A 144,179-nucleotide genomic window follows, 5' to 3' on the forward strand; every position below is an offset into this window, starting at 1 on the left:
GGAACATTTCCAGCAACCATCACTCCTGTGTTCTAATGCTACATTGTGTTAGCTAATGGTGTTGAAAGGCTAATTGATGATTAGAAAACCCTTGTGCAATTTTGTTAGCACATGAAAAAAAATGTGAGTTTTCACGGAAAACATGAAATTGCCTGGGTGACCCCAAACTTTTGAACAGTAGTGTATGTTTTATACAGCTAAAAACCTGGTGTCAAATTGACTCCAAATAACTCTGATGTTTACAACATGTGTACAAGACATTGACTATATCATCATATTTATTGTATGTTTACCCAGTTGTCCCCCTTATATTAGGAAGTCATTAAATATGAAGCAAAAAAATTGTCATTCATTTATTTAGACATGTTAAACATTAAATGGGGTCAAATTGACCCCAAAGATAATAGGAGGGTTAAAAAAGCTCAGGCTGTGATGAGGATATTAGAGGATATTTGTGCTCTTGTCCACAAAAAGCCACTTGTTAAAATGATCTTTGCATTTGTTTCAGTTATTGTGAAAGCAAATTTGACTCATAAAGGAAACAAACTTTATTTATTTAAAACTGAAATTAAACATAGTGTAAAATTACAATCCTACTGTGTGTTTAAATAGATGCTGTGACAGTTTGTGTGGTGAAATAAAATGTCTCATCAAAGAGATGCAGGTTATCATGCTTTTAAAAAAACTTTCTTTATCTAGAATCTGATTTATCAACAACTTTTCATCAAACTTATATATGTTTAATATGTTTTATTGATAACAAAATTAGGAATAATTACATTTTTCCTTTTACACATTAATAAGCCTATCTTGTGCAAGGCTGCACTGTGTAATCAACCAGATGAGTCACCACTTATTATAACTGCACATGATGAATGGCACTCAGACAGTTTGTGTTACATCATATTATTAGAAACACATGATAAAAAATAAACACCAGCATATTCTGACACACCGATCCCAGATCTGTACAGTAGAACTGATGGAATTAGTGCCTGTGTTAATAGCCGTTTCCTACACTGTTCACTACATAATAAAACAACACTTTGACAAAATGTAGGCACAAGCAGCAAATGTTAATTCACACAGAGCAACACATTCACACTTCCAGTGTAGACCTGACAAAAAAAGCTTTCTTTTATAGATACCATATTTTCCAGCTAATTTCCTAAACAAAAAAAAAAAGATTAAAAAAATGCTGCTGCTTAGCTAGAAATGAAAAGAGGAAATGAAGAATAGACGAGTTGCTGCTATAAAATGTATAAAATGTTATAAAATGCTGTCAGAAAAATAAAGATGTTTACTTAAACAAAAAACGGTTCTTTGCAGTGTTGGTACAGAAGAACAATGTCCATTTTTGCAAAGAAGCTTATAGTAAAAGTCTTGTTTTCTAAAGAGCACCAAAAGGTGCCTCAAAGAATCTTAACTAAAAAGAAATTTAAAAAAAAGAAAGTTCTTTGTGGATCTACCTAGTTCTACAGCCTGCTATCATAGAAAGCTATGTTTGTAGCTCAGTGTGCCACTGGAATAATGCACAATAAATGACATGTGACCCTGATCTTCTCTTGTGTTATTTATGCTTTAAAACAGGGGTGTCAAACATAAGGCCTGTGGGCCAAAACCAGCCCACCAGACGGTCCAATCTGGACTGAGGGACAACTTTGCAAAAGTGTAAAAATTACAACATTAATTGCATTTTTTCAATAAATGTAATCGCTGTTTTAACTTTAAATTTAAATGTCCACTGTACTGCCACAACTTTTATGTATTTATGCATAAATTTTATACCTTTACAAGTCAGAGGGATAATTAAACATTCTTCCTGTACAGGTGGTCAGGATTACTACATTGATGTGGAAATGAATGTAAATTTAAAGTAATTTCTAGACCTTGACAAGTGTTTTTTGATCATATGGTAAAAATAAAACAATCATAGGGGGATATTTCATAAAAAAAGACTGCATTCAACATTACAAAAGTAAGTTTGTGCAAAAAAATTAAATGTAAAAATGCATCTTAAAAGAGCATTTCCTGTTTCAGGGACAGAAGTTTTGCTCAAATATTGACCAAACTGTCAAAAACGAGGCTATACCCCACATTGTGATTTCATTGGCATCCCAGGTTCTTCCTCATCTGCACCACAGAAAACCTACCCAGTAAATTAGCCTGATTCTTAAACCCTTTGGACATTTACAACCCCCATCTTCCTTCCAGATGTGGACAATATACTGCAGCACTTAACCTTTGTGACTGAATGTTTTGTGCCTTTGTAGATGAACTGTGATCTGTAAGTTGTAATGTGTAAATAATAAACTGAGGCATAATATTGTTGAAATTATTTTTCTGAAGAAATTTCAGGCTGTTCATTAAATGTGAACATTTTCAGAATGTACTTTTTTGCACAAAAAAGGGAAAATTTTAAGTTGTGGTTATTTATAGGTTATTGTGCTCTGATTTTACTGGTCCGGCCCACTTGAGATCAAATTGGGTTGTATGTGACCCCTGAACTACAATGAGTTTGACACCCCTACCTTAAAATGACACGCAAAAGGCTTAAAAAGCATAGAAATGACACATGAATAGCTCAAAAAGTATGCAAATTAACTATGAAAAGCTTATGAAGCATAGAAACGAAACACAAAATGGTATAAAAAAATACAGAAATGACACTTGAGCAGCTTACAAAGTGAAGAAATGACATGCAAAATGTTCCAGAATTGGCTGCTATTTATACTCTATTCCATGATATCACGTAGGGTTCTATTCTGACAACAGGACTTGATAATCAGAGAATGAGTTTTGGACTGTTGGTCAGAGAGAACAACAGATGATGATCATGCCAACTTGTTAGCCAAATTCTATAAACACTAATTTTTACCTGTTAGCTGCTACCAAACCAAATAAGTCCCATAGAAATGAAGAACACTTAAAGCTTTAAAGAACCACATAAAGTGCATAAAGAACCATCTTCTAAATAAAGAAAGATACCATTTCTTTATTTAGGAAACTAAAAAAAAATGACATTAAAATTTTCTGTATGCTAATCAATGATAAGATGTCCTTTAAACACATGCCATCAAAGTACTTGGTACTGACATGTTTGTTCGAAGCTCTACAAACACTCAAAGCAGAGTAACTGTCCAATTAACTGGATGTGGACATTCTTTGACTGGTTCTGTGCAGCTGCTGTCTGTGAGGCTGAAATAGCTTCATTCCATAGCAGCGATGAACCACTTCCCCCCACTCGTCAGCATGTAAACAGAGATGCATTTCACCTTCTAATGTTTTCCTATCCTTTTCTTTCCTTCAGCACGTTATCCGTCCTTCTATATGTGTCTCATGTTCCCTGTGCCGCTCCTATATTTAGCTGGCCTGTGACCCTGCTGCTGCACACTGAACCCGGTTCCACACATTGTCAAAACAAGGGGCTAATCCTGGCCAACAGGTGTGAGCTCTGCACACAGAAACACTCTCTACAAGCTGTCCTTCTGTATCCACACAATGCAAACACAGCGTCGAAGCTCTATGTGACACCGTTCTCAGGGGAAGATAACGCTCGTGTTTTCCACAACCAGCCTGAGAATGCTGGAGGTGAGGAGTCCAAGCTGCACACATGCTGAGTGATGAAGTGATGTGTTCATACGGCTTCTGTCAAACGTTTGTTTTCAGACCTTCCTCATCCTCCCTCGGATACGGGAATCCACATGGTGAGGCGGTTAGAATAAAATGGCATGGCTGAATAATGCACTTAATCTGTACAAAAGCAGTGTAGATTTCTTTACTATCTGTGCACCAGACTCCCTCACCAGCACCAGGTTCCATCCACATATCAGCACTTTGTTTCCAGTACATTGCTCTGGATGATGTTCTCTCTACTGTGAGGGACTGTGAGGGTTCTTGAGAAGCGTTTCTGAGCCCTCCACTTTAGGCTGGCTGTGATCAGCGAGGGACGGCAGCTCTGCTCCAGTTTGTTTGGCTGTAGCAGGATGGGCAGCCGTGAAAACAGCAGTCTCTATCCGAGTGGCTCGATATATGCTCACCTGAAAATAAAGAAAGTTAGCTTATAGGTAGCTGTGCTCACAGACAGATGAAGTTATCATCAATATATTTCCTGGTTTGTGTTAATTCTGCATTGTAGACTACGTTCAAAAGTTTGGGGGTCACCCACACAATTTCATGTTTTCCATGAAAACGCACACTTTCATTCATGTGCTAACATAATTGCACAAGGGTTTTTTAATCTTCAATTAGCCTTTCAACACCATTAGCTAACACAATGTAGCATTAGAACACAGGACTGATGGTTGCTGGAAATGTTCCTCTGTATCCATGTAGATATTCCATTAAAAATCAGCTGTTTGCAGCTAGAACAGTCACTTACCACATTAACAATGTCTAGACTGTACTTCCAATTAATTTAATATTATTTTCATTGAAAAAAATTGCATTTCTTTCAAAAATAAAACCATTTCTAAGTGACCCAAAACTTTTGAACGATAGTTCATAAGATATGTGAACCTTTTTACTGAAAGGTTAAAGGAGGCAGATGTCACCTCCAACCAAGTTTAACCCATAAAACTAATCCTGGTCCATCTCTGTAGATACCCTCTGTGGAGCATTGGTGTCTTGCATCACTTTTAGTTTTATCACCTACAACTTTACACTTTTAGTTCACGCCTACTGTAGTGTAATATTTTTGGGTGCAATATACTTAAAGTAAAAGACGATATAATTATGACAAATGCTATTAGAAATGCTATTAAACATAATGGTGTAAACTCAAGGCAATTATTTTTTCTTTTTTTTTTTTACCTTTACTTAACCAGGAAGTCCCATTGAGATTAGAGATTTCATTTGCAAGGGAGACCTGGCCAAGGTAGCAGCTGTACTAAATTTATTTTTTAAATTTTTATATTAAACAAATACATGATGCACGAATAAACTATAAAACAATATAGCAGATTGACGGCTATCCAAGGACAGTGACTTCTCAAGAAAAACACATTCCTCCTTCACTGTGTTCTTTATGATATTTTTAAACTCATTAATGGCTATAAACGTTTCTAGTTTAAGAATAGTTTGAAGATTATTCCATGACCGACCATGGTGCATGATGGGAGAATGCTGTTTTGCCAAAGTCTGTTAGACTCACAACTGTTAAAAATGTAGAAGAAGCTGAACAATACACAATGGTATATTATACATGAAATCACAAAATAATAGGGGTAAAATGTGTAGGGAGGCTAAAGCAGAGTCTGAACATGTGCGCATGTTCTCCGTAAAACATGACCTAATGATAACCTGATGTCCTCTGTAGGGTGTGACCTAGTGGTGAAATATGATAACCTGACATTATGATTTGACCACAGATTTAGAAAAGCATCATGGTGTCAAAACCGTCTCTCCAATAATATGCGCTATAGGCGTGGAAAAGATGACCAACTCTCACAGCATAAATGACGATGCACAGCTCAGTATCTTCAGTAATTCTTGTGGTGTTTTCACTACTAAGAACTACTCCTGGATTTTCTGTGGACAATAAATCCTGCTGCCCTCAAATGCTGACTTTTCCTGGTGATTTTTTGAAGATATTTTAAGAAGCTTTTTGGATACGTGAACATGGTCAAGTCTTAGACTCTGGCTCATGATTTTGGGCTTAGTTTCCATGTCACTGCCTGTTCTCATTCACAGGGCATCAACACGGCTGTTCTGTCAAAGCATGAAAAATGCACAAGATATCATTTGGTGTCTGTGAAACCTCAGTGTTCGATCCCAAAGGCAAACAGAGCATTGTGTAGAAGTCTGTTAGTGTATGTTGTTTTGTGATGGAGTCGCAGCTCTTCTCTACTTTTAAATTACTACCTGAACACAGGTGTTATGGAGGAATCCAGTAGGTGATGTTAAATGCTGCAGCCTTCTCTCCCTTTTTTTAAAAGATATTTTTTGGGCTTCTTTAGTCTTTATTACAGTAGACAGTGGAGATAAACAGAAAATGTAGGGAGAAGAGTGGGAGAAAGACATGCAGTAAATGGCCGTGGGTCAGACTCAAACCATGGCTGCTACGTCAAGACTGTAGCCCGTATATGGGTCGCCTGCTCCACCAGTTAAATTACAGGGGTGCCTGAGCCTTCTCTTTTTAAGAGTTATTTGTGTCTGATCTCTGTGCTCCTTCACATTTTTGCTTTGCTTTGACTATCCAAAAGTTTGAAAAAACATCATCAGCATTGTGGCAAAATGGAGGGAAACCAGCGTCAACAAACACAGTGAACAAGAAACTTTTGCATGGTACATAAGAGGGGTGAACTATGAAGCAACATTAGTGGGTTAGTAGTTGTGATCACCATGGTAACCGATGCTGCACTGCTAAGCTGCTCTGGAGTAGGTTCTGCTCAGAGTTTGGGATTAAATCAGCTGTACGAAGTGACCTTCTTCAGCATTTCTTTTCCTGATGATATTCTCACTGAGCGATGCAGATTCTCAGCTGAGGGAAGATGTTATATCTGCTGACCTCTGGCTGAACGAAGCTGTACAGTTACAGTAGAACAAACTATATGCCTCATGTTGCCATACAAACCTGCATGTATTCAACTGATGAAAACGCATAATTATGTTTTTCTGTTTGATCCTAATTTGTCCATTTTGCACTGCTTGTACTGCAGATAATAGAAAACAGATTAAATAACAGGTTAGCATGTTGGTTTATTGGTATTCCTCACAGAGGATATTTAATTCATCACATTACTTTACTTAGATACAGCAAAAACTAAAGTGATTTCCATGTCTTCATCATTATTCATTAATTTGTAACTTTGTCTTCTTCGGATTTTATTTTTACTCCGTCAAGGAACACGGCAGAGTTATGTGACAATTGGTGTACGTTTGTCTGTCTGTTAGCAACGTTATTCAAAAATGGACTAATGGATTTGGATAAAATTTTCAGGGAAGGTCAGAAATGAGACAAAGACAAAATGATTAGATTTTGGCAGTGATGCGGTTTATAGTCTGGATCCATGGACCATACCATATGAACCATCCAGATCACTCAGGTCCTCCATTGCAGGTCTGCTCTATTGCAGGTCTGCTGTCCTCAGAGTCAGAAACAAAAATGGAGATGCAGCTTTCAGTTTTTATGCTCCACATATCTAGAACAAACTTCTAGAAAACTGCAGGTCTGCTGAAACTCTCAGCTCCTTTAAATCAAGGTTGAAGACTTATTTATTTACTGTTGCTTTTGATTAATGACTGCCTTAATACCGGCACTGCACTCTTACTCTTAACAATGTACTGTAACTTTTAAAGTGATTTTATTTCATCTCTCTTTTTTATCTTTGTTTCAATTTCTTGGTTTTAATTATCATAAAATTTCATGTTGATTTTATTGCTTAAATTGTGTTTTATTTCTATGATTTTAATACATGCTTTTAATGTCTACCTTTTAAATCATTTTTGTAATTAATTTCTTTGCCATTATAAAGCACTTTGAATTGCCTTGTGAACCTTGGATTCAGGAAGAAGTCCTGGTCATGGAACAGTGGACCAGCTCTTTACCCTTGCAGAGCTGCTGAGGGAGTCATGGGAGTTCGACCTGCCAGGCTACATGTGCTTTGTGGATCTGGAGAAGGCCTATTACCATGTCCCCGAGGAGCTCTGAGAGGGGTACTGCGGGAGTATGGGGTACCGGGCTTGTTGATATGAGCCATTTGGTCCCTGTACAACCAAAGTGAGAATCAGACATGTTTCCAGTGGGTGTTGGACTCTGCCAGGCTGCCCCTTGTCTCTGATCCTGTTTGTGGTGTTCATGGACAGGATCTCAAGGTGCAGCTGGGGTGAGGAGGGTGTCCGGTTTGGGAGCCTTAGGGCATCTCTGCTTTTTGCAGAGGATATGGTTCCATTGGCTTCATCAGACCGTGACCTTCAGAACACACTGAAGCGGTTTGCAGTCGAGTGTGAAGTGGTGGGGATGCGGATCAGCACCTCCAAGTCCAAGGCCATGGTTCTCTGCCAGAAACAGGTAGATTGCTCCCTCCGGGTTGGGGGTGGGGTTGCTTCCCCAAGTGACGGAGTTTAAGTATCTCAGGATCTTGTTCAAGAGTGATGGGAAAATGGAGCGAGAGATGGACAGGTGGAGTGGTGTGATGTCAGCAGTAATGCGGGCGTTGTACCGAACCGTCGTGGTGAAGAGGGAGCTGAGCCACAAGGCGAAGCTCTCGATTTACCAGTCCATCTACGTTCCAACCCTCACCTATGATCATGAGCTCTGGGTAGTGACCGAAAGAACAAGATTGCGGATATAAGCAGCCGAAATGAGATTCCTCCATAGGGTGACTGGGCTCAGCCTTAGAGATAGAGGGAGATGTTCAGACATCCGGAGGGAGCTTGGGGTAGAGCCGCTGCTCCTTCACGAAAAAAGGAGCCAGTTGAGGTGGTTTGGACATCTAATTCGGATGCCTCCGGGGAGGCTTCCTTTGGAGATTTTCCGAACATGTCCACCTGGGAGGAGACCCAGGGGCAGACGTAGAACCTGCTGCAGGGATGACGTATCTCGTCTGGCCTGGGAATGCCTCAGGATCCACCAGGAAGAGCTGGAAAGCATTGCTGGGAGGAGGGACGTCCAGAACAACCTGTTTTGCCTGCTGCCTCCGAAACCCGGCTCCAGATAAGCCCAAGAAAATGGATGGATGGATGCATTGTGCTATATAAATAAACTTTCCTTTCCTTGCCTTGCCTTGCCTAGATTGCAGGGATGTGACCATTTCCTGGAGGGACCTGGTATAACCTTCAAATGTACCAACGGAAAAGATTTGTTTGTTCATTTGTTGCCAGCACCAAGTACCGTTGCTAATCTCTGATTGAATTCAGTTGCTCTTTAAATTCTTAAATCTCTCTCACAAAATGATTTTGCAAAAAACAATCAAGTCTCTCAGTCTCAGTCTTTGTCACACACACCTGTGTCTGCAGGTATCGAGGTGATTTGAGCTCCAGCTCCTCTTTGGCAACAGCCGGAGTATAGCAACAAAACACCTGCTGGAAACCTGCTCTGAACCTGCAGAGTGGGAGACAAATATTTCACAGTGGTATGGATTAAACAAGAACACAGGATTACAGACACAAATACAGATTACGTATGAGCAGATCGCCTACACAAATGGCAAACAGATTAACATCCACGCTGACACACAGCTAGCCATTTTGACAGGAAGACATTAGACCTGCTGTTGAGGCAGTAGTAGATGATGGGGTTGTACATGGTAGAACTCATAGCCAGCCACATGACAGCAAGGTACACCTGTTGGATGTAGAGCTGCTCGAATAGCTCGGGGAAGAACTGGTGCAGCAGGAAGTAAATGTGATAGGGCAGCCAGCAGACAGCGAACGTACACACCACCACGATCATCATCTTCACCACCTGCCACAGAAAAACACCGGGAGATGGGCTTTAAAAACTAATCTTTTCATTTTTTTTGTTTGTATATGGGGATTAAAAAGCCATTAAATTAAATGATAATGTTTGGTGGTGGCGCTCGGCTGGGAGCTTACAGGGAAGACCAAAGTTGTGTCTGTGTTTGCATCACCTTCCGTTTAGCGGTAAGCTGCTCTTTGTAGTGTTCAGACGAATCTCCGGGAATCTCACTCGCCCAGAGGGTGACACCTACCGTCGTGTAAGCCCATCCCATGATGCAAAGGGGCAAGAAATAGATCAGCAGTGCCACACACACATAGTAGCTACAAAAAAGGGAGACAGAAATCAAGATATTATCACTGTTTGGAAACTGTTGGTTCACTGTACAGCTAAATACATCCTGTCCACACTGGATTAAATAATGGACAAACCACTGAGCTGATTACTATGGCAGCCCTGAGGGACAAAACACATCATACTGGAGAAACACATAAACATTTCAAACAACATGACAACATTACGGAAAATATCATGAGATGTTAGAAGACACAATAAAACTGAAAGCCCACAAAGTATAAACACAGTATGTCAGAAAACACAACAAACAAACAAAAACAACAAGAACAAGATTTTGTCCACCCATCAGTTCATGACATAAAGCTCAACACAAATGGTTTATGCAGCAAGACGATGACCCAAGCACACCAGCAAGTCCACCTCTGAGTGGCTGAAAAGAACAAAATGAAGGTTCTGGAGTGGCTGAGTCAAACTGAGATGCTGTGGCAAGACCTTAGAAGGGCGGTTCATGATAGAGAACCTTAATTAAAACTATTCTGCAGAGAGGGGTGGGCCAAAATTCCTTCATGGTGATGTAAAAAACTGATCACAAGCTGTAACAAACATTTAACTACAGTTGTTGATGCCGAGGGACCAACCAGTTATTAGGTTTAGGGGGCAATTACTTTTTCACAGGGGTGATTGACACTGATCAGCCACAACATTTTGACCACTGACAGGTGAAGTGAATCACATCAATCATCATGTTATAATGCAATGTTCTGCTGGGAAACCTTAAGTCTTGCCATTCATGTAGATGTTTAACATTGTAGCGAACACGGCTTGGCTTCTTTGGAATGCCAAGGCAGAGGCCAAACCAGAAAACAAATCCTTTTTATTTAGGGTGGACCCAAAGCCGCGACGCGATGATGTCGGGACAAATTCCATGATAATCATTGTATCATCGTCGAGTGTAAAATGTGAAGTTGGTATTATTCATAACCATACACATGAAATGTAACACATATCCTCACAATAACATACATTTTTAATATCTAAAGCACATTTGATATATAGTTTGTATGTATAAGGTAACAATTATTTGTTAAAATGTATAATCTCGATTTTGCTTATGTTCTATTGACGAATCATGGTGAGAGACAGACAGATCGTGTTTGCGCATATAATATCATGTTTTAATTCGGTTTAACAAAGAGAAAGTAATCAGATTACCAAAAGTCGTGGGAAATTTCTTTCCACGCCCAGAGCTATCTTCCACGATATAAAACTCAACACTGCCTCTCCTTGTGCTCTTCTCTTCTCTTCCGTGCTCTTAACTTCTTCCCCTCGTCCTGAACGCTTCTTTCACGCAGCCGCTCTGACACCTCATCTCCGTTCTTTCACTAGACACGTGTCGTTTTCTTTAACCTTTTACTCTCTGAAATTTTACTTTGTCTCGGCGTTCTTTTCTTTAGCTCATTTTTGTCGCCTTTTTTTATTTTTGCGACATATTTAGACGCTGCTCACCCTCATTACAAGCCTGAGCTTATACGTTTTAATCTGCTTTTCAATAAGAAATAATTGAAATAATTTTTTCCTTTCCCTAAATTTCACCACGTCTCCACTCTCAAGTTTCACTATTTTTGTTTATTACTTGGCTAATGCCAACTGAAAACAGAACGAGAGCCACAATTAAACAAGTTATTTTTCATCAACCCTGGAAGACACGCAGACAGCGCACTGAACACGCCACAACATGTACCATCCGCCTAAACATTGCAGGTCAAGCACCCGACACACTGCCAAAACTGTTCAGGAGTGACCCGGGAACATGAGAGAAGTAAGTTGTTCGAATGGGTTTCACACTCCTCAGATCCAAATCTTATTGAGCATCTGTGGGATTTACCAGGATAAGTCTGATCTAGGTAGTTCCCACCCTACAAACCACAACATCCACAGAATTCACTGCCACCATCCCGGTGACAAAGGACATCACCAGAGGTCCTGTGTTCATGCCTCACTGGGTCAGAGGAGTTTTAGCAGCGTAAAGGAGACCAACAAAATATTAGGCAGGTGGTTATAATGTTATGCCTGATCGGTGTATGTTTTCAGTAATTCGTTAATAAATCATTACTTAAAAACTGCATTTTCAATAAATATGAATATTAGTTTGATGATCTGAAACATTTAAGTGTGAGAAATAAGCAAAAATAGAAGACGTCAGGAAGGACGCAAATGCTTTTTCACAGCACTGTATGTGCTTGACAACTGACTAGCTCTGCAATAAATTAAGAAAAGAAATACATTTCATCATCCAAGCTGTTCCTTAATGTTATGTAGGTGGTGAGTGTTGTTGTGAAGCTGCTGGGGCCCTGTCTGAAATGTAGCGTGGAGAGACTAGCGTGTACTGTGGTTCAAACAGCTTCCTAAAACCTGCATTCCTGTAAAACCTGTGTTGTATACCTGTAAAAAAAATCTCAATCAGCTCTGATCTGGGTCTTTGAGATCAGAATGCTATTATTCCATTTTGATCAGGTTACTCTCCTGTTTATAGCTGTATGTGTTTTATCTTTAGATTGTTCTATTGATCCCGCAAAGTTTAAATTCTCTTTTTGCATATCTCAGTTTGTTAGGTAGGGTTAGGCAGGGTTAAGGGCCTTGCTCAAGGGCAGTGGCAGCTTAGTTTAACGGTCTTTGAACACTTGTAGCAACGTTTGTGTCTTTCTGCTTTGATTTTTTGGTGTACAGTGGTCCCGGATTTTCGTCTATCGCAGGAAGGTCTGGAACGTAACCCCTGTGATAGACAAAAATCCACCAAGTCGCGACCATAGTGCAACCTTTAAATATTGGTCGACTCACCCGTTTCCAGGGCTATAGGTCAGGCCGGTTACAATTATTTTGCATTTTTATGCTCATGTCTTTTGCTGTCTTCCATGCTAAACATCCCCAGCATGACAGGACAGTTTTCTTTCTCCCACTGCACCACAATTAAAGCAGCTGTACCAAAAACAATAAGAATGCAGAACCAACATCTGGGACACCGAGCAGGACAATAAGCAAACACAAAACAATAAAACATCTGACCAAATAACCAACTAAATAAGATTAACGGCACAACATAAATAAACACCAAAATAAATGCAAATGAACACAGTTATACACAAATCCGATGCTACAATATTTATTTTGGTATTACTCCGCCAAGGAATGCGGCGGAGTTATGTGAGGATCAGCTTACGATTCTCTGTGAATCTGTCCTGTGCAACATTACTCAAAAACGGAACAATGGATCTGGACGAAATTTTCAGTGAAGGTCAGAAATGACACAAGGACCAAGCGGTTAGATTTTGGCAGTGATGCGGCTCATTGTCTGGATCCACGGATTTGTTAAGGATTTCCCATTGCAAGCATAGACTGTATGATTACAAGACATATCGGGCGGCACAGCGTCACTGTAACCATGACAACAAGTGAACGCTGCATCAGTTCCCTGCTGATGATCACATGATTGTGATCCTACTACAAATCTACCATTGCCGACTTATCGGAATTGATACAAGGAAAAGTTGATTGATTGATTAAATTGTGGAGGTGTTTCTGAGACCCATCAATTCCTGCCGCCCGCTACATATTTAGGTCACATGATTCATGCACACATAACACACGCCTGTGTTCAGCGCAAGGCCAAAGAATGAACAGTCTTAGCAGGGTATTGCGCTCTGAGTGCTTTTCTTGTTGATATATATTTTAAGGCTTTATAAACCCTCCCCACACACCACACATCACCGCAGAGCAACACTATGCTCAGCAATCAGACGTCTGTCTGTGTGAAACGGACAAGGCCAGATACTGAATGCCGCTATACCACGTGCGCTACACACAGGGGAGACAGGGGAGACAGAGGAGACTGATGCTACGGTCGCTGAGCCAATCAGAGCCCAGCGCTCTACGCTATGCATTTTATTTCGATTAAATATTTTTTTAATATGTTTTAATTTTTTTTAACATATTTTTTTATATTGTTTTTAAAATTTTAAGATAGAAAATGCTTATTTAAAAATACAGACTCCAATTATTTAGACTATGAAGGTTAGACTCCAATTTCATTATGTGTGTGCATGCACAAGAAAATTCATTAATGCAGCTTTATTGAAATATCAAAGTTGAATATATTGGAGGAAATAAATGCATTTGCTGTCTTTCCAAAAAGCAGAGTACAGAGCTGGAGTCAGTCTTTCTGTTTAGCTTAGCATACAGACAGCTAGCCTACTGCCCAAAGTTTAAGAATACACATACACTTTGGATTAAACAAGAAAAAAAATGAATGAAACACTTTGCATTTGTCTTGTTGAGTTATGAAGACTTCAAATGAAATTATGTTCGACCAAGAAACCGCACTGAGTTAGAGAAAGCACGCATGTTAAGATAAAAAATGCTGGACTCAAGGTGATGAAACATTCATTTAGCTTTCAAGCCATTTTTACTGAAAATAGTTTTTTAAATTGCACACAATATTAAGTTGATGCAATTATTATGACAACCAAAATCATAAAAATTCACAGAATAAACATAAATAATAATGTGTAAGCTGTAAACATGCTTGTAGGCACACACTCTAAAAATTAGAGATCGATTGATTATTGGTCGGGCCGATTATCGGCGCAGATATTTGGAAATTTGACATATATTGACATCGGCCTTTTTTAAAATCCAACGGGCCGATATGAAGAAATCAATTTAAACCTGAGTTATTTCGGCTCAGATGCAGCCGCGCCTCTCTCTCTCCTGCCTTCTGTCTCCAGCACTATCCAACCCGCGCTCTCTGATTGGTTAAGTGACAGAGGGAGAGCCTCTGAAGCAGTAGCTGTCCTCACACACACACAGCAGAGAGGAAAGTTTTCTCGTGTGAGAAGCTCCAGAGAGAAAACACGTGTCGAAGGTAACTCAGAAAACTCTTCCGAAACTGTAATAAACATCCCAGTGCTCTACATCTCACAACTACTACTAACATTACAGTGAGCAGCAGAATAACGTAAGAGCGGAGTAAACATTAGCGGCAGCTCTGCTAACTGGTATGACCTCCCGGCATGTCTGTGAATTACTTAACCCTCTGCGTAATCGAACGAAGCAGGAAGATGAAGCGTCAATGAGTCTCCATTTAAACTTGTGTCGAAAGTGCGGATTTTGAACTTTCGACCAGTTTTTGAATCATGTTGATCGACCAAGTAAACCCAGAGTTTTGATCAATAATAAAGTTGAACTTTTGAGCGAACTTTAGATGAGCGCATTTCGTGCATCATTGTATGATGCACGGCTAAACGGGAGACTCTGTGAAGCCTTCTGTAGCCGACACAAAAACAATCACAGAAACATCAGGGTGAGTAAGGTGTAAAAAACAAACAGCTCTGAGACTCAGAGCTCAACACTGGGAGCGGCTGCACAGACACACTCCCAGTGAGAACGTCTCTGTTACTAGTAAGAGAGTGGAATATTTTAGAATTACACAGAGGAGAGATGGCCAACGTGCGGATTTGGAACTTTCTATCATTTTGTTTAGTCAGGGGATAGTTATAACTCTTTGGGAGAGCAGCTCTCAGCTCCACCCAGAGAGCAGCAGGTCCTTCACTGGCTTTGGCCAGAGATCACTCTCTCTGCCAGACACAGAGAAGACACAAGATGCACAGAAAATGAAGACCTTGCTTCAGATGTATAATAATAATAATAATAATAATAATAATAATAATAATAATAATAATAATAATAATAATAATAATAATAATAATAATAATAATAATAATAATAATAATAATAATAATAATAATAATAATAATAATAATAATATTCCAGCAATGGAGAACACCAGGACTCCAGATTCTCCCCATGGCCCTAAAGCCTGTTCTATTGTTTTTGCCATTGTAGAGACTGTGGTGGACAGAAATTTTTTTTTGGAGTGGCACAAATTAATTTATGTAAAATTTTATTGTGACTCCTGATGATTTTGTAAATAGTTGTGCAAAAGTGCCTAAAAATTTCCTGCCTTTTAGTGCAAATAGTGGTATATAACTGTCTTGACTGCTAAATTTGTACATTATTTTATGACAAACAATTTATATTTGCATTCTAAGTTCTGAAAAGGATTCATTACACATGTTTATGGTGTCCACAGTAAAAAAAAAATCTAACTTTTTCCTACTCGGACTTTGTATTTTTTCTGCAATTTTAGGTCAAGTGTGTTCATACATTATATCAAAAATGCATAAATAACTGTAGAATCACACAGGCGAGGTTGTGCTGAAAAAAAGACATCAAGCAAAGCAGGATCAATAGTTTTTAAGGTGAAATACAAAGGTAAAATCAGAATTAGTCAAAAATGTACCTCCTATTGGTTAAAGCAAAGATAAGTCACTATAGTTATATTTAAATTTTACTTTATTTACTGTGGAAAAATGTCAGGGAGCTTTTTATTTAAGCTTTTATTCAACTTTATAAGAGATGCTTCTGAGTCTAGGAAATCCATGCACTTCTGGAGCTATTATTTTCTATTTGTTTGATTAAATAAACATGCTTTAGGCATTTCAACGAAGTTCAGTGTTTGCATTATTCAATTTTTTTACGTCAATTTTTACACTTTTACTGCAAATGAATATTGGCTCCAAATATCGGTTATCGGCCTCCTCTAACTACTAATAATCGGTATCAGTATCGGTCCTGAAAAACCCATATCGGTCGATCTCTACTAAAAATACACCTACGCTGTAAAAAATGTATTTTTGACTCAACAAGAAATAGTAACACAGCAGTTTGCATCAATTTTTGAGTTATGATAACTTCAAAATAAATTCTGTTCAACCAACAAAATACACTAAGTTGGAGGAATTAGCTTTTCCTCTACAATCAAAGGTAATTTTAATTGGAACTTATTTAATGACTGAAGGCATCAACACAAGATTTTAAGCTGATTACTATTATTATGTTTGTCCAACTAGTACTTTCTCATTCATTAAGTGTTATGTACCTAACCTTTTAAAGTTTTTAAATTGGCAAACATTTCAAAAATTAAATTGATCCAATTAGATTGGACTTTTTGGCTTTTTTGTGTATTTGTTCATTTTTAAGAAATGAATTCATTTAACAAAATTTAGGCTGATTAACTTCTTATTTGGAGCAGGAGTTGTATATTTGAACACATAACTAGATTTTTTTTTTTTTTTTTACCTTGCTACCATGCATTTAAGTGAGTGGTGGAATGGGTCTCCTAATTTTAGGGTTTTGACAGAGCTGTTTCTGCTGCTTCCGGTCTTTATATGTGGTTAAGTTAGAATCTGGACTCCAGCAAAACTCTTAAAGCTACAAGAATTAAAGATCTGCTCCTTTGACTAATTTTTAGAAATGCTAAGTCTGTTTTAGCCATTACATTTTTTTTTCACCAAAGGATGGTTAGCTTCCTGTAAATCCATCTTTTCTTACAGTCCAGATTCCTCGTCTGTCCTCCAGCAGCCGGTTTCAGAAGCAACTTACATAAAGTATGCATAATTAATATGACTCCTACTGGCTGGATTTGTGGCCCCAGGTTCACTTACAATAGGGTACTGCCTTTTGAATAATGAAAATATTCTTACATTGCATCTTGCAAATTACGGCTGGTTTAAGAATGGAAGAATCTGGTGCTGCACAGTTCAGACTTCAGCAGGTTTCAGGATAGTAAAATTATATTGTAATTGGACCATTCCAGAATTGGAGGACATTTTACATCCCACCCAACAAATTTCAAATAATCCATGTACAACATACTAAAACATGCAGTTGTTGTGTAAATGTACTTGTCCTGAGACCAAATCTAAAAACACTTGAAGAAAAGAATGTTTGAAAATATTCTTAAAAATACCAAATAAGTCTGGAGTTCATCTTACGATGCAATTTTTCTCTTGTCCCACCCCTCTGATGACCACACTGAATCTCAAATAAAACAGTTAAAATGAAACCTAAAACTCTTTTTTTTGTATTATTTTTTTCATTGATGTCTCATAATTGTGGGGAAAAAAATTAATCAACATAATATTTTAAATATTATTATTTTAAATATTATGTTGATTAAATTATGAAACATTCGACCAACCACCGATCAAACATTCTGACATGACTCTTGAAAGTTCACCCAAAATGCATTTTTTAAAGTTTTCTCAGTGAAAGATCAGAAAACAGAAACACATCCAGGGTACTGTTGCTTGTTTCTATGACTCTATGCCATAGACATGAAACTGCATTTTTTCTGTTGAAGTTATGAAATATCCCATGATACTGATGCTCAAATGTTGCTAAACAAAAATGAAATTTTGGCTTCAGATTTTTAAACCAGTAGTGGATGTAAAATTGATTTGCTGTACTTCTGAGGACTGAAAAAATGCCAGAAAAAAAAATTAAGACCATTAAAAAGCGTCTCATTTTGAACCACCCTCTCTGTACTTGACAGCCTGTAACTGAAAATATTCATAGGATGAAGTTAACCTTTTGCCTGGTTTCATTAAATATACTAAAGATGTTGCACATAACATATGATTCTGAGGGGGTCAGGAGGGAGGCTCTGATTGCACCTTTATCTCCTTTATTTCCTTTAGGTCTACAAAGGTGTCATACTTTGCTTTGTTCTCCACATGTACTCACATCTTCTTGAAGTCCACACTGGTGTTTTCAGGCCAGTCGATGTAGCAGACTGTGCGTCCAGGCAGCAGGGCTGTAGAGGAGTAGTGGTACTGAGGGAAGGCTAGCAGCAGAGCCAGCATCCAGATCACAGCGATCACCACTCGGGTCTGTGTGGAGGACAGCCTCTGCTGCAGCGGGTGGATGATAGCCATGTACCTAACAAACACACACACATGTGAACATACACTGACATTTTCTGTTAAATGATATCATGATTTACTTCTAAGAGGATTTTGCATGTGCACCAGCTACAAATGGGGCATAATTTACATCTCTTTTAACTGTCTGTGTAGATCCTCAATCATCCAGGTCATGGTCTTAATCCTAATCCATCTTCAAGAAGCTTTAAGAGAAGTCCAGTTGCTTTCTACTGAAGCTCCGAGACTCACTTTCAACTCTTTCCTAAAGCAGGAATTCTCTTTAGTTTTATTCATCTCACAACAGAGTAAAAATTAACCAACAGAGACTCAACCCCTTGACAACTGAATTTATTTACAATTAAATACATTTTTTTGTGTGTGTGTGTTTTTGCTTTCCAGCTGATGCTAAAATAAGTGGAGCTTGTTAATTTATCTAATACACATAGAACAGATATGTAATAACAGATATATAATAATCAGTCCCACTCTGACTGGTCCTACAAGAAACCAGTGCTTGCAAAAGGTTCCGAGGTACGTATTGAATATGCACAAACCGGCATTGGGGGAAAGGATGCGCTATCTCGGTCTGAATGAAAGTGGTATGTTGTGAATTTGTGACAATAGGCATCAAGGGGTTAATCTGAGACTTGCACTAAGCATGTAGTGAACACTTCAATGTAATTACCAACATGAACCTTTTCATACATGTTTCACCATAGACTGTTGTCATACATGATCACTACTTGCATTGATATGTGCGATTGCATCCAGAATGTCTGACCAAAAGATGATGACAAACAAGAAAAGCACCCAGAGAGCGCAGTACTCCGCCAAGGCTGCTCAGTCGTTGTATGATATTTAACGAATAAGTCCAGATGAGTCCACAGCGGTGGATTTGTAATAGGATCAAAATCATGTGATCGTCAGCAGGCAGCTTATGTAGTGTTCACTTGCATTCATAGTTACAGTGACGGCGTGTCGCTATCTCGCAATGATACAGAAATATTTAGCAAATCTGTGGATCAGACTATAAGCCGCATCACTGCTAAACTCTAAGCACTTGGTCCTTGTGTCATTTCTGACCTTCCCTGAAAACTTCATCCAAATCCATTATTCTGTTTTTAAGAAATGCTGCGCAGACAGATTAATAGATGGAATGACAGATATATGCAGATCGTCACATAACTCTACCGCGTTCCTTGGTGGACTAATTAACCAGCAGAAAATTAATCTGAGTCTTGAACACTTTAATGTAATTACCAACATAAACCTTTTCACAAACGTGTTTCACCATAAAACTGTTGTCATGCATGATCACTACTCGCATTGATATGTGCAATAGTATACAGAATGTCTGGTCAAAAGATGACGACAAATAAGAGTTTTTCTGTCAACGAGATTACATTTCTTGTCAACTGGGCAGAGCTGCTGCCAGGTTGTGTGATGACAGCAGATACTTTGTGGTAGCTGTGGTCGCCAACATTTTACTGTATTCTGTCCTCAGCCATAATATTCTTAGCTGCCTAAAGATCCCGGGAAGGCAGGGACACAAACCAGGGATGTTCTAGCTGCAAGGCGAAAGTGCTAACCACCAAGCCACTGTGTAGCCCCTTGTTCATAATATACCAGAAAATCATGCAAGTCCAAACTGTGAAAGAGCCTTTATAATCAATAAGGCCTCCTCTATATTGTGCCACTCATATACCACATATAGTGCATGTGTAGCCTGCAGGCATGTGAAGTCATAAAAAGATTCCTGGACTGTGTGGAACTGCAGATCACAATGGCATGCTTGTGTAAACACACACACCTGTCCAGTGCAATGGCCGTCATGGAGTAAATGCTGGCAAATATGGCTGCGATGGGGAAGAAGTTGTGGAAGCGGCAGTAAACCAAACCGAAGTACCACTCATTGTGAACAGCGTAGGCAAAGTTGATCACCGTGTTGAATGCAGACATGGAGGCCTCGGCAACGGCCAGATTCACCTGAGGAAGAGAACAGAACATCAGCTTTTTTTTTTGGTGACATTTTTCATCGCTGTGGGTGCATTTTTTATGATAATGGAATCCTGCACTTCTATGGAAACAGAACAAACATGGCTAGAAGTAGAGAGAACTTAATAATGTCTTCAGTGCAGTACAACACCATGAGAATGCCATACATCATCACCTTTGCTGCAGGATTTGATGTCATTTCTGAGATCGGAGAAGATCAAATTTCCTGTCTGTGGTGCAACTGAAAAATGTTCCAAACACTGGCAGGCTCTCCTCTCTTATTTTAAAACACTGAAATCTATCCCACTGGACTGAAATGAAGTCTGATCAGATGTAAGCAGCCATTGTTTGTTTCTGAGGAGGTGTATCTGCTCATGTGTGCACACGTGTACATCAAACACATGCTTGATTGGGTAAATATGTATGCAATCTACCAGTTCCCGGCAGAGAACTCTGGCCTTGGACTTGGAGGTGCTGATCCGCATCCCTGCCGCTTCACACTCAGCTGCAAACCGCTCCAGTGCATGCTGAGGGTCATGGTCTGATGAAGCAAACAGAACCACATCATCCGCAAAAAGCAGACACGCAATCCTGAGGTCCCCAAACCGGACACTCTCCTCACCCCGGCTATGCCTTGAGATCCTGTCCATACAATTTACTTGTGATAATATTAGGAATCATCTGAGAGCTGAAAACCAGACAATTGTTTCTGTTTTCACAGCTTCTGGCTTATAAATGGTGTCATGTCTTTCAAAACCGCCAGCAAGTTTTGGGATTCTGGGAGTTTAATCAGACCTAGTCTCAGTCAGTAACTCAGGAAATGTGAGCGTCTGTCTGCAGTAGCTGGCTGGAGAGAGAGTAAGGATGCATTAGGATAATTCCTCCCCACAAAAAATCCCAAAGCATTTACACATGGCTGCAGTGTAAAAGAGCTGAGTGGGAAGCTTTTTGTGCTCTTTTAACTGGAATGAATTAATATCTGACAGTAACATCCCTTTGACAATGAAGATCAGTGTGACATTTTAATCTGCATGTTATCTCACCCTGAGTTTCTGCACGATCCAACAAGAGCAGAATACAGTTTAACAGCCAGAATGTAAAATTATGATACTGGTAATCAGTTTCATGGTCATGCTGTCTGAAATATGAAATTTTAATGGACAACCAGTGTAGGTCATATGGCTGAGAATTACTGACTGCTTTTCCATTACTTCCCAGCAATATATATTATTTCCCAATGATGGAGTTATTTGAATTAAATGCAAATGCACCCAGATATAAATCAGAAAATGGAAAATGTTGATTGAAACTCCACAAACAGAAGGTATGAGCAGCCTCCTGCAGCACAGTTCACCGTCACAGCACTTTGAGTTCACAGATGTATAACGTCACCAAGCAGCCCACAGTCAGTTGACAAGGCACTTTTAAAACTACCATCACTGCCTCCTAAAGCAGCCAGGAGAAAATATATACACTACCGTTCAAAAGTTTGGGGTCACTTAAAAACGTCCTTATTTTTGAAAGAAAACTAATTTTTTTCAATGACGGTAACATTAAATGAATCAGAAATACAGTCTAGACATTGTTAATGTAGTAAATGATTATTCTAGCTGGAAATGGCTGATTTTTAATGGAATATCTACATAGGAGTACAGAGGAACATTTCCAGCAACCATCACTCCTGTGTTCTAATGCTAATGTAAATACACTGCTGTTTCAAAATTTGGGGTCACCCAGGCAATTTCATGTTTTCAATGAAAACTCACACATTTATTCATGTGCTAACATAATTGCACAAGGGTTTTCTAATCATCAATTAGCTAATGATAATAGCTAATAGCTAACTGATGATTAGAAAACCCTTGTGCAGTTATGTTAGCACATGGATAAATGTGTGAGTTTTCATTGAAAACATGAAATTGCCTGGGTGACCCCAAACTTTGAAACAGCAGTGTATTTACAACTTTTAATATATTCTAAGGAAACTGATTTTAATGCTTCTAAATACTTTTGAAGACCTGCATACTTAACAACAACATACTCTATATGTGTTTGGTTTGATCTAAGCAATTTCTACTTGAGGAACAATAGAATAATTCTGATTGTGAATCTTTTTCTGAATGAAGAGCTCCACACCCTGACTGCATCTCTTATTCTGTTTTATATTTCCTTGTTGTTCTCTTATTACGGTATTATTATTACTGTAAATCCAAATATGACTTGTCGACTGTGAGGTTGTTGAAAAAAGGCTTTCGATTTGAAGGAGTCAGAGTCTACCCAAGGAGGATGTAGTATCAGCAGCACAACTTCCACTCAGGACACTGATGATACGCAACTCTTCCTGTCGCATCCTCCAGACGACCACATTGTCTCTGGCCGGATCTCATCATGAATTGCAGATATCTCGACATGAAGTAAAAGAAGAAGATCAGACCATTCCTGTATGAACAAGCACGACAACCTGGTACATGCTTTCATAATATACAGATCGACTACTGCAACTCCTTACTGGCAGGCCTCCTTGCATGCATGATCAAATCACTGCAGATGATCCAGTGCAGCAGCGCATCTGGTTTTCAACCAGCCAAACACAGCACGTCACCCCGCTGTTCAGATCGCTTCACTGGCTTCCAGTTGCTGCCCGTATAAAATTCAAAGCTCTGACACTTGCATTCAAAATCACAATGAAAACAGCTCCCTCCTACCTGAACTCTCTCATTCAGGCTACACTCCTCCTGCACACTACGCTCAGCCAAGTAAAGGTGCCTGATACAACCACTACAACAGCGCCAGTCGACAGTTAGACTCTTCTCCTCTGTGGTTCCTCGGTGGTGGAACGAGTTACCAAACTGTCTGACCTGCAGAGTCCCTCTCAGTCTTTAAAAAAAGACTAAAAACCCAGCTCTTCGCTGAACACCTTTGCACTTGACAGACTGCAAAAAAAAAATCCTATTATGTCTGCACTGCCTGTAGACAGGGCTGCACAGTGGCGTAGTGGTTAGCACTTTGGTCTTGCAGCGAGAAGATCCCTGGTTCGCGTCCCGGCTTTCCTGGGATCTTTCTGCATGGAGTTTGCATGTTCTCCCTGTGCATGCGTGGGTTTTCTCCGGGTCCTCCGGCTTCCTCCCACAGTCCAAAAATATGCTGAGGTTAATTGATTATTCTAAATTGCCCGTAGGTGTGAATGTGAGAGTGATTGTTTGTCTATATATGTAGCCCTGCGACAGACTGGCGACCTGTCTAGGGTGTCCCCTGCCTTCGCCCGAGTCAGCTGGGATAGGCTCCAGCCCCCCCGCGACCCTAATGAGGATTAAGCGGTGTATAGATAATGGATGGATGGATGCCTGTAGACACCACGGCCCTATTATCACACTTGAACTTGTTTTGTGGCTCTTATCCAGGTTGTTGTCTCCTGATTAGATCCTTGCTTGTGTTGTATCTACTCTCAGATGTACATCACTTTGGATAAAAAGGGTCTGATGAATGAAATAGTTGAAATGTAGAATTGTAGATGCTGGGCTTTTTGTGGGTTTATTGGTCTTAGACTTCAGTTTTGTTTTCACACACTGTTAAGTGGTTAAGTTCAGACATTAAAAGTGGTTAGGTTTAGGGAAATATCAGGCTTTTGTGGAAACTCTCACATTTTAGAAGTTTGATGAAGTTTAAGTTTGGGTTAAATATTTGAATACATTTCAACACCAAAATTGTAATTGTATCCAAATGTTTATCAGTTCTAAATATCCATTATTGGTCTCCTTGATTAGTAATTAATCCATATAGGTATACGAACCATATTGCTCAAGCCCTAATCCTGATATGGGATCTCTACATACTGCATAATACTCTGTATGGAGAATTTGGTTTATTGAAATACACAAGAGCTGAGCAGGACTGATCAATCAATCAACAGACAATTTCCAAAAATTCTCACTGTTTTTCAAGCATCATTCCAAACACCTGGTTTCTCAAATGTTAATGCTTTTCTGTGGTGTGTTACAAACTTGTTGGAAAGAATAAGACAAAAGACATTTGAAGACATCAGTCGAAGTTGTGGAAAGTTATAATGCAAATTTATAAAACAGAATAATTCATAAATAGTGAGTAAATTATTTCAAAATAAAAACAATCCCTAAAACACCCAGATTCATTACATTTGCATCCTTTTCAGTCAAGAACTCCAATTCCTCTTTGCAAATCCAGGGCAGATTGTAAGGTATCAATAGTTTTTTTTTTTTTTTTAAACTTAGAAATAGATTAAATTAGTTGATTATGCAAGTAGTTTATTGACAAAATGTCTGATAATTGGCAATTAAAGCCATTCAAGCAAAAAAAAAAGATACAATTCACTGTTTATCATTCACTGAATATCATCAGTGTATGGGCTCCTCATCCGAATAAAAACTAGCATTATAAGATGAAAGCAGAAAATGATCATGAGTTTGACTGATATTGTGTTTACTTGTTGTACATAGAGAACAAAGCAGTGAGGTGAATTAAGTCAAAATTCTTTATTTGAAGTGCTGTTTTGTGCTGACACTTATGGTGAATATGTGTTTGACCGATTCCATGTTTTCATATAAGATCAAAGTGACAGGTTTTGGAGTCATTCTCTATTTGGTGAATTACGTGCATTACAAGTCAGTACAGTTTATCATATATCGGTAGCATATATACCGGATGTGTGAAGGAGCGTTTTCATTTATCTCAGCAGTTTGAAGATAATAGCTATAAAAATGAAGGTTTCATTTTATCCACTTTAGTAAGGAGAGATATCACATTTATAACTCCCAAACACGTTTTATTTATTTATTTTACCAAGAGTATTTCAAATCAAAATTTCTACAACAAACTTGACAAAATTATCACTCACTCTGGCTTTTAACACACTACTCACCAGAAAGTAATTTGTAACGGTCCTCATGCGTTTATGCGCCAGAATAATCCAGATGACCACCATGTTTCCGACCACGGACACCGCCACGATGCTGCAGTAAGCGACAGCCCACAGTGTGATCTGCCACACCGGCTGGATGAACTGGTTGAAGCCGTCGCTGCAGTTCACGAAAACGTTGGTCCCGTTCGCGGGGTTACAGTCGGTGTTATTGTAGAGAGGGTCCATGTTCTGGGCATCAGCCTGTCCGCTGAGCTGGATGTTATAAATAGATTAGTGTCCTGTTACTGGACCGGGCGCCTTTCTAGGGGGTAAAGGAGCGCGTGTGGAAAATGGACAAGAAAAAGCGCAGTTGGCACATTTTACGCACCGAGGACCCGCGCGCGCCGACAGACATCACCGCGCCATGACGCACGAAAACCAAGGAGGCTCTACAGGCGGTTAAAACCTCACCCCTCCCTCCTCACTGTTCACTGCCACTCGCACACCTACTCACACACCCCGTCACCCACATTGTAAAGATGAACCTTTCTGTTGTATTTTTAAAGACTTTTTTTGTTTAATTTTACAATTTTCCCTGTTTTGTTAAAGTACTGATACTCCATAGAAAAGGATAATTTAGGTGTAAACTGTAATACACAAACGCGCGCGCACGCGCACACACGCACACTCACTCACACATATACATATATGTGTGTGTGTGTTTGTGTGTGTGTGTGTGTGTGTGTGTGTGTGTGTGTGTGTGTGTGTGTGTGTGTGTGTTTGTGTATAGTGGTGGGACGCAATGAAAAAATTTAATCTAGAATTTAATCTCATTAATTACAGGCTTTGTAATTAATTAATCGCAATTAATTGCAGTTTTGTCAAATAGCAATATTTGACACAATAAGTTAAGTTTTTCAATTCAAATAAAATTGTGGTTGACAGTTGAATCAATGAATAGACATATACCTGTTTATAATTTATTTTAAAAAAAGGAAAATGGGACATATAGAAAAAGTGATTTTGTTGACTTAAAGCCTGAATTTAGTTGTTTTTTTCCACTGTATGGCACATAAAATCAGCATAAGTAGTTCAAGGAGCTTCAGAAAGTTGAAAATCCAGAGATTCATTGTTTTCATGGGTCAGATAAATGGTGTCATTTTGATGGTTCTTTTTCTAGGAATATCAATTTTTATTTATGTAATTTTTTTTATAAACAAAAAGTTTATAATTAAGTTATTAAAATAGATATTTTTGCTGTTTAGGTTATTCCTCCTCCAAGGAGGCAGAGCCTCGGAGTAAAAACTTCAACCACAAAAATGTTTCATTTCTATTTATCTGCATTTTTCATCTAAAAATTGTGAAAATTGTTTGCCCTTTCAGTGCTTGTCAGAAGTGCTTCAGTGTCACACCTTCATTAACCTCACACATAAGCAATAAACATGCAAAGGACCTGGTGGCTGGTAAAGATGGAGGCACGAACAGAGATGATGTAGGCAGGCATGATGATGACAAGACAGAGACTGCAGAATGTCCTGAGGTTGGGGATTCTTTAGGTGATGTTTTTTTTTAATGAGAATGCCATCAAAGATGCTTCTACCTACATCCACAATAAGCACTCTGATAGAAGAGTTTCAACAAGTATGTACAAATGCAATGTCACAAACATTTGTTAGATGTAGGGAAGAACTGTTCAAGCTCATGACACCTGTTGCAAAGATTTGTGATATCATAGATGGACTGTTGAAAGAGAACCTATTGAAAATGTATAATGAGGGTTTGTTTAGACCAGATCCAACCAGAAAGGCATATTTAAGAAAGTTTCTGTTATATTGAGCCCATACAAGTTCATCTGGGTTTTGATACTGCTGGTAAAATGCAATTTTGCCACTGTGTGATAGTGAAAGAGACTCTAAAAGCTCTGTTGAGCCTGTCATCAGTGAGAGAGAGAGCAATATGTCTCAAAAATGCACATACCAGAAGATCCAAATATCCCTGAGGATGTGAGGGATAGTAAGACTTTCAAAGAGAACACCCTTTTATAAGAATCATCTTCCTCAATGTGAGTTATTTTGTATTAAGATGCCTGTGAAGTTGTGAATCCTCTTGGATCTGGCAAAAAGAAACATAAGCTCCTTGTTGTGTGCATGACATTGGATGAGATATTGCTTCATAACCGGTCATCCATTGATCCCATGCAGTTAATCATGCTTTGCAGGGAGTCTTGCAGGTGCAAAGACCCCCCCCCCCCCCCCCCAAAAAAAAAAAAACATAAGTACACTACAAAACATAAGATGGAAGTTATTGAATTGTATTACTAATAGAAAATTCCCCAAAATTGTAAAAAATAATATTTTATATCAAACCAAGAGTTGTACTATGACGAGGAGGAGAGAGTTTATGGCTGCAGTAAATTTGGTGACACTACAATGCATAAGAGTTAAGTTATTGATTTTTTTTTTTTTACTAAAAAAATCCTTAAAATTATGAAAAAAAAAAATTTAATATCAAACCAAGAGTTGTAGTATGACCAGCAGGAGTCAGTTGGTGGCTGCAGTAAATTTGTTAAATGTTTGTGTCTCTTCGCTGTTTGCAGCGGTTTTGCATTTTGCAGACGGTCCCTGTTCACTGGTCGCACAGCCGGCTGCTCGTAGACGTCAATGTTATTTCTGCAGCTTGAAAGACAGATACTTTAGATAAAACTGGGCTTGTAGCACATTGTCTACCTTACAACGATGGAAAAGAGGCATTGTTTAAGTTCAATGTGTTTAATGAGTTATTGATGCCGGAAGTCCGAATTTGTGAATATCTTTCCGACTTTACCAAACTGTGTTTTGTTTCCTGATGTCGTAATTCGCTGGCTTCATGCTGTCATTTGCCTAGCATTTCACCACAAATAACATAATTCTGTCTTGTCCTTTAATAAAACCAAATTTAAGGTAACTCTCGAGGTATAGCTGAAGTTTTTAGGTACTAATGAATCTTCACCCGTTTTGCGTTTTTCAGACACCGTTTCCACCAGTAATTTTCTAACTGCATACAAACTAATGAATCGGGATGAACTAGAGCCAACCTGATGAAAATGTGGAGAGAAGTTGAAAGGTCAAGGAGGTGTGGCCATCGAAGTAGCAAAGGATTTTTGAAGAAAGATCAAATAAATGTGTTTTAAAAATGTTTTATAGGTAGACTTGTGATGACATAGTGAGTCTGTTACTCTGATTTTATCCAGAATGTAAAAATCTATTTTTTATAACATCACAGCCTCAGAGCAGACAAAGCTTCACGCTCCCCCTCTGATCTCTGGCGCCCCCCCTGGGAGGGCGCAGATCCCAGCTTGGGAACCACTGGTTTACACCACTTACAACATGGCGACACGCGCTTGTCTTCCTGAAGAAGAGGAACTTTGTTGCCTTTTATTACTGCTGAGACAGAAAAAGAACATTAGGTAGTCAACTTGTCCTTTAAATTGTAGGAGGTGAGATGAGGGAGTGAACAATTTGCTTGTGAGACCGATGTGTGGGACGGACAAAGAAGCAAGTATAAATAGAAAAATTACTTTGTACACTGTATATTTGTTGTTTGAAGATTTCGGTAAACAGTGCAACCTTTACGAGTGGTCCAGTGGATGTTTTCTGGAACGTGGTACGTGGAGAGAGGAATGTTCAGAGCGTCAAAGCTGTCGGCTTCTTTAATCGGAAACGACACAGGTACTCACAGTAGCCTTATAAAAATACAAGAGAGACTTGCTGTTACCCTTTGGTCCTTGCCTTGGGAAACAACCAGCAAAGTGTGGCACAGAGCTACACGATGTCAGCAACTACAGTTTTCCTCACTGTGACGGAGGTCTGCGAGGCAATTTGGTCTCCATTGTGCAGTGAATTTCTTGCACTGCCAAATACTGCCAAGTGGTCTGAAATCTCCCAGGACATCTGGCATGTGTGGAATTTCCCAAATTATTTGGGTTGTATTGAAGGGAAGCATGTTGTCATCAAAGCACCACTAAAGGCAGGGAGTGATAATTTCAACTATAAAGGAGCACATTCTTGTGTCTTGATCGTAGACTGTATAGTACAGATGGATGTAACAACTGGCTCCAAAAATGAAGCCTACCCAGAAGTGTCAAAAACTTGCAGTACATCCAAGAACAAGGGTTGGCTCCAAACAGCTCTGGCTCCATAGACCCCAGTTCTACACGGCAAAAACTAAAACATGAAAGACTAGTTTTCTACAGCTCAGGATTTTTTGGCCGATCTGAAAATCAATTTTATATAAAGCGTCAAACTTTTAGTGCCATCACGGGGTGGGGCTACTTGATTGACAGTCTGGTCTGGAATGACTGACAGGTCATCTGGATGAGGCAGCCTAGACACTCATTCACTGTAAACTCAGATCTCCTCTTTAGTATATAATTCTGATATAATAACTGTTAGTTTGTTGTTATTTTTTGGTGGAGCAGCAGAAGTTTTTCCACAGACAGTTTTACTCTTTTAACTAGTTTTTCACCTTCGGCTACCAGCAGACACTGAAAGGACTCAGATAGTTAAGTAAATGTTTATGGTCTTATTGGTGCCGGTTTTAATGCATTTTAATTGCTGCTTTAGTGTCAGATTGTCAGGCTGGCTGGTGCCAGGCCGAGATAGTGCTCTCCCCCTCTTTCTCCGCCTCTTTCCCTTTTTAGGTTTGGTTCAGCAGTGTAGTGGCAGCGGCAGGTGATCCTCATCTTCAATCTTCATCAGCTGGTACAGGAGCAGGTGGTGTCTGCCAATCAAGTCCCTCTCTCGCCACAATATAATCAGACGCCACTCACCTCTCAGCGCCAGATTGTGACACTGCCAGTAACAGTTCACTGCTTGTTTCTCAAGTCACAGAATTTATTCTTGTGCTGTTCTTGGTAATGCTGGTTGTCCTCCTCTGTTCTAGTTCTGGTTCCACCTGCTCCTGCTTCTTTTCTCTGGATTCCGCCGTCGCCTCCAGTCCCTGTTCCATTCAGTGGTTTGGAATCACTCACGTGTGCCGTTTCCTCTCTCTTGGCGTCCATCCACACTCTTCTGTCGCTGCATCTCGCCATTCACCATCTGGGCTCCAATCCGTCAGCTGAGAACCATCTTCCACCACTACTGTGAACCTAGTCCGAGCATCTCGTGTAGCATTTCGTGAGTTTATTCTAGTCTCACAGTTAACTTTCCCTCGTTCGAGTTCCTAGTTTGTGTCGAAAATAGTTTTGTTAATTCTCTGTAAATACGCTCTGTTTTTGAGAAGTTGCTTCACTTCGAATTCTTCATCTCTAGTTATCGTGTAGTTTGATATTGTAATCTTTCTTGCCTGGGTGTTACGCAATGTAAGTTAGTTTTTCAGTTGTGCAATTAGACCTCCCTGCCTATAGTAGTGGCTAGTTGTTTGCGATCTATTTTTGTTTCAGTACTTCCTGTTGTAGTCCTCAGTTTTTGTTTTGTAGTTCTTCCATGGAGATTCTTTAAATAAAACCTTTTTTGCATTCAGATTCTGTCTGTTCATTTCCTGTGCTTGAGCCACTCCGAATTTGTAACACAGATATATAGTATGTGCAGCTTACTGTTGTGTGTGTTGATCAGAGAAGAGGGTTGGCATCCAGTAAATATTATCTTTAATGTCAGTTAGCAATGCTAACTGAGCTAGCTGCTCAGTCGCAGCCTGATTAAAGCTAATGTAGCAACATTAAGCTAACGATGTTTGTGTTGTGTTTCATATAAACAGCTGAAGTGTGTTGTGTTAGTGTAATGTGGTACATTTGGTTAATAAAACTGTCTGTGGAGATGCTGGTTCACATTAATGTAATGTTTAAAAAAAACTTCCGTCAGCAGATCAGCCTGGCTGGCTGATCTGCTGACGTCTGACGTTACGGTGAGCGTATTGCGTCACTTCCTGTTGTAGCGCTGTGTTGTGTTCTGTGACTGTTGTAGCTTATCCACTCCATCTAATTTGATATTCATTAAATCTGTGTGTGGCGGTAATATTTGAATCGTAACATACACTCGTTTTCTTCACGCACCCTCTCAGTACTTAATTCTAAGTTAATCTGTTATCTCTGTCCGCTAGCCTAGCACTTAGCAGTTAGCATGGCTTCTCCCTCTTCCTCTCCTTCTCTTTCCTGCTCAGTGTGTCACATGTTTAGTTACTCCTCTGCCTCCTTTAGTGATAACGATACCTGTAATAAATGCAGTCTGTTTGTAGCTTTGGAGGCGAGGCTCTCTGAATTGGAAGCGCGGCTCCGCACCTTGGAAAACACCCCGCTAGCTGTTAGCCAGGCTCCCTTAGCCGGTGCGGACCGCAATAATATAGCTGCTAGTGTAGCTTCTGCTAGCCGTCCCCTAGCAGCTCCCGAGCAGCCGGGAAGTCAGGGTAGCTGGGTGACAGTTCGTAGGAAACGTAGTGCTAAGCTCAAGCCCGCTGTCCCGGCACACCACAAACCACTTCACGTTTCTAATCGTTTTTCCCCACTCAATGACACACCCGCTGAGAAACCAACTCTGATCATTGGCAGCTCCGTAGTCAGAAACGTGAAGCTAGCGACACCAACGACCATAGTAAAATGCCTCCCAGGAGCCAGAGCGGGCGACATAGAAGCAAATTTGAAACTGCTGGCTAAAGATAATCGTAAATACAGTAAGATTGTTATTCATGTCGGCGGTAATGACACCCGGTTACGCCAATCGGAGGTCACCAAAGTTAGTGTGGCATCGGTGTGTAACTTTGCCAAAACCATGTCGGACTCCGTAGTTTTCTCTGGACCCCTGCCTGATCTGACAAGCGATGATATGTTTAGCCGTATGGCATCGTTTCGCCGCTGGTCGTCTACGTGGTGTACTGCAACCGACGTTGGCTTTATAGACAATTGGAGCTCTTTCTGGGGAAAACCTGGTCTGATTAGGAGAGACGGCATCCATCCCACTTTGGCTGGTGCAGCTCTCATTTCTAGAAATATGGCTGATTTTATTAGAACTCCTAAAGCATGACAACCCAGAGTTCAGACCAGGATGCAGAGTTGTAGTCTTCCACACCTCTCTGCAGTTTCCTCTCAGCTGTCACCCTCCAGTAATTCAGTTAGCTTTATTGAGACTGTGTCTGTCCCCCGACCACCAAAATTCAATAAATTAAGCAAATCAAAAATAAACAAAAGACATAGTAACCATAAAAATCTAATTAAAATTAATACCACTATTTCAACTGAGCGAAGAAACAGGACAATTAAATGTTGTCTGTTAAATATTAGATCTCTCTCGTCTAAATCTCTGTTAGTAAATGATTTGATAACTGATAACCAGATTGATTTGTTCTGTTTGACTGAAACCTGGTTGCAGCTGGAAGAATATGTTAGTCTAAATGAATCAACTCCTACTAGTCATACTAACTGTCATGTTCCTCGAATCACGGGCCGAGGAGGAGGAGTGGCAGCAATTTACCTCTCTCGCTTAAAAATGAACCAGAGACCTAAACCTAGTTACAGTTCATTTGAAAATCTTACTCTCAGTCTCTCTCATCCAGATTTAAAAGCTCAGAAACCAGTTTTATTTGTTGTTGTATATCGTCCTCCTGCTCCTTACTCTGAGTTTTTATCTCAATTCTCAGACTTTTTATCTGATTTAGTGCTCAGCTCAGATAAAGTCATTATTGTGGGTGACTTCAACATTCATGTTGACGTGGACAGTGACAGCCTTACGACTGCTTTTAATTCAATATTAGACTCAATTGGGTTTTCTCAACATGTAAATAAACCAACTCATAGTTTTAATCATACCCTTGACCTCGTTCTGACTTATGGCATAGAAATCAAACAGTTAACAGTATTTCCCCGGAACCCTCTTCTTTCTGACCATTTTATGATAACATTTCAATTTACAACAATAGATTGTATAGGAGTTAAGAATAAATATCATTACAGTAGATGTCCGTCTCACAATTCGGTGACTAAATTTAAGGAAATAATACCCTCTCTATTTAGTCCAGCACCACTTACTGATATAATGGAAGGGAAATATTATAATTTTACCCCCACAGAAGTGGATTATATTGTTAATAATGCTGCAGCCTCACTGCGTACAACACTTGATAGTGTTGCACCTGTAAAAAAGAAAGTTCTATCTCAGAGAGGACCTGCTCCTTGGTATAATTCCCAGTTGCGGACTTTAAAGCAGGCGTCCCGAAAGCTGGAAAGGAAGTGGTACTCCACTAATTTAGAGGAAGTTTATGTAGCTTGGAAAAAAAGTCTAGTAATTTATAAAAAAGCTCTTCGTAATGCCAGGACAACATATTATTCATCTTTAATAGAGGAAAACAAGAACAACCCCAGGTTTCTTTTCAGCACTGTAGCCAGGCTGACAAAGAGTCAGAGCTCTGTTGAAACTTGTATTCCTTTAGCTTTGAGCAGTAACAACTTCATGAGCTTCTTTACAAATAAAATTATTAGGATTAGAGAAAAAATTACTCTGGCCCTTCCTGCAAATGTCACAGATGTATCATCGAGTACAGATACTTTAGAATTGGCTGTAAGACCAGATGGATATTTAGAATTTTTCACTCCCATACATCTCTCTGAACTCATTTCAATAGTTTCTACATCCAAACCATCCACATGTCTTTTAGATCCTATCCCAACTAGACTGTTCAAGGAGGCTTTACCTTTAATTAATTCCTCAATGTTAGATCTGATTAATCTCTCTCTAGTAACAGGTTATGTACCACAGGCTTTTAAGGTTGCTGTAATCAAACCTTTACTTAAAAAGCCCACTCTAGATCCAGATGTTTTAGCCAACTATAGACCAATTTCCAACCTCCCATTTCTCTCCAAAATTCTGGAAAGAACAGTTGCAAATCAATTATGTGAACATTTACAAAGGAATAGCTTGTTTGAAGAGTTTCAGTCAGGCTTCAGAGTGCATCATAGCACAGAAACAGCTCTGGTGAAAGTTACTAATGACCTTCTCATAGCGTCAGATAATGGACTGGTCTCTATACTTATTTTATTGGACCTTAGTGCAGCATTCGATACAATCGACCACAAACTTTTATTACAGCGACTAGAACATTCTATTGGCATTAAAGGGACAGCACTGGACTGGTTTAAATCCTACTTATCAGACAGGTTCCAGTTTGTGCATGTCAACAATGACTCTTCTGAGCATACTAGGGTTAATCATGGAGTTCCTCAGGGTTCTGTCTTAGGACCAATACTGTTCACATTATACATGCTTCCCTTAGGCAACATTATTAGGAAGCACTGTATTAATTTCCATTGTTATGCTGACGACACTCAATTGTATTTATCTATGAAGCCAAATGAAACTAATCAGCTAGCTAGACTGCAAGATTGTCTTAAGGACATAAAGACTTGGGGCCTCATTTATAAAACATTGCGTAGGATCCACACTAAAAGTTTGACTACGCCGAAAACCTGAAATAGGCGTACGCCAAAAAATATCCTGATTTATAAAACCGTGCGTACGCACAACTGCACGCAATTTCCCATTTATAAATCACACTCCAGCTGGAAGATTGCGCAGGTGGATCCACCTCACATCCCGCCCACGACACACCCACATTTTACCATGAATGGTCAATGCAAAGTAATTCATGAATGTATTTGCGTATAAACGAGCTGCTGATCCACAGCATTTTACGCTCAGTCATGGCAGAAAAAAGAAAACGAAATCTTTCGGAGACCGAGATAGAGGTGCTTGTGGATGAGGTGGCGGCCAGGAAGAGTATTTTGTTTGGTGGTCATTGTAGTGGCATCACTAACAAAAGAAAAGGCACCGAGTGGCAGCACATTGTCACCTCTGTCAACAGTGTGAGTTCCACAGAGAGAACTGTGGCAGAGATGAAAAAGAAGTGGTCTGATTTGAAGGTGGAGGCCAAGAAGAGAGTGGCATGCCATCGCCAAAGCGTGTCTGCTACAGGTGGGGATAGAGGCAAACCCGAGCCCACACCGCTGGACAGCAGGATAGCATCCATCCTCGGGACGGCCAGCGGGTGTGGAATCGTGTCAGAGAAGGAAGGAGACACCGATTTGGCAGAGCCCATAGAGGAGACCGGTAAAATACAGTTTTATCTGTTTATTAAATGTATTAAATATTTAAATGGACTAGTAAAAAGGCAGTGAACTTATGCTTTTTGTCCTCCGTCACTCTAGAGTTGGAAACGCTGGCTGACGAGGAGGTTCCAACCACACCGTGTCCTGTCAGCGTGGATGAATCCTGGCTGTCCCCGGTACATCCCGAGACCATGGCACACCTAGAAGTGGTCGGGTCCTGACAGACAGAGTCCTACAATCACAAAGGGACACCATCGGTGCCATAAATGAAATACGGGATGAGCTCCAGCAAATACGCACCGTAATGAACAACATGTGTGAGGTCCTGTCTGACATTGCCGCCTCTATTAAAGAGCTTGTTAAAAAAAAAAATGAAACGTACTTTCGGTCTTATTGCAAACGCTACATAACACCCCAGCTCTACAAGTGTAATATGTGATGACAATAAAGGTTTGGGATGAATCTGGCTTCAATTCACCACCTCACCGTCTGGCACTGCTGTTCCCTCTGTCTCCAAAATGTCCGTAAGCAAGCATCAATTTTGGCGCAGCGGTGCGCAAATTTTCACGCCAAGTTTATTTTTATAAATCACAACCTTTGCGTTGGAAGTGGCGTACGTAACTTTCTAGCCCCGTTTTGTGCGTACGCAAGCTTTATAAATGAGGCCCCTGGATGACCTATAATTTCTTACTACTAAATTCAGACAAGACTGAAGTCATTGTATTTGGCCCCAAACATCTTAGAGAATTGCTTTCAAAGCATATAGTTACTCTGGATGGCATTACATTGGCCTCCAGTACTACTGTGAGGAACCTCGGTGTTATCTTTGACCAGGACATGTCCTTTAACTCACACATAAAACAAATCTGTAGGACTTCCTTTTTCCACCTGAGAAATATTGTGAAAATCAGGAACATCCTGTCTCAGAGTGATGCAGAAAAACTAGTCCATGCATTTGTTACTTCTAGGCTTGACTACTGTAATTCCTTATTATCAGGTTGTCCCAATAGCTCTCTGAAATATCTACAGCTGATCCAAAATGCTGCAGCCAGAGTACTGACGGGAGTTAGCAAGAGAGATCATATTTCTCCTATATTGGTTTCTCTTCATTGGCTTCCTGTTAAATCTAGAATAGAATTCAAAATCCTTCTTCTGACATATAAAGCTCTTAACAACCAATCTCCATCATATCTTACAGACCTGATAGTACCATATTATCCTAGCAGAACTCTTCGCTCTCAGACTGCAGGCTTACTTGTTGTTCCTAGAATCTCTAAAAGTAGAATGGGAGGCAGAGCCTTCAGTTATCAGGCACCTCTCCTGTGGAACCAACTCCCAGTTTGGGTTCGGGAGGCGGACACCCTCTCTATTTTTAAGACCAGGCTTAAAACCTTCCTTTTCGACAAAGCTTATAGTTGGGGCTGACTGGGGGACCCTGACGGGGTATGCTGGTGTTTTCATTTGCACAACCGACTTCCCCTCTTGACGTCCCTTTAGTTTGCCCCTAGTTATGCTGCTATAGGCCTAGGCTGCTGGGGAACCTCTCTTGATGCACTGAGCCCTTCTCTAACTACCTATGTATTTACTATATATACCATTATTGCATTACATTCACTCTGTTTCTTTCTGTGTCCTTTCTCCGAGTGTCCCTGGTCCCAGAGCTGGATGCTTCAGATGTGTGGCTGTGTTTTATGGTCCTTGTGTCCCACCCCCCCACCTCTCTATCTCTACCCCTCTATCTGTATCCCTCTATCTCTACCTCTACCCCTCTATCTCTACCTCCATCCCTCCATCTCTACCTCTCTACCTCTATCCCTCTATCTGTATCCCTCTATCTCTACCCCTCTACCTCTTCCCCTCTACCTCCATCCCTCTATCTCTACCTCTCTACCTCTTCTGTCCCTCTCAACCCGCCCGGCCAGCAGGCAGATGGGTCCCCCCACATTAGAGCCGGGTTCTGCTCGAGGTTTTTTTTCCCTGTTAAAAGGGTGTTTTCCTTGCCACTGTCGCCTTTTGGCTTGCTCTGGGGGTCAGGCATATGGGTTCTGTAAAGCGTCTCGAGACAATTTGACTGTAATTGGCGCTATATAAATAAAACTGAATTGAATTGAATTGAAATTGAATTGATTAAAACAGTAACATTAAGGTTCTGTGTTGTCAGTAGTTTCTAAATATGTGCTGAGTTTCTGACGCTAAACTGGATTATACAGCAAAAATGCTCTCTAATCGCGGACGTTTAATGACTGATTCACATGCTGTACTTCTTACTGCAGTTTAGACTGGAAAATTAAAATAGTTCTACCTTTTTTACAAACCTGGAAACTGGAGGAAGTACTGTGCATCAAAACAGTTGTGCAATTTCTCCACAAAATTCATTTTTTTTTCTGGACTATACCTACGTACTATACTTTCAAGCAGTACATTCTCAAAAAGCTGTTCTTATGTCAGGGAAAGAGTTAATGGGTCAAATTTGAGTGTATTACACATACATAGGGCAGTAAATGGCACTGTACGGGTTACTTTAGCCATGTTTTTTTCTTTTGCTGGTGTAATATATGATGTCTTTTGTGTTTGAAGATTTTTTTGTCAGGATAAATCCAGAGAAGAGTAAGTGTGCCTCTAAGGTCCAGGTGGGCAGAAGGACTGGCAAGATGGTCCAACAAAAATGAGTCCCTCAGTCCACATGTGGCATCATTTATCGGGGATTTCATTGAGCATGACTGGCAGAACAGCTAATACCAGATGAGACTGTAATTTTTTTGCTGTGTGTGTGTTATGTACTGGAACTATGCTACTGCTGTTTTATGCAGTGTTATAGTGGTAGAAACATATCGTGATATTGCTAATAGCAAGTATTGACGTCAACAAAAATTTCCGTTGAATCATTAATCTTTCCTATAAATTTCTACATCAGTGAAAAAGTAACTTTCATGCTTCCACCGCACAGATGTAGGCTCTAGCCTAAGAAGAGGATTCCATCCCAGAAAGAAGTATTTGATTCAGGATGAGGAAGTTCAAGAGGCGAATCCAGTTCGGGAACAATGAAGTTAGTCTTGGACATTTTGTTGCTGAAATTGTATAATTCTTGGTTCATACATTTCCAAAATTTCCATGTTTTATACATTTCCACTTTTATTCAAGCATTTTAATTGTTTCCAGTGCTTGGATTTCTTATTCGTAAAAACTACTTAAAAACTCTTATATGACAAAGTTGTCCATTGTGTGATGTTTCTGTGAGTATTTTTGAACAGAATCAATTTTACTAGGACGCCTTTGTCAGCAAGTCTCAGAGAGCAAATGAAAAGCAATAGCAGACTTGCACACATGACATTGTTATGATCAGCAACTCCTTCAGTTTGTTTTTTCTGTCTTTCCTTTATATTTGCCATTCGAAGTACAGTCAGTTTCCCTCCTCAAACAATAAATCAAATAATTTTAAAAATCAAAATTTGCATTGAAGACTTAACAGTTTCAGGAAACACACTTTACATTGTCTGGGTAACTTTAGCAAAGTGGAAGGATTTGTATGTTTAGAAATGTAGTGTTGTTTACAAAATTAAATTTGTGTACAAAATTAAAAATGCAAAGCAAAATGTATGTACGTGAACAAATGTGTCTATGAATTTAAATTTTTCAATGTTGAAGCTGAGTGAAGTGACAAAATAAATACAAATTTTGTGACAAAAAGTGTTTTTCAATATGTAATTATTTAACAACTAATTTACTGTATTAAAATAATACATTAATGGTCATTACAGTAAACTCATGTTTGTTGTGACAAAAAATACAGCACCCTTTTACAGTGATTACAGTTACAGTACTGTAATTACTGTAATAACATTGGTACTGTGATTAAGTTTACAGTAAACACACTGTAGAACACACTACAGCAATTTCCTGCTTCAAGCTACTGTGCATTTTACGGTATTCTTTTTACAGTGTAGGATTTTTTTTACACTATAATCGCACCCGATGATCAGTCTTGACCTCTTGTGACCAGTATCAGCTTCTGGATTTAATCACCATGCGTGACCCTGATGCAACATAACTTATCTGGACCCTTAATTTGACCTCAGCAGGATTAGTCCTCAGTAGCTCCATGTAAGTCTAATGATATTGGTTTATATAATATGATGGATTTTACTATTTAAAAAATGGCAGTGGTACATGAATAATTAATAAATAGTTTATAAAATGCCGGCCTATAAAGTAGCTGTAAGCAGAGATGACATCTAACAGTTTACCTTATTATGTCAACAAATGAGGCATGTGAACCAATCAGGCATAACATTATGACCTCCTTCCTAATATTGTGTTGGTCCACCTTTTGCTGCGAAAACAGCCCTGACTTGTCGAGGCATGGGCTCCAATAGACCCCTGAAGGTGTGCTGTGGTATCTGGAACCAAGAAGTTAGCAGCAGATCCTCTAAGTCCTGGAAGTTGCAAGGTGGGGCTTCGATGGATCTGACTTGTTTGTCCAGCTCATCCCACAGATGCTGGATTGGATTGAAATCTGGGGAATATGGAGGCCAAGTCAACACCTCAAACTCGTTGTGCTCCTCAAACCACTCCTGAAACATTTTTGCCTTGTGGTATGGCACATTATCTTGCTGAAAGAGGCCACAGCCTTCAGGGACTACTGTTTCTATGAAACGGTGTGCATGGTCTGCAATACTTAGGTAGATGGTATGTGTCAAAGTAAAATCAACATGGATTGCAGGACCCAATGTTTCCCAGCCATAGACTGTATAATAAAGATCAATGTAGCAACTGGCTCCAAAAATGAAGCTTACCCAAAAGTGTCAAAAACTTGCAGGGCCAGATGGAATGGCACTCATTTTTACTGCAAAGCTCTGGCTCCACAGACCCAAATTCTACACAGCAAAAACACGAAAGACTGCTTTTCTACAGCTCGGGATTTTTCTTCCCGTTAGTTTTCATGGTCAAACCCAGAGATCAGGTGGCCGATCTGGAAATAAATCAGTATTGAATTTTATATAGAGCGTTAAAATTTTAGTCCCACCAGGGACTAAAACTCAGCCAGAATTAAATTCAGCCACAATTACTGCATCTGTGGTGCACAAGGGTTAGCCTGACTGGTCTGCAGCTATGCAGCCACATACGCAACAGACTGTATTCTGACAGCTTTCTGTCAGAACCAGCATTAACTTCTTCAGCAACTTGAGCAACAGTAGCTCGTCTGTTGGATCAGACCACACGAGCCAGCCTTCTCTCCTCACATGCATCAGTGAGCCTTGGCTGCCCATGACCCTGTTACCAGTTCACCAGTGTTGCTTCCTTGGACCACTTTTGATAAATACTGACCACTGCAGACCAGGAACACCCCATAAGAGCTGCAGTTTTGGAGATGCTTCGACCCAGTCCTCTAGCAATCACAATTTGGTCCTTGTCAGACCCACTCAAATCCTTACACTTGCCCATTTTCCTGCTTCTAACACATCAACTTTGAGGACAAAATGGTCATTTGCTGTCTAATATATCCAACCCACTAACAGGTGCCACGATGAAGAGATAATCAGTATTATTCAGTTCACTTGTCAGTGGTCATAATGTTATACCTGATCGGTGTATATACATTTATACACCATCAGTCTAAAGCCTTAATTACTGAAAAAATTAGAGTGTTGTGAAACTTTGGCTTTCTTGCTGCAACTCGACCCGTCAAACCTGCAACTCAAAGTCTTCTCTTCACAGTTGAAACAGAGACTTTCTTACTACAACCACTATTAAGCTGTGCTTGAAGCTGTTGTCCTGTGAGCCGTCTATTACCAAGCCTGTTACGAGGCTCAGGGGGTGGCTCAGGTGCAGGAAAAGAACAGACGGACTTTGAATGCAACACAGATTTATTTAAAAAGTTTCTTTGCACTACAAGGGAAATTAGGATTTAAACAGGAAACCGAAATAGAGAGCAAAGGCTCTGGATCTTACAGCGGCACCTTGGGGCCGGGCGGAACTGTAACAAGACCAAAATAATCACTAACTCGCGGTAGGTAACACCTAGGCGAGAAAGGTCAATCTCAAGAATACTAAACTAACACGAGGCTATCTTTACAAGGATAGCGAGAGGTAACTACAACAGAAGTCTTCTCAACATACGGTGCTTCCTTAACCAGAGCTATAACGATGACTGGACTACAACTCACGAGTTATACTGGGAACGCTCAGAACAGGTCCACCACAGTAGCAGCCAGGGTTTGGAGCAGTGTGCTTCAGGCCAGATGGTGGAGGGCTTGAAGCAGCAACAGGTGAGTGGGAGAGGACGCCAGAAAGAGGGAGTCGGCTCAGGTGAGTGTTTCCTTGTCTCAGAGGTGATGACCAGGGTCCAGTGCTGACGGCAACAACGGCAGGAACAGGTGGGTCCAGAAAGACTGTGTTTTTTTTTTTTAACGATCCGGCAGTGAGAGCTGGGTCGTGTCTGGTTATATTGCTGACTGGGTGAGGCTTGATTGGTTGCACTCTACCTGTTAATGAGCTGGCTGATTATGGCCGATGGGGAACACCTGTTGCCTCCTCTGCACTGCTGGGCTGCCCTCAAAGGAAAGAGGAAGGAGAGGGGAGGGCACTAACTAGGCCTGGCAGCAGCCAGCCTGACAAAGCCGTTGACTCTCAGAAACTTGTCTTCTGACTCTGTTGTGGCTTTGGGTCTTTCAGACCGCTTCTTGTCAGAATTTCTCCCAGTTTCTGAGTGCTTTTTGATGGTGAAGAAAACTCTACTCACTGACACCTTAACTTTCTTCACAATTTCTCTGTAGGAAAGATCTACATTTTTAAGTGTTATGATGGTCCGTCTCTCTTCTATTGTTAACTGCCTTTTCCTCATAATTTTTACAGCAACACGCTACTTTCTGCTGTACAATACTGTTCAAACAATGCTCTCGAGGGTATGGTACCATGGTGTGTACTATCACTACTTTTATGCAGACAGAGGCAGTTGAAAATAATCAAGAAAAGTTGGGACACCTTCAGGATTTGGTAGCACTAACTTTTATGGCTTGATCAACCTCCATTGCTGCAGAACAGCTTTAAGTTGTTAACCATTCTTCTTCCTTGAAAAAGACCTTTTTGTATAATTCCGAAATGTACATTATTTTTTTGTTTTGGGTAACCTTACTTTTTTTTTTTTTAACCTCTGGCAGGTCACCACTTACCTTTGTACCATTTGAAGCTATTCATTGAACTTGAACTACTTGAATTAAAAAAAAATGGAACAGTTGGGGCATTCTAAAACTTTTACTAGTTCTTATCTGTAATTTAACATGAATTAGGAAAATCTTTTTAAAAAAGGAAAATGTTTCATAAATTACAGTTAATACATGTTAAAATTATTATTATTATTATTATTATTATTATTATTATTATTATTATTATTATTATTATTATTATTATTATTATTATTATTATTGTTGTTGTTATTATTTGCAGTATACTGCTTATAAATGCCAAATAGTTTTGGATGTAAATCCAGCAGAAGGGAACAAATGTATGCAGGTTGTACCCAGATTTTCCACCATTGTTTTTGTTTCAATAACATTTGATGTATTCCTGACAAATTGTGTTTATTTAAATTCTAAATGGTCAAATCAAGATAAGTTCATCTCAAGCGAAATGTCGGAGCTGTCGTTTTGCTGTGAATTAAGGGCTCTATGAGTTCAGGTCATGAGGTCATTAGTCTGCGGCCTGTCTGGACAAATTGAATGTCAGCTCACCAAAGTAATGGAAAATAGATACTACACACGAGTTTATCTCTCAGCCCCATCTACAACTAGCTGTCACATCTGATCTGCGCTGTTTGAATCCACTGCAGGGAAAACAGGAATTCAATCTCATTCGTCACCTGCTCTCCTCACAGCTGCTGTTATATCCAACACCCTGGTGCAGGTAGGGAAAGCTCATGTTTGGACTAGTGATGAGGGAAGGATGTGACATCAACAAAGAGGTGCAGAATTCACCCGAGAATGACAGGGAGCTTTCTTCATTTGTCTGTCTATGAAGCCGAACACCTGGTTTCACAGAAATCAAATTAAAAAGTGAGAATTTGGTAATATGGACATGTCGGTACACTGGGACGGGTATGACCTAAGTCTCAAAGTGAATGAGTAAGGAGGGAAAGAACACAGAGCTTGAATGAAGAAATATGAAACTAGATTTATCTTTTTATATGATCAACAGTTATCCTTACGATAATGTAGCTCCCACCAGTGCACCATCTGCTGATTGTTTAGGCTGTGCTTTGAAAGGCTTGTTGGTCAGGAAAACTAGATGAATTTAGGTTTAAAGCCAATATCAATTCCAAATTACTTCATTCTACACTGTAACAAATTGCTGTAAGAAAACAGCGAAATTCTAACGGTAACATACTGTTTTCCGTGAAAACAGTATGTTACCGTAGAAAATAATGCATTCTGGGAAATATTTACGGGCGGGCTGGCGTTTCCCATAAATACTGTATTATACTGTATATAACGTTGCATTCTGGGAGTGATGTTGAATTCACGGAGAAGAGGCCACAGAAACACAACACACTACGCATGTCCGTAGGAGACGGCAGAACTTTCTTTAGGAAGATTAGCCACCTGAATCCTGCACTTTATGAGCAAATCAAGGATCATCCATCGGAATCCTGCACTGTATAAAGCAGCTCACACGGTAAGTTGAAATATTTATCTGTCTGGTGACATTTACTTATACTATCTGGTGAGGACTGGGCATTTGGACTTTTCTGGAGGAGAACAGGACTCCGGCGGTCGAGGACGGCTGGCTGAACTATTAATAGAATGTCAGACATGGTGATTTGAAATGTTGCACTTAGCAAATTGTAAAAGCTGCATTAAAGGGGCAAACTCATGTCGTGCAGGAGCGCATATGGGTGACAGAGATGAGAGCGACAGTTGTCGGAGCTAGTTAGCGGCGTTCAGTCACAGAGCGGGCAGTGAGTAACTTTTCAAAACTTGACGCTGGCATCAGTCGCTTCTGTCTATGTAATATGACGAAGGCAACAAACACAAAATAGAGTTGATCTAAAAGCTAACGAGTGCACATTATTAGTGTCCTCAACAGTAGCCGCTGCAGCGAACGTTAGCACGTCTGCACCTAGCACAGTAACTGTGTAAATTAATCCCTGCTCAACTACTGCTAAAGTGAGTCATTGACAACTTCTTCGACATCCCCAGGTGATTAAGTAGCTCGTTGGATAAGACTGTATTGTAGATAATCGGGCGTTTAGTGTGATAACTGACTTGGTTAGCTTAGCAAGTTTAGCAGTGTTAGCCAACACTAAGTCACTGGCTGCGTCTGAAACTCCCGCCAACATGATATTTAACACGCTACAACAGTGTGTTGGGTATGTCTGAAACCTTAGTGTAAACTCACTTAGTGTAAACTCGAAATTGGCTGAAAAAATGAGGGTATTCTGCCACAGCAACAGAGTTTAGATTTGTTAGACTGGTGTTTGGTTTGTGGTACAAAATTAAGTAACACACCAAATCTAAATATTAGTGAGAAAAATTGCAGTTAGATATTTTGTCTAAATTGCCCAGCCCTAATCCTGACTGACGCTACCTTTTATGTGTTTTCAGGTTACTGTTTTCTACTGTACAGCCAGACAGATATGTGAGGTGTGCCTTCCATTTTAAAGTGAGTATTCTACTTAAACTGGCTGGACTGGGTGACAGTCCTGGACTGTTTTTCAGTCCCAGTTTGTCCCTGTGTACTATTATCTTTCTATCCTTACACAAACTGCAACTGCTAACATAAACTAGCTTGCAGCACTCTAATGCAGTCCTCTTGTCATGCTGTGACTGGACAGTACTTTTTTTTTTTTTTTTTTTTTTTAGGTGAGACCAATTTCTAAATAGTTCAAATAAGTTAGTCGTATAGTTATTTTGTTTGTTGGCTTGTGTCTAGAAGCATTGTTTTGCTTTTATTTGAGGATTTTTCCTTTTTTATACAGTTCCATATGAATGGGTAATATTTGTTGTAACATTAAAAGACTGACTTTAGTAGAGCAAGTTACAGCATACTTTTGAATCAATCAAGAGTCAATAATGTTAAATTAAGAATATTAAAAGTTACACTGACTTTTTGACCAACAATTTAATTTCTGTTTGGCTCTTTGGCTTCATCCTTTTTATATCATGGCCCTGTATCAGTAAGAGCTTTCAATGCAGTAGGCAATCAGTCTGCTTGATACTCTCCTGCCATTTTTTTCAGCATCAATGCTATTGAGTCGTAATATCACACACTAAGCTACAACGTCTTTGTTTTTTGTATTACCAGTTTTTGTTGTTGTTGGATGTGCTGTGCAAAATGTTCCCATGCCAGGTCTGTGCTACTGAATGTACCACTGTATCAGCATATGTAAGGCACATGAGAATTCATAGTAATATCCCAAACTCAGTTTTCAAGTGTGCCTTGCCTGACTGCAAAAGAAAAAAAAATGTTTTTCTGTCAATTTCACAATATCTGCAAAAATGCTGACTCTTGCTGAAATTCTCAACAAAGCCTCCAATGTTGTGGGAACCAAGGTTGTCACCTGCAATGGCGCACAAGGTTCCTTTGCAGACTGTTCCATTAGACCACAAACGGGCTTATCCTTCTCGCAGATGTAAGTTTGTTTCTCTTCTTTCTTCATTTTTATTGAAATGAATTGTTGCCATCTTAAAAATTATATCATGAAACTAATATTCTCATTACAATTATACTGGTTGTGCGCTACAGAGTTCTGCCACAGTGACTGATGTTGAGAAGACACTCACCCTACCCTCGACTCCTCGTCTAATACTGCTTGGTATGTCTTTAGTGAATTGACATTCTGTATTTTTCATATCAGATGAGCTTTTAAAGTTATCTATAACTTTTAAAGTTATCTGTATTCCCGTTAAGCATGAACATTCTTCTAAACACAGATGTATTTTCAAGACAAAATACTTTCTGAAATTACTCTAATTTCACATTCAGGTGGAACAGAGCGTGTGACTGCTGGACGCTGGATGATCAGCCTTGAGGGTCATGTCCTATTTGAGGGCATCCAACCAACATTTGGGACAGGGCTCGCTGCTCTGTTTTCAGTGTACTACATCTTTAACCTACAGTACCAAGATGAGGCTGCCTGTACACTTGAATTCATTCAAAGGTAAAATTTGTGTTGTCTAATAAATCTTTTTCACAGCAGTCAATTTGACATGAAATTGCACAGATGATACTGATAACATTAACTAAGGTTGCAGTCCATTAAGGTCTAACAGAGCCAGGGCCCTGGTATTGTTAATGCTGCCTCACTGAAAAACCTCTGCTACACTTAATGAAACAGAACGATAATTAACGCCATAAGTATTTTACCTGTAAAAAGTAATCCTTGTAAAAAATATATTTGTTGGGGGGGAAATCTGCACCAGAGTTGAGGGAGTTTATGGCAACATTTCTCATTTACATATTGACATTGATTTGGCCGACATTAACCTTGTGATTATTTCACAAATACTACACAATGTTATTGTACATAAGTGCACCTGCACCTGGTGTCTGATTATACAGTATGTTAGGATAAGCTTTAATGATCCCTCACCAGGGGACGTTTTGTCCTTAAAGTTGATGTGTTAGAAGCAGGAAAAATGGGCAAGCATAAGGATTTGAGTGGCCAAATTGTGATGGCTAGACGACTGGGTCAGAGCATCTCCAAAACTGGAGCTCTTGTGTGGTGTTCCTGGTCTGCAGGGGTCAGTATTTATCAAAAGTGGTCCAAGGAAGGAACAGTTGTAAACTAACGGCAGGGTCATGGGCCGCCAAGGCTCACTGATGTACGTGGGGAGCAAAGGCTGGCCCATGTGATCTGATCTAACAGACGAGCTACTGTTGCTCAAATTGCTTAAGAAGTTAATGCTGGCTCTGATAGAAAGGTGACAGAATACACAGTTTGTTGCGTATGAGGCTGCATAGCCACTGATCAGTCAGGGTGCCCATGCTGACTCCTGTGCACCATAGAAAACTCCAACAATGGACAATGGATGAGCATCAGAACTGGACCACGGAGCAATGGAAGAAGGTGGCTTGGTCTGAAGAATCATGTTTTCTTTTACATCATGTCATGGGGAACACATGGCACCAGGATGCACTATATGAAGAAGGCAAGCCGACAGAGACAGTGTGGTGCTTTGGGCAATGTTCTGCTGGGAAACCTGCCATCCATGTGGATGTTACTTTGACCTATACCACCTACCTAAGCATTGGTGCAGACCATGTAACCCTTTCTTGGAAACGACATTCCCTGATGGCTGTGGCCTCTTTCAGCAGGATAATGGGCCATGCCACAAAGCAAAAATTGTTCAGGAATGGTTTGAGGAACACAACGAGTTTGAGGTGTTGACTTGGCCTCCAAATTCCCCAGATCTCAATCCAATCCAGCATTTGTGGGATGTGCTGGACTAACAAGTCAGATCCATGGAAGCCCCACCTTGCAACTTCCAGGACTCAAAGGAATTGTTGCTAACATCTTGGTACCAGATACCACAGCACACCTTCAGAGGTCTAGTGAAGTCCATTTTTTGATGGGTCAGGACTGTTCTGGCAGCAAAAGGGGGACCAACACAATATTACAAAGGTGGTCATAATGTTATGCCTGATCGGTCTATATACACAGACACATACAAATGAACTAAGTATCTAGGTGGAGTGTCTCTTCACTCAGAGAACCACCATTACAGATGGACGTGAAAACAGCCGAACAGCAAACATATGATCATTGGTGGATGATTTTAAAGAAATAAAATTATTTACTTAGGTTTCCAGGTGAGCAGTTTTAAAGGTCAGTGTGATGCCTCCAGATCAGTCCCACCTGTCGTCCTTGCAGCTGGGAGGTTTACCTGGACATTTTGATTCTAAAGCTTAGTTTTCTTGAACATTCAATTCAATTCAGTTCAATTTTATTTATATAGCGTCAATTACAGTCAAATTGTCTCGAGACGCTTTACAGAACCCATATGCCTGACCCCCAGAGCAAGCCAAAAGGCAATTGTGGCAAGGAAAACACCCTTTTGACAGGGAAAAAAACCTCGAACAGAACCCGGCTCTAATGTGGGGGGACCCATCTGCCTGCTGGCCGGGCGGGTTGAGAGGGACAGAAGAGGTAGAAAGGTAGAGGTAGAGGGGTAGAGATAGAGGGGTAGAGGTAGAGGGGTAGAGGGATACAGATAGAGTGATAGAGGTAGAGGGTTACAGTTGGTGGGAGAACAACCACAGATCTGAAGCATCCAGCTCTGGGACCAGGGACACTCGGAGAAAGGACACAGGGAGAAACAGAGTGAGTGTAATGCAATAATGGTATATATAGTAAATACATAGGTAGTTAGAGAAGGGCTCAGTGCATCAAGAGAGGTCCCCCAGCAGCCTAGGCCTATAGCAGCAGAACTAGGGGCAAACTAAAGGGACGTCAAGAGGGGAAGTCAGTTTTGCAAATGAAAACACCAGCTCACCCCGTCAGGGTCCCCCAGTCAGCCCTAACTATAGTTAGGGCTGACTGGGGGACTTATAAGCTTTGTCAAAAAGGAAGGTTTTAAGCCTGGTCTTAAAAATAGAGAAGGTGTCTGCCTCCCGAACCCAAACTGGGAGCTGGTTCCACAGGAGAGGCGCCTGATAACTGAAGGCTCTGCCTCCCATTCTACTTTTAGAGATTCTAGGAACAACAAGTAAGCCTGCAGTCTGAGAGCGAAGAGTTCTGCTAGGATAATATGGTACTATCAGGTCTGTAAGATATGATGGAGATTGGTTGTTAAGAGCTTTATATGTCAGAAGAAGGATTTTGAATTCTATTCTAGATTTAACAGGAAGCCAATGAAGAGAAACCAATATAGGAGAAATATGATCTCTCTTGCTAACTCCCGTCAGTACTCTGGCTGCAGCATTTTGGATCAGCTGTAGATGTTTCAGAGAGCTATTGGGACAACCTGATAATAAGGAATTACAATAATCAAGCCTAGAAGTAACAAATGCATGGACTAGTTTTTCTGCATCACTCTGAGACAGGATGTTCCTGATTTTCACAATATTTTTCAGGTGGAAAAAGGAAATCCTACAGATTCGCATTATGTGTGAGTTAAAGGACATGTCTTGGTCAAAGATAACGCCGAGGTTCCTCACAGTAGTACTGGAGGCCAATGTAATGCCATCCAGAGTAACTATATGCTTTGAAAGCAATTTTCTAAGATGTTTGGGGCCAAATACAATGACTTCAGTCTTGTCTGAATTTAGTAGTAGGAAATTATAAGTCATCCAGGTCTTTATGTCCTTAAGACAATCTTGCAGTCTAGCTAGCTGATTAGTTTCATCTGGCTTCATAGATAAATACAATTGAGTGTCGTCAGCATAACAATGGAAATTAATACAGTGCTTCCTAATAATATTGCCTAAGGGAAGCATGTATAATGTGAACAGTATTGGTCCTAAGACAGAACCCTGAGGAACTCCATGATTAACCCTAGTATGCTCAGAAGAGTCATTGCTGACATGCACAAACTGGAACCTGTCTGATAAGTAGGATTTAAACCAGTCCAGTGCTGTCCCTTTAATGCCAATAGAATGTTCTCGTCGCTGTAATAAAAGTTTGTGGTCGATTGTATCGAATGCTGCACTAAGGTCCAACAAAATAAGTATAGAGACAAGTCCATTATCTGATGTTATGAGAAGGTCATTAGTAACTTTCACCAGAGCTGTTTCTGTGCTATGATGCACTCTGAAGCCTGACTGAAACTCTTCAAACAAGCTATTCCTTTGTAAATGTTCACATAAGTGATTTGCAACTGTTCTTTCCAGAATTTTAGAGAGAAATGAGGGGTTGGAAATTGGTCTATAGTTGGCTAAAACATCTGGATCTAGAGTGGGCTTTTTAAGTAAAGGTTTGACTACAGCAACCTTAAAAGCCTGTGGTACATACCCTGTTCCTAGAGAGAGATTAATCAGATCTAACATTGAGGAATTAATTAAAGGTAAAGCCTCCTTGAACAGTCTAGTTGGGATAGGATCTAAAAGACATGTCGATGGTTTGGATGTAGAAACTATTGAAATTAGTTCAGAGAGATGTATGGGAGTGAAAAGTTCTAAATATCCATCTGGTCTTACAGCCAATTCTAAAGTATCTGTACTCGATGATACATCTGTGACATTTGCAGGAAGGGCCAGATTAATTATTTCTCTAATCGTAATAATTTTATTTGTAAAGAAGCTCAAGGTTCAACAGAGCTCTGACTCTTTGTCAGCCTGGCTACAGTGCTGAAGAGAAACCTGGGGTTGTTCTTGTTTTCCTCTATTAAAGATGAATAATATGTTGTCCTGGCATTACGAAGAGCTTTTTTATAAATTACTAGACTATTTTTCCAGGTTACGTGAACTTCCTCTAAATTAGTGGAATACCACTTCCTTTCCAGCTTTCGGGACGCCTGCTTTAAAGTCCGCAGCTGGGAATTATACCAAGGAGCAGGTCCTCTCTGAGATAGAACTTTCTTTTTTACAGGAGCAACACTATCAAGTGTTGTACGCAGTGAGGCTGCAGCATTATTAACAATATAATCCACTTTTGTGGGGGTAAAATTATAATATTTCCCTTCCATTATATCAGTAAGTGGTGCTGAACTAAATAGAGAGGGTATTATTTCCTTAAATTTAGTCACAGGGGATCAATTAAGCCTTATCTAGCATATGAGTAATTTCCTTGTTAACACAGGCGACTCACAGCTATGTAGGTTCTGCTACATGTTTCAAGTGCTGCTTTCCCTTCGAATTATCTTCATGCAGAAGACCACAAGTGCTGACTGTTGGATCTAATTTGCTATGCTGTCTAGGAATGTTACTAACAGCAACCAAATAGGGTTGTACTGCAGCGCCCATCAGCTTTATTCACTCATGTAGTAGTATTTCAGAGCCATCTTGTGGTGGCACATAGAACCACAAATACAGTGAGAGGAGTGGAGGACATTTAGCACAGCTCTACCGTGTGGTAAGTATGTGAATTTGGATCAAGTTGCAGCCACATCAGAGAATAGCGTTGCAAGTAATATATCTGATGAATGTTAAAGGAAAAGTCTATTTGTATTTTTCCTGTTGGGGCAATTCTCATAAAAACTAAGACCAAAACTGCAACAAAAACTGAGAATGAATGTGTCCTCCTACCAGTAAATCTCTAATAAGTATTATTTATCTTACTCCTCTGTTACACTAACAATTAATAACACACACAGAACAGGCCTTTGGTGTGTGACTTTGTATTACATTAAGCATGATTAGTTTGTATACAGTAAAGGCAATGATTCCATGTTACCTTATTTAAGAGAAATCAGTGCATTGTGTTGTTGACACACACTATATATACACGTTTAAGCCTCACCTTTTGTTCTGTCTTTAATTCTCTTTTCTTTGGTGCTGATTAAAATCTCCTTTGGGACAAGGGCCAAAAAATCCTCAGTGCAGAAAAAAACATTCTGTTGCACTGGGTGACATGCACACTGTAATTTATTTTGACACAATCCCACATATTGAGGATTTGCTGCTTTCTTAGTATTATATCACTGCAAGCTGAGTATTTTGGACTTTTGGACTGCTGGTCTAATTAAAGACATCTGAAATGTCTTCCCTGTGACTGTAGGAAATTGCAGTGGAAATGCACACTGCAGTTTATGGTTATTCTAATTACTGATTAATCTGGCCATTGTTTTTCCCATTAATTGATAAGAAGTTTTTAGTTATTAGTACAAAATGCCTCTAATGATTTCCCAGTAGACCGTGGTGATATCTTTATATGCATTATTTGTCTAAAATCCAAATACACACTACCGTTCAAAAGTTTGGAATCACTTAGAAATGTCCTTTTGTCCATTTTTTTTCAATGAAGATAACATCAAATTAATCAGAAATACAGACTAGACATTGTTAATGTGGTAAATGACTATTCTAGCTGGAAACGGCTGATTTTTAGTGGAATACCTACATAGGAGTACAGAGGAAAATTTCCAGCAACCAAACAGTGGAGAAAACTGTGCAATTATGTTAGTACATGAACAAAAATGTGAATTTTCATAGAAAAAATGAAATTGCCTTGGTGACCCCAAACTTTTGAACGGTAGTGTATTCAGTTTAATATATCGTGTGACACAGAAAAGCATTAAAATCTCAAACGTGATAAGATGAAAAAAGTTTGACTAAATCAATTATTTGATTAACAAACCAGTTGCTGATTAGTTGTCTCAAGTAATTGTTGCAGCTTTAGAACTATCAGTTAATTAGGGAAAATTGTTAGGTTTATCAACAACCAGATCTTTAGTCGCAGCTGTAACATACAAGATCATCTGATATTGTGCAGATAAAATCTGTAATCTACTGTACACCAACTACAACCATCAATTTAGAGCACAAACATAAAATACTGCATAGACATTCGCTAAAGTCTCAAAGTTACACCTTCAAAGTACTTTTGAAGCTAATGACGAAACATGAAATAGTAAAAAAAACAAATTGATTAAGAGGATATTACACAGCAAGAGTCTGAGTAAAACAAAATATTTGATGATTAGTAAATGTAATTAAATATATATGGAAGATAATAGAAACAATAAAAATAACAGTAAAAATACAATTGTGACATATAACAGTACTTTTACTACAATTACTGAAGTAAATATGCTTTCCCTCAATGGCTATTTTCCCTATAGAAAACTGTAGAAAACATGAATGGATGCCTCACAGACTGAATTGATCGCATTCTACACACTGTTACTATACCAACACCCAACTCCATAACACTTCCAATCACACACAGACACACACAGACATACAGACACACAGACACACACACAAACACTCAATACTCAATAGCCAGATCGTCTGTGCAGTCACTGAGGGAGTTTATTGGTGTTCAGTTGCCGCATTTTGCTCCATAGATTGTATTCAGAACAGCCCTGCAGTAAAGTTTGATTCTGAGCATTTCGTGCTCCGTTACGTTATAAAAGCCCTGCAGTAGCTTCTTAACTCTGGTTGCTTCAGCTTCATCTTTCACATCAGGTAAGACATAACCTATAAAACCCTCGTTTTTTAAAAGTATTGTTTCATGCTAGAAAGTGTGCTTTGGTGTAGATTTACAATTGTCTGAAATGAGAATATATGTTCACTCACATTTTGTAGTTTACTAATGAAAAAGGGAATAATTGGTTTAAATAATAAACCATTACAGGTGTGGAATGTGGTTTTTGCATGCAATCCTGCAGTTGAAAAGATGTATGCAGCAGTTGTAAAACCATATTTGTGCAATAGTTTGTCCCTTTTATTTTCAGCCGCAATCTTTTAAAAGATGTCATAATTCATCTATTTGTTTATTGATTAAAAAGACAGAAAATCTGTCAGAGGTAATTTCATTTTGAGAGAATTAGAATCCAGATGTCTCCATTTGAATTTAAAGAGTCTAAAAACAGGTTATTTTGTGTTGATGACGAATTAAATTAATGAGACTTTTTTGCTGCTTTGTTGTTTTACAAATAAATTTGAGAGAATGAAATTTGCAGCATGTGTTATTAAGCTGCATTGTGTGTTTGAATTGCATTGTCTGCAATGTGAGCTCTTGGGCCACAGCTAATGATGATTTTCCTTGTTAATTCATTATAGTTGTCATTAATCTGTCTATAAAATGTCAGAAAATTATGAAAAATGTTGTTCTGTGTTTCATGAAGCCCAAATTGATATCTTCAAATGTCTTGTTTTGTCTATAACCCTAATATATTTAATTTATTCACACAATATTCACACTTAAGAAGCTAAAGTCACAGATTTTTTCTTAAAAGAAAATATTTAAACCGATCAGCTGATTATCAAAACTGCTGATGGTTAATTCAATAGTTGACAACTAACCGTTCAATCATTACATGCGTTATTACCAACCTGCAGCTTTTTAAGTCTAGATTGAAAACCTATTTATTTAGATGTGCTTTCGAATCCTAGGACTGTTTTATGGTTTTTATGGTTTTATGGTTTTATGCTTTTCTTAGTTTTGTGTTTTTATGGGTTTTATGGTTTTATAGTAATCAAAAATTGCATTGTTTTATTTATTATTCTGTCTGGAAAGCACTTTGGTCTTCTTCTATGTTGCTGGAAAGTGCTCTACAAATAAATTTTTGATTGATTGATTGATTGATTGATTGATTGATTGATTGATTGATTGATTGATTGATTGATTGATTGATTGATTGATTGATTGATTGATTGATTGATTGATTACAGCTCTAATGTACCTCAAAAAGGTTATCCACAGTTTGAAATAAATTCATAGTAAATGTATCAATGTCATCACTGCATAATTCGAAAAATTGTGTGTTAAATTGTAATTTGATTGAAATAAATGCATGTAAGGAATGCACACACGTTGTCTTTGCATGTCGCCAAAAAGACACCATTTATCAGAGCAAGAAACTGAAGTACAATGTAGGATGGCAAACATCCCACTTGTGGATCTATAACTGCACATTAAAGCCAAAAAAGAGCCTATAATAGATATAAACGATGAACTTAAACAAAAGAAATGTTAAAATATTTTAAATATCAATAGTATATTATTATAATACAAAAAATATCCCACAGGACTGAGTTGGATAATAGACCCAAAAATGTTCGGACCAACATAACTAGCAATTAATACAACAATTTCTGACAGAATCCAGAATCCAGTGACAGAAATAATCACTGGGTTTTAGACTTTCCGACAGTTCTTGAACTGATTGTGCGCGTTGCTGTTCTGTCACTAGCATTAACCAAATCTACGGTTAATGTTGTGATATTTAATCCAAATCACCCCAAAAATTCCCCCCAGAAAGCAAAAATATTGAGATCCTCAGCACAGCTGTGAAGCTCTGACTGACTCAGCTGTGACCAACAGTCATGTGAGAAAAACTCAGTTTTACATGAACTGCAGGCTGTTTCTACAGAGCAGAGAGGAGACAACAAGAGACACTGAGAAGAAAATAGAACATATTAATCAATAAAATAAATGCAGAATGGCTCAAAAATGGTATACGGAGGAACAAGTTGTTGGAAGATACATACAGCATGGTGAAACATCTCTCAGAGTAGTGTCAAAAATGGCCCATTTGCAGAGGTTGTAAAAATGTAAATAGGCCTAGTCAAAGAGCCGATCAATGGCATTCACATTTTTTCCCCCCAATATTGGTAGCACTAGTGGGCACTTGCAAAAATGTTGCACATATTGATTTTTTTCTCCATTTTTTAATACAACAAATATTCAAAGAAACGCAACATTACCTTTTTCATTTTAATGATTTGTGGCATAAAAAGGGTGCAATACTGTACAGTTTCCAAATTAGGGGTGCAGAACTTTATATTGCAGTAAAAAAAAAAAAGAGCCTTCAGTGAAGAAAAATGGGACAGAAGCAAAAAAGACAGAAACTGCTTGGAGTTCAGATTGAGAAAAACAGAAGAAACTTAAGGAAGATCAACATCGAGGCTGGACAGACATGTAGTAAATAAACTGTGTTGACTTGACAGACTTAATAATCCCAAACACGTTATTAACTGATTCTAAACGTTAGACGTGTAATGGTATGCTAAACATCTCATTACCCCATGTGTGCGCATGTGGTTGTGCCCATGTGTATGTGTGCATGACTACACTCATGTGACTGTCCTTCACAGTCAGTGGTCAGGCTTCAGGAACCAGTTAGTGATTAGAAATGACATATATTGATCAGCCTAGAAAACTCCCCCAAATCAGCCTCAGAAAGAGAGTGGAGAGACTCAGTGATCAGTTCACTGTGGGCAAAAAGTTATGATATGTCTGGGTGACATTTGCATAATGCTTTTGTTGTTCTGTGCTTTATAACAAAATAAATCATGGTAATGATCTTGAATTGCAAACCAACTGAGTCATGGCAAATAATAAAAGGGTCATTCCAGAATTTGGAGGACATTTGGGCTTCAAAATTTTAGAAAAATTAACCTTCTCTTTTACAATTTTCTGCTACATAGTCATCAATAATAGTTAATAAACTATCAAAGGCTTGATTGGCTCAGCTTACACATCAATGGTACCGTTTTTATTCCATGTTGTATTTGTTGTTTGCTAACCCTACTCTAATCACAGTAACAGAATCCATGCTAATGTTAGCTTTTTCTCAGGAGTAAAAGCTATTTATCTAGCTGTTACTGCTGATCACGACGACAAACTTACTGATGGAAAACAGTAAAGAAAAAGTCAAAAGAATTAGTCTTTTCCTGATAATATGCATAACAGGGTTGCATGAGGTAGAGTGAGACATTCAATCAAGGCTGACAGTGTTATGAAACTATGGAAAATAGAAGAGAGCACATAGCTTTGCTCTACCCATTCTTTTGGAAAACTGTTTGATAATGTTAATTCCAGGTTGTCATGTGATTCACTGTTTTCTTCTTCTATCAGCTAAAAAGGTTATGCTAACAGGGTTACGTTCATGTTGTGGGACACACATTCCATGCATAATAATTACTATTTTAAACAAGAGAAAAATGGCATTTTAGGGGGAACTCCGGACTTATTTGGTATTTTTAAAAATATTTTCAAACATTCTTTTGTCCTAATTTTTTTTTAGATTTGGTCTCAGGACAAATACTTTTACACAACTGCATGTTTTAGTATTTTGTACATGGATTATTTGAAATTTGATGGGTAGGATGTAAAATGTCCTCCAATTCTGGAATGACCCAAAAATGCTTTTATAGTGGGGATGGTAACTGATGGCTGTTCTAATATATAATCATATCAGCAACATCACTGGTATTGAGTGATAAAGGTTTTAATATGTAACATTGGCATCAGTCCAACATTGAGCCTCTCGGGCTAAAGGTTTGCAGTTTTGCTTGGAAATTGTTCCTAAACATACATATGCATGTTTTACATGTAAAATGAAGCAGTTTTCTTTTTTCCAAATGAATGTGTACACTGGAAAAATTTTGTGTTGAATGTATGATCCTGTTAGTGGACCATCATGACAAGACGAAGCATAGTAACATGTTATTTACAGTACTACAGACCTGATGTTCTCTGCAAATTACGTAGAAAAAAATCTATGGATGGAACAGGCAGTTTGCTTAAATTTGTTTTGCTTAGTATGTCCACATGTCAGATGTTAGCAAAAATCCAATTTTGTGCATCCTTCGTTTATGATAATAATATAATAACTTTATTTATAAAGCACCCTTCATTCACAAAGTGCTTTGACAGTTAAAACATGCAACACAGACAATCCAGCAAGATATAGGAGACAAGGGAGAGCAGTCAATTAAAATAAATAGTAAAAATGACAATAAATTAAATGAATAATTAGCTAGATGAGAACAGAAATCAAACAAATGAACTAGGCAGCTTAAAAAAATTAAAGAATAAGACTGAGGGTTAAAGCTAGAAATAAAAAAAAATAGAGAATTAAAGAAGTAGAGATGGCATCACACCAATGAAGCAGGCAGCTAAAAGTAAAATAAAACAAGAGAGAACATTTAAAATAAACAGGACATAATGCAAAATAGAACACAAACTAAATAAAGCTAAAAGTAAACTTCACTTAAAAGTAAGTCTATAGGGGGACTTCCGGGGTTAGATGGAGTAGAAGGAGGTGTGCTGAGAGGCTCCCTGGCGCAGATTCAATAACTTTAATTAAAGACTCGCTGTTCTAGCAGAAAGTGAAAATCTAGATAGACAAAAAGAAGCCGAAACAAAAAGACTCAACGGACAAAAGCTACAATGCCGAAAACCCAAGACAAAAATAGCTCCGCTACCAAGGATAGCAAAGTAGCACCGCAAGCTAGCGGCAACTCATGTGGAGCTACAGGACACCCCGGAACGAGCATAACGCCGGGAGAGCTACTTGAAGCGATAAAAGATTTAAAATCCGAGATGAAGGGGGACAACGACAACTTGAGAAAGGACATTAACTCGTTTCACACAGAAGTGAGCAGTAAACTCGATGGTTTGGCCGAAGAGATGCAAGGGCTGAAGGAGCGAATCGGTGAGACGGAGACACGAGTGGGGCAAGTGGAGGACTTGGCCGTGGAAATGACCGAAGCGCTCACAGCAGCTATAAAACGCCAGAAAATTCTGCAACAAAAACTCACAGATCTAGAGTCCAGGTCAAGAAGAAACAACATCCGCATCTTTGGAGTTGCAGAGGGTGAAGAGGGAAGCTCCGTGATGCGCTTCGTCTCAGACCTTCTCAAACGTGAGCTGCCACTACCCACAGACATGGACCTAAAGATACAGCGGGCTCACCGCTCCCTCGCACCGAAACCAAGACCAGAGGCCCCCCCAAGACCCATCATCATTAACTTCCAGGAATTCACAACTAAAGAAACCGTGTTGAGAGAAGCCTGGAAAAGGGGTAAGATTCAGCTCGGTAACCGTCCGCTATTCTTCGATCATGACTACGCTGCAGAGATCGTGCAGAAGCGTAGGGAATACAACGAGATTAAGAAATGCCTGAAGGCGAAGGGTATACGTTTCCAGACCCCCTACACCAATATGAGAATCCACTGGGACAGCGGAGTCCGGACCTACACCAGCGCGCACGACGCGGGACGGGAGCTGCAGAGACGGGGCTACAGTGTGGAGGTGCCCGCCGCGAAGGACGAGGAGGACCCCGGTGTGACCCGGCTGAAAGAGCTGCTGGGCTGGCAGCGACAAGGCAAGAATCCGCAGGGAGGGACACCTACCGCGGCCGATAGAGCTAAGGAGAGACTCCGGGGGTTCCAGAGGGGCTCCACAGAGTGACAGGGAAATCGGCTTTGAGAGCAGTAATATGTTGGATACGTAATTCACTTTCTGAATTAACACTTTTGAGCTGGGAGCGGCTCTAGGGACAGGATTGAGACCGTTGGACACATAGGATGGTCGTAGGTTCACTACTGAACCGCCTCATAGGGCCCTTTCTTTACGATAGGTTTTACCCTAGACCCACCAACGGGGTCATGGAGGAGGAGAGAAATCTGCTCCTCCTTTGGAGTTCCAGGTATTTATGTTATGTTAGAGTCAGCTGTTCTACTGATGCTGTAACTGTTTTTTTCTATGTTTATGGGGCGACTGATTTTTTCTTACTTTAAATGAGTGTGGCACATAAAATAATATCTTTAAACGTGAATGGCCTTGGTAACCCCATAAAGCGAAGTAAGGTTATAGCAAAACTGAGAAAGGCTAAACCAAGTGTAGTGTTTCTGCAAGAAACACATTTATCAAAAAAAGAACATGAAAAGTTTAAAAAGCTGGGTTATGTGAACTCCTTTTACAGCTCATGTAAGAATAGCAGAAGAAGAGGGGTAATAACATTGCTACCTAACTCTGTTAATTTTGAATTAATCAAAGAAGAAACCGATGGAGAGGGCAGATATGTGATTGTCAAGGGCAGGATAGACAGCGTTTTAGTCTCTCTAATTAATGTATATGCTCCACCAGAGAGTGACAGAACATTTCTAAAATCTGTGTTTGATAAAATTGAATCTGTGAGTGAGGGAATTGTAGTCTGTGCAGGAGACTGGAACGTTATTTTGAACTATAATACGGATACAACAAGTATTAGAAGACACAAACACAGCCTGTCCAAAAGCTTGAATATGTTAATTAAGGAATCCAGCCTGTTTGATGTGTGGAGGGATCTGCATCCACTAGAGAGGGACTTTACACACTACTCAGCAACTCATAAAGTACACTCCAGAATAGATTATTTTTTGATGAATATCACAGACAGACACAGGGTTAAAGAATGTACCATAGGGACCGCAGACCTGTCAGACCACAACGCAATTTACTTAACCATAAATCTGGACAATATAAATAAAAAAACTCTATGGAGACTGAATTTAGGAATTCTAAACAATATGACAAATGTGGAAGATATAAAGAGAGAAATAAAAGAATGTATTAACATAAATAGAGATAATGAGGTTGCCCCAACAATAGTCTGGGACACTGTCAAAGCAGTAATAAGAGGTCGTCTGATCTCAAGGACATCTTATATAAATAAAATGAAAAGGCTTAAATATGACAAATTACAACAACAGTTGAGGAGACTAGAAAAACAACAACAAACCGACCACAGTGACGAACTGGGAGAACAAATAAAAATAGTTAAAAAAGACATAAACAATATAACATCTGAAGAAATGGAGAAGAAATTACGATTTACCAAACAAATATTCTACGAATCCGGACCCAAAGCCACAAAGATTCTGGCAAAGCGCCTCAGAACACAAAAAATTAAACACTCAATACACAAAATCAGGGAACCAACCAGCAATGAAATAATATATGAACCAGACATAATTCAAAAAACCTTCAAAGATTACTACAAAATGCTGTACTCGCCACCTGAGAATACAAACGAGATGGAGATTAAAAACTATTTGTTAAAACTGGATCTTCCCTCCATAGGTACTAATCAAAACAGAGCTCTAACCTCTCCAATAACAAAAGAAGAGCTAGACAAGGCCATCAGTAGACTGAAGACTAATAAAAGCCCTGGGAGTGATGGATACCCAAATGAGTGGTATAAAATCTTCAAGCAGGAGGTCTCCTCTCTATTGTTAGAGTCTTTTAACTGGACACTCAAACGCGCTGAAATCCCCCCTTCCTGGAATGAAGCGGTCATATCTGTAATCCCCAAGGAAGGTAGAAATAAAGAGAACTGTGAGTCGTACCGACCAATCTCTGTCCTTAATGTCGATTACAAATTATTTACTTCGATAATTTCTAGAAGATTGGAACATTTACTGCCAGAGCTAATAGATGAAGACCAGACAGGTTTCATAAAAGGCCGACAAACCCAAGATAACATTAGAAGGACAATACAACTAATAGATACAATCAATAAACAAAAAACAAGTGCAGTCTTAATCAGCCTTGACGCAGAGAAGGCCTTTGATCGTGTCAGCTGGCCCTTTCTTTTCTCTGTGTTGGAGAGGATGGGCTTCAGCAGTCAATTCATTAAATGTATCCAAACCCTCTATAATGAGCCAACTGCCAGAATTAAGATCAACGGCACCTTAACAGATAACTTTACACTTTATAGAGGCACCCGGCAGGGATGTTGTCTGAGCCCCACCCTATTTGCTCTCTTCATAGAGCCACTGGCCCAGGAAATTAGACAGAATGATGAACTCAAAGGAATTACAATAGCACAAGAAGAACATAAAATAGGATTATTTGCTGACGATATTGTCACATACTTAAAGAACCCAGACTCAACATTTCCCAAACTTCTGTCAGTCCTAGATAATTTTGGCCAGAAATCTGGGTACAAACTTAATATAAATAAAACACAGGTCCTGTGCGTGAACTACACACCGAGCAGCTCCATCAGACAGAAATATAAATTAAAATGGGATTTGGGAAATATAAAATATCTTGGAGTCTTTATTACACAAGACCTGAATAAGCTCTATGAGATAAATTACCATAAAATCAACAACAACATACAGAAAGACCTGTCAAAGTGGTTATCAATAACTTCAGATTTTAGCTCAAGAATTGAGGCAATAAAGCTGAATATACTGCCTAGACTGTTGTACCTATTCCTCTCTCTACCGGTTCGGATTCCAGACTCTCAATTTACATCATGGGATAAGCAGATGTCACGATTCATTTGGGAAGGCAAAAGACCCAGAGTCAAATTCAAAACACTCCAACTGGCGAAACTAAACGGAGGCCTTGCGTTACCCAACTTAAGAGAATACTTTCACGCTGCTCAGTTGAAATACATAGCATGTTGGTGTTCTCCAGAATATTATGCTAAATGGAAGAATATAGAGTTCACCCAGAGCAAAAGTCTACCTCAGACCAGGTTAGGAGAAAAACGCTACAGACACCAGGAAGACGACAACTTCACTGTTTCTGAAACACTAAAAACATGGACAGATATAGTTAGAAAATATAAACTTGAAGGAGACTGTAGGTTATTGCTATGGCCTTCGCAGACAACTCTTTTCAGACCAGGACAAATTGACAAAACCTTTACAACATGGACAGATAGAGGTATTACAGCCATATGCACACTGACAGAAGGTAACATTTTTAAATCATTTGAAAGGATTAAAAACGAATTTGAACTAGAAAACAAAGACTTGTTTCGTTTCTTACAACTAAGACACTTCTTTAATACACAGGTAAAAACTGTTTTATCACCAGAGAGCAATGTGCTGGTTAAAACGATGACGGATGCTTATAAGGAAATGCCCTCCAAAGCTGTCTCTAAACTATACACATGTCTACAGAAATGTAACGGTAACACTTCACTGTATATAAAATCTAAATGGGAAAGTGAATTACAGACCAAGATTTCAGAGTGTGATTGGAGTCTAATATGTAAAACACAACACAGCTCTACGAGCTCCAAACGCTGGAGAGAGTTTGGCTGGAAAAATCTGACACGTTTCTTTGTCACGCCTCAAATTAAAAGCAAACAGACTGGATTACAACAAAAATGTTGGAGACAATGTGGAAGCTATAACGCCAATCACAGTCATATTTTCTGGTCATGTGCCAAATTACAATCCTTCTGGGATGACAGTATTGGACTTTTGGAGGACATTCTAAATTATAAGGTTCCCAGGGACCCACGAGTTCTGTATCTGGGATTGCTCCCAGAAGGAGTTGTTATGAAAGAAGATAGGTACCTCCTCAAAATAATGATTGTTGCCTATAAGAAGGCCATTACAAGAAACTGGTTGAAAAGTGATGCTCCACAAACAGGACACTGGATGGACATTATGGAGGAGATCTATGCGATGGAGAAAATGACCTTTCACCTGCGAATCAAAGCAGGTGACTTTACACAAAACTGGAGAAAATGGACATTATTCAAAGACAAAGACAATGCTCACTCAACTAAATGAGAATTTGTATGCCCCCTCTTGTACTATTTTATTTTATTTTATGTTATGTTCGGTTTTTGTCCCCGTTGTTTATATATGAAAAATAACAAAATAAAGAGTTTAAAAAAAAAAAAAAAAAGTAAGTCTATAAAAGTGGGTTTTCAGAAGTGATTTGAAAGAAGTGACTGACTCTGCAAGCCTTATCTCCTTAGGTAGTTTAACCCACTGAACAGCAAGCAATTTTTGTTTTTCTCCCATCACATTTTTCTTTACTGTGGGCTCGCTTCACACTTCATTATAACCTCTGCACCTCTGGGGAAACATGGCTAGAAGTAGAGAGAACTCAGAGAGAACAGTATGGCACAGTTAGAATCCCCTAAATCATAACAAAAATTTAAAAATGACAGAATTTTTTTGATTATATATTAATTCCTGGATTTAACAAAATTAAAGTCTGGTGGGAATTCCTAGCTGTTCCCTTTTGGTTTTCATGGCCTGAGCAGCAGTATGCTCCTGAAGAGCTGCTGGGGGTTTTCCATTGAGTTTTCCTCTTGTCATCCATTGATCTTTTGAGGTAGCAGCAGCACATGCGTTGCCATGTGGGCCTGCAGCTCGCATGGTGCTGTAAGTTCAGAGGATTCCCTCATCAAGGAAATCTCTATAAACATAGAATGTAATCAGTGAGCAAGTGCAGTGTAGAATGGTTTATTTTAGGTTTTTGGTGATGAAGAATCACAGAGAGAACAAAGTCATCTCCAGCATTCATTTCTTTTCAGTCACCGTCTTCCTCCTTGTTTTTGCGTATCTGTTTCAGGATGGATCATCATGACTGGCAGAGAGGGAGAAGCAGAGGTCACAGGCGCTACGATGATGATGATGGTGAGAAAAACAGTAACCTTTAAAGAAAGAAAGAGCAACTGCCCTGAAACCCTTAAAAGCCTCATACTCAATACAGTACAGAAAAGTAATTATGAATAGCTGTAACTTTGTTGAAGAAAATTAAAATATGTAAGACCAAAGCATAACCGAATCTTAAACAAAAGCCCTGTAACCTGCATTTGTTCAATTTTTTGCGATGCGACAGCAGCACAACACCTTTAAGAGTTTTTAAGGAGAATTTGAACATTCGCATACACAGAACATCATTGTCATTCATTTGGACGATAGATGTTAGTCCCTAGACCCTTAGACCCTAACCCTAACCCCACAACAAAAAAACAGCACTTTGATGGTACTGAGAGTTGTCAAAAAAAGTCAACCTGTGATTGTAAAATTGAAGCAAGCCTAATCAAACTACAATGCTCAGTGAAATGAGAATAACTGCAGAGTCAGGTGATAAATCTCTGGGCCAGTCCAGGGCCACTGTTGCTCCATTAGGTTTACTTGTATGTTTTTTGATGCTGAAAATTAAGTTAAAATAATATTGAACTTTAAGAATTTCATATGTTTTCAGAATTTTTGTATTTTCCCACTGTTACATTGCCACATAATGACAATCTATAGACCCCCATGGACACCAGTTTTTGTGGTTCTATGAGTCCACATCACCTTTTTGGCATGTCAAAGTGGCAAAAACTGGAACCTTGACTTACAATATTTGCCACACGTAAAATTCTATGAATGTTATAGACTTAAAAGTTCCTGAAATGTTGACTGAATACTCTACTTTTAGTTGGAAATATGGATACATTCTCACACACAGTACTGTTCAAAAGTTTGGGGTCACTTAGAAATGTCGAAAAGAAAATAATTTTTTTCAATGAATATAACATCAAATTAATCAGAAATACAGTCTAGACATTGTTAATGTAGAAAATGATTATTCTAGCTAGAAATGGCTGATTTTTAATGGAATATCTACATAGGGGTACAGAGGAACATTTCCAGCAACCATCACTCCTGTGTTCTAATGCTACATTGTGTTAGCTAATTGTGTTGAAATGCTAATTGATGATTAGAAAACCCTTGTGCAGTTATGTTAGGACATGAATAAAAGTGAGTTTTGATGGAAACATGAAATTGCGTGGGTGACCCCAAACTTTTGAACAATAGCGTATGTCTACACTTACATGAGTTTTCCGGGGCTGCAATAAAATGAATTTGAACCTTATTCCATTTTCAAGGACCAATAAATAAAATTCTGGCTTCTGCAGGATGCATTTAATCATTTGGATCAGCTGGAAACATTTTTTTCTATGTCCTCACCAAATTTAATGGCTGTGGGAGTGAAACCTGCGGACTTGCTCTCTAATGAGCACTCTGCTTTCACGAGTTGGAGCTGAATTGATCTGGCTTTTAAATGTCCTCTGTCTGTTACTCTCAGATGCCCAGCCATTCTACATCGGTGTGCCGGCTTCTCACAGACGAAAAAGACGCAGACATCACTCCTATGCCAGTGAGGCTGACCGCGAGTCACGTCACACACACGACGATCATCACACACAACGTGAACACTCTCACCGGGGATATTACCACGACAGAGAGGAGCAGTACAATGATGACGAGGGCGGTTCGGACCGCCATGAGCACGCTGATCCCTCAGGTTAGAAATTATCCTGAAATGAAGGGTAAAAGTAACAAGCTGCTTTTGTAAAACTGCTGTTCACAAGTCTTTGAGACTTTGAAACATTTTCTTCCCTGTGAAACCATGATTGTCATTCATGACTGGAAAGTTACAAAGAATGTACATGTATACAAAGGAATACTTTGCCCATTCTCATGTGCCACTTACATGACAAATGTAACAATTTTTGCAATCACACATACAGATTCATTCAGCTATTTGTCATTGTGAATGAGACAGTAATACCGCCATGGTTGTGTTAAACATTGGACATTCACATGGCTCCTATTGGGGCTTCTTTCAGTGTACGCAGATCAGGCACAACATTATGACCACTTTGCCTAATATTGTGTTGGTCCCTCTTATGTCGTCAGAAATGCTCTGAATCAATGGGTCTGGACAAGAGGACCTCTCAGGGTGTCCTAGGGGGTCTGGACCAGGATGCTGGAAGTGGATCCTTTGGGTACTCTGGGTTGTGCAGTGGGGCCTCTGGGAATCAAACTTGTTCTGCTGCATCCTGTTGATGCTTGATCAGAATGAGGTCTAGGAAGTTTCAAGGTCAAATCCACTTTTTGGGTGATTGTCATGTTCCCCAAGATGTTCCTGATTGTTTGATGTTTTTGCGATGTTGTGGGGGGTATTTTCCTATGGGGTAGGTCAGTGACATTTGGGATTTCCATTTGCATGAAGGAGTGTGCTTGATCTGGGACAATGTTTATTTGGGTGTCTATGTCTCATCAACATGGATGCCAAAATCCAAGGTTTTCCAGCAGAACACCGCATAGTACCAATATGATCAACGTTATACACTTCACCTGTCAGTGGTCATGATGATCGGTGTACACTGCTGTAGTTACTTTAACCAAAACAGTTGCATATGAGAACAATATTTGTGTGTGACTTAACATTTCTTGTGGTTACATTCATACGAGTGCATTATGATCATGAAGTTGATTTGGTGGCCCTCTGATGAGTACAGTTAGCTTCTGCGTTAGCATTAGAAATCAGCAGTTTCCTGCTAGAATAGTCACACTGCAAAAATTAATTGTCTAACCTAGACTTTTTAATCTTATATCTAGCCAAAAAGTCTTTTTGATCTTGTTTTGTGACTAATTTACTATGCAAGAGCAGACTTTGTAAGATTATTAATCTTGTTTTAAGATAATTTGTCTTTTATTTCTTACTTAGTTTGTAAATCCTAAAAATAGATATTTTACATTCATAATAAGATAAATGACTGTCAGAAACTCTGTTTGATGCCACAGTGTATATTTTCAGACCATTTTTAGCTGTAAAAACTTGTTTCAAGCCCTTCTAGTAACAAGTGATACACTTGGACTTTGGTGACATTATTAGAATTACTGCAAATACTGATGTTGTACCAGCATCAACACATTTATTTACAAAAGTGTACTAAAGAGTAACATCACATGCTGTATCAATTCATTATTACAGCACAGACAGTAACAGAGCACATATCACCTCACCACATCTTCATCTTGGTTATTCATTTCAGTTTTTAAGTGCAATGACATCATCAAGGTTATATTTAGTCAAAATACAAACACTGCTTTTGAAAGTGACTGAGTAGTACGATGTATGATCAATGAGCTTTTCAGCATCTCTTAACTCAGTGGCCTGGCCAAGATAAGGTACTGCAACTTCATAGGCTAAAAGATCTCTATTCAAACCGACAGTCTCATGAAGCTGTAAATGTATAATGTGATACACATTTTATGTTTATATTGAAATGCTTCAAGCATTTCTTTAGATTTTGAGAAGCAACAACTAATCTTTGCTAGCACTGTATGCAGAAAGCAATATTTGAGAGAGCAATTGAAATAAATGTTATTGGCAGTGCTAATTATGTGCATATGTTGATGCTGATCATACATGCAGTCCTGGTTGTGATTTCAGTAGTCAGTCAGGATGTATAATCTTGACATATCGGTATAAGTTTTTGGATTTATGGGTGCCCAGATAACGCAACTGGTTGAGCGAGCAACCCATGAATGCAGTGACCTGAGTTTGATTCCAGCTCATGGCCCTTTACTGCAAGTCTTGCCAGAAATAAGAAAATAGAAAAAGAATTATTTTCTCATATTTAGTATTTTTCAATTATTATCAAGTCTGATTTCAAGTATTTTGACCTGAAAATCAACATTTTCAGCTTATTTTAATCTTTTTGGATACTTTCCTGGGACCTTATTTCCAGATTTAAAATCTTATTTTAAGATTTCTTATCAAGTAAAATTTACTTGCTACATGGACAGATGATTTCACTAGTTTTCACTAGTTTTAACTGTTTAGATCTTCTATTTGGACTACCTTTTTTGACAGTGCATTTACCACATTAACAAGGTCTAGACTGTATCTCTTAATAATTTATTTGTTATTCTCATTGACAAAACAACTTTTCTTTAAAAAATAAGAATATTTCTAAGTGACCCCAAACTTTTGAACACAGTCATATATATATATATATATATATATATATATATATATATATATATATATATATTAGGGCTGGGACTTTAACGCGTTAATTGCGATCAATTAAATATCGCGTTAAAACATTAACGCAATTTGTTGCATCCTCCTCAGTTCCCTCATTTCTGGCACACCGGTAACTCTGATGAACACTCCACACTCCAGTAGGTGGTAATGAACCTGAAGTCTGTTTGTAGCCATGAAGAAGAAGCACAGGAAGCACTGAGTGAAGTCAGGCACCGCTGAACAGTGAAGGAAGACCAGATTGAGCTTGTTGGGCAGAAATTTTCCTTTTAAAAATCTTCCCGATGGCAGCTTGGATAAAGGCCTGGTTGTGTGCAAATTGTACAACAAAGAGTTTTCTGATCACTGCAGCACTTCAAGCCGACGGTATCACCTCAATGTAAAACATGTTGCTGTTAGCACCAGAGCTAACGTTAGCTACGAGTCATGCTAACGGCTAATGGTGTAGCCATCCCATAATAGACCACTTTTCTAGACAGTGCTTGAGTTTACAGAAAGTCTTAAAATGTTGAATAAAATCGCTATAATTGCACTTAGATTTGCAGTAATCTGTGAATGTAGCAGACAGATGAAAAATGCAGATAAATAGAAATGAAACATTTTTGTGGTTTAAGTTTTTACTCCGTTGAGGTTCTGCCTCCTTGGAGGAGGAATAACCTAAACAACAAAAATATCTCTTTTAATAACTTAATTATAAACTTTTTGTTTATAAAAAATTACATAAATAAAAACTGATATTCCTATAAAAAGAACCATCAAAATGACACCATTTATCAGACCCAGAAAAGATGAAAACAGAATGAATCTCTGGATTTTCAACTTTCTGAAGCTCCTTGAACTACTTATGCTGATTTTATGTGCCATACAGTGGAAAAAACAACTAAATTCAGGCTTTAAGTCATCAAAATCACTTTTTTCTATATGTCCCATTTTCCTTTTTTAAAATAAATTTTAAATTATAAACATGTATATGTCTATTCATTGTTTCAACTGTTAACCACAATTTTATTTGAATTGAAAAAATTATTGTGTCAAATATTGCTATTTGACAAAACTGCAATTAAATTGCGATTAATTACAAAGCCTGTAATTAATTAGATAAAATTTTTAATCGCGTCCCACCACTAATATATATATATATATATATATATATATATATATATATATATATATATATATATATATATATATATATATATATATATATAAATATATATATAGTGCTTATATTTTGTATATATTATGTACATATACGTGACTATGATGCTACTTGCTTAATAAGGGATTACTATGGCTTAATATGTAAGCATCACAGGACACTAGAACACGCTTCTCTGTTTATTGTGAGATTTACTTACTGAGATTGAACAGTTTGTCTTTGAAATGTTTTGTTCTCCAGATAGTGTAGCCACAGGCACAGAGGCACAGCAAGTCTGGAGGTGATAGTGTTTGCATAGCACTGTCAGCAAAATAAGTTACAGTTGCACTGACACCAACAAGAGAATTATTGCAACATTTTATGCTGAACATGTTAACTCAGCAAGCTGTGAAAAGAAAAGTGCTACAAATTTACACCATGCCTCTAACAACTAGTCTCATTGCAATTATATTCATGATGTCTGTGTAGAATTGACTTTTGGGGTGTAAAATCATTTAATCATTTCATCCTGTTGGATATGTGTGTGTGTGTGAAGTTGTGCCACAATTAGTGTATACATTTTTCAGTTATAGCCAAAAATGTGCTTTGTGAGGTCACAGTGACCTTTGAACTTTGACCACCAAATTCTAATCAGTTCATCGCTCGTCCAAGTGGGCATTTGTGCCAAATTTGAAGAAATTTTTGTGAGACACTCAACAGATATCATGTTCAGAAAACCTGAAAGCATAATAATAAATCTTTCCTGCTGCGGCTTAAAGGAAGAATTCAGTGAAAAAGGAGACGCATCAGACTAACTTACAAGTTTTACTGCATAGCTAAATGGACATGTTTGCTGTGCAATAAAGTAGAAGTTGCTGGTGTATGCACATACACTACCGTTCAAGTTTGGGGTCACTCAGACAATTTCATGTTTTTCATGAAAACTCACACTTTTATTCATGTGTGTCAGGAAAATTCTTCAGTGGAGTCCTGATTCTTCCAAATTTATACCGTACTCAGAGTCATTTCTCAAGTCAAAGCAAAGTTTTACTTGTGCAAGAAATCACTTGAACAGAGCAGAATCTGAACGAGTGACTGACAATAGCTGGAAACAGTTTCATTTTTAAGCAGGCACAGAAACAAGTTACGCTGGTATTATCAGTTTCTGAGCAGCCAGTTTCAACCGGCTGCTTGCAGGACGAACTTGTTATATTTTCATGGCCAAAGTTAAATCATGGAAATTTACTGGGTGCATTGGGTTATATGAAGTTACACAGCTGTACAGTAGTTTGAAATCATAAAGAACATTTAATCATAACATCATTATAATTATATAACAATGTGCTAACATAATTGCACAAAGGTTTTCTAATCATCAATTAGCCTTACAACACCATTAGCTAACACAATGTAGCATTAGAACACAGGAGTGATGGTTGCTGGAAATGTTCCTCTGTACCTCTATGTAGATATTCCATTAAAAATCAGCTGTTTCCAGCTAGAATAGTCATTTACTACATTGATAATGTCTACACTATATTTCTGATTCATTTAATGTTATCTTGATTGAAAAAAAATACTTTTCTTTCAAAATAAAGACATTTCTAAGTGACCCCAAACTTTTGAACAGTAGTGTATGTTATGAATATTTTGCAGCATGGTCCCTGTTCCCAAGGGGCCATGAAGTCTGAAGCCTGTAAGCTGATTAGAGCTGAGGAACTCCAAGCTGTGTGTGTGTGTGTGTGTGTGTGTGTGTGTGTGTGTGTGTGTGTGTGTGTGTGTGTGTGTGTGTGTGTGTGTGTGTGTGTGTGTGTGTGTGTGTGTGTGTGTGTGTGTGTGTGTGTGTGTGTGTGTGTGTGTGTGTGCATGTTATTTGGGGTGTTTTGTGTGTGTGGTATGCTTTGGGTTTTTTCCTGTTCCAGTCAGGGTTTATAAGAAATGTGTAGAGCAAGCATGAGGTATGAGGTGGATATTCGCCTGGACTGCTGATGTAGGACTGTTGGGGTCATCAGAGGCAGAAAGTAGAGTGTATGTTGGTGAGGATGTCTTTGCTTTTGTTGCGTGCGAGTAGGAGTGTCTGTGCATGGGAGGAGAGTACTAGAGGGCCCTGTGGTGTGTGTCAACCCTCTTAAAGCCTCTGGCTCTTTGCTGCTTTGGAGATTTTAGTGGATTTCTAACACAGCTTACAAAAGACCTTTTCCAACTGACTGAATGGTGCAGGTCTTTCTTAGACCAAATACACCCAAATCATACAAGGCTGATAGAAAGAACAGAACTAGCTGCAGAATAATCCCTGAAGAAGACGCTGTTAAAGCAGCAAAGTGTAGGAACCAGCTGAAAAGACCTATGTGAGAAGGAGTGAACGTGTCTCACTTATCTTCACTCATGGTGGAAAGCACAGAGCGGTGAGTCAAGGACTCTCGGTTATATCAAGAGGACAGCGAAATAGAGGCCTACTTTTTCCAAGGCAAACCCAAGGATCTTCTTCTGAGTCACCTGTCTGGGATTAAACAAGCATGGAGGATTCTGGGGTCTCTTTTCCTTCTTTTATGGCCTCCCGCTGGACCTTACCTGGCTCCCAAATAGGTAAAGATGGCAAGAGAATGAGGGAAACATGACTTGATATAGTGGACAAGTGCAAGGAAGGGTCATTGGCTGCATGTTAACTTGGTTTAATTATGCTGTCAGTACATTTACTTCTATTTGCTTTTGCAGAATTTTGTAAGGACCATAACATTTAATTGTGTTATCTCCAAAACTGCTGAAGAGTTGTTCCTAAAAAAGGAAAAACAATATTGCATGTTGGGAATGTTCTGTGTGGGTAATGTCGTCATCATATTTTTTAAACTTTACCCTCTGAACTGCAAGAACTTAAACCACTGCAATGTTCTTGTTTTTTTTTTTATTGCAAAATGAAGTCCTGTGCTTCTGTGGAAACAACCCAACCATTGCAAAAACTAGAGAGAACTCCTAATTGTCTCCTATGCAGTTATAAAGCGATAAAAATAGAAAGCTGAATTTGTCTGAGTATTTATTTTGAAAAAAAAAAATTTAATCTGGAATCAGCTTTTTTTTTGTCCACAGCTGTTACCAATCCTGGAAAAAAAAACAATTCAAATGTTATAGATAATTTAATATTTACATTTGAAATGTGTTTCTATGCTTGTCTGTTCTTTTCTTGATGTATTTACACAGCCTGCAGTTCAGACGAAAAGTCACCACATTTTTGTTACACAAATCTGGTCACAGCTAAGTCACTAATAGTTTCATGGTTGTACCTGGAAGCACATGTGGCACCCAGGAATCAGGCTGGACTCAGATGAACGTGCTCTGAAATGATAAATTACACGACTGACTTGGCTGGTCTTCAGTGTGACTTAAACGATCTGTCAACCGAACTGGCTTAGGACAAAGTATAATATATCACAACAATCAAGGTGTCCTATAGGAATGACCCAAAATAACAACATGTATTACAATAAATCAATTTACAATCATGAAGCTGCAGAATTCCAGTCTAAATAAAGTTTTATACAACATACTGAGATTAATTCTAGTATGTCAAAAGGTATTCAAACTCATTCTCTGATTACAGGTCTTAAGATATACATTTTTTGATCATCACAACAAAATAAATTATCTCCAAGATTATAATAAATTCAGTTACAGATTGAACTTTTTTAAAATCAATTTAATAACTACCAAAAACATGTATTGTGTGTTTCATAAAATGTATCACAACACATATCTTCTATCTTATTTACAATATCTTTGAAACTGGCACTATTCATCCCATATATGAATGTAAAGGGTAAATACATACAGCAAATACTTTACATGTCACACACTGAATTTGTACTTTTGAACAGAATGTGGTGCAAATGATTAATTTTTGACTAAGTTAAATTACATTTAAATGAGACATGTTGTATGAAGTGGAGCTGCACAGTGGCTTGGTCGTTAGCACTTTTGCCTTGCTGCTAGAAGAGCCGCGGTTGGTGTTCCAGCCTTTCCGGGATCTTTCTGCATGGAGTTTACATGCTCTCCCTGTTCCTCTCATGGTTCAAAAACATGCTGAAGTTAATTGGTAACTCTGAATTGTCCATAGGTAGAAATGTAAGTGTGACTGTTTGTCTCTCTATGTAGCCCTGTGATAAACTGGTGACCTGTCCAGGGTGTCTCCTGCCTTCACATTAAGTCTGAAGCCCTCCATGACACTAATGAGGATTAAGTGGTGTATTGATAATGGATGGATGGATGTTGCATGAAATGTTTTTTTTTCCTTTTAAATCACATCAAAGTGATCACCTAAATACTGATCACTGAACCTGATAAGCTCTTGCATTATTCTTAAGACTGCTATAAACACATGGTTACAGCTTGGGCCGTCTTCCCATATTTGGGTTTGTTCTTTTTCAGCAGTTTCTATGCAGCTGTCTACTACTTAAAATTCAGAGTTCTAAGCAGGTCACCTACACTGAAGTAAAAGGAAAAAGTGACTACCTGTTAATTGAGCAATCAATGAGGAATATGGTGCCAAAACAGCTCATTACTCCGCCAAGGAATGCGGTGGAGTTATGTGCCGATCAACGTTGGTTTGTCTGTTTGTTTGTCTGTTAGCAACATTACTCAAAAACGGACTAATAGATTTCGATGAAATTTTCAGGGAAAGTGAGAAATGACAGTAGGACCAATTGATTAGATTTTTGCAGTGATGCAGCTTATAGTCTGGATCCATGGATTTGTTTAAGATTTCTGTATCATTGTGAGATAGCAGTATGGTGTCGCTCTAATTATGACACTACATCAGCTGCTTGCTGACAATCACATACTACTACTACATACTACTACTGCTACAAATCGGACCACGTATTTTTTAAAGATTTCATCCATTGGAAATCATACAACAACTGAGCAGCCCTGGCGGAGCACTGCGCTCTCTAAGCGCTATTCTCTTATTGTTTATTTTGCTATGAGCTGTCAGTCAGTCACTTTTGGGTTGTTTTCTAACACTTACTTATGAACTTACTGTATCTAAACTATGTGTGCTATTTGGTGCTGGGCAGGCAGTTCATGAGAACTACGTTGTTAAAAACAACTCCTTGCTGCTGAAAATATGGATGATAGGGGTGGAGTTTATGATCTTGAGAACCAAAATGGTGAGCAAACATTCTCTGTCGAGCTGAAGCGAACTGCAGAGTCAGTTGGTAATATTCTACATGCTTACATATCTGTCATTTCATCCATTTTTATTATGGAAATATTGACTGGTACAGCCTTTAGTCATTTGCATAGGTATGACATATTAATGACTAGAGAGCAATGTGCATTAGCATTTCACCCAGTGGCCCAAAGCTGACCCATAACATTGTAAACATAATACACCCTGACCTCCCTGTGTGGGATTACATTGGCTAGTCGAGATTCAATTTCAGACACATAAGTATGCAAGCTACTGTACCATAATATAAGCAAACTGTGATGTGACCTGAGTTGACATGAACATGGAAACTCCAGCTACTTCCGTTAGGGAGCTGGTTGCATTATGGAACATTGTATCGTATTATAATTATACATCACGCTGCAGTTAACCATGATTACATAATTGTTCCCAGTACACGGGAATGTTGATTGAGATTGTGAACGTCACTGTCACATGCGGCCTGTGACATTTGCAGTTACCTTTTAGATCTATGCGTTAATGTGTAATCGATTTTGACTCTTTTAACTCTCATTTTTAAGGAGGAACAAACAAGTAACTGAGAGACCAGCGACACACACATCCTTGTATTTATGGTCACACATATGCATACACCCAGACACACGATACAAACTACAGTGGGAGTCCAAGTGAACTTTGCCTCTAGGCTTAGGATGTTAATGGAGATTGATCTGCTCAAAGTAAAATTAGAAAAAGGTCTGGGCTGATAGATTACACATTGTTATCAGATAGTCATTAGAGGGGCTGATTCTCTTGTTCGCTTGATAAAGATGGCTAATGGGGATTGTTTAAATAAGATATGTCTGTTTCCAGTGTCTGGAAAGGAAACAAAAACTCATTGTCTTGTCATGCCAGTGGTGCAAGACAAGTTCTGTATAATTTATAATTTAATCATCCAGCAATTAAATAATATATGCTTATTTTCAGTAATTCAGAATAAGAGCCAGCAGTTTTTTGTGTCAATTTACAAAAAAAATGCAAAAATTGAACTCTTTGATTATTTATTTTACGAAAATTTAACAAACTTGGACATATTTTTTTGAAAGTTTTGTTTTTCCAAGTGTCCAGGGATTTTACCAACTCTGGGAATAAAGAAGTGGCTTTACATGCTATAGAAATATACCTAATTTCATTGTTTTTACAGGACTGTGCACATCAATTCTGGAAAGATATTTCACCATGATGAATGTATCTCCCAAGGACTTCATCCTCAGTACCATTTCTAAGCCATGCTGCATTTATTTTATTTATTGATTGGTCACAGCTGAGTCAGTCATGGCTTCTCAGGTGTGCCATTAAATGCAGATTTTTTTTTCTTTTTTGCTTTTTTACATGATCTGGTGCAAACATCTTTTGTTGGAAATGGTTTGTAGAATGACAATTAGAGATGCAGAATATGGTTTTGTTGTTGAAATATCACAATTTTAAGCTTGGGTTGTGGTTAATTTTTAATCTGAACCGCATGTCACACATAATAAGCTTAAGCACCATCTCAAATTTGAAAATCCGGTAATTCTGTTTGTTTTGTTTTTGACAACTTTTAGAAAACAAAGCATGTTTTTAAATTTGCTGGTGGATTTTGGGATTCAGAGAGTTAAATTGAACAAGAAGTATTTTTCAGTACTAATACGTTTAATGGTATTTTATTTTCTGCATTGTTGAGAACGTACAATGATTGAGACTCTTCTTCCACAAGCAGCCATTTGGTCAACCCCAATTCAGCCCTCAAACTCAGACTATTGAGGGTTTCTATTTAGTGTTTCTTTGAACTTTGTTTACTTTATCAAATATTTCCACTGCTTGCTCCGATGGTCACTTTTCTGAATCCATCATGTTGTGTTAATTATTGCAACTCAAAGGCTGCATGTATATGCACATATTGGACAGTGTTTTACAGTGATTTTGATATTTCTATTTTTCCCTTTTCTGGCTTGAACTATTAGAAAATATAACGTACAATTAAATTAATCTAATATCACTTCAATGTGATGAGGATCATTCCAGAATTGGAGGACATTTGGGCTTCAAAAACTTTGAAAAATGAACCTTCTCTTTTACAATTTTCTGCTACATATTCATCAATAATAGGGAACAAACTATCAAAGGCTTGATTGGCTCAGCTTACACATCAATGGTACCATTTTTATTACATGTTTAATTTGTTGTTTGCTAACCCTCCTCTGATCACAGTAACAACATTGCTAATCCATGCTAATGTTAGCTTTTTCTCAGGAGGAGAAGCTAGATATTTAGCTAGCTGGTACTGCTGACCAAGAGGACAATACATGTTTATGAACTACCAACTGTTTTAGAAAACTGTGTGATGATGTCAATTTCAGCGTAATGTGTGATTCACTGTTTTCTTCTTCTACCATGCTAAAAAGGTTATGCTAACGGGGTTGTGTGCATGTTGTGGGACACACATTCAATGCAAAATAATTATTATTTAAAATATTATGTTGATTAAAAAAAGTTGTACAGTTACAAGAGACATCAGTGAAAAAAACAAAAAAGGAGATTTAGATGTAATTTTGACTGTTTTATTTGAGAGTCAATTTGGTCATCATGGGAGTGGGGCAAGAGAAAAATGGCATTTTAGGGGGAACTCCAGACTTATTTGGTATTTTAATAACATTTTCAAAAATTCTTTTCTCCTAGTTTAAAAAAAAAATTTTTTAGATTTGCTCTCTGGACAAGTCCATTTATACAACAACTTCATGTTTTAGTATTTTGTACATGAATTATTTGAAATTTGACAGGTGGGACATAAAATGTCCTCCAATTCTGGTATGACCCATGAAACATATAATAATTAAACAATGATTGGACAAATCTTATGGCATCATTGATTTGTCATCAGTGTAAAAGATCATGTAAAAATTGGAATAACAAGTAGAAAAGTCTTAAACTTTCTTGTAGCTTCTGAAAGCAGCAGTTGTTTCACAAAGCAAAATGCATTAAAATGTACACTCATACAATATTTATAGTTTTTGTTCGAAAAGATACTTCAAGTACCCCAAAAATATGGAAAATGTATTTTTACATTTGGTATGCTCAATAAGGCTCTATGACATTTACTTTAAGGAAACATACTAAAGTATAGAGCTCAGATTATTTTCATTGTCAATTAATCTGCTGATTGTATTCTGTTAGTTGTTTGGGCTATAAAATGTTGACCAGAGCCTGAAATGAGAGAATTTTGACTTTTTTCCTTTAAAAATTGTTCATACAGATTGATTGAAAATCATTTGCGACTAATTGAATAGTTGACAGCTACTGATTAATTATTGCAGCTCTACTTATGTGTTGGTATTTTTTCACTTTGATGCTCATTGTCCTGTTAGCATGCTACATTTGCAAAGTAGCGCTGAACATGAGCTGAGGACTGATTGAAATGAAACCAAAGTATTTGAAATTAATATTTGGACCAAGGAAACTGCACACAAATTAAAGTAAAGGAAAATGTGTTCATCCTGATGGGCACAGGACAATGTAGAGTAAATTTTATGGCTTTTAACAGCTATCAGTGAAAATTAGGAGTGTCAACTTTATAGTGGTGCTGGTGCAAAAGTTGCATGGTCATTGAAGTCATTTCCTAAAGTTAATTTTTTGGTCTTTGTTGGAGCACAATCTCATTCTACCAAGAAAACAGACTATGTGTGAGATAGCTCCTGCGCATTCGTTGAATGAAGCGATAGGAGAAGATATTTAGGTCTCATTAAACATGTTTATTTAACAGCAGATTTAATATAGTACAGAGCTCTGGGTCCAAACTTCTATCCCTGACAACAAGAGTTCTTGTCAGCTCACGAAGTCTGACACACTATTCTTCCCCTGACCCAGTCTTATATCTAGTTTCTCAGGTGCATAAGCATTCAGGGTGTGTCTTTCTTCTGGTTGGTTGTCTTCTGCTCATCTGACCCCCTCCTTTGCGTATGAGCAGCCATCTTGTTGTCCCGATCTGGATGCTCCAAACCTCACAGCCATGAAGATGGTTCCCCTCTCTTTGTGGGGGAGGATGAAACCTCAGCAGTTGTTCTTATCTGTGGAACAGAGTCTTCCAGCACAACACTGAAACAGAGTCTCCATCATAACTTTTCACCTAGTACTTTTCCACTCTTGCATACCTCCCTCATCCAGTATTTTTCCATCTTCATAGACAGTGTAAAATATCATCATAAACAGTGCAAAACATTAGGAATATGATTCTATAAAAGCAAGCAGTTAGTATAAAAACAGTATAAGAACTCCATTTAGAAATATCATAGAAATCCCACATCTTTTTGGCTTTATTATATAGGACAGTGGAAAGAGAAACAGGAAATGAGGGGAGAAGAACCTGCAGCGAATGGCCATGGGCTGAATTCAAACCCATGACTGTTGCATCAGGGACTATAGCCCCTGTTTATGGGTCGCCTGCTCAACCAGTTGACCCCAGGACAATTTTTTATTGATCTGGGTGATATTTGGTTTTTTTTTTCTTGACCAAAATGCAGTTGCCGTTTCATCAAACAGCCACAATTCCTGAATATCACACTGGCATGCTTGTAGCTTTTTCTGTTTTCATTTTTTGTCCATGCTAGGTTGTTTTCTTCTGACGTGACTTAAACCAGGTTTTGATAAAAACTGACAGTGCCTCTTGTTTGACCTCCATGTTGCAGTGTCTCCTGCTGCAGAGCGGCTGCGCCACATACTGGGTGAGGATGATGGCGCCCCAACACCCACATTATTCACTGAGATGGACACACTACAGCATGAGGGGGGCGAGTTGGAGTGGAAAGAGTCTGCGAGGTATGCTCAGTCACCTTGGAGTGTCAGAACTTTCATTAGTTTAGACTTTTGGGTCATATTTGATGGGATTTAGGGGTTGAAGGTTGCATTTCAGGCATCGAGGGCCGTGGGTGACAGCAGTCCAGATTTGATTGAAGCTGCGGTTTAAATTACATAACAGCATCCTACTGGCTGGCTCTCCTAGAACCCAACAAATCAATCATCCTGTGAACAGTCATATAATTCTGCCACATTTCCTGAATTCCAACTCCAAACCTCTTTTATTTCTTGTTGTAGGTGGGTAAAATTTGAGGAGAAGGTGGAGGAGGGAGGAGAGAGATGGAGCAAACCTCATGTCTCCACGCTGACCCTCCACAGCCTGTTTGAGCTCAGGACCTGCCTGCAGACAGGAAGCATTCTGCTTGACCTGGAAGGCTACTCACTGCCACAGATCGTGGGTGAGTCCCACAAAATATCCCACACTACAGTTTAGAGTTTCTTTTTTATTTTTTTCCACAGAGGCAGAGGATGAACAAGACAACCAATCCTGTGTCCGTCCATGTCTAAGCATTGGTACCAAGGCAAATTCTGGCATATGTTAACAGCTGGAATCCATATTGATTTTCTCCTCTCTTCTTCTGATAAGTAAACATCAAAGTACAAACCATTTTTGAAGCAGCTTCTCATTTTAGCAGCGCTGATCGGCACTTTCACTATTTAAAATGACAAACATTACTGTGACTGTTACGGGGGTGGTTAGAGAACCCAGGTGCAGGTACAGATAAGGCAGACTGGTGGCAACAGAAACAGGTTTTTATTTAGCCCAAACAAAAAACTAAACCAATACAGAAAAGAGAAAACAACTAGGAGCTAAACTAAACCAAATCTAATTCCAAAATAAACTACATTACAAAACCTACAAAAACCCACTGCTAAACTACAACAACCAAACCAGGATAAACTAAACTATTCAACAAACGAAGTACTTACAAAACCAGTGTGGGACAGGACTAATGGGGCAAGGTAGGCAGACATGGGGAATCTGGAAATTGGCAGGGAAACAAGACAGGCAGACAGAGAGCTGTAGACAGAGGGGACCGGCAGTTATCCAGGAATGTGGGTGACAAGAGTCCAGGTGGAGCTATGGCAGGCTGGAGACTAGACACAGGGCAGGTGGAAATCCTGAGAAGAACAGAGTCCAGGTGGGAAGGAGGAAAAAGAGGAAGAAGGGGAAAGAAGGGCAGGGGCTGGAGCAGGATCATAACAGTGACAGCTCATACCAACTGTCGCTAAGTAGTTCCAAGAGTAATGTGATAACAGGCCAAAGTAAAACTGCTGTTGCCTGTTGTTTGGTTTTTGCTCTTTTGGCTGAATGTATTGCAAGCATTTCAAGGTCATTTTCACCTAGGTAAATTAGTCATTTGAGATTATCAGCTTGACAGTTTCAGAGCAAGGCCTATAGTATTTTGATCACGTGCGTTGAAAAAAAGGTATATTTATATACATGGAGGTAAACTCTTCTGCAGTAACTATAATTGTACAGGATGTCCCTAAAGTCTGGACACATAGGAAATCTCATGAACTATATTATTTTGCCTCCACAGATTAAGTATAGCTTTGTCGAAAGAAGAAACAGTTGAACTGGTACTTCTCAGTGGACATGAATAATAGACATACTGAAAGATAGCAGATGAATTTCATGCATGTCATCCAAGGAGGAGTCCACTTGGTTTTTCCATGGTGGCGAAGGTGGATAAAAAGTTAAAAGAAGCAGGCAGTGTCATGGACAAACCCCATTCTGGATGACCAAATATATCAGCGGAAACTAAAGAATTGGATGCTAGCCCCCAAAAAATCACTTCCCTAACCCTATCTTTTGATATGTCCATCCTTCGTGTCCACTGAGGAGTACCAATTCAACTCTTTCTTCTCTCGACAAAGCCATATTTAATCTGTGGAGGCAAAAAAAAAAAAAAACATAGTTCATAAGATTTCCTTTGTGTCCAGACTGTAGGGACACCCTGTACATGTACTCACACATTAACTTTCTGCACAAAGTCCTGCTTGTGACATTGCGGTCTTAAAGGCCAAGTTTATTCCCATTAGAGTATCCATGATGATCATAAGGAATAATTATCACTAAAGTCTTGCTCACATAAGTACATCAAATTAACATTAAATATATGTCAAGGCATGAAAATTTCCCTCTAAAAAAGCCCATGATCCCAACAGATTTATGTATTTGGTTAAATTATGCTAATGTAATTCTAATGCCAACTGCAGTGACAATTCAATTACACAAAACTAAATATCAAATCCACTCCAAACCATGGTTTGTGTCTACAAAGTGGGGTTGCAAAATGAAAAATATGCCCATGATAAAAAGAAACTATTAAAAAGTTTTTTTACATGTGTCATTTTGTATTACAAAGGTTCCTGCACTGAACAACCAGCACCCTCCTCCAACTTCCTGTCTCTCTCACTCTTCTTCTTCTCTGGCAGCAACCAGCTCTAGGAGCTCTTCCTCTGCTTCGTTCTCTTCTTTATCCTCTTCCTGCTTTTCTATCTGTTTTGTCTCTTTTCGTCTTTGCTCTTTTTCTTCTTGAAAAACCTCAGCCTCTTCTTGTTTTTCTTCTCACTGCAACGTCCTTCCTGAGCTCTTCCACAGTGTTGTCTTCAGTCCTCCAGGTCTTTTCTTTCTGCTGGAAATAGAGGATTTAATTTCTAGGCATGAACAATAATATCAGTAATATGTAGTTAGTTGTGTGTAATTGGTTTGAACCATGCTAAATTATCTATGTTGTTCATAAACATTTACTTGGACTGTATACTTTTATTACAGAGGAGATTGTGGATCGACAGATAGCGGATGGTCTCATTCCTCTGGATCTGAAGGAGAAGATCATCTTTGTGTTGCTCAGGAAGCACCGTCACCAGACTAAGAAACCGATCCACCGCTCCCTGGCTGACATAGGGAAGTCCTCCAACACTGCTTCCAGTAAGTAACACTGCTGTGTGTATGCATTTTCTTCTACCAATCAGCAATGTCATAGAACCTTCTAATTACATCCTAATGCTTCCTTTGTTTTCTGCCATCACCACCTGTTTCACTTTTCCTCGTAAAATCACCTCTTCTGTGCTCATCGTTTTCACATCTGCTGCTGCTGCTGCTGCTGTTGCTGCTGCTCTGTCAGACCGTAGTCCTCAGGTTAATCTGAGTCGTAGTACTAGTTCAGCTTCCGGGATCCACCGCTCCACAGAAGACCTACGCTCTCGGCAGTCAAGCAGCCTTGGCCGCCTGCGTGAGTCTCAACACACCACACAAACATACAGCACATGCACCTCGATATCGTTCAATTTTCACTACTAAGTATAAAAGCACTTAAAGAACGTTAACCCTCTGAACCCCAAGCCATTTTTGAGGATTTTTTCCTTTTCGCTTCTGTCGAATTTTGCCTCACTGTGGGCTCCTTTGTCACTGAAATATGAAGTCCTGTACCTCTATGGAAACAGCACAAAGGCTAGAAGTAAAAAGAACTCAAGAAAGTATGACAAAGTTATAATGCCATCAATCATAAAAGATGAACCGTGAACCGGGGATCTTCTAGCTGCAAGGCTAAAGTGCTAACCACAAAGTCACTTCCACACCTGGAATCAACATGTTTAATATTTGGTGTTATTTACCACTAAAATAAAAGGTGGTTCCATATGCTATACATGTTTAATTATTCACATTATTTGCAACTTCAACAAATAATGCATTTTTCACACTACTCTGCACATCAGCTCAAGAAAGAGATTTCACAATGTTGAATGTATCTTCAAACAGCTTGCTGACCACTTCCTCATCTCTATACTTTTTTGAGCCATGCTGTATTTGCAGTCTGTATCCTGCTCATAGTCTCTTTTCATCACCTTTTTGCTATGTGGAAACACAGCCTACAATTTTATGAAAACTTTCTCAATTTCTGTCAGTCATGGCATCTCATTTGTGCTGAGCAGCACAGTATTTTTCTTTTTATAGGATCTGTTTAATGTAAACTTTTTTAATGCATTTTTAAATGAAACAAGTACAATACAGTGATTTCAATAAAATCTGATTCGAAGCTTAGATTTGGTTATTTTTTCTACAATAGCATGTTGGACCTAATCCAATGAAGAATCTTACCTTTCTTTCTGTTTTTACAGTTTTACAGTTTCTCTTTTAAAACTTGCTGGGGTTTTTTTTTTTTTGTGGTTCAGAGGGTTAACTTAACTCAAGTATTGTACTTACGCAGTTTTGAGGGACTACACCTAACTTTTCTCATGTACATCGCTAGATTTACTTGACAACTGCAATTTATTAACTGTCAAGGATACATACGCTGTGTTGTAAACACTGTTGGTGGACAAGAAAACTAATGCTATTACTCAAGTGAAACATCTAAGTTCCCCCACTGATAGACGTGGAGTATTTACATCTGTTGACCACATTTTAAACTCTTGACTCCGACTTTCTCAACGTCTGCTTTATTCTCTGTTTTGAATTGACACTGACCCCGGCTAACTCCCAGCTACTGCATGATTGGCTTTCTGTGTGTGCTAAATGTGAATATACTGTATACTCACCATGAATACAACATGTTAGGCATAATGTCTGTTTACTTTGAAGATTTTGGCCCTATTGTGTGCACCTTTGCTGGATTTTTTTTTTTTTTTTTTTGTAACTGTGGATTATTCAAGGATTTTTTGGGATCTGTGTGGTATGTTCTCTTTCTGTTCGATTTTATTTGTTCCCAAATCTGCTTTGAGGAAAGAAAAAAGAAGGGAGTCATTAAATTATAATCCTTCAGAGGAACAGCTGGTCATGGGTGAAGTTTTATGCTGCCCTCTCTGTTGCTCTCAGGACCATTTCATTGGATAAAATTTGCATTTTTACTCAGCTCCTACTGTATAAATGTTGCTCTTTAAAGCACTGCTCAATTATTTAAATCCTTTGTGTTGTTAATCTTCCTGTTCTTTCTAAAGCAACATATGATACCCAAAACAAGTGTGTGCTTTATTTACAGATCATGCTCAGAGCCGAAGCATGAATGATATTTCAGACACACCAAGCACAGACCAGGTAACTCTTATTTTCAGTTTCTCTTCTTTGTGGAACACTGGTTTATTTGTGGTGAGTGTGTGATTGTGTGTGTTGAGTTTTGCAATGCCTGACGACACATTAAATACAGTACGGTCAGTCTGTGTCAATTCAGATAACAGTGTTGCTCCACAACCTCAGATTTTGTTCAGACTTTACTCATTTTGTTATTCTGGACCCAAAACTAGGATCTGTAAATTATTTTGGCTGAATTTTGATTATATTTGGCAGTATGTCAAGCCAAGGTTCCAGTTTGATGCTATTTTCACATGCCAAGATGGTGGTGTGGACTCATTCAAAGCTCCACAGAGACTGATGCACAAAATTACACGCTGCCTCCATGTTGTCTTTACGTTGAAATTTGACAGCAAATGAGGGTTATTTTTTCCTTACCGAATGTTTCCATACATAAACTGGAAATGAACACTGAATAGAGAAACTGATGGTAATTCAACACACATCACAATAAAGCTCATGTTTATTGAATCACATAATGGCAAGTGCTATAACAGCAATACAAGTTAACCAGGATGCTAATATTGTAGTAAAAGCAACAAAAGAAAGCAATGCCAGGTCTGTTACACAGTGGTAGAATTTCTGGTTATTATTCTTGGTTCATCAGTGTCCCTCCAGTTCTCCTGTGCTGAGATCAGCAGTGGACTTGGTCCACTCACAGCATTTATATCCCCAGACTATGAGGAAAGGGTCCAAATGACTCACCTCAGGTAGTGGCAGACCTCAAACACTAATAAGAAGACGCTAAAATTAGAAAGTCAACATATTTAAATAGATTGAATAAATTGCACTTGTTTATTTCGAGGTTTTGGGATGTTTTCTTTCCATAACATGTCTTCTAGTTTTCTGGCTAGAAGACAGAAAATATCCAAAATACATTTTTTTTTTGTATTTGCATCTGTAGATTTCAGTTGTAATGCATGTCTTCGTGTTCGTTATTTCTGCTACTCTGAAACAGAAATTTGCACTTCAGCAGCACTCACATATGCCAAAAGTTTAATTTTATTCCTGTCTATATTCTTAAGGTTTTATTAAACTTTTAAGATTATTGACTTTTATAAAAATATCTGGGTAGTCGACACAATATATACATGTCATTGTGATTTGTTATTGATCTTTAGTCTGCCGATCTCCTGTTGCCTGTGGGAAAATAATGATGGATTGCTTCAGTTAACAGAAGACATAAAGAGACACATTGGTTCTCCTTCTCATAGAGTGTGTCTGTGTTTAGTCTTACTTTATGAGAAGTTATATATAGAACTGATTAATCCTTCTAATCCAAACAGCCTGGCAGCTAGGATGGGAATTTGTTAACCTGTGTTGTACCTGCATTCGTGTTAGTACTTCTGATTGACTGTGTGTGTGTGTGTGTGTGCGTACAGATTTCCTTGAGCTTAGTTGAATCTCTCCATGAAAAGAATAACAGTGAAAAATGAGTTACAGTCACTTGCTTTTCCTTTTTGATCTGTCTGCAAGATATGCAGCAGCCAATTTAACTGTATTTGTTGTTAAGCAGCAGCACTCGTGGTGTGTGTGTGTGTGTGTGTGTGTGTGTGTGTGTGTGTGTGTGTGTGTGTGTGTGTGTGTGTGTGTGTGTGTGTGTGTGTGTTTGAGAAAGAATCGGGTAAATTTCTTAACAAGAACTTCAAAGCAAGCAAGAAATCAACTCATGCATGTGAACCCTGAGTCCAGTGTAATTATTTGTTCACAGAAGCTGGCACGTCACCTCCAGCTTTCTCTAATCTGACCAGTTCACACAGTCATAGGGTGAAGTACATGACATCATGTCATGCAATGCCTACTGGAGGAGGAAAAACTACAGAAATAAACTTAGTAGTATAGTAGTACACAGTATCACAGCATATTGTAACTAAAACTTTGGATGGAGCGGGTGGATTACTCTGAAACTTACTCTAAATTAGTTCATACTGTGTAAGATTGAAATGTCTTGTTTATGGTTGCATTGTACCAAGAAGTGAAAGAGGATCAGCTGGTAAACTGACTCTGAAAGCAGCATTAACAGATTAAAAAGAGATTTTAACTTAAGCAGCCACCACTCTACTGCCACGTGCTTCCTGGTTGAGGAGGAGGAGGGGTGCAGCAGAAGAGCCCAAGAGAACATGTTATGTGATTTTACACTGTATGCAACTGATTGTTAAACTCATCCTGGGGAGAAACTTTACAGCTGTACATCTGACAGTTTCGGAGAACGTTGAATCAACAATTACTGTATTTCCATGTAATCGTCAGGTGACTTTGAAAGCAAACTTTTTTTAATATTGGCATAAATAAAGAAGAAATTTGATTTGTTCCCATTAATGGGTTTGGAATGAATAAACTAGGCCGCGTAGTGTTGTAAGAGGGTGGCTGAGTAGAAGTTAGAAAAAATAACAGATGTTTGTCAAACTCTAAAAAGTCTAGAAGAAGAACAATGAACAATATTTTGTCTATGAGAGAAAACTTGAGAGAAGTCTTCAGGAATTTTGCCCAGTTGGGAAAGTTATAATTAAGGCAACAGAAGGGAAAACTGATACAGAGTAAAATAGTAAAACACTTTTTGTCAAATTTAGAAAGTTTTTGAAGGTTTTGTTGTTTCCATTAAGTTTTTCTAATGTGATACTTCAAAACGTGCATACATACACCACCAGTCAAAAGTTTGGGGTCACTTAGAAATGTCTTCATTTTTGAAAGAAAAGCAGTTTTTTTTCAATGAAGATAATATTAAATGAATCAGAAATACAGTCTAGACATTGCTAATGTGGTAAATGACTATTCTAGTTGGAAACGGATGATTTTTAATGGAATATCTACATAGGAGTACAGAGGCCCATTTCCAGCAACTCCTGTGTTCTAATGCTACATTGTGTTAGCTAATGGTGTCTCGTAGTGATACAGAAATCTTTAACAAATCTGTGGATCCAGACTATAAGACGCATCACTGCCAAAATCTAATCACTTGGTCCGTGTGTCATTTTTGACTTTCCCTGAAAATTTCATCCAAATCCGTTGATCAGTTTTTGAATAATGTTGCTAACAGACAGACAAACTATCGTCGATCGTCACATAACTCCACTGCATTCCTTGGCAGAGTAATAATACCTGCTTTTAAAGGGAGGTAACTGATGGCTGTAATGGTTAATAAATCTAGGAAAAAATACTCAAGGTTTCTAATACACTATAAAATGCACTAATAAACTATTTATTAATCCTTTGTTACAACTTTTAAACACTTCATAAACAAAAAAAAAAGTTAGATTTTCCAGCCTGGCAGTATAAAACATGTTCTGATTTGTGGCTTATACAATGGTCTATAACAAATTAAATGAACTATTTGCATTGTTAAAGAAACTTAAATATTTAAAAACAAATGATAAGTAATTTATGTTTGTCAAAACCTTCTTAAATTACCTCTTGTTTGTAAGATGGAAAAGATATTTACAGGTTTTCAGTGGCTCTTGGTTGGTATCTGCACCTAAAATGAGCATCAAAGCTTTTTAGCAGTCATTATGCTGTTCCCATGAACTACTTCATGAGCCACATTAAAATATGTACTTTGATGGAAACATAGATAATTAAAGATCTCTGCCTTAAACAAATCCATTAGATGTTGAGGTACTTCACTGGATAATTGAAACTGTTATGTTGTATATTATCAAATTTATTAAAATTTATCCTCTACAGACCATGAATGTCTTCTAGTATTTGTTCAGACTGTAAATAGTGGACCACCTAATCAATGTTGCACTCCCTAAAATTTTTACTGAAAAGTCCATGTTAGAAGTTCCCAAGAAATCCTGTGTAACTTTTTGTCCTAACAAGTTATAAACAGACTCCCACACACTGCCTAACTTGCAAAAATACATTAATTCATGATGTTTCTATGCTCAGTCGTGATCAGGCAAATATATTTTTACAAGTTAGACTGTGTGCGGGAGTCTGTGTAAAACTTATACATATGCTCATCCCATCTCATGAAATAGATGATTCAGTGTTACCAGTTCGCTTGATCTGATTTGCCACTTACACCACTGAAGCCAGCTACAAAAGTTCCCCTTCAGTGCAACCTGTCTCCCACTTATGATTTCTCCTAAAGCTCTCTGTCCTTTCTGTTCTCTGTCATCCGTCAGCTGAAGAATAAGTTCATGAAGAAGATTCCTCGTGATGCTGAAGCCTCCAATGTTCTGATTGGTGAGGTGGATTTTCTGGAAAAACCATTCGTCTCTTTTGTACGTTTGGCTCAAGCCACAACTCTAGGAGGCCTCACAGAGGTCCCTGTGCCAACCAGGTTGGTTCTCTGCTCTCTCCCTTTAGTTTTACTGTCAGTGTTTATGTCTTTGTATTTACAAAGCTTTTCTTTTGACAGGTTTCTTTTCATCCTGCTGGGTCCTCACGGCAAAACCAAGTCCTACAATGAGATCGGCAGAGCTATTGCCACTCTTATGGTGGACGATGTGAGTGACTTGTGGCAGCACACCTCAACAGAATACACTTCTAACCACATCAGATATGTAAGGTTTATTTTATTCCTTTATTTTCAGCTGTTCAGTGATGTTGCCTACAAAGCAAGAGACCGTGAAGACCTTATTGCAGGTGTTGATGAGTTTCTGGATGAAGTGATTGTCCTTCCTCCAGGCGAATGGGACCCCAAAATACGCATCGAACCTCCTAAGAAGGTTCCATCAGCAGAAATGAGGCATGTTAAACACAATTCACATTAGAGATGTTAGTAATTAATTGTTAATTGATTAACTGTTGTTAATAAACTAACCAATTAAAAGTACATTAACTGATAAGGCAGAACGTTGTAGATCACCTGTAGTACCTGTTTTTTTCCACCAGGTGGAGGCTCTTCATTAGTCTATGTTAGTTACAGGTGTGTTTACTAAACAGCCTTAAGAGTCCATAAAAGAGAGAATAAGCCATAGGAAAGTCACTCTAGCATGTGAATCAGCTATGAAGATGATTCTGATATTAAATTGCTTTCAAGAGATCAATAACTTTACAGATTATTTACTCTGTAAGATTGGAGCTCGTTTCCTTTGTTTAATACTGTGGATTTTGTCCAACTAATCATTGAACAGCAACTTTATATCTGTTCTCTGAGCTGATTTTTGCGCAAACATTAAGTGTCAAATGGTTTTATCAGAGCATAAAAACTGATTACTGATTGTTAACATTGGTGTTAGTTAAAGAAACATGCTCAAAATTTGTATCCCAAGGCCATGTGTCCACACTGTCACACTTTCTTTATTTTGTTGTGACTGTAGACAAGACAGCATTCTTTGTTCAGCACTTTTAAAACAAGCAATCCAAAGCAATTTTTCTTAAAGGAGCTTTAATTAGTATTACTATTATGGTGATTGTTTTTACATTGACACATTGTGAAAGGGGTTGCTCCAGTAGGCCAGTTACATTCAAGAGGTTGCTGAGCTGAGTTAAAACCGGGTTTCTGTGTTATCTTTATCCCAGGAAATCCGTGCTCAACCTGAATGAGCTGGGCCAGATGAATGGCTCAGCTGGTGGGGCAGCAGGAGGAGAGGATGAAGAGCTTCCAGCTCCACATGAGCTGGGAGAGGAGCTGAAATTCACTGGGAGGTATGATAGGACTTGACTGTAGTCTCATGCCGTGAAATATGCTGCCAAATTGTTTTACGTCCACTCTAGGTATCAAAATCTAAAGACATCAGCTTGTTGTTTTTACATAGAAGGATGAGCCTGATGTCAAAGTGTAGGCACCTGGAGTAGGTGTAAAATGATTGCACTGCAGTGTCTAACAGATCTTAAATGTACCTTTCAGCTCAGAAATGCTGAAAAATGTTGCAAAATTGAAAAAAAAAAAGCAAACTAATAGTAAAATTTTGCATGGCTTCATTAAACATACAAAAGTTATTGTAAATAAAAAAAATCTGCTGATTATTATTGGGACCCTGTACCATTTAGCACAGTCCAGTTATGTTCATGTTCTGTCATTTTAACTTTGTGCTTGTTGTAATAGGTTTTGTGGTGGACTATGGCTGGACATCAAAAGGAAGATCCCATGGTATTGTAGTGATATCTATGATGGCTTCCATATCCAGTCCATCTCTGCTGTGCTCTTCATCTACCTGGGCTGCATTACCAATGCCATCACCTTCGGAGGACTACTAGGGGATGCTACCGACAATTACCAGGTCTTCATGAGGGCTGCGACATAATGAATCAATCCATAACAGCCAAACTGACTCTATCTGACGACTGTCTATCCCCTTTCTTTCTTACAGGGGGTGATGGAGAGTTTCCTTGGCACTGCTTTAGCAGGGACTGTCTTCTGTTTGTTTGGTGGACAACCTCTCATCATTCTGAGTTCAACTGGACCCATTCTCATCTTTGAAAAACTGCTTTACGAGTTTAGCAAGTAAGACACAAACACGCTAAAGTACACACTGTTCCGTCAGTCTGCCCCAGGGCAGCTGTGGCTACAAATGTAGTTTACCACCACCAGAGTGAGAATGTGTGAGTGAATGAATAATGGATCCATTGTACACGCTTTGAGTATGCCTTAATAGAAAAGCGCTATATAAATCTAATCCATTATTATTATTATTATTACAGTGCCAAAAACTTGCATATTCGTCATTTCACCTTTGCTTTGTCTCTCGCAGGAGCAACAATATAGATTACATGGAGCTGCGTCTGTGGATTGGCCTTCACTCATGTCTGCAGTGTTTTTTGCTGGTGGTCTCAGACGCCAGCTACATCATCAAATACATGACCCGTTTCACAGAGGAAGGTTTCTCCAGCCTGATCTCTTTCATATTCATCTCCGATGCCATCAAAAAGATGGTGGGTAACTTGCTGTAATGTCTACCTCTCTCAGACACACCTGCAGCATCTACAGATGAACCATGGTCGTACCTGCAGCAAATAGGACAGCACTTAAGATACAGCATAGACTTATGTAAAGCAAAAAAAGATCTGCTTTGTTTTCCACAGGCAGGAGCCTTTAAGTATTACCCAATCAACCGTGGCTTCAAGCCTGATTACATCACTGCCTACAAGTGTGAATGCATTGCTTCAGACCAGGGTGAGTCTTCAAACTCTTTTGTTTTCTGTATATGCTCGGTTTACTATGGAGTCCCTCAGGGATTACGTTAAAATCCGGATTATTAAACAAACAGATTAATAAATCATGGGAACAAATTGCCCAACTTCATACACTGATTGACAAAACATGCCTGCAGATTCAACTTATTTGAGCCCACTGGTGTCAGGTGCAAACCGTGAAGAAGGTGCAATCTGACAGCAGCTAAAGTAATAATTTGACATATTGCACATGCTGATAACGAATAATTATTCATTTTTTAAAGGTTCCCTATTTTGCCCCTTTTCAGCAAACTAATGAAAGTCTTACATGTCCTCATAGCGGTCTTTCGATTTTTCAGCTCAGAGATGATTAATTTCATGATGACTGTATAAGCCCTGGTTTTAGTCTTATTCAAAACAGCCTGTTTCAATATCTGTAGCTTTAAATGCAGCTCAGCTGCAGCTGTCCCCACCCTCTTAAGAAAGAAGACATTCTCTGCATCTGTGATTGATTACACAAAGAAAAATAATTGACTATAAGACAGCTGACACACATGAATGAGCGTGTGAGACCAGAAATTTGTTCCACATCTAACTCTCTCTCTAAGGACTGAGAGGCAGCTGCCTAGAAAGAGGGCAGTGGCGGGATTATTTAAAGTTTGAGCTAGATAATTATTGGTTAGTTAGATGTGATTTAGCACTTAGTGTCACGATGGGGTCAGAGAACCCAAGTGCAGACACAGATCAAGCAGAGACTGGTGATGGCTTATAAGGACTTTATTAAACAAGGAATGAAACTGAAACCAATAATTTGGAAACTAAAATGAGGGGAAAATAATCAAGCTGACTACCTAAGAACTATAAACTCAAAAAATAAACTTGATCTAATTTAACAAAAAGGGCGGGAAATAATTAAATGGGAATTTACCAACACAAGCGAGACTAACCAAAGCTAATACAAAAAAAAGGTGAAATTACTAAAGCCTACAAAATTCTAATTAACTAACAGGATGTGATCTAAGGAAACTAATCTGAACTAGAAAAGTACTCAGAGAGCGCAGTACTCCACCAAGGCTATTCAATCCCCCATGTGGCATTGTCAGAAATGCAGCATTTTTTTTTTTTGAATGAAGAAGCCTCGAAAATGTCAGAAAATGTAGAAAAATGTCATAACGAAGATGAAAGTGTGTAAGTGAAACATGTAGTAAAATTACCCTTGAAAAGCTGAGGTCTCATAGGGTTAAACAAATGAGATGCAGCATATTAATTTATGAGGTTTACAGGAGATGTCAGGTGTGTTTCTGAACTCCTGTCTCCAGTCTACATGCTGAGCTCAGCTGATCATGAAGACCTATGCAAGAGTCTAATTTTGGTCTTCTCGTCTCATTTTTAGAAAATAATTAAAGAGACATGGCATAGCCTGACATGACAAATATAAGGTGTCAGGTAATTTATTTGATCTCAAGGAACTTCATTTAATTAGCCACTGCAGCATTTATCAGTTTTTTGATGAAATTAGGAGATGACTCAACCTTTGTAACACATTTCCAGGAAGACATTAGGTCCCCATGAATTCTGTGTCACTAAAGACAATGTTTCATTGTGGCAAGAAGCAAATTATTCACTCTGTACTTTGTGATGATTTTTTGTATGTTCTCTGTTTCTGCCTCATTCTTGGATGCTGTCTGAAAAAGTGAGTATGCCCGTAGAGAACCTGGTAATCCCTTAGCTATATGCTGGAAACATAATGATGGCGCTAACATACAAGCAGAGGAAATTGTACTGCAGTCTGATAATTTGATAGCAAAAATACAATCACTACTATGACTTAAAAGGAAAGGACTGCATGTCATTTTTTTCATTCGTTTTTTCCATTTTCTTCCCTTCAGCATCTGCGCTGAATGTTTCAGCTCCACTCGGAGATGATAACATGACTCTGCTGGTGAGTGACAAAATACCAAAAAGTGTGAGATTGGTGTCTTTTTTATGAGTCCTTCTTATTACCATTTGTCAAGATAAGTTAGACTGTATTTGGATCTCAAGTTGTTTGATTGTTTTGAACTGCATTTGATGTGATCTCAACAAGTAGTGGTTGAAATCTGAGCCACAGGAATCTGGGTCCATCTTTATCAAGCATTAAGCGTTTTGTCAGATTTCTTCATATCGGATATGACTTCCATCTCTACTTTTTGAAAAGGGTGTTAATGTAGAGTTTTTTTTTATGCAATAATATTCATCCATCCCTTATCAATACACTGCTTAATCGTCATTCGGGTCGCAGGGGGACTGGAGTCAATCCCAGCTGACTTAGGGTGAAGGCAGGGGACACCCTGGACAGGTCACCATTCTATCACAGGGCTACACATAGAGACAGACAATCACACTCACATTCACACCTATGGACAGTTTAGAGTTATCAATTAACCTCAGCATGTTTTTGGACTGTGGGAGGAAGCTGGAGAACCCGGAGAAAACTTATGCATGCACAGGGAGAACATGCAAACTCCATGCAGAAAGATCCCAGGAAAGCCGGGATGTGAACAGGGGATCTTCTTTGGTTGCTTTCTCAGTATGCTTCCGGTCACTGTCCGTCTGTACAGTGAGGCACCATCCAATGAGTTCTGAAGCATTTGACAGATGAAATTCCCCAAAACACTTCAGTGCATTTTTTCATTTTAAAAAGGCAGAGGACAAATATGAAATGTATTGTAAATCATGCTACAAAATGCTGACAATTGTGTCAATGTCCCATTATTTATGTACCTGACTGTATGTCATCAGCCTTTACTCTTTGCGAGCGACTGAAGAGAAAACATGAGTAAAGGGAGTCAAATGGTATTAACTAGATATGAAACTTACCAACTTGAAACCAGATTGAAAATTGAACCAAATTGTCACAATGTCATAAACCAGGGACATTCTGCTTTCTCTTAAAAGTAATAATCCTCTCTTGGCAGTGGATTCCTGAATCAGCCATCTGTGGTATTTTTTTAGAACAACACCAAGATGCTTGATAAACACAGACCAAAGAGTCCTTTCAGTTTTGTGTCCAGTCATCAACGAGCACTGTGGCTCTGTACTCTATTGTTTTTTCTTCTGTTATCGCTTGTCTTTTTCTTTCTCGTGTCTGCTTTGTGTCTCTACTCTGCTACCCTACTTTTTCCCTTCTCCGCCTTTATTCCCTGTGTCCTCAACTCCCCATCCATTCCATTGCTCCCCTCCTTTTTTTGTGTTTTCTCCTCTTTTGTGTTCGTAGTATAACTTGACAGATTTGGACTGGAGCCAGCTGAGTAAGAAAGAGTGTGTGAAATACGGTGGCACTCTGGTGGGGAGCTCCTGTAAGTATGTCCCCGACCTGGCCCTCATGTCCTTCATCCTCTTCTTTGGCACTTACTCCATGACTGTTTCTCTCAAGAAGTTCAAGTTCAGCCGCTACTTCCCAACAAAGGTAAGACAGCCTCACGCTCATCAGCATTTATAGGTGGACAAATCCTTCCAAGATAACATGAATGATTTTGCAGGCCCTCCCATTCTCAAAAAAAGTAAACCTGCATGTGGAAACCTGAAGGGATGTCTGTCAAAGCATTTAATTTAAAACATAAGGCTGGTGATATTCCCACACCAAATATCAAACAAGCGTTGCAAAACTGAAATAGACAGTAATCACTCAACATACTTAGTACAATCCACATATTTTAACAGCGGTTGCCATGATATTTTATTCTGATGTACAGTGGCAGCTTGGCGGCACTGTGGCTTTAACCCGATCTTCTCATCAGTAACTTAGAGCATAAACTGTTGACCCCTGAAAATCTACAATGAGCCATTTCTTAAAAAATTGCAGGTGTGATTGCTGAAGTCTGCTGCAGCTTGCATGCAGTTGATAGAGACTGTACAGTTAAGCTGGAGGAACCTGATACCGAATCTACAACTTTTAGATGAGAGGGTCAAACCATTCTACCAACTGAGCCTCGGCCAGCGCAAAATGGAGTGTGATTAGCGGTGGAGAAGGCTTTCATTGTGCATGCAGCTAGACCAGTATATTGTCAGTGCTCAGCATTTTCATTCTTTCTCCAGTCATCTTCATCACTTCAAAAATGTAATGCTTTCACCGCAGCTATTGCTGTGTTTCTGATACTTGGTGTACCTGTACAGCAGTGCATGTACAGGTAGTCAGCAGCATTTAGAAACCTAATCAAGATGTATGCACGCAAGAGTGCACTGCTTTCTATCAACAGGAAAATGACTTGTGCACGTTCTGAAATCAGGATATGATGTTCCAAAACAGGATATGTGTATCCTTGTTCAGCTGCAAAAATGTAGAATATCACCAGCTTTTTCTTTATAAAGCTTCTGAAAGTCACTCTGAGCTTTAGTCCTTCCTTTTCCTTATCCAGACCATCACCCTATAAACTGCATATCTATGTCAGAATGTCTTCTCCCATTTTCTTTTCTCCTCCCTTCTCCCTGAATGTGCTCCAGCTCCGTACCTTGGTCAGTGATTTTGCCATTATTATTTCTATCCTGGTGTTCTGTGGGTTGGATTGCCTGCTGGAGCTCGACACACCCAAACTGCATGTGCCCACTGAGATCAAGGTTCCCTAAACACCTCTCTCATCTTCCCAGAGTTGTCTTATTATATTCCCACTGCTAGATACATTTCTTTCCTCAATGATTTATACATTTATAACCAACTGTTTGATTTTTTGTGGATTTATCAATTAATTTATCATCTCTTTTTCATTCCCCTGTTTTGATTCCCTCACGTATGCACCTTTTTCTTTTGGACATATATCTCCTTTCCTTAATGTCATGTCACACATCTTTGTTTGCCCTCCCCTATTTCTGGTTATTCCTGTAGCTGAGGAAACTAATCAGTGATTTTGCCATCTTCATGTCAATTATGACCTTTGTGGGTCTGGATATGTTGATGGGGTTAGACACACCCAAACTAATCGTTCCAACAGAGTTCAAGGTATTTGATTTCTCACTAAAATATGTGTCAGAATATATGTGTATTCATACCATATCACTTACATTTATATAATATGATCACCCTTTTTTATGTGTATGTGTTTTTGTCTGCATGCATAAAAACAAATTTGAGGTTCTTGTACTAAAGAGGAATATTTTCCATTCCATTTATTCTTCTAATTCAATGCCACTACTTTTTCAGTCATATAGCTAACAACTGTAGTTACTTTTCACAATAATTTAACAGAAAAAAAAAACAAGCACACATTAAGTACAGCTTATAATATACACTACTGTTCAAAAAATTGGGATCACCCAGGCAATTTCATGTTTTCCATGAAAACTCACACTTTCATTCATGTGCTAACATAACTGCATAAGGATTTTCTAATCATCAATTGTAGCATTAGAACACAGGAGTGATGGTTGCTGGAAATGGGCCTCTGTACCTCTATGGAGATATTACATTAAAAATCAGCCGTTTCCAGCTATAATAGTCATTTACCAAATTAACAATGTCTAGACTGTTCTGATTCATTTAATGTTATTTCCATTGGGAAAAAAAATCTTTTCTTTTAAAAATAAGGACATTTCGAAGTGATCCCAAACTTTTGAATGGTGGTGTACGCATAACAATAACTTTGTAGCTAAATTAAGAAAAAAAACAAACTCCAACACAAAACTTACTCAGAATGCTTTCATTTATTTATGTTTTATGTAATTGATTAAAAGAGAACTTTTTAAAAATATTTATCGTTAAGTGTTGATTGGCTCTTACTTGTGGCATTGTAACCAGTCAGATGGTACAGTGTTTGGGACCTTGTTGGAGACCACAGAATGTGACTACAGATAGAAAGAGGTGACTGTATAAAAGTTAAATTCATTTATTTCATGGGGATTTAATTGAAAAACAAAATGATATTGATAATTGAAAAATTGTTGAATATCGAATACAATCATCAGCCAAACAAATTCTCAGTAGATACCTACTTTGGAGAGTCCCAACTTAGGCTAAACTTTCAAATTATACTTAAAACTACCTCCAGTATGACTGATTCTGTATTAATAATCTAACAATATACTAGATGTACTTAGATACTTTATAATCCTTACTAAAATTTTAAATACCTCTTACTAATGATCAAGTGTTTGTACACTGTTAAATTGCTGCTTTCACTTCTGTTTTCCTTCCACCATTGCATGCGTGTATACTAATTGCACTATTACATGAGAAGATTTGAAGAACTGATCCCCTGCATACCATTGTTATGTATTTATTTGTTATTTCTGTGTTTGTCTGCAATGCAGCCAACACGCATTGACCGTGGCTGGCTGGTGATGCCATTTGGTAAAAACCCCTGGTGGTGGTATTTGGCCAGCTTCGTTCCTGCTCTCCTCGTCACCATCCTCATCTTCATGGATCAGCAGATCAGCGCTGTCATCGTCAACCGCAAGGAAAACAAACTGAAGGTTTGCAAACACAGACGAGACTTAATTCACGTCAAGTCACTGTTTTTTATATAATACATTAAAAACAACAGATGTGGAGCCTAAATGCAGGTGGAAATATTAAAAACCAGACCCTGCAATATTTATTATACAAATTTACCAGTTTATCAGTTTCAGAGACCTAGCTAACAGCTTTGCATGCAGCTGTAGCTTCTGTTGCAGCATTCTTGTCATGTGAGAGGAAAGCTATAGGTGGGAAAAATTCCAATTATTATGACTTGCAAGCGTTCACATCATTGTCCGACTGCTTTTCATCATAGCTGCCAGTCTTCATCTGCTGCTGCTTTTCACCTTGGCTCATTGACAGAGGAACACCATTTCTCTGTCAGCAGGATTACACAAAAACCGCCAAGCTGAATTTGATGAATGATTAATAGAGCAAAAGAAGGACTAATTTCAATTTTCACTTCAATTTTAGTGCGAATCCAGGTCACTTAATTAAAACACCGAGCTGTCGTGCTGGCCTTGACAAAGGATTGTGCTTTCCAGGGGCCCTTCTCATGACAGAAGTTGACTCAAAGTGCTCTCCATTTGAGATAAAAGGTTAACCTGACAAATCTAAATGACTAAAAGATGTAAAGAGTATGAAGTCATCTCAGGGCACTGAGAGAAACCCTTTGACAGAGATTCTTTTTGAGCAGCACTTGCCAACAATAGCGACAGAGTAATGCTCAATAAATACACATTAGTAAAGATGCTGAATTGACCGATCTGACTGGTCACAAACAGGATGTCTTCAACACCAATCAACTGCATTCTTTATGTTACTGTTAAAGTAGAAATAAGAAAAGTTTTATGTGGTGCTTGGAAAATGTGGTTTGATGTAAACACAAGCCTGGAGTTACTCATGAACTTGTAAAAATGCATGTTGTAAAAATTCAGACATTTTCTTCCTGTCATTCAACCTTGCGATCGTGGATTGACCTGAATGGTTTTACACTTGTTGTTCATTGTAGAAGGGCTGTGGGTACCACTTGGACCTGTTCTGGGTGGGAGTGCTGATGGCAGTGTGCTCCTTCATGGGTCTGCCCTGGTACGTAGCAGCCACTGTTATTTCCATTGCACACATCGACTCTCTGAAGATGGAGAGTGAATCCAGTGCCCCCGGAGAGCAGCCACAGTTCCTGGGAGTCAGGTGAGATTATCCTGACTCAAAAAGATGTTCACTTATGCTACTGTTCAAAAGTTTGGGGTCACTTAGAAATGTCCTTATTTTTGAAAGAAAAGCATTTTTTTTCCAGTGAAGATAACATTAAGTTAATCAGAAATATAGTCTAGACATTGTTCACGTGGTAAATGACTATCCTAGCTGGAAATGGCTGATTTTTAATGGAATATCTACATAGGGGTACAGAGGAACATTTCCAGCAACCATCACTACTGTGTTCTAATGTTACATTGTGTTAGCTAATGGTGTTGAAAGGCTAACTGATGATTAGAAAATCCTTGTGTAATTATGTTAGCACATGAATGAAAGTGTGAGTTTTCATGGAAAACATGAAATTGTCTTAGTGATTCCAAACTTTTGAAAGGCGGTGTATATACCATCAATATATATAGTTTTTAATTATAATGAATTGTTTAACTATTCTAACACTGTGAGTGTTTGTGGTTCTTCTCCACTTTATGGATCAATAAAGTGATAATGTTTCATTTCTAGAGAGCAGAGGCTGACAGGCATTCTGGTGTTCGTTCTGACTGGACTCTCAGTCTTCCTTGCTCCTGTTCTTCAGGTCAGTTGGAGACAGATATGCTAGCAGAGAGGATTTTACTGACATTGCTTTTCCATTGGATCTTTTGGTTTTATTTCACACTTAGGGCTCCAGACTAATTTTTCCACTGGTAGCACTGGTGCTACCAACTTTCCTGGTTACTTGCACCCAGCACATGATTTGGTTGCCCATTCTCATTTTGGTCTCAGTTTGGTTACCCTAGTTTTGCACTGATGTAAACAATAAAAGAAAGAAAAAGTAAAGTAACACAGTAGCTGCCAAAGTAGCAGGGGTACCAAATCAGTCTAATGATCACTCACACAAATATGACCATGTGAAATTTTAACTAAAACGCTGTCCAAAAGATTGATTTGTAGTTGTAGTCTTTAGCAATGACCAACCGTTTAATGTTCTGCTGTTCTGTTTGACTCAGTACATCCCCATGCCAGTCCTCTATGGAGTCTTCCTCTATATGGGAGTGGCCTCGCTGAGTGGCATCCAGGTAAGTTGAAGATCACGCACATGCAGTTTAAGCATACAGCTTTACATAGTAACCGACCCTCACCGGCCACTTTATTACTTACATCTGTTCAATTGCTTGTTAGTACAGATACCTAGTCAGCCAATCACATGGTCACAACTTAATATATTTAGGCATGTAGACATGGTCAAGACAACTTGTTCAAACTGAGCATCAAAATAGAGAAGAAAGGGGATTTAAGTGACTTTGAACGTGGCATGGTTGTTAGTGCCAGATGGACTCGTCTGAGTATTTCATTAACTGCTGATCTACTGGGATTTTCACACACGACCATCTCAAGGGTTTACAGAGAATGGTCTGAAAAAGAGAAAATATCCAGTAAGGGGCAGTTTTGTGGACCAAAATACCTTGATGATGTGAGAGATCAGAGGAGAATGCGCAGACTGATTGGAGATGATAGAAAGGTAACAGTAACTCAAATAACCACTGGTTATTTGGAATGCAGAGGAATAACATCTCTGAATGCGCAACACGTCCAACCTTGAAGAAGATAGGCTACAGCAGCAGAAGACCACATCGGGTGCCACACCTGTCAGGTAAGAACAGGAAATTGAGGCTACAACTGCCACAGGCTCACCAAAATTGGACAACAGAAGATTGGAAAAATGTTGCCTGGTCTGATGAGTCTCGATTTCAGCTGTGACATGCAGATGGTCAGAAATTGGTGTAAACAACATGAAAGCATGGATCCATCCTGCCTTATATCAGTAATTCATGGTCATTGTGTAATGGTGTGAAGAATGTTTTCTTGGCACACTTTGGGCCCCTTATTACCAATTGAGCATTATTAAAACACCTTTATGACCACAGTGTACCATCTTCTGATGGCTACTTCCAGCAGGATAATGCTCCATGTCACAAAACTCAAATCATCTCAAACTGGTTTCTTGAACATGACAATGAGCTCACTGTACTCCAATGGCCTCCACAGTCACCAGATCTCAATCCAATAGAGCACCTTTGGGATGAACGAGAGATTGGCATCATGGATGTGCAGCCGACAAATCTGCAGCAACTGTGTGATGCTATCATGTCAATATGAATCAAAATTTCTGAGGAATGTTTCCAACACCTTGTCAAAAGTATGTCATGAAGAATTAAGGCAGTTCTGAAGGTAAAAGGGGATCCAACCTTTTACTAGAAAGGTGTACCTAATAAAGTGGCCAGTGGGTGTATATTTAAGTCACAGATGAAAGCCACAAGATAACTAAAGATTTCTTTAGAAATACTATGTGCTTGGGATCCACAAAGAGCAGGAATCAATTGAGGTTGATTATTACTTCCCCTATCAAACTGTATAGGGTCCTTCAGTTGTTTATGATTTTTGAAATTAGTGAACAGATTTTGGCATTTTATTGAGACAAATCCATTTTTGAATTCTCTATGAAGAACTAATAGTAAAGGTACTATGTTTAGTCTTCAGTATTTAAACGGAAAACGTAAAATAATCAAATTGACCTTAATTTATCCTCAAAGACATTTCTGTGTCAAAAGAATGCTAAATATACAGAATAAAAAAATAGATTTCCATTGTGGCAGAATACTGTATAACAAATGTTGATTAGATGCATTTTGTACATTAAAATAATGTTTTTCACCTATTTTCCATTAGATTTAAATGCTGAAAATATAGACTCAGAACTAAAAGTTAATCCACGTTGTTCACAGATCTGAATGGAATAGTTTCTCACATTTGAGCACAATAAAGTGACATGCATGTGAAGTGAAATGCTTTCACTCTAAACTCATGAGTATAATCTGATATTTGAAGACTCTAAGAAGAAACCTCACCTGACAACACGTTCTGATCTGTTCCAGTTTTGGGAGCGGATCAAGCTCTATCTGATGCCATCCAAACACCAGCCAGACTTCTCCTTCCTGCGTCACGTCCCGCTGAGACGCGTCCATCTTTTCACCCTCGTCCAGATCGTCTGTCTGGCTGTCCTCTGGATTCTCAAGTCCACGTTCCTGGCCATCATCTTCCCAGTAATGGTGAGTGTGTTTCTCTAGGTATTATTGGTCACTCTGTGTTTTTGTTTGTGGTATTTATCAGTAACATGTTCAGTCATCGGACTGCATAGTGGTTTGGTGGTTGGCACTTTTGCCTTGTAGCTAGAAGATCCCTTTTCGCGTCTCAGCCTTCCCGGGATCTTTCTGCATGGAGTTTGCATGGTTTCTCTGGCCTGAGGTTATTTGGTAACTCTAAACTGTCCATAGGTGTGAATGTGAGTGTGATTGTTTGTCTCTATGTGTAGCCATGTGATAGACTGGTGACCCATCCAGGGTGAACCCTGCCTTCACCCTAAGTCAGCTGGGATAGACTCCCGCTTCCCTGCAACTCTAATGAGGATTAAGAGGGGTATAGATAATGGATGGATAGCTGGAGTTTCAGTCAGTAATAGTAAGAGTAGATGCTGAAAAGGTTCAGTGGTCAGCTATCGGATTAAACTTCAAAAACATAATTGAAGATGAATCCATGGCGGAAATGTGATACCTGACAGTTAAGCAAAACATTCTGGTCTCTTGTGTAATGGTTCCAAAAACTGTACCAAGGCATAGATGTTGTATCAGTAATGTCACTTAGATTGGCCTGCAGCAGCAGAAAGAAACTACAGAAGCAGAGCAGTTCAGTGAGAAAAACATAATTACATTCTTTTAGAATTTTTCACCCCCATACATCTCTCTGAACTCATTTCAATAGTTTCTACATCCAAACCATCAACATGTCTTTTAGATCCTATCCCAACTAGACTGTTCAAGGAGGCTTTACCTTTAATTAATTCCTCAATGTTAGATCTGATTAATCTCTCTCTAGTAACAGGTTATGTACCACAGGCTTTTAAGGTTGCTGTAATCAAACCTTTACTTAAAAAGCCCACTCTAGATCCAGATGTTTTAGCCAACTATAGACCAATTTCCAACCTCCCATTTCTCTCCAAAATTCTGGAAAGAACAGTTGCAAATCAATTATGTGAACATTTACAAAGGAATAGCTTGTTTGAAGAGTTTCAGTCAGGCTTCAGCGTGCATCATAGCACAGAAACAGCTCTGGTGAAAGTTACTAATGACCTTCTCATAGCGTCAGATAATGGACTGGTCTCTATACTTATTTTATTGGACCTTAGTGCAGCATTCGATACAATCGACCACAAACTTTTATTACAGCGACTAGAACATTCTATTGGCATTAAAGGGACAGCACTGGACTGGTTTAAATCCTACTTATCAGACAGGTTCCAGTTTGTGCATGTCAACAATGACTCTTCTGAGCATACTAGGGTTAATCATGGAGTTCCTCAGGGTTCTGTCTTAGGACCAATACTGTTCACATTATACATGCTTCCCTTAGGCAACATTATTAGGAAGCACTGTATTAATTTCCATTGTTATGCTGACGACACTCAATTGTATTTATCTATGAAGCCAAATGAAACTAATCAGCTAGCTAGACTGCAAGATTGTCTTAAGGACATAAAGACCTGGATGACCTATAATTTCTTACTACTAAATTCAGACAAGACTGAAGTCATTGTATTTGGCCCCAAACATCTTAGAGAATTGCTTTCAAAGCATATAGTTACTCTGGATGGCATTACATTGGCCTCCAGTACTACTGTGAGGAACCTCGGTGTTATCTTTGACCAGGACATGTCCTTTAACTCGCACATAAAACAAATCTGTAGGACTTCCTTTTTCCACCTGAGAAATATTGTGAAAATCAGGAACATCCTGTCTCAGAGTGATGCAGAAAAACTAGTCCATGCATTTGTTACTTCTAGGCTTGACTACTGTAATTCCTTATTATCAGGTTGTCCCAATAGCTCTCTGAAATATCTACAGCTGATCCAAAACGCTGCAGCCAGAGTACTGACGGGAGTTAGCAAGAGAGATCATATTTCTCCTATATTGGTTTCTCTTCATTGGCTTCCTGTTAAATCTAGAATATAATTCAAAATCCTTCTTCTGACATATAAAGCTCTTAACAACCAATCTCCATCATATCTTAAAGACCTGATAGTACCATATTATCCTAGCAGAACTCTTCGCTCTCAGACTGCAGGCTTACTTGTTGTTCCTAGAATCTCTAAAAGTAGAATGGGAGGCAGAGCCTTCAGTTATCAGGCGCCTCTCCTGTGGAACCAGCTCCCAGTTTGGGTTCGGGAGGCGGACACCCTCTCTATTTTTAAGACCAGGCTTAAAACCTTCCTTTTCGACAAAGCTTATAGTTAGGGCTGACTGGGGGACCCTGACGGGGTGAGCTGGTGTTTTCATTTGCAAAACTGACTTCCCCTCTTGACGTCCCTTTAGTTTGCCCCTAGTTATGCTGCTATAGGCCTAGACTGCTGGGGAACCTCTCTTGATGCACTGAGCCCTTCTCTAACTACCTATGTATTTACTATATATACCATTATTGCATTACATTCACTCTGTTTCTTTCTGTGTCCTTTCTCCGAGTGTCCCTGGTCCCAGAGCTGGATGCTGGATGCTTCAGATGTGTGGCTGTGTTTTATGGTCCTTGTGTCCCACCCCCCCACCTCTCTATCTCTACCCCTCTATCTGTATCCCTCTATCTCTACCTCTACCCCTCTATCTCTACCTTTCTACCTCTTCTGTCCCTCTCAACCCGCCCGGCCAGCAGGCAGATGGGTCCCCCCCACATTAGAGCCGGGTTCTGCTCGAGGTTTTTTTCCCTGTTAAAAGGGTGTTTTCCTTGCCACTGTCGCCTTTTGGCTTGCTCTGGGGGTCAGGCATATGGGTTCTGTAAAGCCTCTCGAGACAATTTGACTGTAATTGGCGCTATATAAATAAAATTGAATTGAAATTGAATTGAATTCTCATTATAATCAAGCAATACTGGATATATCCCCATGACTTCAGCAGTTTAGTTTGCTGTCGTTCTGTGGCAGACTGTGTTTGATAATCCCCTGACTTTTCCTCTTGAGTCCTCAGTTTGTTTTACACTGCTGATGAAGTAACCTGTTCATAAAGTGCAAACTTTTTCTCCACTCTGTGTAGATTCTGGGTCTGATGGTTGTACGGAAGCTGCTGGATCTGATGTTCTCACAGCATGACTTGGCCTGGCTAGACGACATACTGCCCGACAAAGACAAGAAGAAGAAGGAGGATGAGAAGAAGAAGAAGAAAAAGGCAGCAGAGCCGGAGAGCGACGAGGAGGTGAGGATTTCTTTTCTTGGTATTCACCGTGTATTTAAATGTGTGTCACTCCATCTGTTGTGAGTATGTCTTCCTGGGTTTGTTTTCTCTGACTAATACTGTATGTTTCTCCTCTCTGTCCCACAGTGTTGCTGAAAAGGCACTGTACAACACTTACTACAGTCTTTTTGTCTGTCCATCCTCCTTGTAGTACATCTGTTTACCTCCCCCACATGGCTGTAAAACACTTTGCACGCTATCTTTTAAGAACCCTGTTTATCCTGCATGCCGACAGCCTCCTCTTTCTGTCCCTTAGCCCATCAGCTCTGTCTTCCCTCCTGTGAAGATTCACATGGAGGTAATAGGGTCCCAGTCAGAGCCTGACCCCACCCATGTTAATCCTCCCACCCAAAACCAGACCTCTGAGTGTGAGTACGCCAACCATTTCCTCCACCTATTGTTGTATCAGTGTAATTTGTTTTTCTAATCTTTGATGCATTGGGTAAATGTGACAGATGGCGGGCTGATAGAGAATTTGATAGATGTTGCTTGTGACCATGGATGAATTTCAATTAAACCTACATGTGATAATACATTGTGTACCTTAAGTTTGGTTTCTTTGAAGTGCAGTTGTGTCAGTGTATTACCTACATTAAACGGCAATTGGCACACCCCCAGTTTGTTAAGGCAGACAGGAGTACCTGCAGTACTGTGGATGGATTTTTAACCACTGTTGGTTTTAGTGTACATCATAGTGAGTGTATTTTCACCACTTCTTCTAGGAAATGACGTTCCTCTCGTCAAAACCACCCGACTCCATTGGGGAAAAAAAGTATTTTTTCTTGCAGAACACTGAAGTTGCTTGTCTACTGCTGTGTGACTTTGGTGTTTTAACATTAGTTCAGATCGGAACTAACCCGCTAAAAATAAAGTCTCACAATAACAAAAACTGACAAATGGTAGACCAGCAGCTTCCATATTCTGTGAGATTGTTTTTGTCAGTGGAGTCTGGTGGCCTTGGAGAGAAGATAGGTCGACCTAACAACTTCCTTGTCATAAGGGGTTGTCTGATGACAAGGTAAAAAGAGTGGAAATGTTCTAAATATAGCGTACACATGAAGTTATACTGATTTTGTTGATGAAGTAAAAATGTTTTGCTGCAGACACTGTCCACAGTAGTTCATTACTTAACTTCAATGTAGTTTCCTTTCTGCTTCTCCAAACTTCTAGCATACCACACTGTGCATATTTTGCGAATAAACACATCTTTGTGACAACAAACCCAATCACTGCACTCACCACTTCAAAGATGGCCACCCTTTAGATGCATCTGTGAAATTTTATGGTATGTCTAAGTGCTAAAATGAAGGCAGCTGAGCTTGCTTGAGTTTCTTGCACATGCTTCACCTCTCCTTCGAAAGGCAGAAGACCGATGGTGAGAAGTACTCATCTATGTCAAACTGTAATGACCACCACTGAAAACAGAACACTAAGACACCACTTACCAGACACGTATGATGTAGTCTTGACAGTGCTCTACAGACAGCATAACATCTATTTACACCTTGACTTATGTAACCTGAACAACCATCAATGTGGCAACAGCCCCACAAGTGTTAAAATTCCTGGGACTCCTCATCAGCCAGTTAGAACCGAAGGATCCACTTAGGCAAGAACTTTGCATCACATTCAAAGCTCTGATTTAGTCAACAAGGTTCAGAAAGTGAAACTTCAATGTCTTGCCAAGGACACTTTGGCATGGGACACTCCAGAAATCAAACCGCCAATCTAGTGCAATTAATGGACAATCCGCTATACCACTAGCATGGCCAACGTCTGTAAATGGAAAGAAGAGCATTGAGCTACTTCAAGGGAACAACTCCCAATAACTGTTCAGATATTTGCACCTTGGTTAGAATCAAAACTCACAAACAGAACCTTCACAGAACAGGTTCATTCTGTAGATAGAAACCTCTGTTCACTCCACTCAGCTACTGCAATGCAGCAGCTCAGACAGTTTTAAACTGGAAATTGCATTCTCAGACTTATCCAGTTTGAACTAAGATGACCTTATCTACATTGGCCGTTTCCATCAGCAGAACAGTTTAAATGCTAGTATCACAGTCGATTCTGTTCAATTAATTGTGGGAATCCAAAGTTGTGCTTGTGAATAATATTTGACTGATTGTGCAGCCCTAATGTACAAACCAATGCCTCCTGGGACATGAACTCAACGTATTTAAATAGCTCATTTACAACACATGATCTTAAGCGAAAATACTTTCTAGTAAAGGAATAAGTTTAAAGTTTAAATTTAACAAACATGCTTAAGAGTTAAGCTTAGGGGCCTACAGTATAGTATATTATAAAAATTTAACTGACTAAAATCATAAGTAAATTAAATATTAAGGAAAAAAATCTTCAGTATTATATATTGTATTATATTACATTATATTATATTATATTATATTATATTATATTATATTATATTATATTATATTATATTATATTATATTATATTATATTATATTATATTATATTATATTATATATTAGATTATTGCATTTAAATGACAAATTTAAATATTAATGTTTAGACCCTTCAATATTAGTTATTAATATTATTACTGTGATTGTTAAATTTGTTATTAAATTTACCTGAATAATTTTCATGTTAAGGTTAATAACATGCAACATTAGTTATCACATATATTTAGCTGACTAATTAAATGTCAAGATTGAGACTTATATAGGACAACATCAAACAGATTAAAAAAAACAAAAACAAGAACAGGCAGAACAGCATTGTCACCTCAAATAATAACCCAGTGCACTCCAGCAACAGTCTGAGACAGAAACTGGTTCATACAGAGGATCAAGCAGCCAAACCCAAGCTGAGCAGTGTTGTATGTGCAGGCTAATTCTGCGAGGACACAGATCTATATGTAGAAGGGACTTAACAACCACAAGACAGGATAGAAGCTCCTCAGTATGAGACTCAATAGTCACCTGCATCTAAAGGATAAGGGACACTCCTTTGAAGACAGCAATGTACACATTTGGAACATAGATGACAGTTTGAGAACCAAAAAAAGTATGTTTGTTTTTTACCTAAGCATCTAGAATGATCATGACCTTGATGACTGAGAATCTACGCAAACAAGCTAAAGATGCCTTTCAAATGAGAGGTTAAGTATCTTCAACAAATAAAAGCGCGTAGATCCATTAGTTCAATGTAAAAACATGTCAGTGGTCCAGAGCAACATCTAAAGATGAACTGGTTAAAAAAAAATGCACCACATTCGAAATCTGTTTTTGATGGTTCTGTTTATCTCTTTGTGTGTCTGTGTTTGTGTTCACGTTGCTCTGCACTTGTGTTCACATGCCTGTCTATGCTTGTTTTGTGTCGTTTTGTGCATGTCTGTGTTTCCTTACAGGAGATGAACCCCTACTCGACAGTCACATCCGATCAAAATGAACTAGACCGCAGGTACTGTGTGCTGAAACTGCACGTGCCCTACAGTGATCTGATACATTCACCTGGCAGGAACACTGGCTGGGATAACACTGTCACTTTCAGACCACCACACATAGTTACACCATAGAAACACATGGCCTGTTCAGTTCTCAGCTGTTCTATCACTTGTATTTATATGTACAGTATGTTGGTGATTTTAGGCTGTTCAACTCTAGAGTATATTGATTGCTTACATTGTTTTGACATTGCAAGCATGTACAGTAGAGATCACATAAAAATAAGAGTGTACTTTCATAGAAACTACTATATACAGTGCAGGGCATGAATGTGAATATTCAGGAAGGTGTACATTTGACTCTGTGGGCTACTAGCTGCTCTTCTCCTCCAGATACCTGCTTTTGGGCCTATTGTTCCCATAGTGCTTCGAGAAACAAGAATTATAATGTTGTCATGGATTCCATAAGTTTTGCTATTGGCTACAACTTGAGCTGTGTTATTTTAGTATGTGTTTGTTTACATATTGATTATTCAAATTAGCCAGTTTAACTATTAGCTGGTCCTGTTATCAGTGTATTCATGAATGTACACTACCGGTCAAAAGTTTGGGGTAATTTAGAAATGTCCGTATTTTTGAAAGAAAAGCATTGTTTTAATGAAAATAACATTAAATTAATCAGAAACACAGTCTAGACATTGTTAATGTGGTAAATGACTATTCTAACTGGAAATGGCTGATTTTAATGGAATATCTACATAGGGGTACAGAGGAACATTTCCAGCAACCATCACTCCTGTGTTCTAATGCTACGTTGTGTTAGCTAATGGTGTTGAAAGGCTAATTGATGATTAGAAAATCCTTGTGCAATTATATTAGCACATAAAAGTAAAAATGTGAATTTTCATGGAAAACATAAAATTGTCTGGGTGACCCTAGACTTTTGAACGGTAGTGTACAAACAGACATCACTGTATCACTGTGATGCTGAAGAAAACTTTAAAACGTGATGATTCTCAGGCAAATTAAGGGGCCGGTTTCACAGAGATGGTTTGAAACTGATATATAGCGTTAAGCAAGGCTTGATTTATTGTTTTTTGTGCGATGAAAAAATAGTTGCCAGTGAGAAAAAAAAACAAACAAAAAAAAAATGCTGTAAAGACAAATCCAAAAATTTCTAATGCAAGCTAGGCAGTTTCACAAAAATAAGAGTGACTCATTTCAATGCGCAACAATTAATCAATGAAATGATAAGCTACCAGCTATTAAATTATCTACCAACTAGCCTGATAATTGACTAATTGTTTTTTGTCAATAATTTAAGGAAAACCAAGTGAAAATTGTAGCTTCTTAATGTGAAGTTTTTGGTTTCTTTCCTACTCTATGACAGTAGATAGAATTTCTTTGGCTTGTGGAGGAAAGAAATTGATCATCTTGGGCTTTGTGGAACACTGATGGACTTTTTAAAATTTTTTTTAAATTTTTATTTTTTTGACAATTTTCTGACATTTTCAGCCTATTGCCTATTACCTTTATCACTGAACTAAATAATGTTTCCAACCCCCCCCCACCCCCACCCCACCCCCCAACATTCACGGCTGTTGTAATTTTTTCCGTCACCTGCTCTATTTTTTTCTTTTTTACCTGTAAAATATCCCTATGACTGTTAAATGCTTCTTAATTTACTCAGAATTCATAGCAAATTATTTAAGCAAAGAAGTAACAACATTATGCAGCAAATATATCTGACTGTTTGTTAGATCTGAGTCACAGTTGGTGTTTGTCTTTGTGAAACCAGCCCCTGAAAGATTTTTAATAAAGATGTTTTTGTCCTATGATCTCCAAACCTGATTCACAAAAATTGCAAGTGGCAATATCTTTTCATAGTGTAAGTCACACTGAATTTAAAATTCTAAATACTTCTGACTTCAAGAAGATTTTTGATAAGATAGTTTTAAAGTACCTAAATGGTCATTCTGGTTTATTGTAATCATTAATATGTCTGCTGGTGAGATACCTATGTGGCAACAATATTGTAGTGATTTCCTGAAATAGTAATAAAATTTGCCCTTAAGCTGATGAAAATGTAATAAAACCCAATAATGTAATAACTGATAATGTAATAAAAATATCCTGACTGATACTGTAATAATAGTGCGGAGTTCTACGTTTTGTGTTGAACCTTATAGAAGGTGGTCTCCTAACCCCAAAGCCTTGATTATGATTTCCAACAAAACACTGCCTCATGAAAGCAATCACAATCTAGCAAAGCAGCTTTCACTAACACTTAATTTAAAGAGGCTGTAAATCAATATTCAAACTCCTACATACATGACACCTGACATAAACAGACATCACCTGTTGTAACTGTTTGTTCCACTTGGTCACCCATAGCATCTGGAACTTTTAACCTGAGGAAGCTTTTTTAGGAACCAAAAGGTTTCGGGGAGTCCTGGTTGTCTGTATTTCCACTGTGGTCTCAAGACCTCTGAAGATTTGGGAAAGTGGTCCACTTAAGTCTGAAAAGGCAATGGCTGTTTCAACAGGTGGTTTTTGTGCATGGCCTTGCAACAAACTGCTCCTCTCAAATTCAATAGGTGACGATGGTATTGCAGGAAGTGGAGGGGCGGGGGGCGGGCAGTCTATCCCAGTTGACTTAGGGCGAAGGCAGGGGACACCCTGGAAAGGTCACCAGTCTATCACAGGGCTACATATAGAGACAAACAATTACACTCACATTCCTACCTACGGACAATTCCAGTTACCAATTAACCTCAGCATGCTTTTGGACTGTGGGAGGAAGCCAGAGTACCCAGAGAAAACCCACACACGCACAGGGAAAACATGCAAACTCCATGCAGAAAGATCCCAGGTCCAGGCTGGGAAGTGAACCGGGGATCTTCTAGCTGCAAGGCAAAAGTGCTAACCACCAAATCACTGTGCAGCCGTTCTTAAACTAGCTAAACAAAAACAAAACCAACTCACCTTCCTAGCCATACCTAAATACAACAACAACACCCACCACAAACCACAGAAACTAATACAAATGAGTGTCAAGTGCGCATAATTATCTAAATTTTCCACAAATGAATGCAAGTCTCACATGTCCTTACAGTTAGTCTTTCAATTTTACAGCTCAAAATCCTGCAAAGATGGTTCATTTCACCATGACTGTATAACCCCTGGTTTTAGCCTAGATCTAAATGAGGTTTTTTGATCTGAAAACTAAGAGCTGCTGCTGTTCTTGTACCCTTCAGGCAGAACGCACTGTCTGAATTTGAACTAGATGACTATCTGTTAGATGTGTGGTAGCACCGGGGTCACATTGTTACTGGCTTGTATAGCTGGTTGGCTAACTAGTTGTGAAGGGAATTTGAGGAATGGCAGCAGTAAATGTCTTCATATCTTTACAGCTTTTGTTTTACATCTCCAAGTTTATGGCAACCATAAAACATAATGGAAATGGATATTCATCATATGGGACCTATAAAGGTGCTGAATATGACCTTCAGAACTACCAGATGTCACGCTAGAATCCCAGCATCTTAGAATCTTCAAGATGACCGGCAGCTCAGTCTGACTCACTGGATGGAGGCTGCAGGTATCAACCTGCCAATGGTTGCTCCTGTCAGCCGACTTTCTCCTCGTGTTCCACTGTCTGCATTTTATCAATTTCAACATCCCCTTTTCCCATAGGGGAAACTGCAACCTACAATTCTGAAAATCCCAAGTTTTGTCAATGATTTGAATCGTGCTGTAAAGCAGTCCGGATAGTACTTTTTAGGGGATTATCCATTTTATTGACAGGGCTTGTCTCTTCTTGCATGCAAATGTTACATCAAAACTATTCCACTTGTCACTTTTTTGAGGGAACCCAAAAGTTGCATCCTTCACTTCGCTCCCACAATGACTGTGATTGGTTTAAATAAATACAAACAAGCCGCAGAGTGTGAGGTCACTGTCACAGTTACCGTTATAAATGCAGGGAGGACCACCAGTTTCAAAGGGAGGGACTCACATGCACTAGCTTGCACATGCAACCACTGAAACATAACTTACATTGGGCCACTATATCTTTAGATCATCCTTTTGGCCATGTGAAGATTTATTGCTTTTCTTCTGAACAGCTTTGGATTTTGGTTTGACTGTTGGCCAGAAAAAAAACAAAATATCTTCAGTGGTCACCCTTGTCTGGAAAATTTAAATATATGTATATATAATTTATTCTCATTTAATAGAGAAGTTGATTGATCAATTGAATAACCAGCAGATTAATTGATAATGAAAATAATTGTTACTGCTCAGCTGCATGCCTCAAATGAGGCAGACTGTAATTAAATTGTTCTTTTGGCTGCAAGAAAATGTATAGTTAAGTGAAGTAAAATAGTGGAAAAATATCCATCTGTGTTTCTCAAAGCCCAAGATGACAAATGTCTTGTTTTGTCCACAACCCAATTTGCTGTCATAGAGAAGGAAAGAAATCAGAAAATATTCACATTTAAGATGCTGCTATCAGAGAATTTAAGCTTTTTTTCTCTTCAAAAAATCACTAAAACTAATCAACTATTGATTATGAAAACAGTTGACGATCATTAGCTTTGAAAAAACAGACCCATCTGTCAAATGTGATGTAATACTATCAGCAGGACATTTCATGACATTATTGGATTTTTCAATCAGGTTAAGTGAAATTTTTATTACATTTTGGTGGAATTAGTACATTATACCTGTCCCTCATTCCTCCCTCTGCCCTCCCCCTGAGGCGCCTCACAGTTTGAAAAGCTCTGCTTTACATCCGTCATTTAATTTAACGCCACTGGAAGCAGCCTCCTGCTGTTTTAATCACCGTGCACCTGGTATTTCTAGATGGATATTTAAAATTGTTATTCACGGCTGCAACATGTTCAAATTCTGCATTACTGTGTGGACAGTAACTCTGACCTGCTGTTAGCGCCATTATGATTATTACTGTGCACCTGAATGCAGCATAGATTTCAGGCTGGTTATCTCTACTGTTGGTGCACAGTATAGTTGTGTGAATGTTATTTGTGAGAAATTACACTGAGGAAAGGGTAAACTTTTCATAAAATAATCTCAATAATGCCCCAAATTACTCAAACCCACTGATTTGACAGAAGTGCTACCATCAGTTGCAACAAAGTTAATGAATGAAATTATTGTATATAATTGCATCATTGTATTACCATCAGTGTTTTATTGTGATACTGAAGAAAACCTAAAAACTTGATTGTCAGGCAAGAAACTGATTCCACAGAGATGTTTTTAGACTGGTATACAGTGTTGAACCAGCCTTGTTCTTTTTCTATATAAATACAGAAAAAATAATACCTAGTCAGCAAAAAGAAAATTCTGTTTCAATTGTAAACTTTAAACCAAAATTATGTCATTGATGACAATATTTTTTAAAACACGCTATTGAGATCATAGAAATCATAGAAAGCACATCCACGATATTCCAATGACTACTTATCTAGAGGAAGAAAATATTTTCAGATCTAGTCTAATGTAAGCTGCACAGTTTCACCAAAAGGTCTAGACCAAACTCTTTGAAGCCTACAGAGCCTACACCTTACCCAGTAAGCTGCAATGATGAATCGATTAAAGGATTATTTAGCAATTAAATGAATGAATTAAAATGAATCCTCAACCATTTTGATAATTGTTAATTTTTTGTCTAAGCCTTTTTTTTTTTTAAAGGAAAATGTCTTATGTTATGTCGTGGACAAGACAAGACATTTGTCATCTTGGACTTTGGGAAACACTAATCAACATTTTTCACCATTTTCTGACATTTTATGGACCGAACCATTAACAGATTAATCCAGAAAATAATTGAGAGCTTTACTGACAGTGAAATGAATCGCTGCCTTAGTGCAGAGAGTTGAGTCTGTGTTTGGTGTTTCTTTATTGCCAAGCAAAAGAACAATAAACACAAGTGTCTTTCAATGAGAGACAGGACCCCTTAACTGCTCTTAGTGCTGTGCATAAGGTAGAGTGTAGTCAGTCTTGACGAGTGCATTATTAAACTAGAAAAGCACTCAGAGAGCGCAGTACTCCGCAAAAGCTGTTCAGTCCCCCATATGGCATTGTCAGAAATGCAGCATTTTATTTATTATTTTTTTTGGAAATGCAGCATTTGTTTATTAGTGATTGATAATATTTAATTTTATTTTTTTCACAGAATCTGGTGCAGATTTATTTGTGGTTAATTTTTAAATGTGGCATGTAGAATTAAGTAATTTTGATGACATCTGATCTTGATTTAAAGCTTCACTTCTAGCTGATAAATGGTTTAATTTAGCCGATATTTTGAAGAAAACATGCCTTTCAAAACTGCTATTGGCATTTTGGGGTTCAGAGGGTTGAATTAAATCAAATAGTTCTGATAAAACATGATATTCTTCATGAAGGAAGGTTTTCTGCAGGACTTTTGTGGTGCACTGAGCTCGATGTTCTTAAGCTATAAACTGAGACTAGAGTAACGGTGTTCCACCACCACTGTTCCTCAGCATCACTCTGCACCTGAAGATCTCCTGCCCCCCCTCACATGTCATCTCTGAGACGAGCCTCGCCCCAGCAGCCCCTCCTCCACCTTGCCGGCCTCCACGCCAGCCGCAGGTCAGCGTGAGGGTGGAGTCAGACTGCGAGGAGCCTGGTTTCTTCTCCACACAGCAGCAGCAGTTCAGCCTGTACCCCTCTAATGAACCTCCTGAACCCCACAGAGATGCTTCCAGGATGCGGCGTCCTCCCGTCACTGACTCCTGCGCTGAAACCGTTCTATGAGCCCTGCAGACTGAGCCAAGGTGCAGAGTCTTGTATGCTGACTGCAGCTCATGATCCGCCTCAGCCACCCAACACACAAAAAGCTCCATCACACTTATTAACTGGATTTCTATCAGATGTTTTATCCACACCTTCAAATTGTCCGAGCACTCAGCACTGTGAACGAACCTCCTGTAGTGACATGGATAGACAGAAACAACCAAAATGTGTTAATAATAAATGCATGAATCCTCTGTGAACTCGTGTTAGGCCTCATCAGGATCTTTAGTTTTCTTGTGCATTTAAAAAGAGATAGAGAAGAGGAAGATTGGTGTGAATTGTGGATGTAAAGCCCCCATAAATGTAATAAAATGACATTTAAAATCTGTTTGTTGGTTTGTTTTGATCACAACTTAAATAATACAGCTCCTTCTGCATTAACTTTATATTTGAAGAGGTTATGAAATGCATTGAGGGATTTTCTCCTATTAGTTGCAGTTGCACGTGTTAAAATAAACCATTTAAAGTCCTATGATAGATTGTAGTGTTAATATTACTTTATTGGGTTGAAACAGATCAGTGTTCCACTGTTATTATGAATTAAAGTTAATTTTTGTAACATAGTGCAGTCATATATGCAGTATTTCCTTATACTTACACCTAATTTGAATATTTTTGGCAAAAACACTGGCAAGAAAAGAATTATTTATAACGATAAAGCAGAAATCACAGGATCAACATTGCAAAAATAAAATTTTTCTCTTTTTAGAGACCAAAAATTATCCAAACTTGATCATGCCAAACTTGGATTTAGAGTGAACTATTCTGGTTTCTTGTGGTCGCAAATGAGAGAAACAAGCAAGAAAAGACAATAAGTCATTGTGTAAGAGATGGTCAAGATTAATTTTACGTATATCAATATTTATTCTGACCTTTTTATTTATTTTATTTTATTTGGCCATTATTTTACCTGGTAAAAATATTTTAGAACAAGTTCTCATTTGCAAATATGACCTGGGATAGGCTTACAAGAAATTCTTAATTTTTTGAGAAAATGCAGCTCCTATACCATTCCAAATGGCTCTGGTCATTTCCATCAGGTTCTAAGACATTTTAAGACACTACGACTGGAGAACAGCTGATACAGCAGTTCTCCAGTCAGTGACTGATCAATGAAAAGTCATGGATCAAGTCAAAGAGCTCAGTGGCTGCACTTTGTGGCTGTCTGCAGGAAAATCTATGAGGCAAATAAAAATTCCCTTTTGATCAAAGTAACAAATATTGCAATTTTAAAATATTCTTCCATTAAAATTGTCAGGTAAGTCGAAGTACTGTCAGAAAAAGTATAAAGAGTTGAAATATTCAGTCCATAAGACTTTTAGACTATTAATATCTTGTATATTGCTATATTTTATCTTCTGTTAAGTGTATAAATTAAGGCTGGGACTTTTAAGGCATTAATTTTGGTTAAGCAATTACAGAAAAAAAAATAAAGCATTTAATCGCACCTTTCTCAGTTCCCTAATTTCTGGCACACCAGTAACATTGATGCACACTCCAGCCCAGTAAGTGGCGGTAATGAACCTAAAGTCTATTTTCCAGCCGTGAAGAAGATGCACAGGACACACTGACTTGGATAAAAGTGTGGTTGTGTGCAAATTGTGCAACAAATAATTTTCTCATCACCGCAGCTCTTAAAGCCAACGGGATTACCTCAATGTAAAAACATGTTGCTGCGAGCACCAGAGCTAATGTTAGCTACGACAGTCCTGGTACCAGCAAACGGTGCAGCCATCCCATAATAGACCACTTTTCAAGACATTGAAAGTGCTTGAGTTTACAAAAGTCTTACAATGTTGAATATAATCGCTATAATTGGACTTTGAGTTTGCAGTCTGTGAATATAGTAGACAGATGGAAAATGCACAGATAAATATAAATGAAACTTACATTTTTGTTGTTTAAGTTCACATACACTACCAGTGAAAAGTTTGGACACACCTTCTTGTTTAATGTTTTTTCTTTATTTTCATGACTATTTATATTGTAGATTCTCACTGAAGGCATCAAAACTATGAATAAACACATATTGAATTATGTAGTGAACAAGAAAGTGTGGAATAAGTCAGAACATTTTATATTTTAGATTCTTCAAAATAGCCACTCTTTACTTTGATTACTGCTTTACACACTGTTGGTATTCTCTCCATGAGCTTCATGAAGTTGTCACCTGAAATGGTTTGAATACTGAAATAATAAACTCAAAATGGAAACTGAGTTAAATTTAAATTATGTACTTAAAAGTAAAACTAGGGATACTACAGTGTAAAAATACTTGATTACAAATTTAAATTATTTGCACTAAAAATCCCACTAAAGCACAGAAGTACTCATAATGCAGAGTGATACATTTCAGAATCACATATACTAATGAACTCTAGTTAATGATACAGTATGTGTTGTAGGATTTCTTAATATATGTTTGTAAGGGTTAAATAGTTTATCCACCAATTATAATTGTATGATTATTAATAATGTTTCTCCACCAATATTAAAATGCAGGGTAAATGTTTGCTCAAATGGGGTTAAAGTTTTTATGCAGAATTATTATATAGTCTACCTGATATTCGACCAGCAAAGTATTTAGATTAGACCAATATAATAATGCAACATATGAAACACTTCTTATTGCACTGTCAAGAAGAGCTTCAGGAATTGTAAGGGGAATTATTTAGCTTGACAGGTTCCGTATAAAATTGAGGTAGCTGGAATCTATACAAGTTAGGGACTAAAATATGAACAACAAAACAATTGAGGCACTGAATTTATATTTACGTACATTTATTAAACTTGTAACCGAGCGGTTTGACTTGTAGTTGATGGTAAAATAGGAATAATCCGACGAGAGACAGAATTGTGACTGCAGCCGTATACCTGGCGCCTTTTCCTCTTTTATTTTCGAAATCCAAAACATAACAGCGGAAAACCCCTGACTGCCGTAAAACCTCTCTGACTGTCGTAACTACCGGAGGACTGATAGGCAAATACTTTTACTGTATGTTACACATGTCCCCCCCCACATAAGAAACGTCCTCGTTTCAAACAAAGCAGTGCAGCCCGAAAGAAATGGGAAAAAAAGGTATACATATATATACAAAAAAAACAATCAACATAGAAAATGCCCAAAGGTCTGAACAAAACTGTACATAAAAAATTAACAACCAGTTGGAAACATTTCAAACAACAAAATCCCTCAAATGTGAAGGGACTCGCACAATGCGGCCAGAACGAGATTGTAGCGGCAAAGGCGGTGTCAATTCTGAACCAGTTCCTTCGTACACCAGAGATGGAGCCTCACATTGCATTGTGGGAGTAACAGAGGCCTGAGGAGGAAGTGGTAAAGTGTACAGTTTAAGTCTGTCATGATGAACCACCTGAGCTCGCTCAAGCGGATCCAGTGGATTGACAATCCGGTAGGTAAGGGCCGATTCACCCTCAGAGGTCAGCACCTGTACTACTTGATAGGGGCCCTTCCAGTGTGGCGCCAATTTTGTGCGGCTCTCTGTGGGGTTGTTCAGCCACACCAATGAACCCACACCATATTTGCGGTGACAAACTCCCTCATCATAATACAGTTTCTGCCTCTCTGTGGCTTCAGAGGCATGAAGTCTAGCCACTGCAAAGGCAGACTCCAGCTTCCTTGCCAACACCGACACATATTCAGATACAGAGCCGGCCCTCTCAGAGTCCAAAACAGGAGCTGACACAAGAACATCTGCAGGGACCCGGGCTTCTCGACCATGCATAAGGTAAAAGGGGGTAAACTTCGTACTTGCATGAGGCGATGAGTTGTAGGCAAACGCAACCTGTTTAACAAACCCATCCCATTCACCTTCATGAGACAGTAACATCTTAGCAAGTTGGTCTATCAGTGTTCTGTTATGACGCTCGACCATGCCATCTGACTTTGGATTATATGCTGTCGTGCGCGTCTTTTTAATACCCAGCAGTCTACACAGAGTCTGAACCACCTCAGCCTCAAACTGGCGACCCTGGTCACTGTGGAGCACTTCAGGCACTCCGTGCACTAGCACATAGTCATTGAAAAGGCAGTGAGCGACGGTGAGGGCTGTCTGGTTAGGCAGTGCATACAAGTTGACATATTTGGTAAAGTAGTCCTCAACCACTAACACATACCTATTTCCCCTAGAGGTCACAGGTAACTCCAAAATATCAACTGCCACACGTTGTAGAGGGCGAGAGACATGCATAACCCCCATAGGTGCACGCTGTTTAGGAACGGGTGATCTGCGGGTCTGGCAGGCTCTACACTGCTCACACCACTGCTTAATGTCTCTCAACATAAAAGGCCAATAACAGGACTGTCTCGCTTTACCCCAGACACGCTCCACAGAGAAATGAGCAGCGGCAGGTCCCCCATGTAAATGCTGGAGCAATTCCGGGACCAAGGAGGAGGGCACGACCACCTGCAACTGTCCCTGGTCCGCTGGTGTGGGGTAATCAGTCCTACATAACAGTCCATTAACAACAGAGAGACGATCAAACTCAGTCCAGAGCTTCCGGAGACAGCGAGAAGACCCCTTAATCTGTTTAGAAGATGGCCGAGACAGCCCTTTCTCCAGCCACTCAAGCACAGCACGAATGTCAGGGTCATCTCTTTGTAGCGACTGCAAGGTGGCCTCATCATTGCAGAGAGAGTAAATGGGAGCAGGGGAAACAGGTGAGGGCTGCTCAGTGGTACTAGGAGCACATAACCCATCCGCTGGCGCTGACTCAACCACATTTATATCTCCAGTGGCAGGTGCAGTAGTAGACTGACCAGCTGGTCGGCGGGACAGGGCATCCGCATTTAAGTGCCGCGCCCCCGCCTTGTGGAGAATGGTCCAGTTGAAAGGATCCAACTCGAGAGTCCATCGGCCTCGTCTGCCAGTTGGGTCATTGTCCATAGTCATATTGCGGAGGCCCAGTAATGGACGATGATCTGTCACGATAGTGAAAGCAGAGAGCCCCACATAATGTTTGAACTCACGCACTGCCCATACAACAGCCCAAAGTTCACGGTCAAATGTGGACCACTGTCTCTGCGCCTGAGAGAGGGCCTGACTGGCATAGGCCACCACTCTTTCCATACCGGCCCTATCCTGAGCCAGTACAGCTCCCACCGCATTCTTTGAGGCATCAGTATAAATTTTAAATGGCTGGGAAAAGTCAGGGAGCACCACTACTGGGGCAGAAGTAAGAGTGCGCTTGAGAAAGGTGAACGCCTCATCACACTCAGGGGTCCACTCAAACGGAACATTCTTACTGGCCAAACGATTTAATGGCGCCGCATGTTGGGAAAAGTTTTGGACAAATCGTCTGTAATAGGAACACAAACCCACAAAAGCGCGAACCTCAGAGGCCGAGTTCGGGGTCGGCCAACTCAACACCTTCTCTGTGTTCCGGGGATCTGGTTGGAGTCCATCCTTGGATACCATGTGTCCCAGAAACACCACATGGTCACGTGCGAAATGACACTTTTTGGCATTGAGCTTCAGTCCCGCTGCTTGAACCCTGGAAAGGACCTCCTCCAGATGACGCAGGTGGTCTTCAAAGGAACGACTGTAGACCAAAATATCGTCCAGGTAAACTAAGCAAATGTGCCAGGGAAGGCCCCGGAGGACCAACTCCATCATCCGCTGAAAGGTGGCAGGTGAATTGGACAAGCCCATGGGCATGGCTCGCCACTGGTACAGCCCCCTGCCGGTGGTGAAAGCCGTCTTGTGCCGATCCTCCTCAGCAACCTCCACCTGCCAGTAGCCGTTGGAAAAATCAAGAGTGGAGAACCAAACGGCACCGGCAAGGGCATCCAAACTGTCATCCACTCGTGGAAGAGGATGCGAGTCTTTAATAGTCACTGCGTTCAGGCGGCGGTAGTCAATGCAGAACCGCCACTGCCCGTCTTTCTTCTTGACGAGCACGACTGGAGACGCCCAAGGACTGTAACTCTCTTCCACCAGTCCATCAGCCAGAAGACGGGCTACCTGACGCTCGATCTCAGCTCGCTTCCCAGGGGAGGCCCTATACGCACGCTGCTTAATTGGGGCGTGGTCACCAGTTCGGATGTGATGTTTAACAAAGGAGCAATGACCAGTGTTCCTGTCGCTGGGGCTAAAGACATCCGAGAAACGACTTAACAGCTGATGGAGGGCGGCACTCTGCTGCTCAGAAACAGGAGACTCCTCTAGTTCAACTGAAGGAACGATGGAGGATGATGTACCAGTGTCCCCAGTAGGAGAGGGTAGCAAGGGTGTGATGTCTGATCCCTGAACCGGATAAAACTCACCCAAGTGAAGACCCTGTTTCAGCTCCACCGGCTTCCCAGTGGGATTGAGGACACGAGCAATAGTAACCCCGTCCTTTACACTAGCCACTGTGTGCGCCACCACTAAACCAGCCGAGTCTGGGACATTTGGTTCTAAGTATCCCTCAAAGTTAGTCACAGGTGTTTTTGCACCCCCTGGTGGACGAACATGAACTGACACTAAGGCCTCACTTAAAGGGGGAATCACAACTGCATCCGCCAGCGACACGTTGCAGCATTCAGGTGTCAGCTGTGCTCGGCAAAGCAGTGGAAGGGTTAAACCACATATCTCCAGGACCCCCCGCCCCAGATCTAGCAGAGCACCATTCTTTGCCAAAAAGTCTAAACCTAAGAGGACAGACTGCGTCGACTCCCTCAACACGTGAAAGGTGTGCTGCCAGCAGGTTTGACCTAAGTGAAACGTAACATCTATGGTGCCTAAGGTGTCAAGTGCTTGCCCATTAACTGCCCTGGAGTCAATATAGTTCTTTCTCAATGGCCGGCTCCGGAGGAAGGGCACAGTCATACGAAAATCCGAACTAATCAAAGAAACAGAGGCCCCAGAGTCAATCAAAATCGACACCTCGACTCCTTCAACCACCCCACGGACATAGGAAGTGGGGAATTTACTGTCATGTCCATTTATATCCACGAGTGAAGGGCCCTCCATAGGAAAAGCTGGCGTTTGGGCCATAACACCAGCTACTGGATGTTTCCCTGCGGCTCCTCATCCCGGGTCGAATTTTGCGGCAGGAAACGCACCCCGCGTCTCCTCGATCCATCATCACGGCGGGAACGCCATCCAGGGCTTGGGCTCCTGTTCTGCGGAGGTCTGTATGCCGGGACGTCCCGCTGAAACCCGCGCGGTGAGTCATTATCCAGTGGGGAACTAGAGCTGCGCTCCGGTGAGCGGCCCTGTCTCCTGTCACGAGCCCCCCTAGACTGACACCCGGTTTCTCCACAGGTGCAACCGCAATGTCCATTATAAGTGACAAATGTGCGCCTGTTATCTTCCACACAGTCCTTTCTCAGTCTCTTATTCTCTTCATACATCTTTGCCATCTCCATCTTCATATCGCGCATGTCCTGGCTCAACTTATCCACAGCTTTCTGCAAACTGTCAGCGGAAGAAACAGCGCGCACCACGGGACCATCCGACGTATGAGGATTCAACATGAAGTTACTCACACTGTCTCTCTGTAGAGCCTCGCGTGCATTCTCGCACCTCTCTGCAATAGTCAGCGCCTCTTCAAGGTCCGTGGCGCCCTGCTCCAAACACTTAGCCTTCAGGGTTGGGTCCAAACCGGCCAGAAAGCGTCGGAATTTCTCCTCTCGACGCGCCACGACCCCGTAGTCCGGAAAGGCTTCCAGCACTAAGCGACTCACATCAGCAGCGTACACTTCCAGGCTCTCACCAGCCGCGCGGGGACGGGCAGACAGACTGGCTCTGAAGCGGTCCATAAACTGCCTCTGGCCGAAAGCACTCCCGAGTCTCTCTTTAACAGCTGGGAAATCACGTTTCACCCGATCGGGGAGGCTATCCCACAGAAGAAAAGCAGATTTGCTCAAACGTGTAGGCAGAATCCGGACCAGTTCATCGTCACAGTTTTTACCGCCTCCGAGGGCTGCCTGGACCGCCACTTCCAACTGTCGCACCCAGGCGAGAAAACTCTGACTCCCATCACCGGCAAAAGGCGGTGGCAGATCCACTTTCAATTTGTTGAGAGGTAAGTGCTCATCAAAAAGTCCATCAGAGACTGCAAATGGGTTATTCTCGTTCTTCCACATGTTGTCGGTTCGTCTCGCAACTCTAAAAGCAGCCTCTAGCTAAACTTGTGCAGCTAAGTGAAGAAAATATCACCCACAAAAAACTGTAGGCTAAACGACGTGGGCACGAAACACCGCTGCCACCAATGTAACCGAGCGGTTTGACTTGTAGTTGATGGTAAAATAGGAATAATCCGACGAGAGACAGAATTGTGACTGCAGCCGTATACCTGGCGCCTTTTCCTCTTTTATTTTCGAAATCCAAAACATAACAGCGGAAAACCCCTGACTGCCGTAAAACCTCTCTGACTGTCGTAACTACCGGAGGACTGATAGGCAAATACTTTTACTGTATGTTACAAACTAAACTAAACAATAACAACAACAATAACACGCATTAAGACGAATAACAACACAAAACAAATAGGAGGGTTAAATGTGAATGATGGGAAAAGGAAGGAAGAGAACACAATATTTTAACGTAACATTGGGATTAATATTACACTTGAAATACGGTGTTCTGTGGGAAAAAGGATAAAGAGACCACACGTGAAAGCAGCCATCAATTTGATAGTAGGCTAATTTGATCGGCTGTGAATTTTATCTTTGAAAAGATAATTTGAGAAAGTTGCACCAACTTCCAGCGACTGAAAGGTACTTGCGTGCCGTGATGATGATGATGATGATGATGATGATGGTCTGGTCGGCCGTTGTTGATGTGGGTCAGAACAGCGGTGGACAGAGTGGAGCCTCAGAGTCAGGAGAACTCGGTGGTAAATGAGGATTCTTCGAAACGAGGACTCTTGGGTAGAGGAGGACCCTGATGGGGACGGAGGACTCAAAGTGGTGCTTCCAGATGTGATCTTTTAAAGTGGACCTTTGCATATCATTAACTCAGCAGGGGTCTGGTACTTCCTCCGTGAGGGAGGGCTGATGTCCAGATGTCCCACACAGAGTTACATTTTCAGGTAATTTTCGTGGTGTCTGTAACTCCAAAAATATGCAATATGGTGAACAGGATGTATCTGGGTGGATTACTGACAGAAAGGGGATCAGAATGATACCAAATATGATCATGTGAATGGCAGGCATGTTAAGAATTATCATATTGATACTAATCAGGAGGAAAAAAAGATTAAAGGCAAAGCAAGATGTAGCTTGACCATGAAGTTACTGAAAAATTCACTTGTTCTGTAAAATACATAAAAAGGAGTTTAGTCCAGAATTGTGGGATGATTGTCTTTCTTGGTTCTGATGTGAGTTCAGAGTTCCTTTGTCAGTGAGTGGAATGTCTTTGAAGTTGTCATCTAGGTTCCTGAGTCCCCCTTCAATGGCTCAGGAGCCATTCCAAATGTGCATTGGTGGCCATTTGTTCCCTTATAGGCCAGATAGTGAGTGGAGGTCTGTGTAGGGAATCCTTTAAGGTCTGGTCTCAAGCACTCCTGCTAGTTCGTCACTTTGCATCCTCATGTAAGTTCTGGAAAGCGTCTTGTTTGCAGTGTCTTGGTGCCTCAGCTTCACTGATCAAAGCTAGCCCCATTTCCACTGTGGCTGGTGGATCCTAAAGTGTTCATGACTTTAATGATGGAGTTGAATTTCTTTTTCATACATTGATATACTGCTGGGCAGTTTTATTGATATAATTAGGGTCCAAGCATCCCAGAGTGGTGTGAGAACCCTCTCGGAATGCAAGGAATTCTGATTATTTGTAATTATAGATCAGATATTATTAGCAGTAATTATCCATAATTATTAATGTATACAATACAACCTGTTGAAACTCATGGGTTTATTTTTTTATTTTGTTATCAAAGGTTATCTATCAAAATGTTCCACAAAAGTCTAAGGGCGTGGAAATGGCGGCTGGCGGAATTTTGACAAGTCGCCATGAAACAGGAAGTGCTGTCTAACTAGCCTGTACATGCTCCAATTTGTCAAAAAGGTTACATCTGTGATTAGACTCCAGTCCTCAACACATCCATACACCGAAATACACTCTCAGTCGCAGCGTCACCTGGTGGACACGCTTGGATTCACTAACCAGCAAAGATGCGAGGACTCGACCAGCACTACTTGCAGCTTTAATTTTTAAGCTCGCTCTCCCTCACTACTTCCCTTTTTAAGGGCACAACAGATGAAGGTGAAACATCTTCAAGAAAGTACAAGAGAGGTCCGGTGGATTTCTACTGAAGCTCCTACATTTACCATGACCTGAATGACTGAGAATCTACACAGAGAAACTGATTTACTGAGTGCAGTGACAATGGATTTTTATTTTTGATTCAGTCGCCTAGCAACTGTAGCCCTGCCCACAAGTAGCCACAGGCCAAATCGGATGAACAATTGTTGAGATGTGGAAAGAAAATTTGAAAAAAAAAAAAAAAAACAAACAAAAAAAAAAATTAAAAAAAAAAAAAAAAAAACACACTTTAAAGTTCCATACAGAACAAAGAATTCTAGAATGTTAGAAAGTGATCACAGGTGAGAAACTAGCATCACCGTCTAGAGATCAGCAGTCGACAACCGACAAACCACAAGCAAGAACCATGTCTTACAGAAGCACCCCAAGGAGGTTTTAATAACGCTCCTGTTAAGCTTTTCTTTGAGGCTCAGATGCAGGAAAGAGATGGAATCCAGCAGTTGCAGCAAACAAATGTTTATTTACAATCAGAAAAAAACTTAAAGAACTACAAAGCCCAGAGACCTCAAAAACCGGAAACAGCCAGAACTACAAGACAGCAACTACAACTAAAACTCAATAATGCCTCTAGTGGCTGGTAGATAACAAATAAGCTATTGCTGGCCCACAACAAGTAATACCTGGGCAGGAGAACAATGCTGGAAAACTTTAAGATAACTCAGAAGAGCTCTACTAGATCAAAGAACTATGAAAAACTTCTATGACGCAAAACACTTTTACACTCACTCAATTCTAGCTGTGGAAAAGGTTGGTCAAACAACCACCTATACTCTAGATGCCTATAGCCAAAAAATACACAATGAACCTGATTCATTAATTGATTTCCCTAAACAGGTTTAAACACTCTGTAAATCACAACTACAAAGACTACAACTATGAGCCAAAACTACACAACTAAAATCTACTGCGTAGTACTCACTACCAGAACAATAAACAAGGAAACTCAAACTGAGCCTGCTCGGACTAGTTTCCAGCTGGCAACTGAAAAGCGGGGACAGAGGCTCGAAGGCGGCATGGACATGCATCTGCTGCTGAGATGGCTGGTGAGGCCAGAAGCCGGAGCTGGTCGAAGGATGGCGGAGGTGAAGGCTGGAGATGAACCAGGTGAGTCCGAATCCAGAAATCAGATGAATTCCAACGGAAAGCAGTCCAGACTGGAAGGAGAACAGAAGCAAGTTACTGGCGTTCTTAGACAATGAGGGTATGAATAACTGGGTCAGCACTGACTAGAAGCTTTTTATGATCCGGCGTCGACAGAAGAGTGGAGTCTGGTTAAATAGTGAGGGAGAAGTGAACTGATCAGCTCTGCAACATCTGCTCCCACTTCTGCTGATTACCCAGATGGATCACCCACACCTGCCACTGCCGCCTCAACGTCACACGTTCCTGAAAAGGAAACACACACAAGGGAAGGAGGGGCCCTAGCCAGGGCCTGCAGAGACAGGCCTGAGACCTCCTCAACGTGAAAATGGACCTTACGACCTCACAGGGATGCAGCAATCCCTGGATGCCTCCATCCATCGCATTAACCTTCGTGTTGTCCTGTGGGTCAAAATTGACCCATTTTAAAGTTTGAAAATGTGGAAAATATATATATTTTCAAAGTGAAACTTCTGATGTCCACAATTTCAACATTTTTGGGAAATCTTTGAACATTTTTTGGTGGAAAAAAAGAAATGTTAAAAATGTTTCTTAAGAACATTCACAAAAATTTTGATTTTTTAGATTTTTTTGTGAATGTTCTTAAAGAAAATACTAGAAGTTTTACTGATATATATGTAATCACTTTAGACATTTTTAGGACTTTTTTGGAAGATTTTGACTCATTGTTTGAAAATATTAAATGTTAAACATCATTAATTGTTTTTAAAGATTTTATTTTACAAGACTTGAATTACTTGAAGTTTGTTAGCTGCTGAATGCGTTCAATGCAGTAAATAAATAATTTAAATGATATATAGGTATCTTTTGTTACAGTTCAGGAAAAATGGAAACTCAGTGTACCTGAACTAGAACATGCAGAATGAGAACCTGTTCAACATGAGGAAATGATTGTATGTTACTAAAATGTAATGGGTTAAATAAGTCAGTTTGATACAGAGTTGGCATTAATAAAAGCTTAATGTTGAAAGTCATCTCTTGTCTGAGCCATTTCTATACTATGCTATTTCCTGGGGCTTTCATCTTGAGATGTGACATTTTTAAATCATTAGTTCTTAGCAATGCTATCATTTTATATCATCACATTCTCTGATATCAATTTTATAGTAATAAACTGTTTATGAAGATTACAGTACCAACAGTAAAATAACAGTATAATGGCACCAAAAATACTGACAGTAATATACTGTAAGCATAAACTCTAAACAGCATAATACTGTAATATTTTTTACAGTAATAAACTGTTGTTGTAGAATACGGTAGGTTTACTGTAGAATAACAGTGCTCTGCTGGCAACTTTTACTGCCAGCTCTTTACTGTAAATTTACAGGGAAATTTCTTAGAGTGTACTTTTAATATTGTGTTTAGTGTGTAGTGGCTGTATTTTATGTTGTTCTTTCCTTCTAAATTGCATTTTCTTGTATTCATTAAGCTTTTTCAGTAACCTTTACACAGTACTTTGAGAAGTTCTGTTTTCAGTGTAGTTATATGAAGGATTCTTTCAAATACAGCTGTCTTTATACTACAATCTCACAAATTCACTGAACTTAGATGACCTTATTGTCATTAATTGTGTGACTTTTAACACCAACTGAGCTGAATTTGGTGAGTCACTTTAAATGACTGAATACTTGTATAATAACTTATTGTGCTGCCACTAAGGCATTGTTCCATTTTTTACAGATTGTCTTTTAAATAATTCACGTTTACTAATTTCAGTTAAAGACTGCGTTAATAACTGTTACAGGCTAAAATAATTTGTAAAAGAGGTTTATTTTTTGATACTGGTCATCTGATGACCTCATGTCCTGTGAGGTCACTTTCAGGTTTACTTCCTGGTTCTTCAGAAAGCAAGACAGACATGTTGAGCATAATCTGACTGTAATACGCTGCCATCTGTTAAAATTCATCATAGAGGCTATGCCGTATGTTCATATATGTGATGTTCTGGATGTTAAAAATAGAAATAGTGATACTTTCTTAAAAACGATATTGGACAAGAGGTTTAAAAATGAAGTTGACATTTACTTACAAGCTATAAAACAGGCTAGTGGCCAATGTGACTGTTCCAAAGTTCATAAAGTAATTTCATGTTTGAAGTCACTTACAATGCAATATCAAGTTAAAGCACAGACACTGACAATTTGTATTGTTTTGTTTGCAGTTTTCACCGACATGTTAATGAAGAAGTGTGACAGTAACTGGTCAATCTTGCTACGACTCTGTCTTCATTGGCTTTGGTTTAACTTGGTGTTTAGTCCGAATTTCAACACACTGCATGAAGACACTACACTTATTTTATATTACCCTGTAGAAATCCATTTTCATATTGACATGAAAGTCTTTTTTTGTCAATTCTTGTCAGAAAAGCTAAAATAATTTGACCATGATTTAATGTTGAAAGAAAATGGGAAAACTTCCACAAAACTTGTAGCTGCAAGCAAAGCAGGCCTGGAATTTTGGCTCTGTCTGTTGGGTCCTTCTCCTTACAATCTCGACCAGAGACTTAGCAGATTGAAGTCTCTGCTTGTTTCTCTGGACAAAGTGAACCAGAGTCCTGAAGCTACACAGGAAACAAAGCAATATACGATCTCTTGTGTGATTTAGCTAGGGTCCGAGCACCAAATGTTGCAAGAACGGTATTAAAAAGCAAAGAATTATTAGGGCCTGAGAACTGAATGGTGCAAGAACCCTCTTGGCGTGCTGCTAGGGTTTATTAATAAGTCTGAGCACTGAATGGTGTACTTTTATGTGTGCATGAATAATTTGATTTACACTACCATTAAAAAGTTTGGGGTCACTTAGAAATGTCCTTTTTTTCTGAAAGAAAAGCATTTTTTCCAATGAGGTTAACATTAAATGAACCAGAAATACAGTCCAACCATTGTTAATGTGTTAAATGACTATTCTAGATGGAAACAGCGGATTTTTAGTGGAATATCTACATAGGGGTACGGAGGAACTTTTCCAGCAAGCATCAGTCCTGTTTTGTAATGCTACATTGTGTTAGCTAATGGTGTTAAAAGGCTAATTGATGATTAGAAAACCCTTGTGCAATTATGTTAGCACATGAATTAAAGTGTGAGTTTTCATGGAAAACATGAAATTGCCTGGGTGACCCCAAACTTTTGAACATCAGTGTGTATTTTCTTAAAATTGGAATCTGCAAAACACCTTAAGCTTTAAAATAAATGTAGTGGAGCACAAAGTACAAATTTTGCCTCCTAAATATAGTGAAGTAGAAAGTAGCCTGACATGAAAATACTCTGTACATAAAAGCTGTACTTTGGTAAATGTGGCTAGTAGTTACATTCCTCCATTGCTGATCACGGTAAACACTGATTTTTGAAGTAATGGTTGTAACAAATATATTTCTTGAAAAGTGAGATTTAGCATTTCATAATTTATAAACAATCCATCTACTCAGTTTAATAATCATTAGCTAGTCACTGCAAAATTTAAGACACACCAAGTTAGTTTGTGTCACCATTAATGTTAAGCAATTTTAATATTTGTATTTCTTTAAAGCATAACTAATATGAGCACTTGTTGCAGTGGAGCACATGTTAGACACATTTAACAATTAAATTATCATTAACTAATATTTTAGTTAAAATAGTGACATTTCATTGTGATGCAATTTCCTTGTATTTGCAGCACAAAACAATCTAATTTTGACAAACATTAGAACAAATTTTTCATTCAACAGCTTGCAGGTTCTGCTCAGGTATAAAAAACATTCTCAACTAGCTGACAGTGAGAAGCCATTTTATTTGCTTTTAACACCTGCAACAGCAACACTTCCTTGCTCAGCTTTCATCATAATAAAAACAAAGAATTTCAGGCCTCAACAGACTGATGTTTTTAAAATTAAAAAAAAAAAAAACTGACAGAACTTTTAGCACTTTAAGCACAAACATATATCTACAACATGTTTGTGTGTTTTCTGTTACTGAACACAAATATCAGCAAAAGCAGCAAAAATTCAAAGGGAAGTACACTGGAAGTAAAATTCAGCAATGCTCAACTTTATTGAATTGCTTAAAAAAAAAAAAAAAAAAAAAAAAAATTAAAGGAATGGGTGACGGGCTGTAAGCTCTGGGTTAAATGGTGGTCACACTGAGAAGCCGAAGTTGCTTAGTTTCCTCCACGGAGACGCAGCACCAGGTGGAGGGTGGACTCTTTCTGGATGTTGTAGTCGGAGAGGGTGCGACCATCTTCCAGCTGCTTACCAGCAAAGATCAGCCTCTGCTGGTCAGGAGGGATGCCCTCTTTATCCTGGATCTTTGCTTTCACATTCTCGATGGTGTCGCTGGGTTCCACCTCCAGGGTGATGGTCTTGCCAGTGAGGGTCTTCACAAAGATCTGCATACCTCCCCTCAGACGCAGCACCAGGTGGAGGGTGGACTCCTTCTGGATGTTGTAGTCAGACAGGGTGCGGCCATCTTCTAGCTGTTTTCCAGCAAAGATCAGCCTCTGCTGGTCAGGAGGGATGCCCTCTTTATCCTGGATTTTGGCCTTGACATTCTCAATGGTGTCACTGGGCTCCACCTCCAGGGTGATGGTCTTGCCAGTGAGGGTCTTCACAAAGATCTGCATGCCTCCTCTCAGACGCAGCACCAGGTGGAGGGTGGACTCTTTCTGGATGTTGTAGTCAGAGAGGGTGCGACCATCTTCCAGCTGCTTACCAGCAAAGATCAGCCTCTGCTGGTCAGGGGGGATGCCTTCTTTGTCCTGGATCTTTGCTTTCACATTCTCAATGGTGTCGCTGGGCTCCACCTCCAGGGTGATTGTTTTACCAGTCAGGGTCTTCACAAAGATCTGCATCTTGACACTGTCGACAGAAAATATATTAATTATGCAAAGTGTTTTAACTTCAAGTCTATTGGTCCAAATTTTAAAATGGCATTCAGATTTGGGATGTACATGTTCAATTATTGTTTTAATAGCTCGTCTGCAACCTCTTCAACAATAAGTTTACGCACTTGTGTGAATAGAGGACATTATTTCAAATGCTGATAGTTTTTAAACCAGAGACGTGTGATTTTTGCAAGAAAAGTGTGTTGGGTACATCAACCACTCTGTAAAAGGAATGCTATCCCAGTAAACTCCATCTTGTCTTAAACACTTGAGCCTTGGCTGGAAGCAGACAAGTGGCTGAGAACCGATAAGCAGTTAGATGAACTAATAATGTATGAGTCACCGAGCACTGGAACTACTGTGACTAGCAGCCATTGTAAGAGTTTGAAATCTACAGGGATCCTCCCTTAACTAAACTGAGGTGCTGATTTACAAACTGTTAGAACCTGCAGTATTCATTATTCAACAAACAACCACCACTTCAACTAGCCTGAAAGCACCTTTCAGTAAGGAGTCCCGCATACATCAGGGCTGCAACTGAGAATTTTAACTAAATATTGATTAATTCTCAGTTACTAATATTTTACATTTCTTGTGTGATGAATCAGCAATATCCTCAAAGACAAAGAGTAGCCAATTACATCTGATAGGATAGTATGGCTTATCAATTAATTTCAAAACTAAAATGTCAAACAATTCAAATAACAAAACTCTGATTTAGGTTATACACCATGTTGACATTAAAGTTATTAACATTTAATGCTGCTCCTGGGCCATGAATGACTGATCAGAAAGGTCCTAGTAAACCCTTATTAACATATTTTTTTGTTATTGCTTGATTTGTCAAAATTAACCATTAAATCTCAATTTTATTTATATAGTGTCAATTCACAACATGTGTCATCTCGTAATACTTTTTAGATTTTACAAAGAACAGAGAACACAACAATCCAAAGTTGCCTCTATGAGCAAGCAGTCGAAAATATTGTTTACCGTTGCGCAAAGTCAATATTTTGAATACGTGGCTAAGCTAACCACTAGCTGACGCTGCAGTTTAACTCAACTACAGACACCGGTTTCAGCTCGACGCTTTGTGTCTACACAACAGCCACACTTTGATCAGTTTACTGGAACAGACGCGTGAAAGCAGAAAACCTGCTCAGTCATTCTGATAAACGGCTGTGAAACGGTCAGGCCGGTAAACTAGCTAACGAGCAAAGCTAATAGCTAACGATGCTAGGATAAACAGGAACCGGTAGAAATATCCGATGATGAACGGGTCACAAATGTAGCCAAAATATATTTGACCTATTTGAAGGTTGGTGTTTTGGTCTCTACAAATTTCCCCGAGTGAACAAAAAGCTAATTTCTCATAACGGCCGCGGTTGAGCGACGTTTTCTTTTGGGCTAGCTTCCGCCCTGGCTAGCCGTGTCGGCCTAGGCCAAGATTAGCCTCGTTAGCAACAACAGCTGTCGTAGCTACCGATTCAATCAGCTAAATTTACATAGCTTTATCGCAAATAACATCACATGCAACCAATGTGGCATAGACATGGCCACTACAATTTTAAAGAACCTAAAATAAACAAAAACTTACAAGCAAATTGTGTCACCAGCGTTGGCCACTCGGCTCTATCTGGGTTCGGAAAGTGTTTGGATATATGAAGAGGAGCAGCGGAGCGGTATTTATAGACTGTAAGCCGACTGTAAGCCTGTATCCTTCCGCTGCTCTACCCGCTAGAACTACATGATATAGTTCCCTACAAACAACACAAACAATCCAGGTATTCATTAAAATACACATACAAAACGAAGTAGGACTTGACGTGTAAAAAAAAAAAAAAAAAAAAATTATATTAACGTTATTAATTCGTTAATATTAATATTTATGCATTTTCCAACAGAGTGGCAGAGATGAGAAACTACAAGACTCAAAATTACCAGAAAGACTCAAACAAGAAACGCAAAACAAACACAAACTGAGGTAAAAAGAGACACCAGTGGGACCGGAAAAATATGCAAACAACAGACAGAAAAAGAACTGACTAAGAAGAGGTGAAAATTAAACAAAAGCAGATGCAAAACTGTTGAAAACAGCCAGAAAATATTCATAGAGACTCTGAAAAACAGCAATGAGAGATCCAGAATGACCAGAAAAAGACCAACAAAAAAGCAAAATAAACACAAAAACAGACAAAAAACAGCCTTTAGGGATAGAGGACAGTAACTCCTGGTGCATCCTACATCCAGCAGTGCTCTTGGATGAGAGAAGCAATCTGTTTGTAAGAAAAATTGTGCTCTCATTATGACACACCTGAAATACAGTACAAATGACAAATTTATCCCTTTTCCTCTTTGTTTCTTTTTTCCTCTTTGTTTCATTCGTACCTACAATTATTGTGATGTCTTTTGCAGCACATTACACCCCATACAGTTTTGAACACATTAGCTGTACAATGGATTCCAAATATAACAGTATGACTAAAACATATAATGATACTGGAGCGCTGCTGCTACCGCCGACATCCAGCAGTGCTCTTGGAAGAGAGAGGAACAAAAAAAAAAAAAAAAAAAAAAAATCAGAAATCAAAATGAAGAGGGATAAACAACCACAAAAAATTAAGTGGCACTAGAGAGATTTGCAAATCAGCCACAAAGTCAGAGAAACCACCCCAAATAATCTCTAAATGACCAGAAAGTCCAACAAAAAATGAAAACAAAAACATGAAAAAGGAGACATCAAGGACCAGACAGTGATGCAAACTCCACCAAAAGAAAGAACTGACCATAAGCAGATTGCTACAAAATGGTAAAATGACCACAAACATACAAAAGGACCATTACAACACTCACAATGACCACGAAAGAGAGCAACCGTTCAAAAAAAAAAAATCTAGCAGAAAGTGGAGCATACCAATCATAACTAATAAATTAGCAACTATAAAAAGGCTAAAAATAACCAGAAAAACACCATGAAAAAGCAAAATGAGCACAAAAACACAGAAAGAGATTTTAAAGGACCAGAAAGTAGCAGTAGTACATCCCTTATTCAGCAGTGAAAGCAGTTTGAGAGGACGAATATGTTCTCTTTATGGTTTTGAGTTAAATATTTCAACAATATTTGGTGAAATATTCCAACAAATATTGAATGACTTGTTATTCAATGTGGTTTACATATTTATGTTTGCATCAGGATGAATTATAACAACCTACATTACTGTTCAAAAGTTTGGGGTCACTTAGGAATGTCCTTATTTTTGAAAGACAAGCATTTTTTTCAATGAAAATAACATTAAATTAATCTGAAATACAGTCTAGATATTGTTAATGTGGTAAATGACTATTCTCACTGGAAACGGCTGATTACTCCACCAAGTAACGTGTACGTCTGTCTTTGTGCAACTTTACTCAAAAATGGATTAACAGATTTGGATGAAATTTTCAGGGAAGGTCAGAAATAACACAAGGACCACCTGATTAGATTTTGGCATTGTTGCGGCTCATAGTCTGGATCCACGTAAAAGATTTCTTTATCACTGCGAGATAGTGGCACAGCGTCGCTGTAACCACAAGTGAACACTACGTCAGCTGCATGCTGACAATCACATGGTTGTGATCCTACTACAAATCCACTGCTGTGGACCTATCGAGACTTCCATCTGTCCCGATAAGTCAAGACCATACATCAGAAATCATACGGTGACTGTGCAGCCTTGGCAGAGTACTGCATTCTCTGAGTGTTTTCTTGTTTTTAATGGATTATCTACATAGCAGTACAGAGGTCCATTTCCAGCAACCATCACTCCTGTGTTCTAATGCTACTTTGTGTTAGCTAATGGTGTGGAAAGGCTAATCGATGATTAGAAAACCCTTGTGCAATTATGGTAGCACATGAATAAAAGTGTGAGTTTTCATGGAAAACATGAAATTTTCTGGGTGATCCCAAACTTCATAATCACTGATTCTTTAAATCCATTAAGAGGTGAGAAAATATGATGCCGTCTGTGTCTTCGAGTCTGTTATTACAGTTTCTTTCTTTGTCTAAGAGCAGCGTCATTTTCAGAACCATAGGAAGTAAAAACATGTTGATTTGATTATTAAATAAGTATGATCCCCTGAGTCATTTTTCATAAACTGACATAATGTTGATATATTTTCAAGAGGAAACCCACTGATTTTAGATTAACACTTCATTACTTTTCTGTCATTAGGCAATAACAGTGTCTGTAAAATAATGACTAGCTGCACATTATTAGGTTTCAGCAGATGACTACACGTGATTGAATGCCTCATCTTTCGAACAGTTTCATTTCTGATTGTCATTAACTAAATAAACATTGTCAGTGTCTGCTCTTCTGTCAGAGTTTTTAAACCTATGCCCAAGAGAAAATTAACTATATTCTGAATGTCAGCTTTAATTGAATGTTTTCTGGAGTCATGTTTTATATAATAATATGTTCCAAGTGCAACAAATGCACACGACAGCTTGGATGACATGATGGGCCTACAAGCACAGTCCTCAACCTCAGTTTGAAGTTACGCAGCTACTAAACCCTGACAAAAAGACTCAAAATGATTACACGACCACAGAGATGCCCAAAAAAAGAAGATCCAAACCAGAGGGCTGCACTACAAAGCCAGATAAGATATGTTGAGCCGCAAGTCAGAGTTTTCAGTATCATGAAGGTGGCTCTTGTTTAACCTGCTAGTTCGCCATGGTAACCGATTCCAATTCAGAGTTTTGGCCATTCGACCACATAGAAGAAAAGGAATTATTGAGGAAAAAAATTGCACATAGTCTGCATTAATATTTCACTATATTATTATTCCCTATCATGATTATTTGCTTGTGAATTCTGATATATACATCTGATAGGATTCTCCAGGGTTTCAGGTGCTGTTGATGCACCCATGTAGCTATTACTGCTGCCTTACGGGAACATGAGGGCGACTATTTAAAGAAAGTCATCTTACAGCATTAGTGTTCAGGTAAACTATGTGGTTCTCATTTATGTCAGGTCACTGGTGGCACAGATGCACATCGAATGCAAGTTCACTGATAGTGGTGCACATATTTTTCGCTATTTTGCTACTACCACCAAGAACTGCACCCGCGACGGCTCCACCCAGGCTTCCGTGCTCACCGCGGCGGCCTGACACTCCAGCACCATCCATTATCCATTTTCGGGGCTAGTTGATTCGACCAGACCCTGCTAGGTAACGGTCCACCGGCACAGTGCCCGGTATGCCAGATGGCCAGTTCACCCCGTCGTTGTGTCATTTCTGACCTTCCCTGAAAATGTCATCGAGATCCGTTTTCATTTTTGAGTAATGTTGCGAACAGACAGACAGAGACAGACAGACAGACAGACAGACAGACAGACAAACCAACACCGATCGTCACATCACTGCCTTCCTTGGCAGAATAATGGTCAGCAATTTTTTTTGGCAGCATTCTTTCCTTGCTTTACTTGCAGCAACAGATTATCCAACACAAAACCACCTCTACAGCTGTATTAATCAAAAAACCTGCCGCTCCTTCTGAACGAAGCCCAGCATGAAGCATCATACACACGCACGAACACTGCACTGTAATACATTGCTGTAAAAACACAGCATATTTTGTACAATAATATACCATTTTTTGTAAATATAGCCGAATACTGTAAATTCCTATGTTTTTGAAGAACAAAATATTAACTCTCCTGCGCAGAGCACCTGCAGCTGAGCCATCCTGCTGCAGTGGTTCACTTAATAAGGCAACTGTGATCTTATCAAAGTCATCCTTACTTTTTATTCTGTTTTATTTTTTGACAATACAACATAAATATAACCAAGTTAGTTACCGCTTGGTCTTAGCTACGAGTTGCTAGCATGAATGCTAATGTTTCCCCACACTGTTAGCTAGCTAGCATACTCTGCTTTGGCTGCAGAGTGGACAAAACTTTGAGTCTTTCTTTCAAACCAGGCCAAGGAAATGTGTTTCTTAGCAACGAAATCCAGCTAGGTTAAGTTAGCTATCTCTTTCATGTAAATTCTGATCAAATATGCAGTGTAAGACATGATGCTCCACTGATCTGTTATCGAATCTCCCCATGGTACTTGGCTGCATTTGACCATTTGTAGTTGGGCTATTTCAAGTTTAAAAAAAGTTTGTAGGATGTGTCCTCTTGCTTTTCTCTCCACTTAGGAAAGGTAAATTTGCTTGTTATGCAAACAGCTGCAAAAAACTTATTTAAATGTGTACTGAATAGCTCTTAGTTAAGTGGAAGCCTCCGTTTTGCTTAATAATTGGAGTTTCCTGTTTCTTTTCTTTGATGAATGTGATGGGGTTCCATATGAAGTTCAAGGGATCTTTGCCTACCACACCTAATATATTCTTTCTTTTTCATTTCATTGTAGGTCTTTTGTTGGTATCAATCCTGAGAGGGGAACAAAGGCCAGCTAGGGGAAGGTGATGTCCAATAAGTTGGGGAAGGTGCTCCAGAAAAAGGCACCAACTGTGGATCCCCATAAAAAGACTCATGGACTTTTAATATGTAAACCTACAACACATCTCCACACAGGACCTCACTTTCACATAGGAAAAGCCCAGTCTGCAACCAGATGTTCATGTTGTCATTTTAAGGTAACAAGTCTCAGTATTGCGTCTGGTTCAGTTAAATATACTTCAGTCTGGATGTCTCAGTTCGGAAGTTTCACGTTTGTGCCTTGACTTGGTGCTTATTTCATATGGTCATGCTATGGAAGACTGATTCTGAAGGCAGGGTACCTAAAATGTGATATGCAATCTTTATACAGATTGTTGACAATCTGTTTAACATTATTATTTTTTTATAGATTGAATTTTACAAGACTTGAATTACTTGAAGTTTGTTAGCTGCTGAATGTGTTCAATGCAGTAGTTAAATATTTCAATGATATATATAGGTGTCTTCTGTATGTAGTTCAGAAAAAATGGAAACCAAACTCAGGGTACCAGGACTAGGACATGCAGTATGACAACCTGTTTACACGAAGAATGGATTGTATGTTACTAAAATTTAAAGAGTTTAAATAAGTCAGTTATTGAAATGTGTTTGATGCAAAACTGGCTTTAATAAAAGCTTAATGTTGAAAAGTCATTTCTTGTCTGATCCACATCTATGCTATGCTATTTCCACGGATTTTCATTTTGAGATGTGACATTTTTATATCATTACCTTTTAGCAATATTATCACTTTATATCATCACATTCTCTGATATCCATTTCACAGTAATAAATTGTTTATGAAGATTACAGTACAAACAGTAAAATAACCAAAATACTGACAGTAATATACTTTAAAACAGAAACTCTAAACAGCACAATTCTGTTCTATTTGTGTTATGGGCCTAACCTAGCCCCGCCCCCTTCTGGTCACCCGCTCCACTGGGTGTCTCCGGTCTGTGAGGCTCTCTGCAGCTTCTGATCAGCAGATTAGGTGCAGCTGCTAGAGCCTCACACTTGCAGCCCATCCATCAGCTGCTATATAGACCGGCTTCACACGGCAGTGGACATGGGACCATACTGCCATTTTTCTCCAGCTCAGGGCCAGAGTGCGACTCATTGTCAGCCCTGGCGTTTCATGCCTCAGACCGGGCCACTTTAGATCACGACCTATTATTATTAAAATCATGTAATTATAACCTTACATGTTAAGTCTACAATAGCGCGCTGTTGGGTAAAGTCTTGTAATTCAGTGTATTTTTCTAAAATATTTCCAATTCAGTGCAGGTAAGGGTTGCGTCACAATGTGGATTTATTTCAACATTATTCTTTACAACAATATCAGAATCTATATTCTGTTCAAATAAGTGTTCACAGATATCCAAACCTTAAAAATGAAATAAAAGAATAATTAAAAATATTTAATGTTACATGTAAAACATAAAATAGAAAGTGTTGTATTTTCAAATAACACTGAATCTGTGGATGTTCTCAGTCATCCAGGTCATGATAAGTCTCAAGCAAGCATAAGTTATGGCAACTGGACTAACCTCGTGTGAGTCGAAAACGTTTCACCTCTCATCCAAGAGGCTTCTTCAGTTCTGAAAGCCTGACTATCACTCAAAGGTCAGCAGCCTCCTATGTGACTCAGCAACTTATGAGACCCTAAAACGAGACCCCACCAACACCTACAAACTCAAAGTGGTTAACTGCCTGCAAAAACTGGAGAAAGGTCAGATCATCGACCGGGCCCTGTACTACAAACTCTATCCAGGCGATGCTATCCCTTGCATATACGGGCTGCCAAAAATTCACAAAGAGGGCGCCCCTCTGAGACCAATTGTAAGCAGCATCAACTCTGTGACATACAACATTGCTAAGTATCTTGCCACCATCCTTTCCCCATTGGTGGGGGACACCCCCCACCACATAAGGAACTCGATGGACTTTACAAACAAGGTCAGAAAAATCAGCTTAGACCCTGAGGAAACTATGGTTTCATATGACGTGACTTCGCTTTTTACTTGCATTCCCACTGGAGATGCAATACAGACAGTAAAGAGAAAACTGTTGCTTGACAACTCTCTGTCTGAGAGGACCAACCTCTCCCCCGAACAGGTGTGTGACCTCCTTAACCTTTGCCTCAGCACCACTTATTTCCAGTACAACAATGGTTTCTACAGGCAAAAACACAGCTGTGCCATGGGATCCCCTGTATCCCCCATTGTAGCTAACCTGTACATGGAAGAAATGGAGATTGTGGCACTGAGAACATTCAGTGGCCACTCCCCGAGGCACTGGTTCAGATATGTGGATGACACATGGGTCACCATCAGGAAGGGTGAGGTCGAACCTTTCACAGAACACCTCAACTCGGTGGATAAAAACATCAAGTTCACAAGAGAGGATGTCCAAGACAACTGTCTGGCGTTTCTAGATTGCGTGGTACGCATTGAAACCAATGGGGAACTCAACATTGAGGTCTACAGAAAACCCACTCACACAGACCAGTACCTCCTGTTTGATTCACACCACCCACTAGAACACAAGTTGGGGGTGATCCGTACCTTAAAGCACAGAGCACAGAACATCCCATCAGAAGCGGATGGAAAAAGAAGGGAACACAAACATATTCACTCTGCTCTTCAAACTTGTGGCTATCCAAACTGGGCTTTTATCAAAACAGCAAAAAAGCGCAGGGAGGATAAGAAAGACGAGGACCACAAAAAGAGAAACAACATTGTCATCCCCTATGTGGCAGGAATTTCAGAGAAACTCAGGAGGATCTTTAACACCCACCAGATCCCAGTACACTTCAAGCCCAGCAACACTCTGAGGCAAAAGCTGGTCCATCCCAAGGACAAAATTCCAAGGGAGAAACAGAGCAATGTGGTGTACGCAGTGCAGTGCAATGAGGAATGCTCTGACCTGTACATTGGAGAGACTAAGCAGCCATTACACAAGCGCATGGCACAACACAGGAGGGCCACGACCACAGGCCAGGACTCAGCAGTCCACCTCCACCTCAAGGAGAAGGGGCACTCCTTTGATGACCACAAGGTGCGCATTCTAGCCAGAGAGGACAGATGGTTTGAGAGAGGGGTAAAAGAAGCCATTCATGTCAAACTAGAACGGCCATCTTTGAACAGAGGAGGGGGCCTCAGACACCACTTGTCTCCCACTTACAACGCCCTCCCAAGGAGGTGCAGCCATCTGTCCCACTTGCAGTCAGGTGACCCCCAACCACCCTCCTAGAGGGCTGGGAGGGGTAACGACCGCCCATCAAAGGCTAACGACTCACATTAACACCTAACGAGTCTGTTGGTTTCGGGTCTTTGTCCACTTGTTTTTGCCACCACCCTCCTGGTGGATAAATATCTGGTACTCCCCACCAGGCTTTCAGAACTGAAGAAGCCTCTTGGATGAGAGGTGAAACGTTTTCGACTCACACGAGGTTAGTCCAGTTGCCATAACTTATGCTTGCTTGAGTCAAATAACACTGTCATCTCTTTTTCCACTGCAAGCAAAAAGTTCCATCACAACTTAAATTGCACAAATATGAGAACATCAGTTAAAGGGCAAATCTCCAACAATATTCTTTACAACATCAGAATGTATGTATGTATATCCTGTGACAGAGGGCGAGCAAAGTAATCAAAACTATCAACCAATTCATCTTCATCTGTCTCATTCATAACTTGTGGTTCAGGATTCTGCTGCTGAGCTGTTGCCTCTGGAATCAGTCCCTGAGTAGACTCTGCTCTCCCTTTCACACTTCCTCCAGTTTCCCTAGACTCGCCTGCACCCGTATCATAATTAAAAAAAATAAAAAATCTGTACACACATTTTCACTTAACCAATTTAGATATTTTCAATGGCAAAATATGCAAGCTTATTTCATCTTATGTCCATTCTATTCCCTTTCAGTTGTGGGCTTTGTGTATTTACTATCTTACTTTTAATGATTAAAAAATAAAACAGTTCACTACTATCGTTTGGGCAAAGAAAGTGGTTATATTGGAACTAATGCTTGCGAATTCACTCTGTTACAACAGCTCACCTGTTCCTTTACTGACAGGAGCAATCCCCTCATTACTACTGGCTCCTGGCTCTGCTTCTGACACTAAATCACATTTTAAAAATGCTCATAATTCTCAGCACAAATCTCCCCTGTTTTTACAAAGCCTTCTGATCAATTCAGGTCATCTTCATTAATGTAGCACAGAATCATCGAGCATCTCTGGGCAGTTCTCATATAGAGCCGGTCTACACCATACTCTTCATTATATTCATTCTGATTGTAGCAGAATGAGTGCGGCATCCTCTTTGGGTTGGCTGTGTTAAGGCTGGAATATACTTTCCGCACGAACGAGCCGCGTGGAAATCAGCTGCACGGAAATCCGCGCGAGAGAACATGTGTGCATTTATACACTTAAAACATGGCATTTTACCGAATAAAAGCATTTCAGCAGTTAGTTTTAATTTCACACCATGAATAGTTCATAACCCGGTTACCACGGTGATCTCTGTGTGATGAATCGTTTAAGTATTTCTAGACTTCAGCTACGAGTAGGTCCTGGCCCTCCGCCATGTTTTTCCGCGTGGCTCCGTCCACGTTGTTTAGAAAAATGTGGAGGTGCGCGGAGCGGAAATTTTCCGCACGGAAAGGCCGCGCGAGGGGGCGTGGGTGCGAAAATGACGTAATTTTTCCGCACGGACCTCGCGGACGTGGTAAGCATAAAACAAGCTTTAGAAAAATGTGGAGGTGCGCGGAGCGGAAATTTTCCGCACAGAAAGGCCGCTCGAGGGGGCGTGGGCGCGAAAATGACGTAATTTTTCCGCAGGAGCCGCACGGACCTCGTGGATGCGGCAAGCATAAAACAAGCTTTATGCTCCTGTGACATAATGACAGTGACTTGCTTTGACCAATCACGGCAGGAGGACACACTATAAAGCTGGGCAAGGGTTACTCACCGTTCTCTTGCTGTGACGTCAGGGGCACACCCCACTTCCTGTTAGCCTTGCTTCCTGTTTACCGTTGCCAATAGGTATGGTAGCAGTTGCTGCATTGTTTGCATTGTTCATTTAAGGCTGTGTTCATTTGTAGTATATATATATATATATATATATATATATATATATATATATATATATATATATATATATATATATATATATATATAGTATTTGTACTATAAAATAGCCGTTTATTTTTATAGAGCAACTGTTGGGCATCCATAGCCAGAGAGCTGAGCCGCTCGCCGGCTGCTGTATGTCCAGTTCGAGCCGTGAGCCGCTCGCGGGCCGTTACTGGTAGGTTCCCTTTGCCTGCTATCCCATAATGTGTTTATGTTGCATGTGTGTAACAGCTTGTCATTTTAGGCTGTTACCGTGGCTGCCGGTTGCTCCCCGTTCGCTCGTGGTGGACAAATTTTACTGATTGGCGTGGCCGCTCTTTGTCTGGAGCTG

At 39.3% G+C, this 144,179-nt stretch overlaps 3 protein-coding genes and 1 long non-coding RNA gene across 13 annotated transcripts; 2 read left to right on the forward strand and 2 right to left on the reverse strand.

Annotated features, from left to right (window-relative positions):
* Nucleotides 1-530: 530 nt before the first annotated feature.
* On the reverse strand, nucleotides 531-25,850 carry tacr1b (tachykinin receptor 1b). 2 transcript variants are annotated; one of them, XM_055004040.1, is made up of 7 exons: nucleotides 25,406-25,850; nucleotides 20,327-20,502; nucleotides 18,338-18,532; nucleotides 9,573-9,723; nucleotides 9,287-9,406; nucleotides 8,947-9,043; nucleotides 531-4,040 (listed from the first exon to the last, which is right to left on the reverse strand). In XM_055004040.1, the coding sequence occupies exons 1-7, from the start codon at nucleotides 25,628-25,630 to the stop codon at nucleotides 3,940-3,942; spliced, it is 1,065 nt and encodes a 354-aa protein (XP_054860015.1). In that variant the 5' UTR covers nucleotides 25,631-25,850; the 3' UTR covers nucleotides 531-3,939. The 2 variants fall into 2 exon arrangements, with proteins under 2 accessions (XP_054860015.1, XP_023134774.1); XM_023279006.3 differs by having other exon boundaries at nucleotides 9,210-9,406; nucleotides 25,406-25,848.
* A 19,089-nt stretch (nucleotides 25,851-44,939) lies between these two features.
* On the forward strand, nucleotides 44,940-46,259 carry LOC111574423 (uncharacterized). Its single transcript, XR_002746625.2, has 3 exons — nucleotides 44,940-45,104; nucleotides 45,972-46,074; nucleotides 46,188-46,259. It is a non-coding gene; the product is annotated as an uncharacterized LOC111574423 (long non-coding RNA).
* Nucleotides 46,260-53,350: 7,091 nt separating this feature from the next.
* slc4a5b (solute carrier family 4 member 5b) lies at nucleotides 53,351-116,276 on the forward strand. 9 transcript variants are annotated; one of them, XR_004848098.2, is made up of 28 exons: nucleotides 53,351-53,510; nucleotides 64,153-64,217; nucleotides 65,662-65,880; nucleotides 79,436-79,565; nucleotides 79,842-80,002; nucleotides 82,387-82,542; nucleotides 82,739-82,846; nucleotides 84,593-84,648; nucleotides 88,809-88,966; nucleotides 89,045-89,132; nucleotides 89,220-89,374; nucleotides 90,151-90,276; nucleotides 90,677-90,851; nucleotides 90,942-91,075; nucleotides 91,323-91,503; nucleotides 91,654-91,744; nucleotides 93,633-93,685; nucleotides 95,000-95,191; nucleotides 96,605-96,718; nucleotides 98,026-98,187; nucleotides 99,183-99,361; nucleotides 99,887-99,959; nucleotides 100,372-100,440; nucleotides 102,298-102,471; nucleotides 105,496-105,654; nucleotides 105,950-106,061; nucleotides 109,070-109,122; nucleotides 115,636-115,724. XR_004848098.2 is itself a non-coding variant. In XM_035952256.2 (27 exons), the coding sequence occupies exons 2-27, from the start codon at nucleotides 64,154-64,156 to the stop codon at nucleotides 115,907-115,909; spliced, it is 3,504 nt and encodes a 1,167-aa protein (XP_035808149.1). In that variant the 5' UTR covers nucleotides 53,351-53,510; nucleotide 64,153; the 3' UTR covers nucleotides 115,910-116,276. The 9 variants fall into 9 exon arrangements, 7 of the variants coding, with proteins under 7 accessions (XP_035808149.1, XP_035808148.1, XP_035808150.1 ...); XR_004848099.2 differs by lacking the exon at nucleotides 105,950-106,061 and adding an exon at nucleotides 105,781-105,793 and having other exon boundaries at nucleotides 115,636-115,677; XM_035952256.2 differs by lacking the exons at nucleotides 96,605-96,718; nucleotides 105,950-106,061 and adding an exon at nucleotides 96,226-96,339 and having other exon boundaries at nucleotides 115,636-116,276.
* Nucleotides 116,277-131,131: 14,855 nt separating this feature from the next.
* Nucleotides 131,132-133,980, reverse strand: LOC111566116 (polyubiquitin-B). Its single transcript, XM_023266528.3, has 2 exons — nucleotides 133,838-133,980; nucleotides 131,132-132,214 (listed from the first exon to the last, which is right to left on the reverse strand). The coding sequence occupies exon 2, from the start codon at nucleotides 132,205-132,207 to the stop codon at nucleotides 131,518-131,520; it is 690 nt and encodes a 229-aa protein (XP_023122296.1). The 5' UTR covers nucleotides 132,208-132,214; nucleotides 133,838-133,980; the 3' UTR covers nucleotides 131,132-131,517.
* Nucleotides 133,981-144,179: the final 10,199 nt, after the last annotated feature.

Source organism: Amphiprion ocellaris, chromosome 17, assembly GCF_022539595.1.
Source record: "Amphiprion ocellaris isolate individual 3 ecotype Okinawa chromosome 17, ASM2253959v1, whole genome shotgun sequence".
Taxonomy (NCBI): domain Eukaryota; kingdom Metazoa; phylum Chordata; class Actinopteri; family Pomacentridae; genus Amphiprion; species Amphiprion ocellaris.

Bases quoted from the DNA above. Each gene is read 5' to 3' on its own strand.
- tacr1b (XM_023279006.3), bottom strand. From the start codon at position 25,630: ATGGACCCTCTCTACAATAACACCGACTGTAACCCCGCGAACGGGACC. The intron at 20,503-25,405 runs GTGAGTAGTGTG...TCTCTTCCTCAG, and splicing joins CCGTTACAAATTACTTTCTG to GTGAATCTGGCCGTTGCCGA. The intron at 18,533-20,326 runs GTGTGTGTGTTT...TGTGTTTGTTAG, and splicing joins ACGGCCATTGCACTGGACAG to GTACATGGCTATCATCCACC.
- slc4a5b (XM_035952256.2), top strand. From the start codon at position 64,154: ATGGATCATCATGACTGGCAGAGAGGGAGAAGCAGAGGTCACAGGCGC. The intron at 95,192-96,225 runs GTAAGACAGCCT...AATGTGCTCCAG, and splicing joins GCCGCTACTTCCCAACAAAG to CTCCGTACCTTGGTCAGTGA. The intron at 96,340-98,025 runs GTTCCCTAAACA...TCTGCAATGCAG, and splicing joins ATGTGCCCACTGAGATCAAG to CCAACACGCATTGACCGTGG.
- LOC111566116 (XM_023266528.3), bottom strand. From the start codon at position 132,207: ATGCAGATCTTTGTGAAGACCCTGACTGGTAAAACAATCACCCTGGAG.